The sequence below is a fragment of the Neltuma alba genome, unplaced genomic scaffold (assembly GCF_004799145.2).
Source record: "Neltuma alba isolate B1F8T4 unplaced genomic scaffold, ASM479914v2 tig00010189_pilon, whole genome shotgun sequence".
Lineage (NCBI taxonomy): Eukaryota > Viridiplantae > Streptophyta > Magnoliopsida > Fabales > Fabaceae > Neltuma > Neltuma alba.
Window position 1 is genome coordinate 176,596 of NW_021635128.1, and position 129,902 is coordinate 306,497.

Genomic DNA, 129,902 nt, shown 5'->3' on the forward strand with positions numbered 1-129,902 from the left:
TTCCAACTCATGTTCTTTATGTTTGTCATACACTATTTTCCATTTTAAACACAATAGAAGCCTCAAAACATTGAAAAACTCATCCTTGGGTATAATTTTCAAAGTGACCGAATGGTTCCTCTTGAGAACAACAATGAAATCTTTTTAAAAGTAACATACAACCACTTGATATCATCATGAAACAAGATGTTCTAACCATGTCTAGCAACCAAAACTTCCCTCCCTACACATTCATCATTTCGACAAGCATAATAAAAGGGAAGAACCAGAAATTTCAACCATGCAACTCAAGAGAATCAAGCAAGGGACAACATAGAATCATTTACTAACCTTAACTCTAAGCTTACTTGATCCAAGTTAGTTGCTTTTCCCTTGAATACACTTGAAACTCTTCCTTGCTGACTAACTTCCTCTCTTGGCTGAAACAATAGTATGAAATTAAACTCTTCTTTGATGCTCAAAATATCCTAACAACCAACAATTAATGCTATGCCAAGTGTCAACTCCTTAATTAGTCTTGAATCTCTCTCATAATTAATTTAAATCCAAAAGTAATTAATTTCTAAAGTCAAAATCCTCTCCACTTAAATCTTGACACTTGGAAACTTTAATTACTATCCATTAAGGGCTTGACAAATGACAAATTATGGGCCAAGTAAAGTGCAAAACTTTAGTCTCTACTTTATCGGTGCACTTTTACTCCGAGTTTAACTTCTTTTCTATAATTACAATACTCTGGCCTCTATAATTATTTTTTGTCAGATCCATAATTTATTCTCCTCATTTTTGTCTTCTCAAAATACCCCCTTTGTCTCAATCTTGAATTCCCTTTAATTAAATAAAAAGAAAAAACCAGTTTTCCCTTTTTATTGAGACTTCTCTACTTGTCATGGGAATTATGGAATATCTTGGATATTTGAGGAACTCTTTTTAATCCCAATATCTCCTATAATTCCTTGGGACATCATAGGAATTTTTCTTGAAATTTTATTCTCCTTCCAAATATTTATTTGTAATTTTCCAAATAAAAGGCCTCAAATTAGCCTAAATCACCCTTAAATTCCTTTGAAATTTTTTTCCAAGGGTAATTTGATCATAAAACCAATTATATAACCTCATATAATTCTCAAGGAATATTATCATTATTTTTTCTTAATTTTCTGAGGTTTGCAAATATTTTTTCATAATTATTCCTGACCAATTTTTCTTAATTAGTCAAAATTTTCATAATTGACTTGGAAAATCATATTAATTATTTTCTACCAAAATTCCTCTATTTCTCCTTATCATTTTTGGCCCTTGAATATTTAGGAATATCTTTATTCCTAATTACCATTTACTGGATGTGACAGACGGCGACAAGACACCACAATCTAAATAGAAGAGTTTAAATAGTGGGACAAGTTGGGGAATGGCCGGTAATGGAAGTTCGTTGGTGGTTGGACAAAGGGAGACCACAATGCACTGATATGAAACTGTGAAAATGAGTAAAACTGAACCCTATCGTGGCTTATTTTAAAACTTTCCACGACGGTTTTCTTAATAACTGCTGTGAAAACTTAATCGTCAGGCCACTTATTTACAAAAATGCCACCGTCTTTTTTTCATGGTGTTTTTTTTTCTTAACCACCATTATTTTGTGACGTTAAATGTCTTTTTCCTAGTAGGGTTGATCTTTATATTATGAAGTTCTTGAATGTATCATTTGAAAAGATCAAGTTTATGAGCCTTGAGTTAAATTAGTTTGAGTCAGCAACTATGTAGCTCGAGTTGAGTAGCACTTCATCAATTAGTTCATATACCTTGAGTCGGTAGTCATCAACTAGAAGTTGACCATGAGCTTCAATGTATTATTCATTGAATTTCATATTGCGTCATCTTCCTTACTTGAGATATGTCATTTAGAGTCTTCATTATATATTTATCTCAAGTTTTGTCCCTCTAATTCTGTGAATTTTAGATGTTCATTTAATATTTAACCTGTGTCAAGAACACTTGACTAGAATCAGCCGTGTTCAAGTCAATTTATCCTCATAAGATATAAGATATGTGAGCTTTTTAAATCCAATGTTTTGAGCTCAACTTGCAATATCATAACTCTTGCTATACTTGAATATCCCATTTGTATGTGTGCACTTGATTAATTTCATTATCCAACTCGAGTCAAATTGTAGTCAACTTAAATCCCAACATGCCTTGATATAGAACAACACTTCGTAAAATTTGATCTCATCTAAGGTTGCCTGAAACCTTCTTCTCTAATATGTGTCTAAGCTTCAGGCATATATTTAGACATTTTAAAACATACTTTGCTGGTATATAAGCAATATAGTCCTCCGTTCCTAAATATAAGATTCATTTTGTAATATAATTTTTCGTATAAAATGAGTCTTATATTTAGAACCTATAGAATTAAATTAGTTGGTAGCACACATCACCCATTACAATTGTAATTCTTTCTTTTTTCATTTTCTTTATCGGTTGTTTTTTTTTACTGAGTTCATTTTTATTCCTAGAAATAATTGATGTTGATTTTATTTTTGAAAATTTTATTCTAGTTTTTGTTTTCCTTTGTCTTTTGGCCTTGGCGCTAATTTCATTCTATTTCTGTATCAGATTTTATTTCAACTTTCTCTAATTTGTTTTTAATGCCAAATATGATAAACATGTGTCAGATATGATATTTGTAATCTGGGAAAAAAAATTTAAGGAACCCACGTTGAGTTGTATCTTATAATTAGATCGGATTTTAATGTTGGTTCCTTAGTTTTAAATTTATAGTTTTACAAGAAGTTGATCTGAGTTTAATAAATAAATGGGTCCTTTAGTGAATTTTAATTTTGATTCTTGTATTTTTTTTTGGTAGTAAAGATGTATTTTATTACTGAAGATAACCATATAACTTACAATAATTAGAATTCTTCATCAAAATTTATTTTAGGACAATTGGGTAGAGGGTGATCAATAATATAAAAATTATGAATCATATCCTTATATATATTTTTCCACTTAAACTCAAATCAAATCCTTATAAAACTATAAAGATTAAAACCAATAATCTGAAGTTGGCTAAAGAAAAAAAAACCTAATCGTTTGAAACTATAAAAAACAAAATTCGATTGAAGTATGACAAATAACAATGATATTAACTCATTTGCTTTTAATTTCGACGCATTTTACATTTTTTTAAAAAAAGAAAAATCGGGGGAGGGAGATACAAATTCAAATTTATACTTCGTTTCGACTTCCTGCTGCTCCATTCCCATGGACCAGCATAGTGCTCAAATTTCTGGTATTTTTAGGGCTGCGAAGCCGCTTCTTGCTCGCAAAAGGGCTCGCGATGACTCGTCCACCTCCAGCCACCCTCAAGATTCTCCTTATCAGTAAGTAATATGCAGTCTTGTTTTTCATATTGATGTACGAAAGATATCTTCCATTTTCTGGTCTGAATAATGAGACACGAAATTTCACATTCTCTTTAAGTTTTTCTTAATCATTTTTGGTATAAATTTTCCTGTTCGCCTGTAGCTGTCTTGTACATGAGATCATATGCATATGCCTGCTTGAGTTAATCGGCACATTTTGGTTTATTCCTTGTACATTTATTTATGTTTACAGAATCAAGAATGGAGGTAAAGTTGATGAGCCTGCTATGGTTTCCATTACCGAAAGGGTTCCTCTAGCGGAGTTGCCGGTGAATACCCAATCTGCCTTTTTAAACAAGACAAAGACTGCAATGGGCTATGGCCATAGTCTGTGTGATGCAATCGATGATAGCTTCAGTGCAAGACCAGAGGCTAGTCCCATAGTTTCTACCAAGAGCCTGCGGCTATCTGATTTTGAAACTCCAAGGAAAGAGACTGACAGTTTAAGTGCAGGAACAATGGCTGTTCCCGTTGTTTCAGCAGAAAGCATGAGTCTGTCAGATTTTGAAACTTCGAGGGCAGAATCTGAGCGTTCTAGACCATTGGAAAATTTTCCGATGACTGGTCTTCTTGATGATGATTTTGATGAATCTATCTTAGAGCAAATTGACAATATATGTCAGCAGAAATCAGCTGCAAAATCAATGGGGCAGGAGCCAGATGGTAGCTTTCAAGAGGAAGGTCGGAATGACAATGATATCAACGGTGATGTAAATGTGAGTTCAGGTACTATTTCTGGTATTGAGAGTGTAATGAGTGGTGACCTATTGAAAGATGTGGTTGATTTGGATCCTGAAGAACACACATATTCTCGGAATGGCACACAAAATGGCAACATGCCCGAGGAATATTCAAAATATTTGAAGTCTCTAAATGATCGTCAAAGAGAAGCAGCTTGCACTGATATTTCAATCCCCTTAATAATTGTTGCTGGTCCTGGAAGTGGGAAGGTCTTCACCTTTTCTGTTCTCTACACCTTGGATTTTTTTCTTTGGGCACTAGTTTTTATTATTGGAGGTGGAGTTAAATCTTTTTTTTTTTTTTGGGATGTATTTGATCAGACATCCACAATGGTTGGGCGCATTTTGGTGCTACTTAGTGAGGTGGCGCAGCTCTGACTTGTATCCCTCTTTTTCTAGTTTTCTTAACTGAAGTTCTCTTCCTTATCCATTTTTATGTTATTTATCAGCTTATCCTTACGTTTTTCATTTTCTGATAAAAAATTTGTTCAGGGAATCGGTCCATCAAATATTCTTGCAATGACATTCACGACTGCAGCAGCTTCTGAGATGAGACAACGAATTGGATCCATTGCTGGGAAGGCAATAGCAAAAGAACTTACAATCAGCACATTTCATTCATTTTCCTTGCGGCTTTGTCGTTCACATGCTGAAAAGTATGCGGCTCCTTATTTTGTTATCTCTTTAATGTTCTCTGTAGCTGCTGCTAATAAGTTATGGATTATTTGTTTCTCTCAGTTCTGTTTTATGTACTAGAGCCTTGGTTTATTTCACTAGCTACTCAAATATCCATCATGGTGCCCGTCACATGCCATAAGCTAATCTGAAGTTTAACAACAAGATTAGAGAATTGGACGTATTTCATTCAATTGGAGAGCTTAATAGGAGATTGAGCGTTGGAGAACCCTGTGGATTTTCATGTGATTGATTCTGTTGGCATTTCGCCATTTGTTCTACTGGCCTTTAATTTGTTTCCTCTTTTTTACTGGTTGACTCTCCATAAGTTCATATCCATAATCATGAGGGAGATATTTTGCTTTATTTATTAGTGTTTATGTTTTTGGGCGTTGATATGGGGAGGGGAATTGTCTCTTATTCTCCCCAAATATAATAGTAAGATCAGAGCTGCCTGAAATAATTCAGAGGCTCAGAGCACTATTCAGATCTGGGATGCTATTTCCTTCTCTACTAATTTTTGATAGTATTATTAGAACATGATGCCTGATGCACCTCTTAGATTAGGGAGCTACACCGTACTGGCCTTTGAGACCCCCGATAAGTTTACTTCTTACTGCAGGGCACCGCCCACCACTAGACAGATTTTAGGTTGGTTTACTCCAACTTCGGTTACTTAAAATTAAGCACCTATTTTATTTGAAATATGTTTTTATTTATTAATAATTTTTTAATAAAAAATCATATTTTAATCTTTTTTTTTTTTTTTTCCTTTAACGTTTTTGAATGAATTTATGAAGCTTTTTATTTTTGTTATTTATACTTGCTTAATTCATGAGATACTCATTGCTTGGGATCTTTATATGCGTAGCTTTTTCCATTTTGAGGAATTAAATATCAGAAGATCCTTTTTCTGATTTTCTTCGGTGAATAGGTTTTCAGCATTGAGACAGAAGGGACAGTTACTTTTTTTTTTTTTTTTGACCGGAAAGGGACAGTTACTTTGAACTTTAAGACCTATCACATGCTACACATTAAGAAGCAATATATTGTATTGAACAACATATAGTCCTAATATTTTGAGAAATCCACTATAATTAATGGGCGGGTTGAAGAGAGGTTTTTATGGACATATATGATACGCCTATGACTCTAGGCTAACCAACATTTCCAGCTGTAATAATTTAATTCATGTTTTGCTCATAAATTCAGAATAGTGCGGCCACTTACATTGCAGGTTAGGTCGCACATCGGATTTCTTAGTTTATGGACAAGGCCAACAGCGAAAAGCAATTATTGAAGCCATCCGGTTATTAGAAAATGGAAAAACTAAACAAAAAGATTGTTCTTTGTTGATTGGCGAAAAGTCCAGTAGTCTAACAAGTCAACAGTTCAAGGATAAGGCAAAGAAATGGCAGAAGTTTGTGACTCAGGTGTGGTGTTTTTGGCGGAGTAAATCATTTTTACCTTATATTCTTTTTGAATGATAAAGCGCTTCTTAGCCTTTGATATCCTTTAATCCTTTTGTGTTAATTATAAACACCATGACTACACTCTTCCTATGTACTAAACAAACTATATGCTGAAATCCTTGTTTGCGAAGAGTTTGACTTTTTTTTGATGAGGTTGTTTGTGGTTTGAATATGCTTAAACTGGAATAATAAGAGCTTATAAGCATAATTAGGTTCTGTAACACTCTTCCTTTTTGCATTGTTGAGTGATATTACAAATTTAGAAGTCTTTCCCACTAAGAGAAGAGTTACCATTTAATAGATATTATGGATTTCGGAAGACCATGTATGTCAAGAATATGGTTGCTCGTAAGTGCACAGGGTAGAGGGAAGATGTGCCCTCTAATGGTCAAAGTATTTTTATAGGGGGAGGTTAAGGGGTCAATTTTTAAAAGGGGTAAATCATAGTTTATTCCCTTCTTGTTTGATCTAAAATTAGTTTGCCCCTTGCAGTTTAAAGGGTCATTTGACTCTTGTTGGATTTATTCTGTGATCACTCAACCATCATGTGTCTTCATTCAAACTTAATTTAAACAGTCACTTAATGCTATTGTTTGGATCAAACTGTTCGTTTTACCATATCTGAGTAGAATATGATAAAGCTGTTCAAGGGATGATGGAATTTCATTGAAGCTTTTCTGGTACCCCAAAAAAAAAAAAAAATCTTTACTAGAAAGAAAGAGACGTGCAAAGGAAGATTAGACAACTTCCTGAAAGAGAGGACACAATGAAAGTCAAAAGATAAAATGACTGTGAAATAACAATATTGCCACTCCCTGATTCCCTATTCACTATCCATCTCAGTTAACGAAACTTCCTTAGGAGAGCCATGAATAGAACACTAAAGGGGATCAAGAAGAGATGATAACCTTACCTACAAGTCATTTATGGTTGTTGAAATTTAAAAATCCTAATATTCCTTTATACTGTGCAACATTTGGTTCTATTTTCTTATGTGATGAATTAGTATATTTGATCAAACTTATTTTGCGGGGAATTTACCAAAGACTCTTTGACTACTTTTGTAGCGATACCATATATTAGATGTGAAGTCCTTCCTTTATTGTGGATCCGTGACTCATTTGCGGGAAACTTATTTTAGTACTTATTTTAGTACTAGTCTTTGTATTAAGTTTTTAGCTCTGCATAAGAATTTATCCTTCATCTGCGTGAATGCTGGCTGGCATGCTTTCATTTTTATGTGGCTGGGGACCTGTGTCGACACAATTTTGCATTGATCAATGTCTGCATTTGTGAAATACATTTTATTTGTTGATATGGGTGTTTTATTACCGTCTTGCTACTAGTTATCAATCTAGAAACGTGGTATATACGATAATCATACAACATCGCAGGCCAAAGCTTCAGGAAGGACTTATGCAGAGTATCGTGAACTAGGCAATGAAATGGGAGTAAGCTGATAAAAGGCTGTTCCACTCACTCACCCACTCACGAATGCATATTTATCTATTTTTCATTCAAATTCTAAATCTTACTCTGGATTGAAATCAGGCTGAAATTCTCGAGAACTACAATAACATATTGAAATCTTGTAATGCCTTGGATTATCATGACTTAATTAGCTGTTCAGTGAAGCTGCTTTCTGATTTTCCTGAAGGTTAGTATTCTCTGAAATATGCCTGCAATTAAAGCTCTCTTCATTTGTTACAACTGTTGGTGCTGACCTTTTCTTTTAATTTGTAAATAAGTTTTCAAGGAGTGTCGGGATTTATGGAAAGCTATTGTCATTGATGAGTTCCAAGACACTAGTTCCATGCAATACACTCTTCTAAGAGTTCTTGCTTGCGACGGCAAAATAACTATTGTTGGCGATGATGATCAGGTGTGGATTATATTCTTTTAAAATTTCGCACATTAGAGAAGCATGCTGTTAGATATTTGTTTTACTTTTCTTACAAGCACCTGAAAAGGAGGTCCTTATTTCTGAATTCCAGTGCCTGTTTTATGTTTAAGTCTATTTTCAGTTTCAATGGAGCGGACACTTCTGGGTTTGTTTCCTTTCGTAGTGATTTTCCAAACTACAAAGAGGTTTGTCTTGTCCTTGGCCACGTTTCATGCTACACTCTTAGTTATTCATTCCGAATTTTGAGCCAACTGCATAGAAACCAAACCCTGTCATTAAATATCTTCATCCAAGTACTTGCATGACACGTCTTTATGATTCAGATTAGGCTTAACAAAAACTATCGCTCGACACGCTACATTGTTGAGGCTGCATCATTTCTGATACGAAATAATACCAAGCGATGTCAATTAAAGAATGTTCTTACTGACAACTCAAGCGGATCTAAGGTGCTCTATGTCTGTTATAATCTGTTATTGTGATTTTTCTATTTATCTAACTAAAATGATTTTGTGAATAAAATTTTTAGATTACTGTAATGGAATGTCATAACGAGGATGCCCAATGTGCATTAGCGGTCGACAAGATCTTAGAGCTTTCTTCTGCTAATTCCTCGTATGGCAATATTGCAATTCTTTATCGTAGGCAGGTGACGTTGCTTTGCTATTTTAAATATACACGCAATTACTTTTATATTTCACTAGATGTTTCCTTCTGATTTTTCTCCTGTAGATATCAGGCAAAGCCTTCCAAATTGCTTTTCGCGAAAGGAAAATACCTTTTAACACTCATGGTGTGGCTTTCTATCGTAAAAAGGTAAAATTTCTTTCAAGCTAGTTAAAAACGTATTTATATTTGCGATGTGGAACCGGTAACAAGAATATAGAAAATGGGGGTGGTATATGTAGAAAAGGGATAGACTACTAACAAGCTAATACAATCATATTACTAATCAGCTACACAGACCTGACTTTAAGAGTCCCCGAGATAATTTTTAAGATAATATGTTAACCTTGACAAAAGATTATAATCCTAAAAAAATAATTAAACCTATAAAATTTTGACAAAACAAAATAAAATAAAATATACTTTAAATAAAACATAGTACACTAAAATATTTCATTCTAATCCTAATTTATTCTTGATTGAAATACACTTAAATTTATTTAAAATATTATTTTTTTAATACTTATTTACGAATTATGAGTATCTTTATTTATTTATGCTCACTTTTTTAAAAGTAAGAATTGTTATTTGTGAAATAAGAAAATCTTTTTAAAAAATAATTTTAGTTGAAAATGTTCTTAATTTTATTTCCAACATATATAATTAGATAATTAAATGAAATTTCAAAGTATTCATTTAAATTTAATAATAAATTTAGATTGAACTTTTATTGTGATTGTTTCTAATTCTAAAAATGTTTTGAACTCATATTTTAATTCACTTATTAGAAATATATTAAGACAATGAAATAATTTAAATAATTGAATGATATCTTTGAGAATCAAGCTAGACATGTTTCTCTGTGCAATGCATGGTGTATGAGGTGAGTTGTATTGTGCATTCTTTACGAATAGTGCATTTTGCAATACAATTTATATTATATAGCTATTGTTGATACATTGATGACTGGTTAGTTTTTGAATTGAAAAAAAAAAATTCCTCTAAGAACAGCGTTAGAGTTGTTCAATACGGTATGGTTCGGATCAAATGGAAGTCAAACTTCTTTGTTCTGTTTTTATACTTTGGAGTATGAGCCACTAAAAGGATGAGTCACGCAAATCTTTTTCCAGCCACTCTCTCTGTAAAACTAATAATGCTCCACTCTTGAAACTTTATTATACCAACTTTAGCTGTCTAACTCTCTTCATTTTATATAATTGATCTATTTTTTTTAAAAAGATAATTCATAGAGGAAATGATGTGGCTTCAAATTATCGTTCAGATTTGGATATATCCCGTATCTATTTTGTGGTCCGTTAGAATGGATGCAAATACACATTGCTTATGTTTAAATTTGGCTTGGGTGTTTTGACCAAAAAACAAAAAATGTATAGGGGTGCATGCTTATGGGTAAATAGGAAGCTGAATCATGTATGTATTCCTTGGTTTTGAATTGCTTGTTTTGCCTGTTGTATTGTCTTTCATTTATTATAAGAATTATACTGTATGAGCCTTTCTATTCTGGCTTTCCATAGCTATCTATTTTCACATTCTCTCCCTAGCTTCTCCCCTCTTCTCAACACCATGCATGTTGAATGTTGTTTAGTCCATCTTGTAACAGGTTGTCAAAACTATCATTGCCATGCTTCGCACCGCATTACCTGGTTGTGATGATGATCCATATCTTCGTGTCTTCAAGGCTTTATTGCCTTTTGAGAAAGACCAAAAAAAGAGGGTACATGATTTATGAAGATAGTTATTTCAAATCTGCGCAAGGAAGTATTTGTTCGCAGATATTGTTTGTATAATTGTGCTCTATAAGTGTTTTGTTTTCTTGCAGGTAATTGAGCATGTCAAGAAAATTTCAACTATTCGGAAATGTAGTTTCTTATCTGCTGCTCGCGACATCTTTAATGCCAAGATTTCTGGTACCTTCAAGAGGTTTGGTTGAAATATATTTGCCGATGCATTATTTCTGGTAGTGCTCTCTTTGGTCCCTTATATGGCGTCTTCCAAAAATAAAAGGTGGTCCAAATAATAAGGGGTTTAGTCACAAAATTAAAAGATATTCCATATTTACCCTTGTAATCATGAGGTTGCACAGATTACAAAGATGAATGATATTTGTATCCCTTTAATTAATAAGGCTGTAATTGGAATATTGGGATGTTTTTTTAACAAATAAAGCAATCTAACAACTTTTCTTGATCCATGTGCAAGATGTCTATAGCACTTCATTTATCAAGGAATGGAGGGAGCATTTGATAAAACTCAATGCTCTGTTCTTTGGCTATGTAATAACATGTATCCCATACTTTGAAATGGTTAAAGGCATATTGAGATAAATTAGTGTGAAACCTTAGAGAGAGAAATTGGAGAATATGTTGGGTTGTGTGCCCATTCATAGATGTCTTATGACAGTACTAGAGGGTACAATAATATTACGATAAGTATAGACACTATTCAACACTATAGACATTGTAGTAGTACTATAATATTCTAATACTTGTGTTGTAAATACTACAGAATGGATTACACTATTCAACAACAGCATCACCAAGGCCATTAGGAGGTTGAGAATGAGGATGCTTGTGGTATGCGTAGATGATGGGAGGTTGTTTGGTGATCGGAGTGTCTAGATAAGGGGTAGGAAGAACATTAGAGTTTATAGTGACTTGCCTCTTCTTTTCTCACTTCTGCAAATGCCTCAGGAGTAGATGGTAGTGGTTTTCAATTCAATATTATTCCTTAGCACTTTGTTTGGTTCAACAAGGGGAAGGGAGGGGACTTTAGTGGAACGAAGAGGAGGGTGGGAAGGAGAGAGATTTTTAGGGCAACTTGGAAATTTAATATTATTATCGGGCAATAATATTTAAGAAGGCTTCATTTAAGAGTTTCCCCTCCAAAACCCCCCACTTTTTCAGGGAACGGGAAGAAGAGAGGGGAGAAAAGTTGATCCCCTCTCTTCTATTAGAAATTGTTTAACTAAACAAGAGGAGGGGAGTTGCAATCCTTCCCTACTCCCCTTTCCTCACCTCCCCACCCCTCCTCTCCTCTCCTCTACCCGATTGAAAACCCTGTATCAACAAGCTGTAAGGATTTCAAGAGGATAGAAACTTGAAACAAATTCACTCCCCCCCCCCCCCCGGGGGGGCTTTTTTCTCCCCAGGCTTTTGGTTCGAGTAAAACAGCATCGCCAGTGCATTCCATTCTTATTCGAAATTTAAATCAAGCTCCTGGCATAATGCCTACATTTCCATATAGTAGTGTGGCATGCTTCAACGTGCCAGCGTCAATTGTCACAAGTTGGTTTTAATATCAAAAGTTTATGACATGTCCTCTCTATTAGAGTATGCCATACAGAGCTTCCTATATTTCTCTAGCATTCTGAGGAAACATGGAGGACTTTCAGATTATGGGTACCATTATATTAACAAGCCATAATGATATTATAGAGTTCTTTGTATGCTAATGTAATATAGCCACTATATCAGATCCATCAGGTTCTTTTATCTCTCCAGTCAACTACTCTTTGAAGTTTTGGTGGTTCATCTTCTTAGTATCAAGCATGATATTGTTCGATGCTTCAAGGCCAGAGCTTTACAATTATGATCCATCAAGGACAATGGACATCGATTTGATGATTTCTAGAATTTGTTTGACAATTTCTGGCTCTCTTGCCCTACATTTACTCTCTTCCTCATGTTCAATGAGTCTGCTCTTAATTTGGAGCTTGGATCTGATACAAAGAGGGCCCACAAATTGATTTGTTTGATCAATTTATGCACAAGCCTAGAGTACACAAGCCTAGAGACAATCAAGCATTAAAAACAGGAAGGAAAATATTTGCTAGTTAACTCCTAGTCAAGTCATTTCTAGGAATTATTACAAGATTGAATATAACGCCTCTGCCTTTTATCATTTCTCATATGTCATAGCTGTTGTTGATCATAGGAGTCAGCTTGCGCATGGTAGGAAGGTACTCATGACACTAGAGATGATGTCAAAGCTCGTTCACCAGGTAAATGCCTTGTGTAAGCTTAGATAGCTGACTTCTATTTCTAAAATGCTTGTTACTCTAGTCTTCATTAATTTGAATATGCGTCCTGGTTAATAACTTTTATAGCATGCGTTATGCATGAACTCAAACACTGTTCACCATGCAAATGCTTGGTGATAGCTCTAGTTGATAACCTGTATTTCTAACATGCAAAGATTAGAAAACTTAGTTGCATTTTTCCTTCCCCCAACCACACCACACCCCCCCCCCCCAAAATTTTTTTTTTTTTTGACAAAGAAGATATCTCAGAATAGTTCTCACTTTTCTCTGGTATATCTTCATCTGTCAAGAAAATAAAATCTTGCAAATGTTAGGAGAACATATTTGTTATCAATGTATGGTATGCTTTTTCCCTGAGATGTTATAGCACGTCATTAAGTTTTTTTTTTTTAATGAAAATTAAGCTATTTTCATGTGTACCTTTTGCAACAGGCAAGTTCAATTTCAGCTGTTATATCATCAGTGGCAAGCATGATACCTGAGGTTTGTCTAAACTTGGAAATTTTCTCTTTTAGGTTTTGTATCCTGTAATGATTTGTTTGTCATATTTATAATGGGTGTAACCTACTTATGTAAGGTGGCTCTTACCCATGTTTTGACTTAGTTTTTTGACACTTAAAGTAATGTAACTATCTTTTTTAAATATTAAATTTTATATTTTAAAAAAAATTACTACTTTCTACTCAAATAGTGTTTTGTTTCAATAAAAATGTGTGGTATGTTAAGTTTGAAGATTGCTAGTGAATAAAAACTGGTTTTGGATAAATAAACATTTTTGAGACGGTATATATCATGAGTAGATTTACATCTTATACTAATGTGGATTTTTCTAAAATGATATGGAGCCACTAGGCGACTTGCCCTAGGAACCCAAAAAATACACTCAGAGGTCACACCCACGAATTCCAAATCAAGCAAAGTCTTTGATAAGAGAATTAGGGATGTAAGGAAATTTGGTCTTAGATCCCTAATTATAAGGATGAAACCACAAGAGGAAATCAATCTCTTGAAAAAACCCTAATTCTATTCAACCAAGAATACAATCACACAAGCACTCAACTTGCTCAGAAAATTCAACTTCATTAATCCCTCAAAATAACCTAACACTATGTGCCTTTAAATAGGCAAAGAAGAATTGTAACCGAAGCAAGACTCTTTAAAAACGCTAATTTACCTCCTTGAGCCCACAAGGTTCACTTAACTGATGGTCAACTTACAAAACGAAAGCTCATCTTAAAATAAAAAAAAAAAAACAAAGACTCAAATTGATATCTAAACAATAGCTTAATTTAAAAAAAGATAAATTAATTATAAAAGATCCTTGAAATCTTCCTAATAATCCACTAAATCCTAAAACACTCTTTTAAATTATTATAACATTAATTGAAAATAAAAGGAATTAATTAGGAGCCCTCTTGAATAGGATCTTTTGCATTTCTTCCTCCATGTGCACCATTGGGAAGTTGAATGTCACCTAGGATGCCACTCAACATGCCACTTGCTCTTTGTGATCCTCTTAGAAGTTGAATGCCACATAAGATGTCACTTGGCATGCCACCTACTCTTTTTGGGCTCATTCCTGGCGGGGCTTCTCGCAATTAGCCAGTGTCATGTAAAGTGATAGAATTGCCTCTAGGGTTTATCTCATAAAACAAAACATTTTTGGACAAAACTAATAAATACCCAGCAGTAGATTCTCCCATGAATGAATACTTTATGTGAACTCTAGATTGTCAATTATATTTTAGAAAAAGGCTTTGTTAATGAAGAATTTCGCATTCCATATTGGAAATTAGGGTTATAGAGTATTGAGTTGAATATATAAACCAGTAGAGAGACAGTATAGATCACGATATCAGTCTGATTAAATATCTTACAAAATCTCCCTGAATTAAATAAAGATAACATATCATAATAATCCCACATAATTGGGATTAACAAAGGGGAAAATCGGCCAAAAACCTTGTTTTTATTGGCTATGAAGACTTGAATTCTAGTACCAGTACTTTCTGTATATGAAATCCTCCAAAGTATTAAGTACTTTTTGCGTATAAAAACATATCAGGTCCTTTTGACCACTAAAATTTTCAAACAGGGACTTTTCACTTATTTTCCGTTAACAAAAAACAAAAACAGAAACAAAGGAAGGAAAGATAAAATATTCAACAGGCCCATTAAACAAGCCCTTCATGTCAATGATTTCCATCACTCCCACTCAAGATGGAGAATAGGTGTCAATCTTTCCTAGCTTGCTCCATAATGAATACATGCCCTTCTTTCTTCCTTTTGGTCTAATAGAAGCTTCTTTCTTAATATTCCAATTTGATTTTCTGATTCTTCAATAGCTATTCATCTACTTATTAATGTTGAAATCTTTGAATTTTAGAAATACCTTCTTGACCAACGGGCAGTGGTTGATGTTGATGGAGGGACATATTTGAATGAAGACTATGATGTCAGATCTGTAAGTATTTATTCATGGTGCTCATTCAATAGACTGGAAGAGTTCAAAGTCAAACCAAACTGAACTGAAAATACGCATTGAAAGTAGAACCATTATGAGCACGCATGAAGTGTAGAATGAACAATAATAGTAATTTATGGTATTTTAGAAAGCGAATTTTTCAATACCAGTAAATTATATGGTTCGATGAGCTTGTATTGTGAGTGACAGAAACCATTCTTTTCTTATTCAATAGTTAGAGGGAAATAGAGATTAGACAAATAATAGAGAATTCAGGGTTTAGTCAGCTAACCTGATAATCAAGCAAAATGAGGAAAAAATATCTCATCTGCTTCTAATCTTATCGAATAAGAAAGAAAGATAAAATTAGGTCAAAAGTATGATGAATAAGCTGGAGTTTAATCCTGCATTACACCTATATCTCACTTACATTCTGGAGGGAAGATGGTCTTTTGAAAATAAAAGTAAATTTATCAACCCTTTGAAATTTAATGTCGAATCCTTTTTTATGTTTTTCTTGTTTGTTCATGGCATTATTTACTTCTTTATTCAGGTTCTTCAATACCTGTTGGATGATGTCTCCGAGTTTTTGTCTACTAAACTTGTCGAGGTGAAAAGGGATGAGGAAGTAATGTTAGAAAAAGGCTGCACTAATGTGCTAAGAAAATTCATTGACTATTTATCTCAGCGAGAGAAGGAAAATTTCTGTGCTAGGAGGAAGGACAATAAAAATTCTGTGACATTGACTACCATTCATCAGGTACTTCAGTCTCACTTCGTACATATTGAAGGGAATTTTGCCAAATTCTTAATAGTGTTACGTGTTTTGCTATGTAGGCAAAAGGGTTGGAGTGGGATGTCGTCTTCATAATTAAGGTATGTTAAACTTTTTGTATGATATTGGTCTGTGACAAGCTAAAAAATGAAGTGGATAAAACTTTCTTTACGTCTTCAGATTTGCTTCGTGATTTCTTTTGTTTTCAAAGAATAATTCAAATTCCATATGCATTTATGTCATCTTAAAGTAATTATATGATTGACATATATGTCAGGCTGACAACGTAATTGCACATTGGAAGTCAGAACCGACTATTGGTTGAAAAACATATCAAATATCACTTCATCTGGCTTTTTATAAGTATCTAATTCAACATGTTGGTCATAGGCTAAAAATGAAGTGGATAAAAATTTCCTTACAATTTCAGACGTGTTTAATGATTTCTTATATTTTCAAAAGAAAATTCAATCTCTTATGCACTCATTTATGCGTGTGAAGTAGTATATTATTTTGTAGTTTATTGTAAACAGACTTTGATTTCCTTTGGTTTTTGCAGATTTTTTTATAGTTCTGGGGGCATTATTGTAAATTGCCTAAGAAGTCCCTGTCCCTAACTTCAATCATTCTTTTATCATTTAAATTCGTTTTTCACAATATGATCTTGAAGTAATTATATGATTGACTTTTATGTCTGTTTGCACATTGGAAGTCACTGAATTAGAACTGAGTACTGTTGAAACTTACCAAATATCATATGTTTAGTTTTTTCCAAGCATCCAATTGAACATGTCAGTCATAAAGTGCGTCTAGCTCTGCAATTCATTTTGATGTGATCTCCTAGTCCAGGGATCATAATTCTGTTCTGTTGTTGTGTGTTATGAAAATTATACATATGAATTGATATGCTTTCTTGCCTAAGCTAATTAGTGTTTTCTGCTGGTATAGGCAAATGAATCTGAGATTCCTCTATTACATGATTTCAACGGTAATGTAAAGGAAACAGGAACCTTAGTTGAGGTATACCATGATTCTTGGTAGAGTTGCTGAAGTTATTTATATGTCCTCAACTTTATTGTTTCAGATTGATTATCTAAATCGATTCTCATACGATTTTCAGGAGGAAAGACGTTTGTTTTACGTTGCTATGACTCGTGCTCGTCAGAAGCTTTTTATTCTATATGTAACATTGGATTCAAATTGGCAGGTTTGTATTGCTTAAGATAAAGTTCACTGTAAATTTCTCACATTGGATCTTACCAATTTTGTACATCTCCAGATTCTTCAACCTTCACGGTTTGTAAAAGAAATTCCTCATCATCTTCTAGAGGTCCAGGTATTTCGTCTGCCTTCCCCTTTTCTACTAAACATTTTGACTGAGGCCTATTAATTTTATTGCCGGTGTTCAAATGGTCTAATAGCGTGATGATTAAGTTAAAATAAGTGTACTCCTCGCTAGTATTTCAAACCTACACCGGTCGTACTTCCCTTCTGCTTTATCTTGGTTAGGTTTGAGAGAAGCTTGAGGTTTCAATTGTTTCTGTTTTCAAGGTGGTAGCTGGGACTACCCATCTGAGCGAGCTCTGAATCCGTATTTCTCCATTGAATTTTTTCCCCCCTTTTTCTTCCTTTTGATTTTTTGGGTGGGGGCCAATTCTTTGGCATAGCTGTGCGAACTTTTTTATTTGAACCGCTTTTCCTGTGATTAAGATATAATCCAGTGAAGGAATGTTAACTGGTGAGCCCTTCAAAAGACGTTTGTTTCTGGAGTTCCCGGTCAAAACTGTTTCAAATGAAACAATTTACATTACAACAGAACAGAAAAAAAATGGTAGGACTGGAATTTTCTGTTTGGGTGAAATGATAATTTAACCCGTTGAAAATCCACCAATTTCCAACTGCCTCTGATCTTCAATTTTCTTCACACCAATCATCTGCCCGAACAAGTAAACATTTATATGACAGGTTTTTGTCAATATATTTATCACTTGTTCTGCTGATGGAACAAGGTTCACTTCTAATAACAGATAAGAATAGAATCTGAACCATGACTGTTTTGAATGGAGGGCAAAGAAATAAAGGTAGAGCCATTAACGTGTAGGCCTAGAAAACAGGGATATGGGGAATGTATGAAAACAGATGAAATAAAATCAAATTCTATTTCCAATAATTATATGCATATAATTTCTCCATTAATACTCCGTCTGGCACTTCTTCATGAATAAAGTGTTAATCTAATTCAACATGCCTGGTTTTTGTGTTTAAAAGTGGGTTTGCTGCAAGTTCTAAAGTACACAAATTGTTACACACCTGATGCTCCATGTCCCTATCACAGAAGTTGCTTGGAATAAGTGTGATTGTATTTCTGATATTTTGTTACTTTCTGTGTGAATATCTGATTATACTTACACCCTGCCAAATTATTGCTAATTTGAATACAGTTTAGAGCTTGAGCTCCATCAGTATATCATCATAGGCAAATAATATACACAATGATTACTCTATATGAAACTCCACTGGGGTTCAAATGTGATTTTATTACAACTGATGATTGTAATAGTTCTGTTTTGAAAATGCTCTTCTTTTATTCCTCTCAATAGGAGTTTTATCTTTTCTCTAGTAATTATTTAATATCTGCTAATGTTATTTAGATATTCAATTATTTATGACTGTGCAATCAGTGAATAGTATGTGCTTACGTAGGGTGAAATCAGTGCACAAGAGTTACACCTTAAGCGAGAAGTTCTCCCAAAGGAAACTGTCCAGTCTAATGATCTGTTGGTCAATAAGCAACAATCGGAAGCAGACGTGATGCCTATCCCTGGTTGTTTGCTAAACAACGGTGATAGTGAGTGTTCCATGGAGCTTGCAGAGATTGCATGGGCAAATAATGGAAGTAATTTGTTAAGAAGGTCCCCCTCCAATCTGGGATAATTATAGTACATTGTTATTTATCATGCTCTTAGCAGTGTTTGGTTTTGAAAAGTTCCTTCCTAATATTAATCTCTTTCAGATTTCATGTGGAGGACAGATCTTTAATTTCTCAATTATTCCATCAGTGGGCCAGAAAGAAAGCATTTCATGATCCTAAGAGGTTGCTTGGCAAGGTACTATTGCCACAAAATGTAATGTGTATATGTTGTGGCATTAGCTTGGTCAATTTCAGCATATTCAAACTTAGAAGTACCACATTTGGAGTCTCCCAATCAGACCAACTTTGGTTCTATTCCAATGACTGCAGAAAATCCGCCTGCGGCCGAATGAGTGCTGTCTTATAGCAATTACCTTAATCACTGCGTGCTTTATTGTTTATTAGAGGCAGTGTGAAGAAATACTATTATTGTTTATAATAATAATATGTAATAATCAAGACAATTATAAATTTAAATCATAGATTAATATAAACTTTAAAACATTAAGGAATTCTACTCGTTGAAGATTATACAAGGTTAAGTTTATTAATAAAACAAGCAGGCATACAGGATGCCCTATCATCTATCTGGTAACTGAATCAAGTTCTCTATTTTTTGTTTTTCCATGCAGGTTGGCTTTATAATTGATGAACGCCTAAGAGATAAGAGGAACAAAAACAAGGTCCATCGATGTGTGCCTCTTTCCGGATCAATCTTTCTGAGGGATTTAGAGTCACTGTTGTTTTTATTATTTTTTTCGGTGAACGAACTTTGAAGTTACTTAGCACTGCATTCATGCGTTCTTTCACATTCACTTGAAATGTTACGTATTTTATATTCAGGTTACGGTTTTTATTTCCATTATTTGATCTCATTAATCTTAATTGGTGGCAGGAGTCATGAATTATGCTTATTAAACTTCCATGATCTGCTTTTGAAAATCCTCCATATAAACTAGTTTACTTTTTTGTCTGTCTGTAGTGATTGACACTGAGAGATGGCTACATGATCAAATCTAGATTACCCACATAATTTGAAGTGCCCAAAGTGTTTAACATATATGGCGGTCAAATATAAGCCTTATTTTTTGTGTTTGTGGTTCATATGTCCTTTGGCCACATAAGGGTTGAAGTGCTCATTCCTTTTACTGAGAACAGTCCTGAAACAAGACGAACGATTTTTCTTTTTCCTCCCTCTAACCAGTCTCATCAGTCTCATCCTTTTCGACTCTTTTATCTATTATTTATGATTGTTGTTTGTTCATTTTATGCATTGAGTGAAACATCCTGAGATGATTCATTTTGCAGAATGTCTTGAATTTTACACTTTCATCACCTTGATTTCTAGCTGCAATTTCAGGATTTGTTGCGTTCACTCAAGTCTTGCCTTAGCTGTGATGAAGCATTTCAGTATGCTCAATATGTAAGTTACCTTAGATGTTTGCTGCAAAAGTGCAATAAAATCTGTGAGTTTCCGCTTCAAAAGAATGGGATCTTCGGTCATATTTAATTTTGTGAGGCTGAAATTTAATTGTAGGTTTTGAGGTGGGAGCAGATTCCTGCTGATAAACGTGCTCTACTTACGAGAGAAAAACAGGTTTGGGTTACTTGACCGTTTAATTAGTTGGATTTTGATGAGATCTTTGATGAACTGTAAGAAAACCACATTTCATCGATGCTAAACAATAATTTACCAAAAGAAAAATCTGGTAATATGGGTCATTTGAATTGTTAAAACCCTTTCTTTAGATGTTGAATATGATAAACTTCTTATAGGCCCATTAGTGTTAATTTGTCAAAACCAAATGTGACTATTTCATTCAATTTCAGGAGCACTTCATGAAATCAAGGATTGACAGTGCAATGGGTTCAGCAACGCCAACTCATAAGCAGGTAAGCAAATGTAGGCTATAACGTCATTAATTTGATTTTCCTATTGGATTAGGTAAAAGATTAGTTCAAGTAAGCTATGGCTTAAGCAGAATCACAGAAGTCACGCAATTTTTTTGAACATATCAAATAATCCCTCCAATTCAAAATATAAGCATCGAATCTCTAAAAGGGCTTGGTTTTTTTCTTTTATTTTTTAAAGTATCACTTTGGATCTATCTTATCATTTAACATTTTTACCCCTAATTAATCGTATGTCTCTTTTATCTCTTTTTAACATTTATTCTCTCTCATTTCCTTTTGCACTTATTCGCTCTCCCATTTACCTTCTCCATAAGTAAAAGTGTTTTAGGAAAATAAGTTATATTGTTTTGCATATTTATTGTATTTAACCAATTTTAAGTAACATTTTGAATTCTGTGAATTAGTTATTTAATATTTATATTTGAATCAGAGGGTTGCATTACCTGCTAAGTGTTCATTCAAGTACAATGCTGATATGCTGTTAGAAAAAAGTCCAACTTTATGGTTAATAATATGGTTCCTTGTTTTAGGATTCAAAATGTTTTGTCCATTTTCTTGCAATAGTTGTTTAAATACATTAAGATGCCTCCATGAGTTCTGACTTAACGAGCATGGAGCTCAAAATTGAAGACTTCACGATCAAATCCTATTGATGTATTACCGTTGATTTCGTATATTTACATATATATATTTCCATCATATATTTATCTATATATATTTCCAATTGGATGGAGGGATGGGTTTGTAGTTCCATGCCTTTCTATTCATTTTGAACCTGTCTTTATGTTTCAAATGCCTTGCTGCAGATTTCTTATTTGAAGAAACTGGGATGCACTACGACTCCTACATCGCGCCTCCATGCATCGCATCTTATCGAGCAATACAAATCATTGTAAGAAAAAGCTTTTAGTTTAAATGCGGTTAGTTCTATTGTATAATATTCTTTCAACGGAGGATGTAATTATCTTGTTTAATGACACAATTTATATGAGCCTTTTGGGTTTTAATTATCTTCAATTTCTGATGTTTTTACTCTTTTTTTTTTTTTTCCTTTTTATCTCATGTCTTTGTATTCTTAGAAGTGTATTTTCAGTCTTAGACTTTGTTTGATATGAGGAGAATAGAAGTAAGGAGAGGGGAGGGAAAATTTTAATTACCTCCGTTTAAAAAATTAGAAAAATGGGATTAAAAATTTTAAATTAATTTTGCCTACTTTTTTATATTACATTTCTTTATTAAAATTTTATAATTCTACTTCAATTTTCAAAATTAAGTTCATTAAAAAAAATTTCCCCTTCAATCCCCTCTAATTCTCGTATACCAAATATGGGGTTAATGTTAACACATTAACAAAAAATACTAAATGAGTTTAAATGCTAAAAAAGCATGCTTAGGATTTTGTTGATGTTAAAAACCAAATGACATCTTCATTAGCTTTTATTTTAAATGGTTTTCTATTTACACAATTTAAATTACAGATAAATATTTCAATATCTAATCACAAAATTATCCTTTAAATTTGCTGAATCAACATTTTTTGTTAGTTAGACTAATGTTAACTAAAAATTCACTTTACAAACTCAAAAAAATTAAATTAAACTTGGTGAAAATTTAGTAGCATAAAATTATTAATATTATCATGGTGTAATAAATTTTAATAATTTTTTTTGCTAAAACAAAGAATTAATTAAATTTAGTGGTCATGGATATTTTCGTATTTTTGTGACGTTAGCGTGAAGCTCCCATCATAAAAAGTAAGTCATTAGACAAGTTTACTGATCGCATCATTTTTGCTTGAATTTTGTAAGTTTATAGATATTTTTTTTTAAAACTTCATAAAGCTTATAACGCTAGGCACACTTTAAGTAAAAGTTTACAAATATTTTTACACATTAACAATTTTATTCTTAAAATCTTGTAATACCCAGTTAAATAACCAATCACATTTGAAGCAATGAATTCATGATTTTAGATATGCATTAGAACGTGGAATGCAATGATAGAGCATCAAAGAATGTGAAACAGTGAAGTTATACGGCCAATGGTAACAGAATGTTAACTTGTATTGTCCCATGCACGCGGGATTTATTTTTGTTTAAGAAAATTCAATAAAAAGACACGCTATGGTCTTTTTAATTAATGTCTAAGCGAAGGTTTTCATTAATTCAATTGTTGCACAAGTTTGAGCTTCTTGAAATAATCCTTTAGAAAGTCGGATTGAATCAATATTGAAAAAATGGTCAATCAGTTTGAGACTTTGATTCTTCCATGCCAAAACTATTATTTATACATTACAAGATACTTTTTATTTTTTAAATGTAAAACCTATTTTATAGTACTACCTCTGTCCTTAATATAAGATGTTTGATTTTTATTTTGGTTCTAAATATAAGATTCCAATCCATTTTGTCTCTTATATTTATGTATTTTTTTCCAAAATAGTCTTTCTAACAATAATAGTTATAACCAATAAATTTGATTAGCAAAGGAAAGATAACACCTATTTATTACAAATAACTAACTTAACTTCTTTCTTTAATCTTTTTAAATTAGTCAACTAGCTCTTATAATTAGGACCGGAAGTAGTATAAATGAAAGATCCATTTAGAATGAGAGGGCCTATTATATATCTAAGATGCAGTACTTGAAACCTTTGCTACTTACATACTACATATTCAAGTTTTAATACCAGAAGGAAATTATTTATACAATCAAAATGCTTAGGCCTTCATAAGCATTAACTTTTCAAAATTGCTTAGCCATATTCCTGGCCTCAGTTAAGGTGTTCACATAGCATACCTCTTGGGCCCGAATATTCGGCATTTTATCCACAATCTCCGTTTCCACATGGTACTCTTCCTTTATTTGACCAACCTCCTCATCGCTCATCAGAGTAGCAGCCACATTCTGCCAAATCAAGTTCGAAGCTTTCTTGAGCCAAAATTATAAATGAGATGCAGCCAAAAAATAGATGGAAATTATTTCTACTAGACATGTGCAAGATCTCAAAATATATATATATATATTTTGCATGATGCTATTGTGCTCTATCAACAATTAAGTTTTTGAATAGATTGTTAACCGAAAGATATTGCTCAATAACTTTACAACATGGATATCTCACAAAAATAACTTGATGAAGGTGTAGCAGAAAGATGGAAGACAGTGCGTGCATGCGTGCGTGTCATAGAATGTATTAATGAATTAACTCACCCAAAGGCTACCAAAACATGAATTGAAGACTGAACTAGAGGAGAGCTGTGTGCGTTTCTGTGTCCATGTTACATTATTAGAATGCATTAACTCACCCAAGGTCTACCAAAGCAAGAATTGAAGACTATGAACTTGAGGAGGCCTTCATCAGATCCGCATAGCTCTTGACCGGAAGTAGCAGAAACAAAATGTTTTTGAGAAGCCAGCTTAAAACACGAACCATAGTTTTTCACAGTAATTCTCTTGTGAGTGTTCAAAATTCGTCCAAGACGATCAGTAGCAGTATTGGGAGTATTGCCACTGATCCCGGCCAGCTTTAGTAACCAGTCATTGCTTTTAGAGAGTTTTTCATGTAGTCTCAACAAGGTTGCTGCCATATTACCATAAGTCCAGCAACAACACGGAGATGACCCGTCATCTATATCCAGACATGAAAAGGGAGAAACAATAATCAAATCCCATGTATAGAATAAGGGATGTCACGTCTCAAGTGGAAACATGATCACCATTTATTCTAACCACACCAAGCGGTGAACAAATAGGAGACCCCTACATGTCAACAAAATTCAAGAGCAGCGCAAGCATGAGAAATTAAATGCCATAAATTCATCAGAGAATGAACAGAATATCTAAGGAACAAATGAAAATTTCATCATGCCAAGCACCAATGCCTAAAGAACAATAGATGACATGAAAATGTAACAAGTCAAACCACATTCAAGGCAGAAGTGCTTCTTGGGCATTCAAAATACAGTTGTTAGTCATGCCTGAACCTAAATGTTAAATCCAAATAACTTACCCAACACAAAACCAGCAAGTGGAATGTCCAAAAGAGATGCTAAAGCATTGCTTTTTGCTTGTAAATCACATACAGTGGCATTCCTCTCTAGAACCAAAACAAAGACTGCGACAACCTGTTCGCAACAAATAGCAATAAATCTAACCCCTCTAAAAGTAACAGAATTAATATATAAATTTAGAACTTACTCTGCAACGAAGCCAAATTTTCTTGTGACTCAAGCGTTGGTTCAATTCAGAAATCAAACCAGAAAATAAAGGGGCTACAGATGCATCACAGGTATATGAAGTAGATCTAAAATTGCAGGGCCCATCACTGTTTGATTGATCGTGTAATATTACAGAGTTTATAGCAATAAATGATACTGGCAGCAACAGGAATTCATTGTGACCCCTGCGAATTAATAATAAAAGTTGTTAAAATGATGATGACGATATCATTAATCAAAAACTTCCCAAGACGTCTCCTCCCTTCATTAAGGGCATTTAGTTTACACCATCAAACATTCCTGGGAAAATAAAATTCTCATATTTGGTTCGTCACATGTATTCATGGTATGCAGTCCATGAGAGAGTCATGCCAACATACTTGCTAGCCAAAGCAAACACTAATCAGATTATAATTATTTTTAAAAAAAAAAGGAAAAAAAAACGTAGGATAGAAGATAGGCGTTCACAAATACTAATCAGAGATTAAAAAAAAAAAAAAGTACTTGGGACTCTTTTTTTTTTTTTGGCCAGGGAATACTTGGGATAGATGACATAAGTTCGCAAATACTTTCCATTTCACATGGTTACTGAATAACAACAAATAGCAGCTAGCACTAACACAATAAGATTGCATTCAAGACTAATCAAACAATTACACAAACATCTTATCATAGATACATACCTCAAATCAAGAATTCGATGAAATGTTGCACATACACCAGGACCAAAACCAGGAGGAAAAGCACGTTTTCCTATCAAACCAATTATCTTCGCCTAATAATAAAATAAAATGTAACAGATAAGTTGTCAAAACAAACATATAAGAGAAATATATAAACCAGTTGAGTTCGCATTTACAATGTGTCCATCTACTGAGACATGAATGCATATACTGCTTCTAGCTCCAACAGAGCCTTTCAACTGAAGAGCACTTATGCCTGTACAAGTCAAACATGAATTTCTAATACTAGAACCAACGTCATGACTGTCAATGATATAACCCTGGAGATTAATCAAATTCCCCTCAGGAAACAAGCAGCTTGAAACAAGACACTCAGAGGACTGAGAAAGGCTAGCAGTTGCAGCTTCAGTTGTTGGAGAACGGATAAGACTTGCATCTGATATTGTAGATGTCTGGCCTTGACCTTCTGAGCCCATAAAATTGTACCGCAGGAGATCTTTTAGATTTGCAGGGATGCAAAGACAAACATCTGAAGTGATACCTGATGCATTGCCATCTTTGAGAAAAGCCCTGTTATTGCTAGGATCCTCCTCAGAAAGAAATGAAATGCTCCATATATATCTTAAAGAATCGAGAACTTTAACACTGTTACAACTTTGAGCATCTTTTAAACTGCAGAAACAACCTTTATGATGTTTTATGGCGTAAAAATGACCAATCTGCAACTGATGCAAAGGTTGAAGTGATTCAATGCTCAAGCCCACGTAGCAAACGACAAAATAAAAAACTAGATAATATCTACTGCACTAAGTAAATGCATAATGGAAAATGCACGACACACCTGATAGTTCAAAAAATTCTCAGATGAGATTTCCAAAAAAATGATTCTTCCAGTTTGATGAGAATCAACGTCTTTATCTACAGTAGAAAAGTTAGATTGCAAGATAGCTGAATTATTTATATTCTTATGAGGAATGTTTCTAAATGTAGCCTGACAAGGTATCTGGTGAGAACTCAAATTGATAGGGTTCTGTTCTCCTGAGCTACTGAAAGAATTAGAACAAGCACAGAGAGAATAGCCAATTTCATCTTTCAGCAATGGGTCTCTTGATGCCTCCACAAGTTTTTGCCTCTTAATGGGTACCTGCTTGTTACCAGTAGCATTACCCCAGAAATTACTTTCTTTATGTTCCTTTACCAGACACCTTGAACACAAATTACCATCTTGCCCAGTAAGTAATAAATCCAAGGCAAAAGCATGGCTTCAAAAAAAGAACTTGGTTTGCTTGACATCTGCAAGAATATATAGATGATTTGAATATTGAATGAATTGATGCAAAAATGCTGACATACATGTAAAGGAAAAAATTTGGAAAAAAGATAACATGCAGCGAAAGAATCTTTCAGAATAATGACTAAACCGTAAGTAAATAGCATTAAAGGAGTTTGGCTATAGGAGTAACTAATCCATTTAGATAAAAACTCATTCTGGTCCTAAACTAGAAAGGACAGCCTTTTGATTTACTGGAAGCATTAAAAACATTCATAGTAGAAATCATTTCATTAAGAGGAATACAAAAGACCCAATGATTGTCCTTTTAAGAATTCTAATTGTTTTTACAACTTTCAACAGATTTGATAACAGTTCAGGACTTCAAAAACATCATAACCAAGGCTATTTTATTAACCAAATAGAAAGAACCAAAAATAGGAAATAACTTTTGTACCGCCATAAAGAATTCTTGAACTATCAGCACTACGCAAACTAATAATCCTCAGGAAAAATCTATAAAGCAGTTGAACTTGCCCGTGATGACAAGAACCTTATGATTTTTAATGGAAACCATTTAAAATGACCACCGGCTTAAACATGGGCATAAACTTTACCAATCCTAGAAACTGATCACAAAACATTTTCATCCCTAGCTTCTCTATTATCATGTTTGATCATCAAACTTGTTCGATAAAAATCATCAGCAGCACGAATGTAATTACACTTTACTGTTGAAATATACCTTCTGTAGCTGAGGAAATTTGTGGGATACCCTAAGCAGATGGTAGTTTCCAGGTTCAAGTATCTTAGATTCATTCTTCATGCTTGGATAGAAATGAAGTGGGAAATTCCTGCATTGTACGTTCTTCCAGAGAAAGTGAACATGGATTAATAAGTTTAAGTCTTTTGTTGGCTGTGTGAACTTGCATTTAAAGATGGCTCCACATGATAATGACTCAGCGTCATACAATTCCAAGTGATCCACAAGTTCAGGTATGCCGTCCACTATAATGTTAAAGTCCATCACCTATATGTCCAAAACAATAATGTCAGACAGGGACTTGAAAAGGGTGAGAATGCAGAATGTCAAATCAATGATACAAGTTCAAGAGGATAATACTGAAGGAAAGAATTTGCAACAAAAAGATCATGGGGACCTCATATAATTCATCAGGATCCCATGTTAACGGAAGATCAGGTATTAGGACATCAATGCTGCCGGTAGCATCAACCAACTGCAGTCTTCCAGTTGATGGAGCAACCTGAACATTCAGAGCAAGATCATGTATCGCAACTTATGCTGATAGGAGAGATGCCAGCAAATCAAAGTTCCACAACACAAGAAGGTGCCACTTCAAATAATTAAGGACCCGAGGCAATTACATAGACAGCTTAGTAGCACATAGACAAACAATCAAATGATGATATATAACCTTTAGGTACCCGAGCAAAAGGCAGCCAACATCTTCACTGGAAATGATCCTTCTAACAGACTGACCACAAGATCTCACTTCACAAGATAAAAATCCCGAATGGTTGTCCACTGTCAGCGATTTACAGTCATTTCCTGTCTTCAGTATTCTCATTATGGTCGTTCTACAGTGACAGATAAAAATAGACATGGGTAATACCTGCAATAACATGGTTACAGTGATTTTACTTTTAATTGTCAATGACACATAATTTTGTCAACCAAAACAAACAAACATGTACAAACTTAATGAAGTACTAAAACCTAATCAAAGGTAACCACCAGTGAAATACCAGTTTCAGTGAACCACAATGCAGCTCTCTGCCACACCCAAATGAATCATGTCTACACAGCCCAAGGAAAGCACCAAACTACCAACAAAATTCAAATAACATAACCAACCAAATGAAAATGAAGCAAAATTTGTTTCATGAAAGAAAAAGTTTCAGTCAATTATTGATATACCTGTGTCTGAAATACAGGTGAAGGTAACTGTAATCGAGCAAACATCTGAGCCAGTCCCTCTTTCTGGTAATACATTGGAATGACCATTTTTCAGATTTGAAATAGAATGTAAAGCTTCAAGTACAATAGGAAACTACATACAACCAAAGGAAGTAAATTACATAATTTGATCCAAGAAGATCTGTGTCGGATAAGATCCCACCAAACTTTTTACGTAGGCTTGAGACAAGAAATAATACCCTGCCAGCCAGCAGAACAAAATACTAAACAAAGAATTAAAATTTTGAATTCCTACAGTTATTATCATGCCATTATTACCATAGTCTTTCAGCAAATGGTAGTGACTCGATGAATTTTCCCAGCATACTTGACGATTGTGGAATCATATGACACCTGCAAGGCTTAATTGAATTGTCATCACTTATGTAAAACACGAAGGAATAAAAAGGAAAAGACGCAAAATGCACAAAGCTCAACATCAAAAGCATTTAGACGCAAATGCATCTAGGGCAACAAAACCCAAAGTTAACTAGGATGCTATAGTATGAGTCCAATTACCCTAGGCACAAATGTTTTTTCAAATCTCTAACCAAGTCCTAGTTACCCCAATTACAAACCATAATTGCCAAACAATAATTATCATAAAATAAATAATGATTAACTAAATCTGCATAGGATATGTTTGGAGACAACTAGGAATACCAAATAAAACAGAAGAATTCAAGGAACAATCAGCATAAAAAACAAAAAAGATGCAAAACATCCTTATAATGCCTATAAAAAAAAGAAGGCGTGCACATTGAAAGTGAAACAATGCCTCAAATGGAAATAGGGAAAATGTTATGTGTACGAAACAATAGTAAATACACAAGACAGATGAGACCATCATATTACAAGAATTCATGTGACCGGAATCTGAATGGAAATAAGAATAATTGTAGTAGTACATACTCAGTTTCAAAAGGGGAGAAGGATTCCACCACAATGCTACTCTTGAAGCAAGCGCCAAGTATAAGAATTTTTGTCCATGCAAACTTGGGATCCACGAAATGGACATTTCTGACAGATATCTACATGATAAAGCATAGTTTTATACAGAAAGTCATCCTTTCACTATAAATGTCAGTTCAAAAGAATATGAATTTTACTTTACTTACAATGGCACCGACTCTAACACTATGTGGCAGAGTAAGTTTTTGGTCTGTTAAAAGAAGCCAAACATCATGGTCCACCTCAACAACCATCCCTTGCATGTAAATGCCTCTAACTATGCCAGTATATGTACCGAATTTTCTCTTTCCCTTTGTATTTATCTTCGAACATGGCTGCCACTGCTTGGAAAACGGAGCAACATGTAGAACAGACTCATTGGTAGTCACATACATTATATGTGACTCCTCCTTTCCCGTGAAAACCAATTTTCTCTTCAATCCCGAAACTATAATGCGGTCACCAATAAGCTTAATGATTACAGAATGCCAAGATGATGCATTGTCAATAAAATATACAAACACTGATTTGGTAAAAGAATGACTATTTCCATCTGCCATTAAACAACTCAAATCAGTTGACAACTTTTTAGAACTACATAATCTACAGTCGCAACATATTACTTCTGCCAAAAACCCCAGCAAGTTTCGTGATGAAGACGAATTCCAAGCCTCGGCGCTTTTGGAACCACCTGCAAGCATCGTACAAGGGACCTCAGTTAAAGGGCGAACAGAATCAAGCACCCCATAGACGCGATGCCCAGATGAAAAACAAACACTTTGAGCGCTAGAACAACTAGGCACCAAGGGATATGAATCCAAATCGTTTTCCCTCTCCAGCTGCCTTTTCCTCAAGACGTTACTGGAATCCGAAAACTCCCATTTGATAATCTCCAAGAAACCCTTGCCACGTTTACGAGGAATGAAATTCCAAGCATACACACGAATTTCTTTGCCGATAGCATATGCGTTGAATCCGAGAACGTCGCAACAAACAGTACATTTGGCATCGGAAAACTGCAAGCAAGAGCAGCCAGAAGATAAGCCATAATTGTTGCTTGGAATGGTTAGGGTTCCAACGACAACGGTGGGATGTTTCAGAGCAGTGAGAACTCGAGGCACAGTGTTGGGGCTTGAAATGGAAGAAGAACAGGTACTGTGAGCGAACGAACGGCTGGACGACCGTACGTTCAGAGACGCCGTGGAAGTGAGAGGTCGTGCACCTTGTACGAGCTCTGATATCTTAACAATCTTCACATGATCTTTCATTGCTTCGTCCATTTGCGAGGCAAACCGCATCAGCAGATTTTGAAAACTAGTTGGGAGGCAAGTGAAGGACCCTTGCACTTATTTTACAAATCACGGCGGGAAGCCGGGAACCCAACCAGTGAGAGAATGTGAACCGTTAGATTAGTCTGGTGTTTCTCAGAGCTACACGTCTGTAAAAGTTAAAACGCAGCATTTGTACTGTTTGGAATGGCTAGTGTATGAATAGTTTTTTAATTATAATTTATAAAATATAAAATAAATATATAAGAAAATTTTTTTCCCATACATAAAAGTACTTATTAATTAGGAATGCAACAGAACTTGGATTTCAAGCCCACATCACTTCTAAACACTTTTTTTCCCTTTTCCTTTTAACATTTTTTCTGTTTTCTAAATTTTTGTAAAGTACTGTTTGTGAGATATATGAATATCATTCATGTTCATAGGGAAGCAATATGCTGTGAGGACTACATGGCAATGATGGCCCAAGAAGCAAGCAGCACTTTGACAGTGTTACAGGATCCTCTTTAGTTTTGCATAAATCAAATGATCGTTGATATAACTAGATGTTCTTGAAGTTTAGGCTAGCATTGCTTCTTTCTGCTTTTTGTTAGCTAATCTGTCTTGCTTTTCAAGAGTTCGCTCTTGTCTTCCAATTCCAAAATAATAATAATAATAGTAATAGTAATAAACCACGGCATGAATGGGATACCTTTTTTGGAAAAAAATTAATTTTTATTAATTTTATTTTTTCACTTGAGTTCAGTTGTATTTGACACTCCAAATTATTTTTACTAACACTTAATATAAAAAATTAATAAATTTTTAGTGTATCGAGTTCTTTTTAATTAGTACCTCCTCAATAACATATAAGGATATTCAAAGTGTCCTATTTTGATCTCGACTATTTTGAGATGGGACATTCCTGTTCCAAAAACTTTTAGGACAGGACAAAAATTGTTCGGGGACGGGACATAGGATGGGGGCTCCCTTCCCGGTATTTTTTTTAAAGAAATATAAGTTTATTTTATTTTTAAACACTCATAATATTTTACTCCAAAACTCTTGTTTCTTAATTTATTTGTTTTAATTTTTTAATTTAATTTCTCGGATGTTGTATATGGAATGGACTTGGCAACACTCATGCGTATTGTTTTTTAGGCTTGCATTTGCATGCGTCTTATTCTAATGATAATTTGGGATACCATATTTTTTATTTCGTTTAATCACTTTTATTTTATCTGAACATTTAAGTGCTTAATCAGCTAATTATATTCATATAATAGAAAATGGTTTCCTTATATTTGTGTCCTAAACATTTCAACGTGTGTATCACTATATTGTTGTGTTTTTGTTTCAATTTCTATTCAAATACATGAAGTGTTGCTTATAACTTCAAAAATCCATATTTGAAGAATATGTCCCTCCCTCCTTAAGTTTCACACATCTATTATTATTTCTTAATAATTTCATCCTGAGCAAAAATTTTATGCTATGGCTTTCTTTCTTTCTATTGGTGACAATGCAAAATCTTTTTTATTTGGGAAAATTACACATAGATCCTGCAGAAGACAATTTATTCAGAAAAAATTCTTTGAAATCCTGAAATGCTTTCTAAATTCTCAGGGACCTGTGGATAAAAAAATTTTAATTGTGATATTACCTACTTACCCTATTAATTTGAGTCTAAATATCTTCCCCACCTCAAACCCTTGGTCGCTCTGTTTGCCTATCAAGACCATCTTCATCTTCGTGCTGTGTTTCCATTATCTCCCTTTAACTGCCATTTGTTGAAAAACTGCTTCCCTTTAACTATCACTTGCCTATCGGGACCATTTTCATCTTCGCAACTGCCCCAAATCACTCTCAATGTCAAATCTCAACCCAATTCTCATGGCCTTTATCTTATGCGTGGATATGGTCTCTTGGGTGAAGCAAGAAAGAACAATAGCATAAAAGAATAGTAGCGTTTCAAGAAAGACATTATCTTTTGCTTCCTTCAAAATCTCTCAAACTACGCCTTTTCGGTGATTGATGCTCTGTTTTTCATGATTGATACTATGTTCTGATGAAAATGACAGGTTTTTATTGTTATAACTCCTGTAATGTGATGATTAAATGTCTTCTTAATGGATACATTGAAAGTTGTTAATGTAACTATATGACCTATTATTAACAAGTGATTGTGAGGGGTTGATATGAAGGATGACAACTTCAAGTGGGAAGCATTTGTTCTGTTACCTCCATATAGGGTGACAATTTATTAATAGTGCAAAAAGTAAAATACAATATGTTAAAAGTGGTGTGAAAACAAAAATAATAAAAGAAGGCACATCATATGAAGAATTTAGAACAATGGTAGCATCAATTGTGAGAAAAAAAAATAATGAAATGGTTATGAAATTCACAGTAACCTTTGATGAGTATACATTTGGGGACCTTGTAGATAAAATGTAAATTTGGTGTAGTTACGTTGTACATATATATATATATAAAGTGGTAAATGACATTTGGTTGTAATCTGATATAATATCATATTTCTGTTTTGCCGTACTTGTTAATAGGTTGCTGTGGACTTGTTATCAGACGCCGTGAAAGTTGTCATTGGCAGTTTGAATGAAGTTACTGATATAAAGTGACAATGTCTCCTACTTGTAATGATCAATGATTTCTTAACACATCATTCCGTCCTTAATTTTATGAAGTAGGTAAGTGTTTGTTTTGTGAATGCCAATGCAAGTAAAATTTTTAGCTTAATTTGCCTTAATAGAACCCCCTTAATGCCAAAAAAGTTTGGGAGAATCACTAAAATCCCACAAAGGGGGTTAGATACACCAATAAGTCCCATGAAATGATATCTAATTAGAATGTGGACATAAGTTTGGGCATATAATTACCTAATTGCCTTGTTACATTTAGACGAAAAAGAGACGGAATGAGAGAGCATTTTGTGTGCGTCTTCATGTCACCATCTTTCCAGCTGAACTCTTCATCATTTTCGCAAGAATGAGCCGGGTAAAGTCGTTTTCTAATTAGAATGTGAAAATATTTGTACCTTTCTAGCTATGATTGCTGCATGCCCGGTCATCTATGTGAGTTCATCGTTTGTGTATGCGGTAATTCGTAGAAATAAAGATCAGAGCTTTGGCCTTCAGCTTATTCAAACACTTTCCATGGTGAATTCCACAATTTAAAACCTGCTGAGAGACACAATAAAATAAGCCTTCTTTCATCAAATACTCTTCCTGTCCTTAATATAAAATCTAATTAAAGAATTAATATTAATAATTATATGTAAAAACTATTTTATATGTTTATCATTTTTTTCTTTCAAATTAACCCTATTGATATTTTTTTCAATAATAATCGAGTAGGAGAATGAGAGAAGGAATTAAGAAAGATATTTGGAGTATTTGAAGGCAAAAAAAACATTATATTAACTAATTTAACTAATATCTTTAATCCACTCAGATTAGTTAATTAAGTCTTACCTTAAAGACAAGAGGAGCATATACCTTCTCCATTACCATTCCATACCAGATGCTGGAAGAAGGAAATAGGTGTGCTCAAGCCTCACAATGCAACAATTAATATCATATACAACGATAATTAACTTCTCATTCAGAAGATATGTCTAGCAGCAAGACAAATCCATCTGTGCGAGTTACAACACAACTTTTTAAGTTTAAAAACAGTTAGCTAGAATAAGGACACGTACACAAGGACTCGGGTAAGAAAATAAACTATCAATTCAATCAGGATATAAGAAATAGACTTGACGTGTTGGCTCACAAATGAGAGATCAGAAAATCTTAGTAAGATTTTCTGGGATCTTGCTTCTACAGATGCTTGGCCAATATAGATTCAACAACACCCTGAGCAATAGGATGATACAACTCACGAGCCTCTGAGAAGACTCGTTTGGCAAACACTCTATCTTCTTCCTTTCCACCGCCTTGCACAAGTGCAGTGTAAAGAGGACGCAGATAAAGTATCCTTCCAACTTCTTTTAAGGTCTTCTCCACTTTATTATAATAATCTCTGCACCCAGTTGAAAGAGCAAGTTGTAGAAATGCCACTTTCACCTCGTAATCCTTCGATTCTGATAGCCTGTAGCGTGAATCCAGGGCCGTAAGCTGCAAAACGTCAAGTTTTGCAACTGTTATAGTTTGACTTTGTCCCTTGTTTTTATCCACAAGATCATGTTCACTTTAGTTACATAACCTTGAAAGGCAAAGGTTTAGAAAAATATGAGTGCTGACAAGATGCTAACGTTATTGATGACTGGTATCAGTGCTGTATAAGCAAGAAGCTGAGGGTTCAACTCCCATGAAAATTTCCTCTCAATAAATAGGTCTGGTACATAGATACATGGATTCAACAAATCCACATACTACTTTCGATTCTTAACATGAAAACTAGTTGGGTGGATAGATTTGGTTTTAAATATAAGATATCAATCCACTTTAACTCTCATTTTCCCCCAAATATCTCTATTAATTGTAAGTTCTAACGGTTTTTACTAAGGGATAATTCAAATCACCTAAGGCACATGATTAAATAGGATAGTTTAGAAAAATCAACATATACTTACAGCAAATAATAAATTTAACTAATCTTCTTAATATCTCTAAATTAGTTATCTAGTTCTTGTATTAAAGATCAAAAGTAGTACATAATAAAATAGCTACACCATTCATAAGTCATCAACGTGGCTTATTCATTGCATTCTGTGCAAGACACGAAAAAGAAAAAAGTTCAGTTTAATGATCAAATCATCTCTCAAGAGAGCTTGATTTCAAAATTCAATTAATATCCCACCCTTTCTTGACTTATCACTCCCAGGTTCTAGAGCCCTTCTCTGTGCTTGAATTTTTCAGGGGCAAAAAGGACAGAGTAGAATAAGGAAAATTAAGGCCAACTCTTTTACTCCTATTTATAAAGTTCTTTCAACATATTTCACTGGAACTAAAAAATACCTTAAAGCTCATTGACTGTCTTAAAATTTAATAAATTTTTAACTTTACTCCTATATAATATATATACTTTCTAAGAAATCCACACAATAATAAATGAAGGTAAAAATGCACATGTATGTGGAAAACTTAATATGACTTAGAAATAGGACTAAAAAGAAAACACATGCTCTTTGCTTCATAAATAGAACCAGAGAAGTATCAATTTTCACTAAAAAAAGCCTATCTAGTTAATCCCTACTTAATAGTTCTCTCCCAACCGATCAATCACAAAGCACTAAGGTTGCGTTTGGTAGGAAGTACTGGAAATGAAGGATTGGGATTGAGATTACAATTGAAAAAATCTATTAGGAGAGTGTTTAGTATAAGAGATTGTTTGATATATGGGATTAATCAAAATCATATATGTGGGATTGGGGAATACCATGGGGGAAGTGGTATTCCCCAATCCCACCTTTATGGGTTTGCTTAATGCCATATAACAAACAATTACTCATACTAAGTACTATTTTAATGATTTTTTTCAGTTGCAATTACAATTTCAATCCCTCATTTTCAATGTTTCGTACCAAACGGGACCTAAAATCAACACTTGCGACTTAAGTACTAACAAGCCTCAAGCAGAATGAGCCCGCGACCAGGTTATGAAATCCTACAGGAATGTAGAGTCAAACAAAGAGAGATTCCGCATTCCATCAAGCAACGCCATCCCAGTTCTGCCCTTCACTCTGAACTAAAATTGTCAAAAAAACAAATTGTATTTAACTACCATAACAAACTTTGTCAATTGAAATAGCATTTTCTATGATATTCTACCAGAGACGACCATGAGGATACCACAAGCGACCAGTTCTTCTAGAAAAGATGGCCGTCATAGTAAACAGATTCCAATTAAGCTCTCAGGGAAAAAAATCTTTTTTTTTTTTTTTTTTTTGGGGTGTGCACAATTATAGAATAAGAAATGAGAAGAAACAAAACCTGAGGAGCTTCAATGGATTTTGGCAAATTTTTCAAGTATAGCTCCCATTCCTGACCCTGCCAATCAGCAACTTCATCCTCCCTTGGAATCCTCCCATCTACGAACTCACTTGCACGGGACACAATCCTATTATATACACGAGAATCAGGCTCGTAAGCATCTGGAGGAATACCTGTACCTTCAGTCCACAATTTTAGGTCAATCTGTTTCTCTATTTCAGGAATGTTAGCTTTGAGGAAGTCAATAAATGTTTTAGTATCAATTGATTTGAACTTGAACGTAGCAATATATTTCTTCAGAAACTCATCAAATGTAGGTCTCCCAACCTGTAGAGAAACAACTAATCACATCACAATGTAGAAAGACAATCTCACCGGCATTTCAGTTAGTTCTAGAGAGCCAAGCTTCTAAGAAGACCTAATGATAAAAACATGCATATATTCTTGAATTAAATCAAGGACAAAAGACATGCAGGCATAAAGAAAGTGCAGTGTAAAAATCAAGTTAAAAAAATATTAGCAGATGTAGAAAGATTCCAGAAACATAGAACTTCAGAGATATGATTCGATAGTAGGCATTAAAGATAAAACTAAGGGAGAGTACCTGGCGTTCAATGCGTAATAAGAACTGGAAACCCTTTTCATATGGAACCTGAGAATACACATCGTCTGGGTCGATTCCTTCCTGGTTATTTACAAGCTTAGTAAATTCCATATTATCTCTGAATCTCTCAGCAACTTCTTCATTTAAACCCCTCCAACCAATTCCGGTGTTCAGTGCAGCTCTTTCTTCCCCTTGCACAACCTCCACAATTCTCCTCTCCGCATACGTAGTGAAGCCCTAAAGTCAAATTAAAAATAATTTCATCATTAAAGATTTGTTTTTCCAAACCCAAAAAAAATCAATTCCGAAACAAAATCCTGATGCAATGCAAGACAAAATGACCTATTCACTTGCACAATAATAAAATCAAAACTAATACTTTGAAGCCATCTCCGGCTATGCTACAAACAGAATACAAGCTAAAGGAAGAATGCAAAATGGAAGGTATACATATTAATGAAAAAATTGCTTTCATTGTTTTTCCCTAATGCTGTCATGATTTTCAATTAATCATAGGAACCAAGCATTCCAACAAGAGATAAAAACTGCATAAAGACAAAACAAATTTGATTCATAAATAAGAAGAAAACGAAAATTATTTATATTAATATATTTGCTGGGGATTGTTAGTGCTTTAGTATGAACACACAAAAAAAAAAAAAAACTCAGGACAAAGCAAAGTTGGTCCCTTCCGCTGTTTGACATCAACACTCTCTGACATTTTGTGGAGTTCAAATTTGAAAATAGGAAACAGTATATAAAGAGAAATTGATTGACATACACGGCATATCAGTCCACTAGTTTATTAGAACATTTTGAGCTTAGTTGAACACATTAAGCTTGCTTAACTCCACGATGGCGACCGACAAGAGACCATATCATGTAATGTGCTCTAACTGGTACTAGATGCTAAAAAGAGTATAGTGATCAAACAGACGAAACTTCCATTACCTCATTCAACCAAAAATGTTCATTGGTCTTGTTAGTGATCAAATTCCCTGTCCAACTGTGAGCGAGCTCATGAGCCACCACCTGTGCTCCACTGGCATCCCCCTTAATGACAGTTGGTGTCAAGAACACCATCCTTGGATTCTCCATGCCCCCAACGGGAAAACTAGGCGGTAATACCAACAAATCAAATCTCTCCCACTCGTACTCTCCAAACAAACTCTCTCCTTGCCTTATCACAACTTCTGTCCCAGTAAACTCTATCGCCGCCGCGTCCAACAGTTCAGGTACCGCCTCGGCATATATTCTAGTCCTAGGGCCCACATCCCGGTTACCAATTTCCCCGACTGCAAATGCAAACAGGTATGGAGGCACTGGCTGCTCCATCACAAACTCCTCAACCACCCTCCCTTGTGCACACCACGATGAATTCCCACAACCCAGTTCTTCTGCTTCGTTGTTAACTGGACGACGTCGTTCCACGTGCCGTGCAGCCATCACTGCCGATAACTGATCCGGGATGTTCAGGCGCGCGGAGTAGCATATTCGCACCGCAGGAGTGTCCTGACATGGAAACACCGAACGTGCGTGAATGGCCTGGCATTGTGTATACACAAAAGGGTGGGCTTTGTTAAATGTTTGAAGGGGATTGAGCCATTGCAAGGCCGAAGAAGAAGGTGAGGTAGTGTATGTGACCAGAAATGAGGAATGGTTGGAAAGAGAAACGGATAGTTGACGACCCTTGATCGGGTCATTTTCAGAGAGTGAAAATGGAATTGGGGTTTTCGATTGCAGGTCGAGAATGGAGTTGATTGTGAGAGAACGAGTGTCGAGGAAGAAAGGGCCAGTGTGAGGGTTTGCGAGGGAAATCAGAGCAGAGGCATGGATTATGGAGGACGAAAAGTCGAAGTAGAGAGAAAGGGAAATGTGGGAAGTGGAGGGTTGAGTGGAGTCTGCGAAAGAGTGAGGGTCAACCGGTGCCATTGTTGAAAGAGTGATGGATTATACAAAAACTCCATTATTGACCAAGTTGAGTGTTTTATCATCGCACTTGGCAAGTTAAATTTCCCGTGGGGTCTTGTCTTGAGAGAGGCTAGGAATTTGTCTAAACCCTTATTCTAAATGATGATCAAAGTTCTTTTTTTTTTTTGGCCAATAAATGATGATCAAAGTTTGAACTTTGACCTTTGTTCTGATTCTACCAGGCTATCAGCAAACAGCATTAATCCTGGAGACCCTCTTTCATAAAGCTGAGTTTCATTGTTATTCCAATTAAAATCGGATAATTTTTATTTTATTTTTTTACAATTTATATTCATCTAATTTTAATATCATTAATGTAAACGACTTTTTTTAAAATTAAACTTAAACACATCAACATTCAATAATATTTTATCATTATTTAAAATTTTAATGTCAATTTTTTTGCAGGGTTAGATTAAGGACTAAATTTATAAAATTAAAGAATCAACACGATGTTAAAAAAACTAAATATATATTTTGGCTAATTTTATTATCCTAACATGTATAAGTTGCTTCTTATAGTGAATATTTTTGACCAAATGCAGAGTTACGCTGTGTAATTTGACTTTTTAATATCTTCTGCTTCTATTTTTTTTTTTTCCATAGAAGGCAAATCTTCAGTTTATGTTATGGGGAAAAAAAACGAAGAGATGCAGGTCAGTATAAAAATAAAAACAGAGAATTAAGATATATTAATCATGAATTTATAAGCTCAATGTACAATGGACGGGGGAGCCCACACCAAAGATGTTTGTATGTACATGTTCTATGTCCAATATGCTTAATTTGATTGAATGTGACATTTTTAACCTGCAGTCTCCATTCCAAAGGGTTGTGTTTCAAAATCATTTTTCAATTCCTTTGCTCGTGACTGTTTCTCGTAGCGTAGGAAGCGAGCTGGCTTTGCTGATTTCGCATAGGTAAGACTGTAAGAGTATAGAAAGAGGCAGGCGCCTTTGAAGCAAAGAAGACAATTCACAATTACTCGATCTTATCTTACACTGTGATAATCAAAGTCTACAACTTTACATCGCCAAAAAAAGAAAACAGTTAGTTCAACCACAAAACTAATGAATTGGCTAATAATCCGGTCTAATTTAAGAGGATGTTTGGCAAACTTGCCAAAATCACTTTTAAAACTCAAATCATGGTTTGATTTAAAAAGTTGCCAAACACTCCATATTTTTATAAAACTATGGTTTGGCTCCAAAACCATGATTTGACCCACCTAAATTATGGTTTCATAAAAAGGAAAAAAATGTTTCTTTTTGAAAATGTGGTCTTTTTTTTACATTGTAATACTACCTCTAGTTCTTAATATTAGAGCTAGTTAACTAATTTGAATAGATTAAAAAAATTAGTTAAGTTAGTTATTTGTAATAAATGGGTGTTATCTTTCCTAAAATACTCTTCTGGTCATGTGTATTATCTAAAATTACCATTTGATAAAATATTTAACATGTGCAATTACTAGAAAGACTACTTTAAAAAAATAAATAAATATAAGAAATGAAATAGATTGATGTTTTATATTTAGAACCAAATTGAATATCAAAATAGTTCTTATATTAAAGTTCAGAGGTAGTATGTTGTCAAAAAAATTAGTTGTGAAAAAATAGTGGGATTTCATATTTAAAATCTTTAAGGAAAAATAATATTTTTCTGTTAGGAAAAATAATATTTTCCTAAAAACATATTTGATCTTATATTTTATAAATACATATAGACATATGCATTAATTATTAATTTCATTTTCATAAATTTGGCAAGAAATATATTATTAACAAATTTATTACTTCAAATGAAAATACTACCTCCGGTCCTAATTATAAGAGCCAGTTGACTAATTTTAGGAGATTAAGGAAGTAAGTTAAGTTAGTTATTTGTCCTAAATAAGTGTTGTTTTTCCTGAAATATCCTTGCTAATCAAGTGTATTGATTAGAACTATTATTATTAGAAGGGCTATTTTGAAAAAAAAATGTATAAATATAAGAGACAAAGTGGATTGGAGTCATATATTTAGAACCAAAATAAGAGTCAAATGGGGTCTTATATTAAGGACCGGAAGTAGTATATTATAAAATTTATCCTTTTATGTAATTATCATATTAACTTATGTTCTTTTTAGTAATTTGTACATATAAAATGTACTTCTGATGACAACTATTCAAACACTCTTATTTTATCAAAATCACTTTTTTTACAAAATCTACTCTTCCAAAATTAATTATGAAAAATAACTTTTTTTCTAGAAACTATTTTCCAAACCATGACTTGATTTTATCTAAACACCCCGTAAGTGTTAAATCGATCGGAAATTGAATCGGTAAAAGTTAATGATAAATTGGTTTGATGATTACGTTGCTATTGATCCTATTTTTTCTAATTTAACTCTTAATATCTTGATTACTATAGGTTTCAATGAATTTTAATGATGATTTTGGTATCAATAATTATTAATTTTGGTTATTAAGGAATAATAAATATCAAAATATTGTTTATTAGTATTTTGTTATTTTCAATTATATTATATTATTTTAATATGACTGATTTGATTCTTGTCTGATTTATTGACCTTTAAATCACTATCTCAACTAATTTAGTGTCTGATCTAGGATTTTTTGTTCTTTAGTTACATAGAACCATCAAGAATGAGAAGCAAGAAAGTTTGATGACAGTTATACGTGATAACAACAGTGGGCCTTATAAGACAACAACTAACGTTTATAAGGAGATTTTTTAGAATCTAATTGCATCATGAGATTTAGATGGATCACATAGGGAAAAGCAAGCAAGCATACTCTATTGTGATACTGGGGTGATCTAATGAAATGTGTTATTTTGAAATATTTGTTTAGTATTCTGAAATATTTGTTTAGTGTGGAAAGTATGAATTCCTCTCTTGATCGGAATTGTAATGAAATGGCTCCAAATTTACAAGCTTTCCAGGCATCATAGGGAAGTAAATGCTGTGACTGCTAGTTTAACAGTTAACAATAATATACATTGCAGGTAACTTCACATTCAAAATGGCTAATCTGGCAATAGGAAAGCTTCCCAATAAGTGAGAGATTGTAGACTCGTAGTTTCAATCCTACTTCTAACCTCATCGTTAGCACCTACCTTTAATTCCGCCCCCCCGGGGGGGGGGGATGAAAGATGTTTCTGAAGCACTAAGACAATTTATTCCATGAAAGTAGAATCTTAGCACAAGTTGCAACAGGAAAAATTTAAGTGTCAAAACACTTACCTAGTAAGATAACACGGAACACATTACACATTCATCAGAACCTAGGTGAGAAACCATATCATTTCAACGACTAGATCAGAGATAGACTTCACGTATTGGCTCAGAGAACAGTTCTGAAAATCTGGGCAAGATTTTCTGGAACGTTGCTCCTACAGATGCTTGGCCAATATAGATTCAACCACACCCTGAGCAATGGGATGATACAACTCGCGAGCTTCTGAGAAGAGGCGTTTGGCAAAAACTTTATCTTCTTCCTTTCCACTGCCTTGCACCAGTGCAGTGTAAAGAGGACGCAGATACTTCATCCTTCCAATTGCTTTCAACGTTTTCTCCACTTCATTATAGTAATCTCTGCATCCAATTGCAATAGCACGTTGAAGAAATGCCACCTTCACCTCATAATCTTTCGATTCAGATAGCCTGTAGCGTGAATCCAGGGCTGCGAGCTGCAAAACATCAAGTTATACAATTGTTATTGTAGTGACATATGAAAGGAACAAGATATCTATACATATTGAGTAGAGGGATATATATATATATATATAAAATTATTAGCCTTTGCTTTAACGGCTCATAAATACAGAATATCCTAATCCTTACAATGGAGGGGTAATATCGACATAACGTGAGAGGGTTCTAACTCATTTAGAAAGATGAGCAAGTTCTGACAGGATATTCAACAAACGTACTTGATGACTGATATTAGTTCTGTACAATAAAGAAGATGAGGGTTCAATCTTAGTAAATAGGTTTGGTACATGAGATATATAAGGTTTAGTGTCAATGTATTAGCATATGCAATAAAATAGTCACACCATTGACAAGTCATGAACAACGCAACTTACCTATCAGACTGTGCACAATACACAAGAAAACATGTCCAGGTTAATGAAATAATCTCTTAAGAGAACTTGTTTTTGAAATTCAAAACATATCCTACCTTGACTTTTGACCTCCAATGTCTTGAGGCCTCATCCGTGATTTTAAGAAGGAGGGGGGGGGTTGTGAAAGGAAAACTAAAGCCTACCTATTTGATCGATGGCGCAATCATATTTTAATCCCCATCAATCAATCACAAAGCACTAAATTTGACACTCGTGGCGGATGTACCTCTGAGCCTCTAGCAGAATGAACCTATGACCTACCTATAAAATCCTATAGGAATGCAGTGTTAAACTAGCAGCAGCTTCACATTCAATAAAGCAACCCCCTCTCTGTTCTGTCCTTCACTTTAAATTTTCAAGAGCAAATTGTTTCCATTACCATATCCAACTTTGTCAACTAACATGCATGGCGGCTCAACATTGTATTAAAATACTAAAACTGATGGTGTTCCAAACCAAAGCTGCCTAACCACATCAAACCAAACCAAGCTAAGCTAAGGGAGGGATAGAGAGGTAGAAAGAAACAGATAAGTACTCTTGACCTGAAATAATTAGACTGACAATCAGCTCGTTAATCGCAGCGAGCAGATCATCCATATAAGCAGTAATTGTAAATAAAACACCATATTTTATGTAAGAATGGCCATTCATGGTCAAAAAAGAAATATAACCTGAGAAGCATCAATGGATTTTGGCAAATTTTCCAAGTATAGCTCCCATTCCTGACCTTGCCACTCAGCAACTTCATCCTCCTTCGGAATCCTTCCATTTACGAACTCATTTGCCAGGGTTACAATCATTTTATAGACACTGGAATCAGGTTCATGAGCATCTGGAGGGATGCCTGTACCTTCAGTCCACAACTTTAGGTCAATCTGTTTCTCTATTCCAGGGATGTTAGCTTTCAGGAATTCAATAAATGTTTCAGTATCGATTGATTTGAACTTAAATGTAGCAATATATTTCTTCAGGAACTCATCAAAGGCAGGCCTCCCAACCTGTACATTACATGAGGAAAACAACTGATCAGATAACAATGTAGAAAGACAACCTCACAGCCATTTAAATTAGTCCTAGCGAGCCAAGCTTCTTCTAAGGAGAATTTAGTAAATGATAACAACAAGCATATGGTCTTCAAATTTAAATCAAGAACATAAGACATGTAGGTATAATAGTAAGAACTATGTTTCAGAAAATATACATAAATTAGTAGATGTATAAATAGAATGGAAACATAAATTTCAGGAATACAATTCGAAGAGTAACATTAAAGATAAAATTAAAGAAAAATACCTGGCGTTCAATGCGCAATAAGAACTGGAAACCCTTTTCATATGGAACCTGAGAATACACATCGTCTGGGTCGATTCCTTCCTGGTTAGTTATAAGCTTAGTAAATTCCATATTATCTTTGAACCTCTCAACCTCATCATTTAAACCCCTCCAACCAATTCCAATGTTCAATGCAGCCCTTTTCTCCCCTTGCACAACCTCCACAATTCTCCTCTCTGCATAAGTAGTGAATCCCTAAAGCCAAATTAAAAATAATTCATCATTACAGATTTATTTTCGCAAACCAACAAAAATTGTAATTCCGAAACAAAACTATCTATGATGATCTGCAAGAGGAAATGACTTTTTATTAATTTGAACAATAATGAAATCAAAGACAAAGACCTAGAAGCTTGCTCTGGCCATACTACAAACAGAATACAAGCTAAAAGAATGCAAAATAAAAGAATATATGGTAAAGGAAAAATTGTTCTTATTGTGTTATCTCATGCTTATATGATTTTCAATTAATCATAGGAACCAAGAATTCCAACGTGTAATTAAAGCTGCAGATAAACATAAGAAATTTAATTTATAAAAAAAGGAAAAATCTACCTATATTAATATTTGCAGGGGACTATTTGGTGTTTTGGTATGATTTAAAATTAAAAAAAAAAAAAAAAGAATCTCAATATAAAAAGCATAGCAAGTCCGTAAAAATCCTTTTCCTCCGTTTAACACATCCACTCTCTCAGTTCCAGGTGATATTCTGAATGAAAAAACAGAGCACACCAGGCCACTTAATTGAGGTTAGGTTAAAAAATTAAGGTACCATAATAGGCATAACTAGTAAAGAAGGGAATCATTTCGTTTTCCACTAAGGCAGAATCTCATTAAATTGCAAGGAAAAAAAAAAAACAAGATGATAGGCATAACTTCAATAAATGAAGGGAATCTACAAAAGACCATATCAAGTAAAGCATTTTAACTAGTATTAGATGCTAATAGAAGTAAACAAGAAGATGAATGTGTCTATACCTCATTCAACCAAAAATGTTCATTGGTCTTGTTAGTGATCAAATTCCCTGTCCAACTGTGAGCAAGCTCATGAGCCACCACCTGTGCTCCACTAGCATCCCCCTTGATCACTGTTGGCGTCAAGAACACCATCCTTGGATTCTCCATACCTCCATATGGAAAACTAGGCGGTAATACCAACAAATCAAAACTCTCCCATTCATAATCCCCAAACAGCTTCTCCCCTTGCCTTATCATATCCTCAGTACCTGCAAACTCTCTAGCAGCACCATCCAACAGTTCCGGCACTGCCTCGGCATAAACCCTAGTCCTTGGTCCCACCTCCCGGTTCCCAATTTCCCCAACTGCAAATGCAAATAGGTATGGAGGCACTGGCTGCTCCATCACAAACTCCTCAACCACCCTCCCTTGTGCACACCACGATGAATTCCCGCAACTCAGTTCTTCTGCTTCGTTGTTAACTGGACGACGTCGTTCCACGTGCCGAGCAGCCATCACTGCCGATAACTGATCCGGGATGTTCAGGCGCGCGGAGTAGCATATTCGCACAGCAGGAGTGTCCTGACATGGAAACACCGAACGTGCGTGAATGGCCTGGCATTGTGTATACACAAAAGGGTGGGCTTTGTTAAATGTTTGAAGAGGGTTGAGCCATTGCAAGGCTGAAGAAGAAGGTGAGGTAGTGTATGTGACCAGAAATGAGGAATGGTTGGAAAGAGAAACGGATAGTTGACGACCCTTGATCGGGTCATTTTCAGAGAGTGAAAATGGAATTGGGGTTTTAGATTGCGGGTCGATGATGGAGTCGATTGAGAGAGAACGAGTGTCGAGGAAGAAAGGACCAGAGTAAGGGTTTGTGAGGGAAATCAAAGCAGAGGCATGGATTATGGAGGACGAAAAGTCGAAGTAGAAAGAAAGTGAAATGTGGGAAGTGAAGGGTTGAGTCGAGTCAGTGAAGGAGTGAGGATCAACTGGCGCCATTGTTGATGATTTGCTCAATTGCTGCCACCTGAAACCTCCGAAGTCGCATTATATAAAGCGAATGGTACGAGGAAAGTCCGAATACAGAATCGAATTTGATGCTTAAGGAGATTTTTTTTTTTATTACTTTATCTTGATTTGTTTTTACAACTTTAGTTACATTTGCTTAATTGCTTAATGGGGGCAAGATGCTTTTCTTTCTTTCCTTTTTTTTTTTTTTGTTTGGCCTGAGCTTTTCTTTCCTTCATGCATATAATAACAAAAGCAGCTTCCCCCTGGCCTTTGTTATGAATAATGGAAAGGAAGTTGGCCCCCCCCCCCCCAAAAAAAAAAAAGGGAATAATGCCATGGAAACTAGAAGGAAAGAATAGAATTCGGTGTTCCTAGAAATTTTTTTTTGGCCAATTTGTTTGTCGTTAATTAAAGATATCGAAATCGCACAATTACTGATAAAGCCCAAAGTGTTTGCTCCTACCATCCAGTTCAAATGGTAAAATGACAAGGTAAAAAAGAAAAAAAAAAGTAAAATGACAAAAATAAATTGGTCTTGCTTAGACTTGTTAATAAAGGCCATTGTGTCGGGGAAAAAAAGCCAGCGGGACTAAGGGTTTGTTTGGTTTGAAGGAAGGGAGGAGAGGATTGAGAAGGTTTTAATACAACTTTGTTTAGTTTGATTAAAAGAGAGGAAAAGGGAGAAATATTTAATGATCTTTTGTTTAGTTAAAAGAAAAAAAGAAAAAATAGTAATAATCAATTTAACATTTTAGTATTTTATCCTACATGTTAATTTATATTTTTACTTATATATTATATAAATTAATCTACATCTTAATTAAAATAATATAGTTTAATAAAAATTCAGTCATGTCATGTTAATGTGTGTATTAAAAAATTGATACAATAATTTTTTATTCTAATTAATGTAATAGTATATTTTAAATAATCAAATTAACAAATGTTATATATGCTCTAAAAAATGAAATTTTTGTTCTCTTTTGACTATTCACATAAAAATTAATTAATTTTTATAATAATATAATCTTTCATTATAATAATATTTTTTATTTTAAATTAAGTTTCATTATAATATATTTTTTAATTATAATAATATATACTTTTTTATTTTATATTATTATAAAATTTTATTTAAAATAAATTTTATAATAATATATTTTATAGGCATCAATGAAATATCACAAGAACAAATAAAATCAAAATGGTTCAAAACGAAGGGAAATCAGGGCAGAGGCATGGATTATGGAGGACGAAAAGTCGAAATAGACAGAAACTGAAATGTGGGAAGTGGAGGGTTGAATGGAGTCAGTGAAGGAGGGACGGTCAACTGGCGCCATTGTTGATGGTTTGTCCAATTGCTGCCGCCTGAAACCTCCGAAGTTGCATTATATAAAGCGAATGGTACTAGGAAAAACCGAAGACAGAATAGAATTTGATGCTTAGAGATTTTTTTTATTATTTTATTTGATTTATCTTACAACTTTAGTTATATTTGCTTAATTGGAGCAAGGTGCTTTTCTTTCTTTCATGTATATAATGACAAAAGCAGCTCCCCCCATGGCCTTTGGTGTGAATAATGGTACGGAAGTTGGCACCAAAAAAAAAAAAAAAAGAATAACGGCGTGGAAGCTAGAAGGAAAGAATAGAATTCGATGCTTCTAGAAATTCTTTTTTTTTTGGGCGAATACATTTGTCATTAAGTAAAGATATCAAAATCGCATAATTGCTAATAAAACCCAAAGTTTTTGCTACCACCATCCAATTCAAATTGTAAAATCACTATTAGGAAAAACTTTTTTTACATCGCCTAATTTACACCATTTATTATGACAACAGTGTAAAACATGACCGATAGTGGCACTTTTGTAATTACTGATAGATTTTTAAAGCGGTTTCGCATACAACCAGTGTAAAATATACTTTTTATACTAGCTGTTTGTGTAATTAGTGTAAACAGTATTAAAAATATATTTTTTAAAAATAATATTTACAAGTTTTAAGACTAGTTTCTCATACATTTGGTATAAAATATATTTTCTACACCAGATATTTATTACAATCGGTGTAAAAAGTTTTAAAAATATTTTTTGAAAAAAAATATTATTTACAAGCTTTCAAAAGGTAATTTAAAACCTAAAGGTTTAACCTATTTCATTTTGTAGCCACCTTTTCTGAACCAAACTTTATTCTCTCATAATCTTTCTAAGTTCTCTTACAATCTCCTTTATATGCTTCATTCACCAGTAACCTCAGTGCTAGTCCTCTTCTTCATGCTCTTCTCCTTTGTGTTGTGACATCTTCTTTGTGTTCATCTCATTTATAGCACGTTATCTTCTTCATAATCATCATCTTCTTCAGGTTCATTGATTTCTCCATAATCGTCAGATAGAGATCTATACTCACACCATCTAGATTTGTGTAACACCTTCACTTTATACCAAATAACTAATCACTTAGAAGAAAATAGAATCATATTTGATGGCCAAAAGTTTGAAAAATTTAATCTTGAAAAATTTTGTTTTTTGGGTTACTATTCATAGCAACCTATAATTTGGTCAAATTTTGAAAAATAATAAATAATTTTAGAAAAATCAAAATTGAGTGATTCCAAGTTCTATTGGAAGCTATTTAGATTGTCTTTTGACAAAAAATAATTTCTAGATGAATTGTCTTTAAATTCAAGCCCAGATTAATATTCGAAAGGTACTGTTTATTTGATCTTTTTCAATTTTTCAGTATTTTTGTCTAACTTTGGATAGACATAACTTCTTGTACAAATGTTCATTTGAGACGTGTTACCACTCATTTTAAAGAGAAAAATGAGATCTATTTTCAAGTAAAATTTCATGACCTAGCTCACTTGATTGGTCAAAAACACGTTGGTCAAAGTTTGACCCTAAAATGTTGACTTTTATCACTTAATTGCTTTGCCTCTTCATACTTTAGCTCTAGCTTGTCATGCCATTCATTTGACCATATAATTGGGCATAATAGCATACTTTGGCATATATTTACATCAAAATATAGCATAGGGTCATTCAAAAGAGATTATTTTACAAATATCCATATAAATTCAAGAAAGGATCAAAGTCATATAAAGTTTCATAACATTTATCATTCCTTCATATATTGGTCACCTCCTTGCCTTTTCCCTTTGATGTTGTAGGCCCTAAGGTTTGTTGGAACATGGGAGGGCTAAAATTCATAGGAATCTTAGTAGCATAGCATCACATTTACAATGTCACAAAAGCACGGTATTACATGCCACATGAACTAACTATCACATGCTTTAAACTTCATTTACATGCCATGGAAAGGAAATAACATGTTTCTCATTCATAGCACTCAATATTGCATAAGCCAAGTTATTACATGTATGGAGTTATACACCACATAACATCATAATCTCATCCATATCATGGCATAGCAATATAGCATAAAACATAGTAATAAATACAATGCAAGGTAACATTAAAATGATAATTGCTAGCTACCTCTTTAAGGCTTATCCTTTGTCTTCAGTCTCTTTCCCTCAGCAAATTCTCCCTCTCTTTTGAAGCAAAACCTATTGGTAATACAATAGGGCACACACATTATTACTTCATTTATCATAATAACTCTTAATCCCTTTTACTTGATTTTTAGGTTATTATTCCTAGGTTTAATTCCTTAATTCCCTTGAGCTATTTCCACATAATTTTTCATGTAGGATTCAAATATCAATTTAAATTTATGAAAATCCAATTCCTCACTATTGATCTTCATTTGGCCAAAACATAGGGAAATTGATTTCAAAATTTTCACTTTCAATTTTAATGCTTCTAATTCTAAGCTTTCTTTCTTGGTGTTTCCTACACCATGTCATTATTTAAACACATTGAAAGCATCAAATTGAATTGAATCCAACTCTAACCTCTACTTCTCTTCTTAGCTGAAACATTGTTTAATGTTTAAGGGTTGGATTTTCTTTCCAAAACTCAGGCATAACCAATCAATTTCTACCATTTTTAAGTGTCTAATCAATGTTTCAATCTCTTAGCTAGTTTCTCTCTATTTTTTTCAAAAATTTAGCAGCATTTTTCCTTCAAAAAATGGCTACCAAATCAGCAACAAAACATCATAAAAACAGTCCCACATAACATCACAAGAAGCATAGAAGCTTACTTTGATGATTGCTTTAGCTTGTGTGTACTTTCTCTTTGTAGAGTTTGCTCTTCTCTCTCTTAAATTCCAAGAACAAAAAGGTCTCCCTTAAAGTCCCTTCTTGGTTGAAAAATGTGAGTGTGGGAGGGGGCATTTATAGCAATTTGATTAACTCTTTACCCTTGAATTTTAACAAAATTACAAGGGTTAGGTAGACATATCTTAGCCCTCCAAATTTTTTTCAACAATAATGGAAAAAATGGACAATCTTCAAGAACATGATCTTGTCACATGTCCATATGATGTCATGGTGATGATGTAACATGCTTATGTCATGCCAAGATTTACAAGCTTAATCTTTGTTAACTTCCTTAATCATCATGATTAACCCCTCTTAATCATATTCTAGAAACTTCATTTTATTTAAATATTTTTCTTCTAAATGGGTCATTTTAGGTGTGATATATGGGCCTTTTGGGATGGAAATTTTTTTTTTAAATTTACATTGCATTGAGTACCGATACAGTGTTGGATGAATTTTTCCTGTATCCTATCTAATTTACTATCTCAGAAAATTCATCTCAATGCACCATTAATCTCCTCTCAATGTAGGAAAGTTTCATGATTTTTTTCAAAATTTAATTCACTCTGGAATCCTCTAAATTCCATTTCCAGTGAAATCGGCATTTACCGACAATAATTCTGCTTTGAATATTATTAAAGCTAATCTCCTTGTCATTTGAAGTCAGGAATAATTTTATAAATTATGATAATCCTCTAAGAAAGTTTTTCATCTTTTTCTCAAAATTATTAAGACCTCTAAATATTTTAAATAATTAACTTTTGTTACTATCTTAGTGTAACAATTTTTTTTTGAAAATATAAAAAATTCTATATTTATTTGTTTTCCTTTCAATAATTCCTCTGGAGTCTCAAACACTCTTTCTTGACTCTTAATTCTATTTTACATGATTTTTTAGAATTTTTGGGAATTTCTAACCTGACTTCCCAATCAGATATTTCTTTAACCGATATTTTAAAAATATTAGTCTGGCCACTATTTGGTTTCAGTTCAAAACTTGTAAGAACTACATCCCTTCTACACTAACTGACCCTTGGTCTATTTTATTTTTCTTATCTATTGGGTTGAAATCTTTAAGATGTTACAATCTGTGCTCATGACATCAAGATTTGTGCTACTCATCGCATCCAGATCTGTGCTATCTGAAGCTCTCATTGTGTTATCATCTAGATGCTTATATTTTTCTAGATCTATACTCGTCTTCATCACCCCTATATTTGTTTTAAGTTTATACTCTTTCTCTATTTGTCTGTTTAATGAATAATTTTGAATTTTGTTTAACAAATACGTATATTTATTGTATGAACCAATATGAATCAATATCATTTCTAGAAAACTTGGCTAGTTTTTTTATGGTCTCATTAAATCTGATTTTTTTACTCTTACGTTATTTCTTATTTGTTGGATTGTTTGTTGCCATGTTATGAGCTTTGCATTTTATGATCACAGTTTCTTCTGGGATTTTATCATATCTCATAAAATTACAAATCTTTTTTATTTTTTATTTTTTTGTTTTATTTTTTACACCGGTTGGGATAATAACCAGTGTTAAAAGTAACATTTTCTACACCATTTTTGCAATCAGTGTAAAAAGATTAGACTTTTAATATTACTTATTTCTACACTGGTTATCTTTTGGATGTCAAATGTCCACTCTAACTGATGTAAAAGACCCTTTTTCTAGTAATGAATGACAAAAATCCTTTACAATTGGTCTTGCTTAGACTTGTTAGTAAAAGCCAACCGAGCCATTAAGGGTTTGTTTAGTTCTAGGGGAAGGAGAGGACGGTGGGAGAGATTTTAATTTAACTTTGTTTGGTTGGATTGAAAAAGGAGAGGGAGAAATATTTAATAATCATTTAGTTGGTTCAAAAGTGGAATTATCCTACATGTTAGTTTATATTTTTATTTATATATTATATAAATTAATTTACATCTTAATTACAATTATATAATTTAATAAAAATTCACTCATGTCATGTTAATATGTATATTAAAAAAATAGGTGCAGTAATTTTTTTATTCTAATTAATATAATAATATATTTTAAATAATCGCATTAACAAATATGTTCTAAAAAAATGAAAGTTTTGTCCTCTTTTGACTAATCACGTAAAAATTAATTAATTTTATAATAATATAATTTTTCATTATAATAATATTTTTTATTTTAAATTAAGTTTCTTTATAATATATTTTTTAATTATAATAATTTTTATTTTTTATTTTTTTACTTATAACAATATATTTTTCATTTGAAATAAATTTTATAATAATATATTTTATGGGTGTGAACGAAATATCATAAAAACAAATAAAATCAAAATGGTTAAAAAATTTGGCTCCTTTCCAAAAAATACTCTAATTTTCAGAGAATTAAGACAGGGATAGTGGAGGGAGTCCTGGGAAGATTTTGGCTCCCTTTTCTCCCAAAATTTCTATCCAAATGATGGGAGGGGCTGATTTTTCTTTTTATTCCCCACTCTTTTCTCCAACCAAATAGGCCATGGAAACTAATCTTTGACGGGCTATGAACTAAAATGGTTGATCCTTTGGAACTCAAGTATAATACAATCATCCTATTATTAAAACTTGGCCCACAAATATGTGGGTTCACAGCCAGCTTACGAACTTTCATTTCATGTTATCAAACTTCAATTTTTTATGTTATTTTAAAATATAAAAAAAAGATAAATTAGTGAAAATAAAGTGTCAAATTATAGTGTTCAAAGTTTCAAAACTGATATAAATCAAACTTCTAGCAGTATGAACTATTGTCCAAGCTCAAAAAGAACCAAAATTAAATAAAGCAAACAAAACAAAGATGTAAAAGCCAAATAGCTAAAGATTAACAATATTAACATGATTATTATCTTTATCTTCACCTTCATCTTCGTCTGCATTGTTATCAAGTAGGCTTTTTTTTCAATTATCATTATCTAAAATAAAACCATGCAACAATATTTAGGTCTTTTTTCTAATCAAGAGGTTTGAATAGTCACACTCACAACGAAGAGCAATGAATGAATTAATAGTGATAAATTATTTTAATAATTAGTTAAGTTTTAATACTAAAAAATAGGTGAGTTTAAATGAACTGGCCCTTAATCTTAACAAGCTAGCCTTTTTATTTATGAATCTTAAAAGACTATTTTTTTTAAACCCAATTTTTTTAAACTCTCTAAACCACTAAGCCGACCCCTATTTAAGTAGGTTTAAACGAGGCAGACTAACGGACTCAGTCTGATCTAATAGATCTAGTCCTGCTTGATTAATAATTAGCAAAATTATATATAACTCTTCTAAACTTTATATTAAGTATAGGGAACTGTTTATAATAAATCACACTAAATCCTTACGTTTATGAAGATAACTCGTCTATTAGTAATTTCGTTTATTACTTATCTGCTTATATATTAAATTTAGGGATATGTATATGCATATAACTCAGCTCGAGAGATTAATATACACACAAACATATAGTTTAAGGAAGTGTAAATTTTTTTTTTTAATACTCCTATCCTAACTCTTCTCATAGGAAGAACTACTCATGCCCACTCACCTACCCAAGTACAACACACACACACACTCTTTTCCCACGCCGTATGGGGATTGATTTCCCAACCTTCTCAAACAAAAGGGGTGGGACTATGCCATTCGAGCCAAGGCTCATTGGCTAAGGAAGTGTAAAATTGATGGTCGGGGTTTATAATATAGAGATGAAATGGATATTTATTATTAAGTTCTAAAGATTAAGTGGGTTATTTGTATATAATTCAAAGTTTATGAGTTTTATGTAACTTAGACTTTATTAAAATGCCTTGCCCAATTTATAAATTTCGTCTTTCATGACTTATTGAAAAAATTTGCAGAAAATTGATACATTTAATCCCTAAAATATTTACTTTAGCGGAAAATCATCAAATATTTACAAAAAGTCTTATATAATTTACAAGAGGTCCTACTTAATTTACAAAAACAGTCTTATTTTTTCTACAACTAGTCTTTCATGATTTACAAAAAGATCATGCACAATGTTTAAAAATTTGGATTTCAAAAAAATTTTTAGTGCCTGTTTGGATCACGTTCTCATATCCCAAAAGCACTTATCCATATAATTTGAGATAAAATTCATCTCACATACTTACCTCACATTTCGTAAATCACTATCGAAACATCTTGGATAATTTATAAAGTCTTATTTCACAACAAGGAAAAAAAATTTGAAAATTCACTTACATAAGCAGTGCAATATTTCTTTTGGGCTCTGTAACATTTTAGTGGGCCTACTCTCAACCTTTTCATCCCTTCCAATTTATTTGCACGTTTCAATTGACTTAAAATGTTAAAAAAAAATAATTATAATATTCTAAAAACTTTTGAATTATAGCCCTTTCTATAATAAATTGCATGAAGGAAAAAAGTCTTATTACTTTCTTTAAAAAGTAGTGAATATGTGTTTTAACCTTTTAGTCCTCAAATCAAAACTCAAGTTGAAGATGTGCAAACAAAAAGGATACTTGAAAAGTTAAAACACATCTAGACATGTAAGATAAAAAATTTTGGGCTTTTCTGTGAAAAATAAAAAAGACATCATGATCGACTTGTCTGATATTCTTTACGGGGAAAACTTATTTATCGTGAATTAAAGAGCATCTTATTCAACCACTAAGAAACATGAAATAATTAAAGCCAACTCCGATACGATGCTACCAAATGAAAGAAAAAAAATAGAACAAAGATAAAGATAAATCAAAGCTTATTAAAAAGAGTTTTCATATCATCATAACATCAACAAACATTTCAAGTCTTCAACTTAGTTCATGCATAGGCACACTTAAAATCCATGATGTTATTAAAGACAAGTCTACAATAATTAAGCATACCATCATCTGTCTGATAACAACAATTAATATAGGTCACATGGAGTTTCACACATACTAGATAGTAAGTCTTTTTATATAGTTCCCCCATGAAAAGGTCTTAAAATCATGATAGTTATGAAGCACAAGTATCAAACCAACACCGTAACAGGAAATTAAAAGATGATTCTCCCAATGAGGACAACTAATAATAAAGATGATTGTTGGAAGAATTAAGGAGCGAGGTTGTTCTCCAAATGCCTTCACCAAAAGAGTTGAACTTTGTCATTATTTTTCTTTATTTTCATCAATTGCATGTCGCACAAATTGTCCGCGGACTCGAGGCCTTTGTTCTGCTAGTTTCTTCCTGCTTTGGTAGCGAACCTAAATATTTCACAAAAGGAAGAATAAGCTTTACAAGTCAAACTCAATTATTGTATAATATGAGACATAAAAGAAAAATGATAAAAGTGGTGTTTGAAAATGCTATACTAGCTATATAATAATATCATTATCTTGCACTACCACTAGCTATATAATAATATCATTATCCTGCACTACCTATATATATTTTAATATTGGTATTTGTTGCATGAAACCTCTAATTATTAGATGCCTATAAAGAGCAATGCAATTGAAAAAAGTGGTTAACAAAATAAATATGTAGAATTTTTAAAAATTTCTCTTGAAGATACCCTTGCATCTCAATAATGAAAGCATATAGCCAAAGGGTTTGTTTTTATCCTAAATGTCTTTGTTTTCTAACTTTTTTCTATTAATCGCACATATTAAGAGAGGTTCCATGAACAGAATAATATCTGATGCAAATGAATAAAATAGGTACTACAGGAAACCAACATGCATTTGTTAAAATAAGTAAATTATTTTTTTTAATCTTTATAAATTAGTTATTTAACTTCTACATTTAGGCTCGAAGAGATTAATATAATAGTAATGATAAGATAGATTTATCATTTACCCTTTTCTCAAAGCATCTCTCTTTCCTCTTTTGACGAAACTTGTTCAAAGCCACCTCTCTTTGTGCAAATCGATTCTGGATAGTTATATTTGGAGCCTCAAGTCTTATTAAACTAGTTGTGTCCTCTTTCTCAGCTATTCTATTATTATCATCATGCTCCTGGAAGTTTCCTAGTTTTCCTGCAACATTATTCCCTGGATCAACATTGCTCCCATGGTGACTCTTAGAGGCACTCCCATTCCTAGTTGAAGATTCATTAAGAGATGGCATAGCAGCTGTCTTAATTTGTAGAGACTGTTGACTATTTTGGTTGAGTAATTTAGGAGTAACCATGTTATGCATGTGATGATGGTGATGATAATGGTGGTGATGGTGATGATGCTGCACTTGCATATGCTGCTTATCACTATTTTCTGCTAAAAAAAAAAAGAAAAAGGAAAAAGAGAGAACCATGTCAAATAATTATATTTATTAATCATTATGACCAATAATTGCAAGTAACTTTTTCAACTTGGATAGTAACCAACTCCTATATCACAATATAAACACACAAGGAGAAATCACTATCAGGTGCGAAGGAAATACTATTATAATTAATAAAAGGTCTTAATAACAAAAAAGTAGCATTGATTTTATTGTCATTACAAAGTATTTATAATTTTTCCTAGACAAGATATATAAGTAAACAACATTATTGTACAATTTATTATTTAGAGGATACTTATGTTTATTGAGCATAACTATATAATTATAAGTACTATTGTTTTGTGGTCTAATTTCAGATTTTAAAGCAATAAAGTAATATCAATCTCCCCATATATAAACCTTTATGATTTGAAACAATATTTTTTATACTATATTCACATAATTTCTCCTAAAATTCATGCATTTTAACCCATTTTAACAACAACATATATGACAAAATATATCCACATTTCTTGAAAAATATTTCTGATTTAGTTTTGTTTATTCCAACATAATACATATGCTTACCTTGAGCTGCATGTTGAAGAGACATGTTTTGAAGAGGATGGAGGGATGTTGAAGATGGCTGGATACATGTGATGGCTACTTTTTGTGTTGGCTTATTAATGGTTGTAGATGGTTTGGTGAAATTATTATTTGAACTGGAATCTTGTTCATAGTTGTTATTACTTCCATTGGAAGGTAGATTATTGGGAGGCATGCTATTAAAATAAGTTCTCGTGGCTTGCACTGATTCTGTTTTTGCTGCCTCTGAGCTATTATTAATGGGTGAACAGCTTCCAACATTACCTGTTGGACCTTGATGAGATGCTGAGTTGTACCTGCACACACACACATATATATAACAACAATATTTTCAACTTTTATTATCTTAGGGAAGATTATGATTTGATGATTGTGAATTTGGAAGAAAAAATAAACTTTTTGAGAGAATAAGCTTTTACTATCAAACATATCTCATGATTCCCACTTTATTAACATATTGATTACTCATCAAGTCTTAAATGTAAAAATTAATTAGTTTAGAAGTTTGTTTTGATCCTGAATATAATACTTCAATTCAATTTTGTCTTTCCAAATTTATAATTTTTCACAAATTGTATATCACTATTTTTTTGGAATGAAATCAAAATGTGATATTAATAATAACATGAGATTACATAGTATCTACAGAAAAAGTTTTTTCTTTTGTTAGTAATGGTTTACAAGATCATGAAAAAGGGAAGGGTGATTTGAGAAAATGTCTTCAAGTTGTATATCTAGCCAAGTGACAAATTGTTGATCAACAATATATCCCTATTGATTTCACACATATAGCAAGTTTCTATCAATAGGGATATATAGTTTCCTATGAAAGTCATTAGATGATGTATTTTAGAAAACCAACATATTTTTTTCACATATAACTAGCTTAAAAATATCCTTAATATCTATAAATTAGTTATCTAGTTCTTACATTAAAGATTAGCAAAAAAGAGTAGATTATAAGTCCATAAAAGAGTTAAGATACAAATTTGCCTCTTAAGTTTTTATTCGGGAGCACTAGGCACTCTAAAGATATTTTGAGTGCAAATTTGTTTTAAAAGTTTAAAATCATAGCATTGTTGCTTCTACAATTAAAATGTTAACAGTCAATATTTTTATTTAATAAAGGGCAATATTGTTACAATTTTAAACTTTTAAAGTAATTTTGCACCCGAAAAAACTTTCGGATACCTAGTACTCTTGAGCAAAAACTTCTGAAACAAATTTGCTTATTAGCCTGTCAATAAATTTAAGTGAGGATCTTGAGGTACATCTATAGAACAAATGAAAAAAATACCTTTTAAGAGATAATTCAATTCATAAAATCACCCAAAATGATTTTTTTATGAAATTTTTATATTAATACGCATACCTTGAGAAAGCAGAATGATGTGATTGCTTTAAGACATTGTGATCTTGTACACTACTTCCAAGATCTGCTGCTGTCCCATTCAAACTCTTTGAATTGAACTCAAATGAAAGCAATTCCTCCTTGTTTCCATATGTATTCTTATGATCTTCTACATTATTAGAGACCATTCCATTTGGGTTCTCCAAACATTGTATTTCTAAGATAGGATCAGAGTTAGAATTGATGTTAATTTCAATACTTGCTGGACCACCAATCGCTTGATTTTTGTATTCTCCAACTAATTCTTTGGCAGAGCTATATTGCTCTACTTGTTCCTTTTCTCCCTTCTCATAAACATTTTCCTTTTCATTAGAGCTTTTATTATTGTTAAAAGCATCAAAATTTGATGGAATTTCTTCTCGTTGTCTATAAGGTTGCAATGTTGGGGTTGATCTAGCTGTTGTCATCTCCAAATCTATGCTTGTCACCATGTTCAATGCTAGAAAATACCACATAATTTTTAATTATCACATTTAAATCCACAATATGAACACCAAATGAAAAAAATTAACTAATTAACAATATTTATTATAGTTTAACTTGTACCACTATTAAAAGTATATTTCCATTACCATTACTAGTTGAAACATGAAACTATTAGTTTAACCACAATGATATTTGTAACACAATAAAATTGTTCAAAGTCATTAAATAATTGTAATTAATTCAATACTTAGACAATTATTTATAATAAATTTAGATAAAAATATACTGGCCAGGTTAAAGCATTAGTTTATGCACCACATAGGCCATAAATCATGAATCACAAATATGAAAAACTAATATTTAGTCAATTCAAAATGGTTTGAAACATGGTTTATTTAAAACAGAAACTCAAGTTATCTAATATCAATTTTGTGGTTAAATAGTACATAAGGTTCATATAGTTCTGCTTGAATCATAACATAGTCTAAATGTAACTTATTTTTAAGTGAAAAAAAGTCATTCCTAAAACGGAATACTACATATCTTATTTAATTATGAATTGTACAAGTTATACAAGTAGTATGGTGAATTGTTTTACTATACTACTATAGTTAAAAATAGAAACCATTGGCAAAAAAAAAGTTAAAAATAGAAACACAATATATAAGCACATTATAAGCTTACCATTATCTTGTGTCTCACCATCTTTCATTGTAACCACTTTATTGTTGGCAATTATTTTAGGCATTGAATGTATAACTTGGGCACAAGTGCCACCTACAGGTGGATCACCTAATTGTTCCCAAAGGGACATTGGTCGTGGGCTATCAACTTCAACTGCCATCTTGGTCCAAGAACTCTGTAGAATAATGACCTAAAAATGAGTATTTGAATAAAAATATGGGGATATTAGATAATATATGTTAGATAGGGAAAGTAATTACTTTTCTTTTAGTAAAATCAATAGATCATATAGGTTTGTTGTAAGAGTGCAGAGTCAATGCTTTAAATTCTACATTGCCATATCTCATGATTTGGTCTAAATTCATATCAAATAGTTGATGAAATTATGTACTTTCAATAATTAAAAACTCATATGATGTATATCTATCGTAGCACAACATTTGCTGTTAGTATTTAAGGTACCCAACCAATATTCTATTTGATTTATATGATATTGGAAAAACATATAGTATTTGGTTTCTAGAGTTGTGATGAACTTAGTGAAATATAAAGAAATCAATTCTCATAAAGGTTCACTATCACTTTTGGCAGAAAATCAATCAAACTCAGTGAAAAATCTCTTCGATCTCTAATATTGAGCATGTATGCATTGAAGAAGCATTGACTAATGATTATTAGATTAATGTTTTGTACCAATTCTTGAGGGCAAGGATCTTTCCTAGGGGGAGTATATTGATATGAGGTGGTAGTAGTAGAAGAGTAATTAAGTAAAAAAGAAGGAGATAGCAATCTATAAATAAGGTTTTGAAGGTTGTATTAGGTGTCTATTGTAATCAAATATTACTATTCACTCTTCTTCTCCTTTTCTAATGCTAACACATATGCTAAAAAAGACCAAGATTTATCAAAATAACATATAGTGTACCTGGGTGCCACTTCCGTTGTCACTCTTATCTCTTGCATTCAATCCAATGCTACCAATGTCATCTTCATCACAATTATCATGCTTGTTGTCTAAATGTTCTCCACTTTTAGATTTCAATGACTCTTGAGTACGCACACCACTTTCACTTCCACTACCACTAGACTGATGAAAGGGCGAGTTATAAGTACAAACTTGAACAATAAAATAATTACGTTCATGTATATATTCCCATTAAAAATATGACTTTCATTAGAGAATCAAGTGGAATTGGAAGTAAACATGAATAATTGAAAGATAAACTAGTTAATTGTAGTAACTATTGTAGATCTAAATTAATTTAAATGATACGAAAAATAATAATAAAAATAATAATGATGATGATGATGATGATGATGATGATGATGATAAAAAAATTAGAGATTTAAACAATTATCTTATGCTTCTTTTAAGTGCTATAATAAAGGGAAAAAATAGAAAAAACTGACCTGAACTTATTCCATAAATCAATGAAAAGTTCATAGATAAAGTAGATCATTTATAGCAAACTCACGCTATGGCATTTCCTCCAAACATGCTGCCAAAGGTTTTTAAGCTCATTCTTTCGTAAAGGCTTGATTAAAAAGTCAATTGCACCCCTGGATAAACACTTAAATACTATATTCATAGAATCATGAGATGACATCACTGCACATAAAACTCAATAGATGAGGATTAAAAACAATCAAAGTTATGTACTTACAATTTGTCACATATGAGAATCAAATATAGATAAAGATATAGATATACTTACTAATCACAGGAATATTTTTATGCGTCTTATGACTCATAATTTTGGATAAGAGACCAATTCCTGTTAAATATGGCAAGGCTACTTCAGTCAAAACAAGATCAATATTAGTAGCAAGACCTTCAAGAATTCTCCAAGCTTGTTGACCATCTACAACTGCTTCAACTGTTAAGATACGTAAAGATGTTAGTGTTGTTGTAATATGTAAAATAATTTTGAAAAAACATTGTATGAAATTAATGAAAAATAAAAATGATTGAATAATGGAATAATATGAATGATAAACTAATTAATAAAATAATTGATGAAAAATTATATAGATATTTATAATTAGAATGACAATATTTAAATTTATCGTGAGCCTTGTTATTGCAATTCTATTAGAAAAAAGATATGATCAATAAATTAAACAAAAAAGTGTCCTAAGAATAGTAACATGCATGATCTTAGACCAATTTCATCTGAAATAAGAATAATATACAAAAAACTTCTTTATAAAAAGTTTACTTCTTAAACAAGGTTTGAAAATTAAAACCCAACCACTTGCTTACAGGATGAGAGGCCCTTTCTATAAATTATTATGACTTTGATAATAATAAAACTTTGAAGCTTGTGATGGATAAATAAGATTCTTTAGAAGCTTCAAGACTTGAAAGCTTACATAGAACAAGGTTCATATTATTGCGGAAACATTATACTACTCATAATTACATCATTGGAAAGACTAAAGAAAGCAAGTGAAGATTGGATTTCATTGATTAGATTTTTAGGAATCTTTACTTATTATACAGTTGTATGGCTTTACTCTGAAATGAACATTTCTTACATGCCTAACTGGTTTCACTTAAATATTTGAGAAATCTTAGTTTCAATCATGAAACACTTTTAGATTTAAGGTACATTTAAAATCTAATGTTTAGGACCATAGTAGTTACCCACGCTAATATATTATTTGACTACTACTATGTTAAGATTAACTAAGAAAGATTTTTGAACTGATATTATAGTTGCCTGTATATGATTAGTCATTTACTGAGTGGTTTAATTCATAGAAAAATATATTGTGAGAACTAATTCCAGGTATCTACCTTTATATAGTCAACTATATGTTATGTTGAGCTTATTGGTGAAATTATTCAACATTAGTCATATATAAGCGTATCTGTTAAAATTTGTTTGCTCTATAGAATGTTTCATTATTCATCTATTTATCATTATTCAATTCTTAAATTGACTTTAGATTTGACAAAAGACTATGATATAGACATTACAGTTGAAGTCAAATCTACAGACGCCTATTAAAAAAATTCAACTATTAATATGTTGACCATCCAGTAATGCTCCTAGAAAGATATGATTATTTGTCTAGTTGAACGCACAATCTATATAAAAGTTGCATTTAAGTTTGTAAGAACAATCCTAAGTATATTATCTGTAGAAACTCTATTGGTTGTCCAAATCATTTGTTATCTAAGCTAGCCACTCACTATAAGGCTCAACAGGAAAATGACATGAAGGATTAACTTTTTGTTAAAAGCATTAAATGCATTCAACCTTTGCCAACCTACCACACTTTATACTACTATACTCTAATAGAAACAAGCTCATGTGTCTAATGAATATATTTGAAGATCATCTATAAATAGAGTACACATTCAATGAAGTAAACAACAACTTAAGTTACCATGCTACAAAATTAATTATTTACACCCATTGTTCTATTTTTCTAAGATCCATTTTATATTTTAGTGTTTATTCATTATACTCCGTGAAAGAAATTTATAGTTATCTATTACTCATTCTCTCAATTACTCAAAATTGAAGAAATCTTGAGTGGGTTGTAATCTTGCAGAAAGTAAGGTGGAGCAGTTGAGAGAGTGTAATTGATATACCGAGGCACTAAGAACCTGTTTAATAGTAGAGATTATGATAAAATTCTTAGAAGTTCTCTAAGGATTAGACGCAAGTTAGGTGGTAGACCAAACCAGTATAAATCTTTATGTTATTCTCTTCTTTCGGTGATATTACTCTAACTCTACTCTCATTTCAATTCTTTTTATTTGAGCAAGTTTTAAATTTTTAATTATCATCCAATTCACCCTCTTTTGGATGATCTTCCTGTCTAATAGTATAACACTTATAGAAAAACTTTAACAAAATGCTTAACATATAAACAGGACACTATACTTGATAGAGTTTATTGTTTGCTCTTTAAAATTAGATTATAGCATCAATGTGATTTATGTGTAGAAGCTACATCTACTATATATTGCTCCTTTAATATTAATATCTAAGCTTCAAAATTCAAGTAGCTTAGTTAAGTAACCCTATTGATTATTCTTTTATTTTTTTATATGACCTTGTTGATTATTCTAATTTAGGAGTTTTTGGATGTCTTACATATGCACATGTTAACAATGATAAATTAACACAAAAATCTGAAAAGTATGTATTTCTTGAGTATAAAGGATGTTGATTGTGTTGTTCAAACTCTGATATGATCAAATTTATTTTAGTAGAAATGTTACATTTAATGTGGATGCATTATTGTCTAGAAGAGTTATTATACATGTTCCTTTTTCTATTGGTATAATAGATATATAGTGGGAGGAAATAAGGTAATTGTATTTTTCTAATATTCACATGGGTTTTTTATATTGTCAAAGTATCAAATGAGCTCATACACAAATCTAATACATAATATAATATTCATGCCCAACATTGTATTTTATTCTATAGCATTCTTAGTTTTCTACATGTCCTCTTTGTATTTGTCATACACCATTATATATTATGTCACTATAATACCTACTGGGGCAATGAAATGAGAGTTGATCTATTTCTTACTTAAAGTATATGTTTGTTGCTCTATGTTGATGGTATGAATATGGCTTCTCAAGACAAATCATTGATCAACAAGATAAACTATACAACTTGATAATAAGTTTAACATCGAGGACCTTAGTCATTATTGGCATAAAAATAAGCATTGATTGTAAATGTATGTTTACCAATTCAAAAAAAAAAAATTAGAGCGGAAGATTAAAAATATGTCAAGTGTTCCTCATTCTAATGCTAATAGTAGCCTTATTCATGCTATGGTATGTACTTGACAGGCTTGTATATGATTTAAATTTGGTGATAATGTATATGCATAATTATGGAAAGGATAATTATTGATATGTTGTTAAGTGTTTTTTTTTTTGTTGAGGCCAAGGTAATTATTGTTGGTAGAAGTAACTAATCCCCTCACATCATACACTTCCTGAAAGGATTTGAGTGCTAGCCATGAAACCCTTTCCATACACATTGCTACCAATTGAATCCCTAACTAGATGCTTAAGAAACCCTGTTAAGTACTATTGTTAAGTGTATCTTGTATTACTTGAAATGTAATTCTATTTTTGTTTTGGTATTTGATAAAAAAAGAAGAAGAAGAAGCTATGTTTAATAACATTGGTAATTTTATGATTCTTATTATGATAGTAATCTTTACAAATGAGTCATTTTTTACTATATTTTCACTCTATTCAATTATTATATTAGTTAGAAAAGCATCTCTATGTCCATCACTATATTGTCTCTATAACTGAAGTAAAGTATTATGTTATAAGAGGCTATTTAGCTATGAGATATCACTAGATGTTTAATTAATAATGATACGTGTCACTCGATGACTAATTAAGCACATTAATATTAAATAACTACTGTTATACCATATATATTACTTATGATTTTGTTATGAGAAAGGTACGTATACATAATAAAATCATGTATATGCTTATTATACCTTGTCTTATGTAGCTAACTTCAAACCAAGGCTAGAATTTTTATAGATGGTGCCTCAAATTCCTATGACCTGTCATGTACTCTATGGACATACTTATTGACCATGCAAAGATTTTGGGATGGACATACTTATTTTGAGATTTGTGGGATTCATATAATAATCTTTAGGTTTTCTTGAAATATTTGTATATCTAAATTTTCCATCCATATCATAAAAAAGGCATTTTATTCATTATAGCTATTATTAATTTTTCATGGTGAAATTTCGTACTTGTCCTTGTTTGTGGTTCCTCTACTCACATAGGGCTTTCTCCACATTGAATATTCTTGTGTGCTTTATGTTATTGGTCTAATTTTATTTTTCTCTAATTTCTTATTGTTTAATTTTGTGAGAATGACAACAGAGCAATTTATAAGTACAAATTCCAACTTAAGGAATAACAACTTCTCACCTGTCATTTGAGATTTTTGATAGTTATTTTTTTCTTAGAATCTCATAGTAATTCTCCCATTAATTTTTCTTAAATTTACTTAATTTCTTAAGTCCTCACAAAATATTGGTTTAGAGGAGACAGGAAACAAAGCAAACCTTTATTCCTCTTTCCATTGTCACATTTGGTAAATATATGATGGACCAAATGTATAATATCTACAAAAAGAATAGTAACATAATTTACAAACTCTATCATAAAAAAGACGTTAATTGATTAATGACAGAAATTCCATTATTAAATTCCAAGGTTAATTCACTGTTTACAATATACTATTAAGACATATATCCACTAATAAAAATAAAAAAGAAATTTGAAGAACATACAATATAAATATGAATTATAAATAATATACTGACCTTCATATCCACAATTGCGAAGTAAAGCACAGACAACATGGCGTGTTGAATCATCATTCTCAACCAATAAAACCTTCAATGATCTCACAGGCAAAAACCTCTCCCAACGAACCAAAGGCCCCTGGATTTGTTGTTTATTGCTCTTTTTTACAGCACGTACTTGATTATTGATGTTGTGATTTTGAATCTCAATAACCTCCATTTGTCTATTGTTATTTTCATCTCCATTAATATTATTTTCATTGACCCGTGACTCGTCCTCCATAGATAAATCTTGACCCTCCCCAGTAATACCACCTCTAACTTTTTGTTCATCTTGCATATGCTGATTAAGTTCTACTAGTCGTTTTGGAATCATAGAACCCTCAACATCATTTATTTGAACTAACCCCATTCGTCAAACTCAAAATGATTGATAATAATGGATTGAGTCTGTGAAAAAACCTCCTCCAATCCTAAAAGGTATTAGCTCATCCCATTGTTTCCAAAATATTATCTGCCAAGTCAAAAAATACTAATAAACAAACGCATATATATGAAACATTACTTTCTAAGAGAATAATAATAATATAGAGATAAAGAAAACATGAGTTTATGATACTAAAAATGAAATGTGAAATTAAATATGCAAATTAAACAAGTCATTGTTGCCTATCAAGGTTAACGTACATAGAGGAAACTTCAAAGTAAGGTTAATCTACAAAAACATATGTAAAATTGAACTATTTAAAGAAACACATTATCATAAATTTATCTGTGCATCTTACTTTGGCAAAGGTTATGCGAAAGAACAAGCAAAGTTAAAAGGAATGAAGGTTATGTGATTTTCATAATAATGATATAGACTCAATTCTTTTGGAGATTAGTTGACCAATTTTAAAATTGATGGTTTTGAAAATGATTGAGGATTTTTGGTTTTAAGAACTATAAACTGGATAAATATATAAATAAGATCTATACTTGAATCTAAAAATGTAAAAATTTTAGTGAATTATTCTTGATGTACTATGATGAAATTTTGCATAAATAAATGTCTTAAAGCTGTCATGTTCTTCTTAAGAGCTTCATTAGAGTCAACTTGGAAATAATAAACACGCAATGAGAGTCTTAATGTTGTAATGTTAAGTATCCCATGAGCGCTCCTAATCTCTGGCTTTTGTTTGTATATTTGTACATGCCTATGATATTTTTTTTTTGTATTCTGGAGTTTTGTTTTTTTTTATTGCTATATGTTCCCCCTTCTTCCATGATTTGTATTTAAGAACATTATAATATGAAACTAAGGTAATGCATGTTAAATCTTTGAAATTAAACTGGGTTACTAGGAAATTTATGTTTTAGGTTGAAATTTTAATAGAGATGCATAAAAGGGACAAAAAAATAACATATCATTTCTCTCATGACCCTAAATGAATTGTCATTTTGATGAAAATAATATGGCATCTCTCCTATAAGTGAAATCGTACATTTCACATAAGAAAAAAAAAGGTGGGTTAAGTTTGGGTTAAAATCGAACTTGATTAGATTAGTCAAATTGGATATAAGCATGGTCAAACCTAATAAGAATAAAATAAAAAATATTAACAAAAGTAAAATAAAATAATTATACACTTGGTGCACATCATTAAATAGTAGACAATATGTGGGGGAAAACTAGTTAGTGCGTGTACAATGGGAAATGGTGTACATGTATAATTGATAAACCCAATATTTTTCCATATCTTATGTTTAACCTTAGGCTTTTGTCACTAATAATTGATTAATTTGTCTTAATTAGGGTTAAATATTCACAAGTGATAATAAATATATTTTAGCAGTTTAATGTGTTAACTTGTGGATTTTACTGGTTTATTCTACTTTGGTACATTTATATGTGCATGTGAATTTGGATATTTGAAAATGAGAAACTAGTTAAATGTCATTCAAAGACCAAAGCTATTGTGACTTGAGGACCCAAAAACTAATTGGAGATTAGAACCAAGAACTTAAGCTATCTATTTTGAGTAGCTAAATCATCTCTTTTGCACCCTTTTAATTCCTCTCAATCTAGATTTTGTCTTGCTCTTTCCATAATTTTTTCTCATCCTCCCTATTCTTTTATTAGATGCACACATCTATTGCATTGTCCATTATCTCCATCCATCCCTATCGACATCGCAATGCAAAGGCTATAAGAAGCTTTAATCTACTTGTTCCTATCTTCTTCATGCATGGATGTACCTATAATTCCTTAGTGATGAAAACCCAGCCCAAGTTCAAAGCTATGGATTCTATACCTTTTAGTTATAATTTTACCTTCATTTGTATCTAATTTTGTTGCTGGTTGGTGGCTTGAATTCTATACTAATGGTTGTAGTGTATTCTAATTAGATACATTTATATAACTATGACTTGTATTGACTGAGTACTGGATTACATCTTTGGTTTCTCCTTAAATATATATATGTTTTGATATGCTTGGTGTAATGGATTTAAGTGCTCGTGTTGGCTTGCTAGATTAGTGGGTAGCTGAAATAGAGAATAATTTGGTATTCAATCAGTGCATGTTAGGCATCTTTAAATGTTTTTAATGAGCTAATTAATAGAGCCTATTAGATGGTGATTTATTATTATTAGGTGGTCATTTAAGTGATTTATAATCTTGAAAGAATTGCACCTCGAGAAAAATGTGAGAGCCCACCTCAAGGGAATAGTAGAACCACAAGCCTATTTCATTTTGACAATGTAAACCTTATACAATCTACTTGAGGATCCTAATTTAAAAAAAACAAACAAACAAATAGAGAAAGAATCATAATACTGACTATGTCACTACATATTGGCTTCTCCTAACCACTAACATTAAAATTACAAAAAACCCAAGGGTAAAAATAAATAAAAAAGTCTATAAAAAAAACAAAGGAAAAGGGTTTAAAACATTTTGATATTTCTTGAAGAAAATAGAAGAAGGATATTATGAAAACCTTAAGGAACAATTTTCCAAAAGTCATTTTGGTAGATGCAATTCTTGAAGCTTTTCTAGACAATAGTTTATAAGAACCTATTTATGTTTGAGAAGAAAGTAAGGCTTAACAATTAAAAAATGTTTCTCTTAGATTAAACTTCAAGAAATAAGACAGAGAGAAGAAGATTTAAAAAAAAAAAATTATAATGTCCCAATTCCTGGATAAAAAGTTAGCAAGATATTATAAACATGATACAAATACACAACCACGTATGCTTTGCTATATTACTAATATGTTAATTTGGTTCAATTTAATAATAGAAAAAATTGTTTATGTGAAATGGCTTTATACATACTTGAGAATAACTACCAAGAACATGATCACTAAACTATAAAAAAAGGATACACTCAACAAGGACAACTAGGATATTTCCTCTAGTCCTCTTTATGAGTTTCAAATTTGGAGAGGAGTGTAATCCACTTTATTCGCTTTAATTTGGGTATATCTCAGCAGTTAATACATTTTTTCTAATTATATCATTAATTATTATTTACTTTCTCTTTTGCAACAAACACACTCATTACATTTTCTTATGCATTCTTTGTCATCATTTTTCTCATTTATTATGAATGTATGTGCATTTCTTACTTATTTATCACTTTTAACTGATTTTTTGTTATATGCAAATCTTTCATCTAAAGTTTATAATAAAGACTAGAGGAAGTATCTATCATTGAAATGTCTCATATGTGCTAGAGGAGAAAGATGCCATCGAATCATTAACCATGGTCATTATGGAACCCAAAGTTGGAAACTTGCTTAACATAAGAGAGAGCATGAGGTCTACATGATTTGGAAAAAGAAAAACCACATAGCAAGCATTACTCTACTGAGCATCATGGCTAATGACTAAATATGCAAGTATGAAAAATACCCAACATCTTAGGCCATGTAGAACATGCCGAATGATAAGGTTGGAGGTACATTTACCATCAAATTGAGGAGGCTAACAATTGAGTTTGACACCTATAAGCTTAGGCTTTATACTCCTATGAAACAACATCCATATCATATAGCTAACATAATTAGGGAATTGAAAGAAACTATGCATGTATTGTCTAATGAACAAAAAGTTCAGATTGTAATAAGTATAAAGCTCTTAACTACTTTAGACAATATATGAATGAAGTGGAAAATCAAATGGATAGGAAAATTGAAGTACTATGAACTAATTAAGTTTGTGAATATTTATTTGATCAATTTAAGAAGTTCTGTAAAAAAATAAGATAATTAGAAAATTAACTATCCTTGACACTTAATAACAAAATACTGCCACTCAGACAAGAAATAGAACACTATAGGATTCTTTATCAACATGAACTTTCATACCTAATTGTGTGTCTTCTAAGTTGGTCACACCCACACCTTATGAATTATGGATAAAATGCAAGCTTTTGAGCATCTTAAGGCCATAGGGTCAGTTGCGTATGGTCATGATGATTCCCATAATCATGAAAAATTAGCTCCAAGAGAGAAGTGTATGTTTATTAAATAGTCTAAGCAATTTAAGGATTACATTTTCATAGGTGAAAATAAATATGGAATTGTGATTGAAATAAAGTCAAGAGATACCATGTTTATAGAGAATGAGTTTCCAAGTAGGGGAGAAATTGATCTATATTGTATCTCTTTATAAGACATAGGAGTAAGACAATACATAATAAAGTAACAAATCTCAATCATCTCAAGATGTTGATTTGAGTAGGAGCTCAACAAAAATAGGAGTAGAAGTAGATAGGTAAGCAAAAGAATCCAATACAAAAAGGTAACAGAAAAAGTGTACCTAAGAAACACTTCTAAGTAGAAGTGTTTTTCATGACTCTAGAAGATGATGATGATAAGTCACATTCTTTTTAAGAGGCTTTATTAAGCTTTCATAAGGAAGAACGGAAGAAAGCAATAATGGAGGAAATGCACTCCATAAAAATATAAGGTTTAGTTAATTGGTCTGCCATAGTTATAAAATTGAAAGGACACACAAAATAATTTTTGTAAAATATCTATAAAATAAATCATTTTTTATAAGATCTCTATTGCATCAATAAAAATCACTTTATGTATTAAGAAATCGCTTTAATAATTTTATAAAAGAAATGGGTTCATGGTGTATTACTTTTTAATGAATGCTACACATGTATGTGCTTAAATTTTGGAATTATTTTAAAATTTTTGAAATCATTGTGTAATAAATTATTTTAAACATAAAATGTTAAAAATAAATCAGATAAATATGAACTAAAATTAAAATTGAAATTAAGTTCTAATTTCTTCCAGTAGTATATTATAAAAATTATATAAATGATATGGTACAAAATGATAAGTTTTATTATATAAAAATATCTTTTTTCTAAAAAGTAATAAGATTTTTTCCCTTCTTCCTGTTTTCTCCTCATCAACCAAACATCAGTAGAGACAATCACTTCTCACTTTTCTCTTCTATCTATTCCTCTCCCATCGTCCCAATGTTCTCTTCTCATGTCATGCATATTATAAACTATAATGGTCTAAAATCTTTTTATTTTATTTTATAGGAATATGTCGTTGTATTAATATACATGTGTGTAATTTGAGAACTAGCATCTTTTTTATATATAAAGGCAATTTATTCAACCAAACAAAACGAGTACAAGATTAATATATACGTGTATAATTTGAGAAAGAGCTTCTTTAAACTGATAGCTCTTTCCTCTTTATGGGATGTGATTGTTTACTATCTCAATCAACAGCTTATTAGTATTTGGTTCATAAATTAAGAGCAATATTAGATCAATTTTAACTTTCATTTTAGTTATTATATGATTACATAAATTCATAAATTATGCTGTATAATGAATCTCATTATCATATATAATTTGTGGAGATATATAGATATAATGGTCATAGTGATTTAAAAATCTCTAAATCTATTTTCATTTTCTATATACTTCTTAGATTCAAAATAATGCAAAGTAATTCTCAGATGATTGCTAATAAAAATTTTCAGTGGCGGAGCCACGAACGAAGTCAGAGGTGCAAAACAATTTAACATAAAAATAAGTAGTAATTAAAAAATAATTACACTAGGCCTAAAAGGCGATAACATAAGCAAAATGAGAAAATTTAAATATGTCGATATGAACTTTTTATTTAAATATAATACATATACACACACGTGTGCGTGCGTGTCTTTGTAACTTATCTCCATCGATCATTAAAATATAATGATGAAATTTTATTTTTTCCCCTTACATTTGATGGCAAATCTCTTAAATTAATTTCAGTTTGTTGTTGAATTGATATATTCTGATGAAATTAGAGATTTTTTGTTGCTGCTATTTTTATGACAACTGCCTCTTGAAAAATCTTTTCATTTTTATATCTAATATCTAGAGAACTTAGAATAATTACTTCTCTATAATTATTTAAGGATATCACCTAAAAAACTATATAATTACTTATAAATGAAAATGATGAAAAGTATACGAATAAATTATATATCTCAATTTCCAAGAATGTAAGAAAATCTCTATTATTTTATTATAGAGAAATTATCAATTAAAATTCTCTTTAAACAAAAAAAGAAAGCATGTTGTTCAATGGCACAACGAAATCACCAATATAAATAATTAACGGAACTACAATGAAAAATGATGATTTTTTTAAGATTGGGTTTTATTATAAACTGAACTAATTTTCAAACAAAATATTTTTATTAATGTTTCGCGTTTAATCAGTTTAAAATTTTGGGTTTCAATTGATATGATGACTTGCGTTAAACTATGGGAAAGTTCCTTAAAAAGCTAACTGAATAACTTCATTTACATTGGTCAAGCTTTTTTTTTTTGTTTGGGTCAAGATTTATTGGAAATGTGTTGTGATGAAAGAAAAATTGTTAATTTGGAATTGTAACTTGTGAACTATGTAATGGAATTTGTTACTTTAAGGATGTATTGTACTTCAATTTTAGTCAAGGTTTATCGTAAATGTATTATGATCAAAGGGAAGTTGTTAGTTTGAAATTGTAACCAGTAAAATGTGTAATAAAACAAAGCCATTCTTGTCATTTCAGTAGATTTTAAAATCCCTAATTGAGTTACTTAACCTAATTAGGGATTGCATATGTTCAGTAACCCAGATTCTAATTTGAATTATTTAGTTGACTTGTAAAGGTATTTTCCCTTAAACTATTGCTCATCTAACAAATTTTGAACTTACATTTTTATTTATTCGAAGGGTGCAAAATTGTTAAATTTACACACCTTGTATTCTCAAGGCAAGGGGATGTGCGCATAACTAAGTAGTGCCACTAATAATTTTATACTATCCCTGGTTCTTAATATAAGATTTGGTTTGTAATATGAACTACAAACCAGATTTTATAGTAAGGATCATATGTATAATATTTATTCTCAATAAAAAATTCAATGTAAGTGTCAAAAACAGAAAACAAAAAGCACTGAGCTTATAACCTAATGACATGTCATAAGTATGAGGTATGCAGATTTAATCCCACATGTAACCTCACGCCATCAGCAACAATTTGACACGACTCCAGTTTTGTTTACAACCACTCCAATCTCTTCTCTTTGTTTTGCTCTTTTAAGCCATTTAACTTGTTCTTCGGTATAACTATTAATAGAGACAGTGATATGATTTAGGTATATAAAAGATAGTGGGAAAAACTAAATGGGAAAGTGTGGTGATAATAAACCGCGTTTTTTATACGTAGATTAGTAATAATGACAAAATATACAAGAGAAGAAGTGTTAGACTGTATGGAGCTATTAGAATTATTCAGGGGACTTATGTTTTGCTCGTTTCTATAGATTTTTCACCTATGTATGTTTCTTATTTAAAAAAAAAAAGAAAGAAATTTATGAATTCAAGCTTTTAGCTTGAATCGGATAAGCTTTCAAATTCGAAACACCACTTTCTTGTCGTAGAGTGGGATGCTATTCAAGTTTCAAACACTCAGGTTTTTAGAAGGAGAGTGTGACTAGCACAAGTTTTTGGAAGAACCGCATTCCAAAAGCTATAAAGTTGGACGTAGTCCAGGGCTATAAGCCCTTCTTTCAAGAAAACCCAGCCACTATGGGACTTATAACAATACACTCTCTTGAGAACCGATATCTCGACAGCTTCATGCTATAGCGCTTCACTCGACCTCCTATCAGTCAGCCGCTTCGCAAGTAGCTCCCTCTTTGGTTAGTCATTATTGGAGTAGGAGAACCCAAGAACTCATAAGGCTCCTCTTTCAAATAATCCCATTTTGTTGATGCATATCATCCAATTCTTTATTATGCAATCTGCGATACAAAAGACAGAATGCAAAAGAGGAAACCTCCTTCTTTCCTTATGCGTGTGTATTTTGTCAGTCAGGTTCTCTCTTCTTTTCTTCCCTTCATCATTCCTCCTCTTTTTTTTGGTTGTTGATATATTTCAATAGTTCAAATTTTAATTTTTTAAAAACTTATTTATAAAATATTTTTAGTGCATTCATAAATTGTTTTGCGCTACTGTGAGTGGAGGTCGGCCTGAGAACGGGCAGGTTGTTGCATGGAAGTTTCGAGCAGCAGGGTGGACCAAAATCAACTTGGACGGCACCTTCTCATGCTCACATTAATCCACAACCGCATGTGGTGGGCTTATGCGAGACGAACATGGCATGGGCATTACCTCAGGGGCTTCGTGCATCATATAGATGATGGAGATGAAGTGTCTGCTGAACTGTGGGGTCATTTCATTTACGCGAGTTACGGGTGTTTGGGTAGTATGAAAAGTGTTTTTTAAAAGCATCTTTTTGTAAGTTGAAATAAACTCCTTCATATATTGTAAAAGTACTTTTAAAACTATGATTTTGATTTCATCTAAACACCCTCTTAAGCTAGCATGGGATGTCGAGCATTGAAACGTGTTGCTCGGTAAGGGTGTTCAAGACCGGCCCGTCCTGTTCAGCCCATTCCGGTCTCGGCCTTATTGGAACGGGATGGGCTCGTCCTGAAATTTTTCAGAATGGAACAAACCAGGATAGGACAAAAAAAAGGATCGGAATGGGACAGGAAGGGACATGGGATGGGGTTGTCCCATCCCGGTCCCTTTTATTTTGTTTTTTTTTTTCATATTTATATAATATCATTATTTTCATATTTTTTTCTTTTTAAGATTTGAGACTATTATATGGAACTATAGATCCATTTATTTAGAGCTTTTATATTTGTTGATGATTTGAGACTATTAATAATTAGAATTTTCAGCAAACTTTTATTGTGTTAAAAGCTTTTATTTAGGGTTTTTAATGACTATTATATGTAATATGTTGGACTTTTGTTTAAGGGTGCCCAAAAAAATTAAAAAGAAAACAAAAAGATGTTTTACAAGGTCTAAGCTTGAAAAACTATAATTAGGAAAAAAAATCAGATTTTATTACAATAGGCCGAACAACTCAAAAAAAAAATTTTAAACAAAAATTATATTAGGACGTTCCATTCCCGTCCGGTCCCATCTCGACCGGGACTGGGACAATACCAGGATAGGACGGGACACGGGACATTTTTCTGTCCTGTTACTGTTCAACACAACAGAATTGGAACGAGCCTGTCCCGATCCCGATCCGTCTGTGAACAACCCTATTGCTCAGAACGGATTCGACGTCTGCTATGTACAGAGCTTATTGAGAATACACCTAACTAAGGACATGCGGATTATACGATACCTGCAATTCTTGGATGATTTTCAACTCATGAGAAGTCCCATGGCCTCAAGTTTTTCTTTCCATTTTGTTAATTCATCAAGGCAATATTTTAATTACTGAATGTCAAATAAAAAAGGTGAACGGTTTATGATTCTCATGGTCCAACTTGTAAATAGACTAGCAATCAAACCATTGATGTAGTGATTAAATAAAAATTTGTTTAAAAATAATTATATGCACATGACATATTTATACACACATATATAATAAATTCATAATAAGTCTTATTATCAACATACATAGCAATACCATAATATATGAAGTTTTTAATGAAACAACACCATATAGTTGTAAATGGTCTGAAAATATATTAGACTTTTAGAGAAGGTCGATTTTTAATTTTTATAGGTTTTTAAAAAAAATTTCCAACATTTTTTAACATACTAAATAAGGTCTTGTAGCCCGTAAGTAAAAAGTCAAGGGTTCCATGTGGCCCGTAACCTCAACCTATTAATACCCGCTCCTTTAATTTTTTTTTTTTTAAAAATCAACATTTTCCCATCAAGCCCATAAAACGGTCCAGTTTTCTAAAAACCACATTCTACTTCTAATTCTAGGTTCCAGTTCAATAGTGGTTTGACTCTAATCCAACTGGTCAGACCATCTAGTTCTAATTTCTTGTCTAATTTTGAAGGAACAAAAAACTGAATTAGACACTAAACCAGTTGAAGTAGTAATTTAACGGTTAATAAATTAGATCATAGTCAAACGGGTCATACTAAAACCATAAAATTTAATTGACAATTACAAAATATCACAACATCATCACTAATATCAAAATACAAGAAAATACAACAATATTTTAATAATCAATTGGATTATAATTTTCCTTCTTTTTCTTTAATATACTCATTTGGTGATAAATAAAATTTTATTAAATATAAATTCATGTTAAAATAAATCGCTCATAGTTAATATAATATAATTTGGCTAAAAATATTTCTTCTTAATTATGAAAAATCTTTAAATAAAAAAATACTTCTAGTTAAAAAAAAAAGAAAACTCTAGATTTTAAATTAAGTTACTTTATAGAGATTTTGTCTTCCCAATGTGACCCCCCAACCTAGCAGGTCGGCTAAAACTCTCCAGGCTAGCTTTTTTCCCCTTTAGGGAAAGGACTGGACTGAACAAATGGCCAGTTCACCGATTTTCAGTTTGAATCGACTAATCCGGTCCGGTCTTATTTTTTATATCATGTTGATCTTAGGTTAATGATTTGAGTCTAATCCAACGCAACTCAACCACAAAAATAGTGCTTTGATTTAAATTAGGTCATTATTAGCGAGTCTAGGCGATGATCCAACTAGTCTGACTATCTGATTTTGGTTCCATGTCCAATTCCAGGTTCTAGTTTAATGGTGGTTCGACTCTAATCTATCCCAACTCAACCATCCAAAAATATAATCCAACTGGTCATACCATCTGGTCTGATATGATCCCATTTTTAAATCATTTTTTCAAAGGTGGAGACGTTAGAGGGAAGAGCAGTTGTAACGTACGTAGGATCTGGGGAGAGAATGTGACCTTTAAGGCAGTGAGTTTGGTTTTATTCTCTTGGGTGTTCGTGTTTTTCTTCTTCTCTTTATTTTTGTTTCTTTTTACTGCTTTACGTGCTCTTACATACCTGTCGCATGTTTTTTTAAGTGTTGGAATACACAACACGCACCCTCAAGTACGTGACATTCCTGGACCAATAACATTTTTCATCTGTTCTTTTTTTGGTGAAACCTTTTTTTTAAAAGAAAAAATAATTATGTGAATGTCTTTATATTGTTTTTAAGGCATTTTGGAACCTCTGCTAGCTACTTGTTTTTTCCAATCTCACCTGTCGTCTTCTTCAGGGTTGAGACCAAATACTAGAGAAAATTTGGAGCAAAAAAAAATGGAAATTAATTTTTCAAGTGGTTTAATTTATATACTACCTCCGGTCTTAATTATAAGAGCCAGTTAACTAATCTGAGGAGATTAAGAAAGTAAGTTGAGTTAGTTATTTGTCATAAATAGGTGTTGTTTTTCCTAAAATGTCCTTATTAATCAAGTGTATTGATTATAACTATAATTATTAGAAGGGTTATCTTGGAAAAAATTGAGTAAATATGAGAGACAAAGTGGATTAGGATCTTATATTTAGGACCAAAATAAAAGTCAAATAGGATCTTATATTAAGAACCGGAGGTAGTATAATGTAATAGAGGGCGTCTTATTTTTTTTAAATCACCTTATTAAAAAAGGTCATGTAAATTAAACAATTTTTTAAGTTGCAAAACGACTCTCTGTTTTTATGTGGTGGTGAAGTATCTTCTAGAGATAAAAATATATAATTAAATTAAATTAATATAATTATGTTTAAGTGGAACACTTGGAATCATCACTTGCTAAGGATTTTTTAGCAACCCAACAGAAGAACAATTGATCAGCGATTAATAGGATACCATATATAGTACTTGAAAATGAATTCTAGAAATGGAAAATTTGTTTATTAAAAAAGAAAATGACTTTGAAGAAGTAGTGAGTTAATTATACATATACTTACTAGGGTGGATCTTTAATTGATAGGTACCAGATATTGCACTATCGTTAATTGTGCTTACCAAAGTAAAAAAAAAAAAAAAGGAATATTTTTAAGAGGGTCGACTTTGAATAACTAAGGGTTGCTTTGAAATAAGGTCTTATCTTATTGTGTGATAACAATGCATATGTTAGCATATTGTTAATAACTGATCAATACATCATGATATGTAAGACCAAACATGTTATGTCGAACTTGATCAAAATTTGAAGAGTTATTGTGAAGCAGGTTGGGAATTCTCAACATCCATTTTAATTTTCTTTTTATTTTTATTCTCAAGTTGGGAATAATAACACAAATTAAACTCCATGCATCACTTAAAGAAATATTCTTTGACGTACATAAAACAAGTAACAGTTAACATTCAACTTGTCCAAAGAATCAAAGTAAATAGAAGAAACAGAATAATAGAACTCATACTTGTGAAGTCCAGATCTAATAATTCATATGGGAAACAAACATACCTGATATAGATTAACTTGGATTGAGATTTGTTATGTCCAAATTCAAACAACTAAAGCTGGTTGGCTCAAACCATTCAGGAGATTTCCTCTCTCTCTCTCTCTATATATATAAACAATACGAAAGAATACTGTTAGAAGAATAATATATATAAGAGCTTCATTAATGGTTAGAAAGCTTTGGCTGAAATGGGAAGGAGCTAGAAAAGGAGAAAACATGCATGAGAATTGTAATTTTCAAGGCAAGAAACTTAATTAAAAAAGAAAAAAAGCATGTAGAATTGGTAATTATATCAACATATGAAAAATTAAAACATATCATACATAAATTAAAAACTTCAGAAATGCAAGAGTTTTACTTTGCAAGAAATTAAACTCACACATACCAGGTATATAGAGAATATATATATCGATCTCTGTGAAAGTAAGGAACAAAGAAAAGCTTTAATGGAGAGAAAGCTTTAGACGAAGCAGAAGGCGAAAGAAGGAAGAAGATGAAGAAGATGATGATAAAGAGAGTGTTGTGAGTTTTGGAGGCGAAGAAGGGGGAAAAAATATAAAGAATGGAAACACAGAGAGAATTGGTAAAGAGCAAGAGAGAGGAATATTAAGGGAGGCCCCAAAGTGCTGACGTGGATGAATAGAAACCTTGAAGGTGGACACGTGGGATGCCACGTGGGAGGGTGACGTGGCGGATATCTAAACCTAGGCTGTGAATAGTGAAGCCATGGGATCCCCATGTGATCATGTAGATCTGAATTCTACACGTAGCACAACCAGACGCAGGGTTAAAGATTATGCTTTAGTTCCTTCTTTGCTTTCAGTGGGCCCCAACATGATGTTGAGCCTTATTTTGTATATTCACTTCCAACTCAAAAAGCATCCTCCAACCAACAGGCGTTAGGTTTAGCAGAAGGAATTAGTCCCTCACAACGTGACGAACCAAGGTTTGAATCCCACTGGGAGAGGTGTCTACATTTAGTGCCCGACATTACCTTGAATAGGATTGCTTCCAATAGGAGGATACCTATGCTTTAGCAAAAAAAAAAAAAGCATCCTCCAATAAATGGTTAAGATTAATCCAACATCATAAAATATGTACTCCTCGGCTACTTATCATATAATCTAATTAGAAAGTTGATATTATTCTTATATCTAAGAATTATTTCACAATTTTATCAATTTTTTTTTCAAATTAATTGTATTGATATTCCTTTAACAATAATTAAGTAAGAAAAAGAGAAAGAGAATTGAGAAATATACTTAAAGTATTTTTAAAAGAAAACATATCATATTAACTAATTTGACTAATATCTTTGATCTGATCAAATTAGTTAATTAGTTCTTACATTGAGGATCAGAGGAATTTTTTTTTATATATATATATATATATATATATGTATAGTGTCTTAGACTATTTTGTAGTTCAGCTAACATCTTGAAATATTTCTTTAGATCCGTACATCTAACATTCTAACATATTTTATGGTGCAATTACCCCCTTAAAATATTGAGATGTTGGACTTACTTGAAAAAATACTTCAAGGTACTAAATGAATCACAAAATATTCTAAGGTGTTAGTCTGTTAAATACACATGGCAAAACACTTCAGGATATTGGATAAACCACAAAATATTTATAAGATAATGGATGTATCTGAAAAAATATTTTAGGATATTGGATGAATCTTAACCCATAAATTAGTATAATTATGAACTTTGTACTCCTTTTAATCCTATATATAAGAGCTAAATAGTCAATTTATGTAAATTATAGAAATTAATTAAATTAATTATTTGTAATAAATGTATATTAGTTTTTTTTCAAAATACTAATTTTCATCATTTGCATTAAACGACCCCTCTGACGAAATATCTCATTCATGCATACCATAAATATGATTATTTGAGAAAAATTATGAATTTGTTAAACAAAATAAATTGAAATATTATATTTACAATGAAAATAAACCCCTCTTTCTTCTCATTTAGGACCAGAAGAAGTATTTTGTGTATAAACATATTCATTTATGTTTACTTTTTGTGATGCAACTACATGATGATACTCATATTATTATGTTAGATTTAAGCATCAATGAACCTAACTGGAGACAATGTTTTTTTTTAATGCGATTTTCTCCTATGCCTAAGACCTTACATTGTTCAAAAAGAGTTGAGGCATTATTCCCATTATATATTACTTTCATATCAAATGCATAAATATATTAAACTAAAGAGTTTAATTTAAGTCACAAAAACATCTAAGAACCACCAAAATATAGGAATTCCACAACAATATCTTAGAGAATGGCTAATTTTTTATGAAATCTTCTGAAATTGAATTGTTTTATGAAATGATTGAATTGCTCTCAATGAAATTGATTGACATTGACCTTTTTTTTGGTGATCATTTGATAAGTCAAAATTGTGTACTAGTTAAATTGTGTCATAATATTTGGTAAGAAATTATTGTGAAAGTAGTTATCATTGCCGTTGGTATTGTTGCCATCTGATAAATTAATGTTGTTATTTGTTAAATTGTTATTGCCGCTTCACCTTTTTTTTTTCTTTTCATTTTTTGTAAATTAAGAGTATTGAGTTAATTTCACCACAAAATTCAATCCTAAATTAAAATTAGTCCCTAAAACCTTTATACTCCTCCGGTCTTAAATATAAAACCTTATACTAGTCCTAAATATAAAACTCTTATATTAGAATGTATAAGAGTATTGTATTTAGTACCCGAGGAGTAGTAATTAAGGTCATTTTAAAATCCTGATTTGGGACTTGCATATTTGAAAGTTTTTTTTTTGGTCTTTCTTCCTCAATTACAGCTTCACATGTCTGCCAACCAACCAATATGCTGATGGATCATCCAAATCATCCAAACGAAAACAAAATAAAAATAAAAATGAAACCAAATGTTATGTATAGCCTTTTAATCTATATACTACTCATAAAACTCCATAACTATGTTCTTTATAAGAACTTTTTACATTTCTAGTAATTATTTCATTGTTAATAGTTCTTGTTCTCGTTATAAAATATTTGCCTACAGTTTTACTTGCGGCTTCAAAGTAACATAACAAAATAGAGATTATAATTTTTTTTTAATTTTCTTGAAAAAATATAGCATAATAAAATTATAGGCATGCAAAAAGAATTTTTTTTCCAAAAAAAAAGTATATTGATAATAGGCTAAACCATATGTTTGATTGTTTAATTTAAATTTATCTCAAATTTAATTTACTTTTTTAAGTTTAAAAAGTATATGTTTAGTTTGTTAACCTTAACATATTTAATCCCATTTAATAGCAAATGCCGACTCAATAAATTTAAATAGTAATTATGTAGTTAAATGCTAACAAAGGATGCTCCAAAATTTTAGCTCTTTAATATAGTTTTTGTCATATTTTAAAATTCAAGCATTTGTAAAAATGATTAGATTAAAAGATTAATTTAGAACATGTTTTATTAGCATTTAATTATAGGATCCTTATTTAAATTTTCTAAGCCAACATTTTCCGTTAAATGAGGCTTACAGTGTTAAGATTACGAGACTAAAAATACATTTTTTAAACTTAAAAAATCAAACAGAAAATTGATGTATTAGCCATGATCAATATAATATCTTTATTAATTAATATAGAATAACAATAAACAATTAATAATGAAATTTATTCTAAAAATTTAGATCAAACACACGACATTCCTTTTATCAAAAGTTTTCGGTCCTTTTTTTCTTTTATCAAGGAATATAATACAGTTCATTTATATATTGAGTTTAATTAAATTTGCATAAAGTGTTTCCTAGGACCACAAAAGAATGTAATAATAGATTGGAGAATATACAAATTGACTACTCTATAAGGTAGGGGAGATATAGAGTTTTGAAAAAAAAAAAAAACAGAGAGAGAATCCCATGAAAAAATTTGAGATTACTAAATTTCAAATAAATTTGTTTACAAAAATATGTTATCAAACCTGATTTAAGATTTTGTAACGTTGAAGCTATATGTTGTGTATTATCAACGATTTTCACAGAAAGTGGTAAAATTATGTCCTGAGTAATTACATTTCTCGGACCCTTAACCCAAATAGACGTGTCCCAAGTTCCATTGTTTAAATATTACAAACCACTAGACATGCAATCTTTTTTCTGGAAAAAAGACACTTTTTTTTTTGGGAGGTGGCACGAAAATTTAAAATGAGTTTCATTTATATATCACGCGGCTAATTATATTTCATACGTTGTAATAGACATATAATTTTATAATAATAGTATGATGCATATAACAATTCAATATACATTTATGAACTTATTTATAAAAATTTTATAGTTTTATGTAATACAGAAAAATCATATGCCCTTATAAAATTTTGACTACAAATGAAATAAAAATATTTTTTTATTATAGGGAACAAAACACCAGGAAAAAGAAAAGGAAGGCAAATAACATAAATAAAAAATGGCCTGGTGATGTCACACAAGTCAAAATTATTTTTTAATTATGTCAAAAGGCCTTATGATTGGTGGGAGAAAAATGAAAAGCAGATGAATGGTTGAAAGATTTTAACGAGTTTAATTTAAAAAATTAAAGAATTATAAAATTTTAATAAAAAGATGAAGGTGAGATAAAACAGCAAGAAAAATCAATTAAAATTTTTAACCTTATTTTCTTAATTTTTTAAATTGAACTTATTTATTTTTTCCCCCTTTCCCTTCATTTCTCTCATATCAAGCCGGTTCAGAATAATGCAAATTGATTCTACGATGTTGTTAAATCACATCATTTGTTTCTTAAAAAAAGTGTCCGGAGGCACTATAATTTTATATTAAATATTTAAGCTCAATAGATTTTACTTTCTCTAGATTAGAACGATAAATCTTTTAATCAATAATAAATTTTAGGAGAAAAATAATTCATGCTGATTTTGTAGAGAGATACTGGAATTCATTTGAAAATATTTTATAAAACTATTTTTTTATTTTCATGCAATCTATGGTTGTGACCTACACAGATTAAATTTATTTATTTATTTTTCATTTACTATTACAGTCATAATTTTATAAATTATTAAATTTCAACCATTCATTTGGTAATTCGATGACAACAATGAGCTGAGAAAAAGGGAAACGAAAAGAAGATGAGAAGACGATAAATAAATAAATAAATATTATTTTAATATAATCCAATCAATCAGGATCAATGTAAAAATTGGTATGGAGAGAAAACATTCCTGTGGAGGACTGACCAGATTGATTTTGGATTTGTTTGTTTTTTTTTTTTGCCAGGATATATTTATTTATTCTATGACGGTATAATCATTACAATTCATTTTTTGTGTGTGTGCGTATTAGAATTCATTTTTAAATTTATGCGGCCCTGGTTGCTTCAAGCTTTAGCCTGCCCCACTTTATGCCATATACCAAAAACCTATTGAATACTTAACGGGGAATCTCATGAAAAAAATTCAGAATTATTAAATCTCAAATCAGATTTAATAACAATATTTTAATAGGTTTGATAGCACTGGACATACAAAAAAAAAAATTTTTTTTAATAAAAATTTCTTATTTGAAATTTAGTAATTTTAATTTTTTTTGGGTTGGAATTCTCCCTATTTAATATTCCCTTTAGCCCTCATTATAAGGACTTTCTAAATTGTCTCTATTTTACTTTTTATAAAAAACCATTCTCTCCAATCCTAAATATACAAATTATTTGAAGGGTTTTGATATTAAATATAAGATTACAATTCATTTTGTCTCCAAAATTTATAATTTTTTTAAAACTATTAATTTTATATATGAAATTAGATTTCTATTAAATAGGCAGCTTCCAAAACAAATAAACCAAAAGAGTATTTTAGAGAAATCAATGTTTTTTTAACAAATTATCAGCTTAACTAATTTTCTTAATCTCTATAAATTAGTAATCTACTACTTATATATTTAGGACGAAAAAGAGTATTAATTTATTTATTAAACATCTTTTGCTTTGATATTATTGCTCAACCAAGCTAAACAGTCCTAATTAAGTAAAGGTACCTCATCTAATTAATGAACTTATTGATGATGATTTCAAAATTTCAAAAATAGCAATTAATTTAAATACGATTTCTTAATTTATGTAAAAGTTATTAATATGTCTTCATTATAAGGACTAGAAAGTGAAATTCTTTTTTGAAAAAAAAAACCTTTATCTACACTGGTTAAATCAGTGTAGATATTGTTTTCTAGGCCGGATCAAGAATCGGTGTAGGACCTAGGAAGTGAAAAACGTTGGATTAAGTTCTCCAATCATATTTTGCCGTGTGAGATTTTTATTATTAATAATTATCCAACAAAATTTTGAAATTTTAACAAAAATCCACATGGTAAAATTTGATTAGAGAACTTAATATAATAGATCTAAATAATAAATAAAATGACTTAAATTTTTTCCAAAAATTTTTTACACCAGTTATGAAATTGGTATCCAGATATCCTTTTTGAACCATTATAAGAAGGCGTTTTGGCACTAATGCAATGTTATTTGTTTTTCTTTGCTTCTTGTTTTCAAAAGAAAACTTCTGGAGACTTCCAATTCATGGATAATTTTTAACTCATGAGAAGTCGTCAACGCCTTAATTTTTTTCTTTCTTTCTTTCTTTTATTCTTTCTTTTTTCCCCTTTATTTTGAACCATGATCGTTAAATTCATGAAAGAAACAACTGGGAATCTGGGGGAAAAAGTTATGAGGTACTGTTAGTGGGGAGAGATTGTGACCCTTGAGGCTGTGAATTTGACTTGATCTCCTTTAGTGTTTTATTTTTTTCAAAAAACTTTATTTTGCTCTATAGTTTTTGTTTTTTTTAACCTTTGAATCTTATGCCTTCTTTGTGGTATTGGCTTCACTTACTTCTCATATTGCTGTAACCGTTGGAATACACCAACACCCTCAAAGGGGGATTCCTGGACCAAGTTTAGTCCTCTTTGCATATTTTATTTGTTCTTTACGTGTGAAAGCAAGTTGTTTTTTTCTCTTTATTTTCTATTTTATTTTGAACATAATTCTTATATATTTTTTAGGACAATTACAATGAAGTCCCATGAAAGAGAATAACAAATGAGTAGTTATTATTTACTACTTTAAAACTTGTCATCACATTATATCACTAGAACTTTTTAGTAGTTATGTTTCCTACTTGGTACTTTATTCCAACTCTCTCAATTTTATAAAAAGAAGTTATGCTTACTTGATACTTATGCTTTAGGAAAAAAAAAAAAAGTTATGCTTCTTCTAAGGCATTTTGGTCAAACAAGGAAGGTGTTTTTTTTTGAAAAAAAATATTTTTGTGCATTAGAGAAGTGAAAAACAAGAATATCCTATTTGGATCCTTTCCATTTTTTTAATGGGTTAATGTACTTTATAGTTGGTTCTAAGAATTTGATCAAATTTTAATTTTAGTCTTTATAGTTTTAACTCGTGATTTTTAATTTTTTGTAGTTTCATAAGGATTTTATCTGAGTTTAACAGCATTAAATTTTATTAGTTAACGTTGTTGAGTATAAAAACCAAAATTAAAATTCGTTAAAGGTACATAGACTAAAGTTCATATATTTTTAATTTAATGAGTTTTGATTTTGGTCTCTATACTTAATGATATTAACTCAAATCAAGTTATAGGGACCAAAAATCACAATTTCAAATCACAAGAACAAAATCTAAAATCCGATCAAACCGTAAGAAGGAACAAATAGTATTAACCTTTTTTAATTGTCTCAATTTTAATTTTTAGATGTTAATTAAAAAATTTTTATTAAAAAACTTGTATTAATGAAGCTGTGATTAATCCAAACAGTTCAATGGTAATTAATCGAACCTCTTAAAACTGTAGTAAAGACAAATTTAGTTAAGTGCGAATGGAGAGAATCAAATTCATAGATCACATCCATTTTAAAGATTGATAGAAAATAGGGAAAATGACCAAAAAAATCTGAAAATTATTAAATGGTAAATCAGGATTATTTTCTATACTTTAACAATTTGATCATAAAAAAAGGAAAAGCAGGTGGAGGGAAGATCAAGAAGAATGCACACAAACAATTTATCCCAGTTTTTTTACATCCAGTCCCTGAGTAGCTCACTTAAATATTACTCCTCCGGTTCTAATTATAAGACCCAATTGACTTATTTGAGGAGATTAAGGAAGTAAGTTAAGTTGGTTATTTATAATAAATAAGTGTTGTTATTCCTAAAATATCCTTGCTAATTAAGTATATTAGCTAAAACTATCATTATTAGAAGGATTATCTTGGAAAAAAATGCATAAATATAAAAGAGAAAATGGATTGGGTCTTATAATTAGGACCAAATAAAAAGTCAAATTGGGTCTTATAATAAGGACCGGAGGAGTATTTGCTATTCCTTACAAGTTTTGACAATCTCGACAATTCACTATTACAAAAAACCCTGTTTACACCGTCTTATCTGCACTGGTCATTTTAAGATCGGTTGTTTCTACACCGAGTGTGACAGTGTAAAATACCCATTTTAACTTGCACATTTTTTATAGCAGTGCTTGCAGCCACATTATGTAAAATCCCTCCATTCTACTCAAGTATTCCACACCTTGAGTTTCTCTCTAAAGATTGAAATAAGTTTAAGATCATAAAACTTTCAAATGAAATGAATACAAAAAATAAAGGCCCGAACAGAGCAAGAGGGCGTTAATGCAGAAAATTAATAAAGCAATGAGTGCCAACTAATCTGATGCTTAATTACCAACTTAAATTGAGAAGTTTTTATACTTTTTCTAGCAAACTACTACTTCCAGTCTTTAATATAAGAGTTAGTTGACTAATTTGAATAGATTAAAAAAGTTTCTTAAGTTAGTTATTTGTAATAAATAGATATTGTCTTCCCTAGAATATCTTTGTTAATAATATGTATTAGCTATAGAATTACCATTTGATGAAATATTTAACATGTGCAACTACTATAAGGGCTATTTTAGAAAAAAAGATTAAATATGAGAGACAGAGTGGATTAAAATCTTATATTAATAACCAAATTAAAAGTCAAACTAGCTATTATATTAGCAACCTCTGAATATTAATGCATTCCAAAACGTTTTCATGCTAGTTAACGTCACATGCTTATGTTAAATGTTGAAAACTAAAAGGCAGTTCATTGGTTTGAAAAACACATTAATCATAAGAATTTATGCATTAAAAATGTTCTAGAAGTGAATGACTTGTTTTTAATTGGGAAAATTGGTGATAAATCCCTTATTACAAATTTAATTGGTAAATAGTCTGTAAGATAATTAATTGCACGAAAGAAGATGATTTGCACATAAAAGAATTTTATTTGCATAAGAGGAAATTGAGTTGCACATCGTACAAAAGAAAATTATTGTATACAAGGGAAGATAAATTACACATAAAGAAAATTAAGTTGCACACAATAGAAGTTAAATTGCACAGAATCCTTGTCCTATTTGCCAATTAAATTTTCAATGAGGGATTTATCCCTAATTTTTTTTCTTTTTAATTTGTTCATAATTAACGTGTTAATTTGAAGTGTTAAAGAATAAAACAAGTACCATTCTGATCATTATTCTTACTCATTCATATTGTAGGATTTTCCCACATACCAAGATTTTTGGCCTTATTAAAGAGATATGGATATTGGGAAATAAATATAAATTAGATAATTTTTTTTGGTAATCAATAGAGGCAAAATTTAAAAAAAAAAAAGCATTAAATAGGGTACAAATGATTAACATTTAGGACCAAAGTGACTAACAATAAGGATCCGAGTGGTGTTTATCACATGACTATAACATGCTAGAAGCTAGGATTAATTAACACATTTAAGAATTTGACATTATAAGAAGGTTAAAGTAAACTTTTAATCATTTAACTTTATATAAGGTTTTTACTCAGTCTCTTAACTTTAAATTTAATAAGCATATTTTTGGTCATTTAACCCTAAAATTATTAACAAAAATGATGATATTTAAATCTTAAATGTTGCTAAAATATTTTCAAATACTAGCATATCGAGTTTAATTTTTAAAATAACCAATTTTTTTTTTAAAATATTAGTTAAGACTAGCAATTTTAAGATTAAAGGACTAAAAATGTACTTTTTAAAATTAAAAAATTGAAATGCAATCTTGTACAAAGTTAAATGATTAAAAATATATTTTAGTATAACATGAAAACACATTTGAGATAGAGATAACACGTCAAGTATAAGACTAGTGGTTAATGAATTAACCAATCATACACAAAGAAAGAAAAACAATTTTGATTGCTTTCCAAATTTTTGACAAACCAAAAGTGTGCTCATCATTACAAGAGGTTTTAATAGATTTAACTAATAAAATGAACACAGTAACAACACTAACTCTTCTTGCAATCAACTGAATTGATATTTTACTATAACCTTGCATTGTAGCCCTGGAAAACAATTATTTTCACCAGTTTTGTTTTCATAAAAAAAAAGGTGATTATTATAGATGATTATGGCTTTTATTATTATAGATTATAAATACTCCAAGTGTTTAACTAATACGTAATTTAATTATAAGAACTCAGGTTGAGGCGAATGATCAAAAGCAAATAGTCAGCGATTCTATTCTCAACCTCATGTATATACTTAACAAAAAAAAAAACAAAAGAAAACAACAACAAGCCTTATTCCACTAGGTGGGGTCGGCTACATGAATCACACGACGCCATCGTGCTCTGTCAACAACCCAGTCCTTAGATATGTTGTTGACTAGGAGGTCTCATTCAATGACCTCATTAAGTGTTCTTCTTGGTCTTCCTCTGTTCCTTTTTATGGGACTCCATCTTGTCTGATCCATCCTCCTCACCGGGGTCTCCAATGGCCTTCTCTGCATATGTCCGAACCATCTTAAGCGATTTTCAACCATTTTCTCTTGGATAGGTGCCACACTGACTCTTGCTATGATATTTTCATTTCGAATCCTATCTTTTCTTGTATGACCACATATCCATCTCAACATCCTCATTTTTGCTACCCCAACTTTGTGCTCTTGTTTTCTCTTTATTGCCCAACATTCACTACCATACAACATAGCCGGTCTTATAGCAGTCCGATAAAATTTTCCTTTAAGTTTCTCAGGTACCTTCTTATCGCAAATAACTCTGGTAGCTTTCCTCCACTTTAATCAGCCAGTTTGTATTATATGAGAAACGTCTCCATCAATTTCCCCATCCTCCTGTATAATGCATCTTAGGTATTTAAACTTTGATACTTGAGGAATGATTTGTTCCTCCATCTTCACCTCCAAATCCTCATTGCCTTGCCTCCCTCCAAAATCACAATACATATATTCTGTTTTTGTTTCTGGTCAAGCGAAAACCTTTTGACTCCAATGTCCTTCTCCATAACTCTAATCTAGTGTTAATCTCTTCTTTTGATTCTGCCATGAGAACTATATCATCCGCGAAAAGCATGGACTTAGGGATTCTTTTTTGAATAGGTTCAGTTAGAACATCTAGAACAATGTTGAACAAGTACGGACTCAAAGAGGATCCCTGATGTAGGCCAATCTGAATAGGGAAGTCCTTTATCTCACCTCCAGGCGTCTTTACACTGGTAGTTACCCCCTCATACATATCTTGAATGGCTTTGATATAAGCAACCCGTACACCTTTTTTTTCTAAAGCCTTCCATATTATTTCTCTTGGCATACGATCATAAGCCTTTTCCATATCAATAAAGACCATATGTAAATCCCTTCTTTTACTTCTATATCTTTCCATTAACCCTCTTAGTAAAGAGATTGCTTCCGAAGTGGATCTCCCTGGCATAAATCCAAATTGGTTTTCTGAAATAGAAGTCTCCAGCCTCAACCTATATTCCATCACTTTTTCCCACAACTTCATTGTATGACTCATAAGTTTTATCCCTCTGTAGCTTGCACAGTTTTTAATGTCTCCTTTATTCTTGTAAACATGAACTAAAATGCTTCTCCTCCACTCATCCAGCATATTTTTAGAGCATAAAATTTCATTAAAAAGCTTGGTTAGCCACACCTCACCCTTATCTCCCAGACATTTCCAAATTTCAATAGGGATACCATCAGGCCCAACGGCTTTTCCATTATCCATTTTCTTGAGAGCTGCCTTAACCTCTCCGATACGGATCCTGCGGTAGAAAGCCAAATTCTGATCATCTTCGTTAATTAGCAAGTCCTGTAAGTCCTGAGTCGCATAATTACTTCCCTCATTAAACAACTTGTAAAAATAGGCCTCCCATCTATCCTTAATATCATCATCAGTAACTAACACTTTACCATCTTCATCCTTTATACACTTTACTTGGTCCAAATCTCTCTTTTTCCTCTCCCTTTGCTTTGCAATCTTGTAAATATTTCTTTCTCCCGTCTTTGTTCCTAACTCTTGATAAAACCCTTCATAAGCTTTAATACGTGCTTCGCTCACTGCTTTCTTTGTCTCTTTTTTAGCCAACTGATACTTTTCTCGGTTTTCTACACTATTGCACGAGTGTATGGCCTTAAAACAATCTCTTTTCTGTTTGACTTTCTCTTGCACACTCTTATCCCACCACCAAGTCTCCTTATCTCTCTGACCAGGACCTTTGGATTCTTCCAAAATTTCTTTACCTACCAAATGAACCCTTGTAGCTATCTCTTCCCACATCATGTTTGCGTTTCCCTGCGACTCCCAAATCCCTTCCTTCACAAGGGTCCTTTTGAATAACTTTCGTTTCTCACCCTTTAACTGCCACCACCTAACCTTGGGTTTTACCACTTGATGGTACTTTTGCTTGGTACTCTTAAAACGTACATCAAGAACAAGTACTCTATGTTGGGCAGTCACCCCATCTCCTGGAATGACTTTGCAATTAGTACATAATCTTCTGTCTGGATTCTTAACCAAAAAGAAATCAATCTGTGATTTTGAGACACCACTTTTGTACGTGATTAAATACTCCTCTCGCTTCTTAAAACAAGTGTGACAATCTTAAGATTATATGCAAGAGAAAAGTCAAGAATAGATTGTCCTCCACTATTAAGTTCCCCAAAACCAAAACCACCATGGGCCCTGCTGAATTGTCCTGCTTCTTTACCGACATGTCCATTAAGGTCCCTACCGATAAAATTTTTTTTTTCGAGTAGTATGCTTTGAACCAACCCTTCCATATCTTCCAAGAACTTATTTTTAAGGTGTGTCTCTACCTAACCTGAGGTACATAGGCACTAATGATATTGATAGTATCTTTTCCAACAATTACTCTTAACGATATTATTCTGTCCTCAAACCTTTTAACCTCTACCATGTTTCTTTTCCATGTTCCATCAATGATGATACCAACCCCATTCCTTGCACTCACCTTTCCTGTATACCAAAGTTTATACTCTCCAAGTTCCTTAGCAGCTTCTCCAGTCCATTTGGTTTCTTGGAGGTACAAGATATTAATCCTTCTATCCCTCATAACTCCTACTACTTCCATAGATTTCTCATTCAACGTCCCAATGTTCCAAGTGCCAAATCTAATCTCAGTCTCATGAACTAACTTCTTTAGCCGCCTCCGTCCAAGAGAGTGCGATAGCCCTTGCTCATTTAACACTACATCCGAGTGACGATGCAGCGGCTCTAGCTCATTTCTCACTGTACTCGAGCCATACAGCGTGTCACTTCTGGGCAACGACCTAGCATTAGTGTAATTACTTCGTTGATCCATGTTCATGAGATTCGACGAGTTTTTACGTTGGCTGTCGAGGGCCTAACACAACCCTCCTCCTTTATCCGGGCTTGGGACCGGCTATACAATATAGGCGGAGTTAAAAAAAAAAAAAGGTGATTATATACTTAAGGTCAAGAACATTACTTGCTTGTTTTTTTTTTTTTCCTTTTTGGTGCATACACGTATCCTTGTTCGAGGTTTAAGGGTTGAATTGTGATATGAATTTTTCTAATATTAATATAAAAGTAAAAGAGCACTTATGTTCTGTTAACTTTACTTAAAATTTCATTTAGTCCTTTAATACTATAAAATATTATTTTAATCCTCTAACATTGTAAGTTTTATTAACAAAAGAAAATGCATGACATTAAAATTTTAAATATTGATTGAATATTCATCAATACTGACTTATTGACTTTAATTTTTTTAAATAACAAATATTATAACAAAAAGTTATCATTTAATACTAACACTGTTTATGTGAGATGACTGAAAAAATACTTTATATATTAAGAGATCTAATTAAAACATTGTATGAAGTTAGAACACGAAATGTGCATTTTTACCTAATATGAGATACTAGAAAATTAGACAATACTCTTAATTTTTAATATAAGAATGAGTTAATAGTTAAAAAGTTATATTTTATACAACAAACAGAAGTAAATTTCCTACTTCTGTGTAATTTTTCTTCTCTTTCCTAACTTTTTCAGTACAGATGAGACACCTTTATTTGATGAATGGACATTGGATAAAATCTTATCCAATCTGCCTAACAGGACCAGGCTCCCTCCCTTATAACCTTGGGTTGAGAATAAGGTAAATTCTTGTCCTCTAGTGAGTGAGTACATTTTATATAATAACTCTCAACTTATGAAATTTGCAGCCAATTATACTTCACCAAATATCACTGAACCTATTTTATATTATTAACATCAATATTTAGAAGTGTTCAAAATTGATACATAGTGTGAATTAATTCAATTTCTATGATTCAAAACTGCTTAAATCAGTTCGATTTACAATTTGATTTGACTTAATTGGGCTTAAACCAAACTACATTCAACCATATCATCCTAAGAAATAATTCTATTTCATATATAGTTTTTAAATCCCAATTTATGTACTATGCTTTAGGTCATGCCGATATTTATTTTAAAAGGAGAACAAATTTAAATCTAATTTATCAATTTTTTTTCACAAAATCTATATGCTAGTTATGAACCAAAGTCAAAGTCCAAATATATTCACAATTTTCTCAAAACCAGTTATTTGGGACGATTTGATTTGTCCAAAACAAAATTGAAATGAAGCTTCGGACCCTAACGTAATTGTATGCATCCATATACAGCATGCATAAGTTGATTTTTTTAATACCTTTATTTGTTATCAAGTTAAAATTAAATACTACCTCTAGTCCCTAATATAAGAGCTACATAACCAATTTGGGAATATTAAGAAAATCAGTTAACTTGATTAATTATTTGTCATAAATGTGTTTGGATCTTCTTGAGCTATTATCTTCAATCATGTGCATTGGATCATTGGAATTATTTCTTGATAGGAATCTCTTGCAATTAATAGGGATATTTTAGGAAAAGATGAGAGACAAAGTGAATTGTCTTATATTTAAAACCAAATTCAACCCACAACTAACTCTTTTATTAAAGATTCAAGATAATATTATATAGAGTGAGATGTGAATTTCTTTTCATTTACACAGTTCAAATCCTCAACCTCGCATAAAAATAATATAAATGTCTCCCATATCAATAATCTACTTGAAAAATTAAATATGAGCCATAGCTTTCATATTACGTGGCCTTATACACACCTCTTTCCTATCGTGCTTTTGAGAATAAATGTTATGTATATTCTCACATAAGTCACCTTGTCATTCAATACCTTTTTCTTTTTTTTTTCTTTTAAACATATTCCTATGATCACAACTCATATAAAAGAGGCATATGGCCAACAAAGAAAGTATTTTCATAGGATGCTTGTTTAGGGAATGGATCTTGAAAAATGTACAGAATGAATGCAAATTAGTCAAGATTAGCAATCAGATGGCAGAAGGCAGTCAACTATTTTTGTTGCAAGCTGTGGGAAAGAAAGTTTGTTTGGGACCCATGTTTTGATAATAACAAAACTAGAGAATATTTTTTTTAGGCTGTATAATTTATTCGTGATTAATATATGACATAAAATTATTATGAAATAAGTTTTGGCAAGGAAATCACGTCAATAACTTGAGTCTTACATTGTTGAAGTGAAAAGTCATTCATGTGCTTATTGAGCCAAGTAACCTGAGTCATGCCTGATATTAGTTATTTTTGAAAGACAAAACTTGCAGTGATTGTTAATGCAGGACTCACCCCAAGAGAAGGATGAACTGGGTGAGTATAAAAATTTGATATAGACTTTAAAATCAACAGATTTGATTAAGAACAAATAGAGTTAGGGGAAAATATCATTGAAATGGAATTCAAGACAGAGTAGAGAAATAGTGCACAATCGCTTTATACGTTAAGTCCTAAGCTCCTCACTTGAGGTTTTCAAATTACTATCTCTATCAAGTTTAACATTATATTTGAGAACCTTTACATTCCCCCAAGCTTATACCAGCACTTGTGAAAGCCCCACAATCCCTGAAGATCGATTCGGGCCTTGAAAAGCCACCTACAATCCTACTAGTTCAATTTAGGCACTTGATAAGCCACTTACAATAAACAAGACACCTTAAGTCCGTGAATCTCCCCTTTATTAGTAAAAAGGAAATACCATTAATAAATGTTTATAATGAATAAATTCTCTTTCAAGAATAAATAATGATCAACACTGAAGTACAAAAGTAACTTGCTGTGGTTGAGATAGCTGTTGAGATCATACCATTGTGTTTTCTAATTGTGAAATGTAGTTTCGTGTGTTTTCCTGTGTTATTAAACATTTAGGCACACTTAGGGAAGGTTTAGAACAAATTCAATTAAGATTAGGTGTTATATGAAAACTCCAAAAATGTTCTTCTTGACATAAAGTACTCTTAGCTTGTATTGAGCATGGGCTAATCCGAATTAACCTATGCATAGAGAAATGAATCTTTGATGATTTCAAGCAAGGTTGTCAAACTCACGAGTTTGAGTAAACTCGTGAGGAGAATGTAAACTCGGAATCGTAAACTCACAAGAGTTTAACTTTTATTAAAAATGACTATTAAAAATATATAGCTAAATATTTCAAACGCAAAAAATATATAGCAATTTAGTTTAACTATATTTTAAATCTAAATCATCAAACTTAAATCCATTAGCATTCATAGTTTATCATACCCAACATAGAAATATACATGAAATTATATAAATACAAAGTCACTAAATAAAATCAAATTCAGAAATAATAATTATAAATTCAACAAAGATCATCAAATGTTGGATTGCCATCATTTTCATTGTCTTCAAATTCTTCGCCTTCACCATTGTAATCTTCATTTGCCTCACCCATAGCATCATCATCATTATAATTTCCCTTAATATTATCAATGTTCAAATTAGCATTTAGGTCAACATCAAATATTGGATTAACAATGTTCTCATTAATCTCATGATGTTGAGGAGTCTCATCATCTTCTTCCTCCACACCCTTTTCATCTATTTTTCCTTCAATATCCATTCATCATCGGAATAAATATCATCAAAGTCATAATAAGAAGCTCTATTACTTTGCTTCCTTGTTAGCTTCAAATTGCACATGACAAATGCTAAGTCATTCATCCTCTTTTGATGCAATCGTTTCTCCTTTTGGTATGAATCTAACAAAATAGAAAAACACTCCTTATTATGCAAACCTTTAAGCAAAATTATGTTGAAAATTTTACAAAAAACTATGTGTCTTACCATATCAAAAGCACTCCAATTACATTCACAGCTAGAAGAGCTGCAACATAAGCTAAGAATGCGAATTGCAATTCTTTTAAGTTCTGGGCATTCATCTCCATAAGAATCCCAGCATTGTGCCAGAGTCAGTTTTTTTCTTAATGCTTGCGCAGTTTCATGCCCAAACATACCTTTTTAATGATTAAAGTTGGGCAATTGATACTCAATTTTGTTAAGCTTATCTTTATCCTCTACCATGCTTGAGAAGCAATCATATAATCCTTGTTTGATCATATAATTTGGTTTAAAATCATTGTCATAATGAAAATGAGGATTAAGATAGTATGCCGCTGCATGCAAAGGCCTATGTCGCTGTGCTTCCCACCTCTCATCAATTATATTCCATATAAGCTCATAATTGTGACAATCAATAAATTAAAAGAGTCATTCAACAAAAATACAAAATTAATCAAGATATAAAAAGCATAAAAATTACATTAATAAAATTAAACACAGTTTAATTTAATACTTACTTCTTTTTAATGTTATTAAAATTTTGTTTGATCTTTTCCTTTGCACTTTCCATTGCCCCATATATGAATCCCACAGCAGGTTTCTCTTCTGAGTCCACTAAGCGAAGAACTTTAACAAGAGGAGCAGCAGCTTTCAGACATGTTACAATATTTTTCCACAAATTATTGTCAATAGCACTTCCTGCCACTTCCTTTCCATCTCGAGTAGATGAATATTTGCTATTCTTCCACTCTTGAGAATTAAACAAATTTATCAGTGGTACTTTATGCTCATTAAGACATGACAAAGTCAGATATGCAGTAGCAAATTGAGTTGCAGTAGGCCTAACTAAGTCCTTTCCATTTGTGTATTTTCTCAAAAGGTGAATGAGCAATGATCTTGTATAAATATATGTAGTGATTCTTCTGCCCTTGCTAATGGTTTCTTTGTGCAACACAATTTTTTTTTCAAAGTCTTCCAACATTAAGTCAATACAATGGGCTGCACACGGGATCCAATACAAATGTTTTCTTTTTTCCATCAACTTTTGCCCAGCTGCTTTATAATTTGCAGCATTGTCAGTTACTGTTTGAACCACATTTTGCTCTCCCACTTTATCCACAACTTCATCAAGCATCTCAAATACTTTATCAGCAGTTTTTGAAATTTCAGAAGTATCTAGTGAATACAGAAATAGTGTCCCTTTGGGACTATTCAATAAAAAATTTCAAATTGAGCATCTTTTTCTATCAATCCACCCATTAGACATTATGGAACAACTTGTTGTAGTCCATTCACTGTTAAAGTCATCAAGCATGGTCTGTGTGTTTTTTACTTCTAAGTTCAAGTATTTCTCCCTAATCTCATGATAAGAAGGAGGCTTAAATCCTTGACCAAATCTTCCTATGACTTTACACATCTTTATAAACTTAGGATTTTTAATACAATTAAAAGGAATGTCACTTGTATAAAAAAATCGAGCTACTTGTTGACAAGCTTCTTCCCTCAAGTCTTTCTTAAACATATGATTAATAGTTGATTGGGAGGTGCCTGCCTCTTTGCTATTATTTTTTGAATTTCTTAAAAAATTCATGAGCACTTTCTATGACTACTGAGATTCAACTTGTGCATGAGTGTTTTGATCTTCTTCTTCACCAACATCAACCCATTGTTTTTTCCTCTTAGATGAAACACACTTAGCTTCACAAATATGTTGTAGTATTGTAGTTTTCACTTCTTCAGGAACATTAACACAAGCTTTGACATCTATTTTAGTGCATGCTAGATGATGTTTGAATCTGTAAATACCTCCATTGACAATTTTTCCACAATAGTTACACTTTACTTTTTTGCTATTTCCATCAACATCCATCCCATGTTTCCATCCTATATCAGATCTATTACCTGGATAGTTTTTTCTTGTAGCAGTAACTTTTTTCCCAGTATTTTCTCTTGCACTTGAAGACATATTCAATTTAATATATTACCTACTTAATAATTAGTCAAAATAAATTATAAGATTAAAAAATAAACTAGAGATCAGATAATCATCAAACGAACAATTAAGCAAAAATTTGTATGTAAAGTAAATGGCTTGTAAAGTGAATTTATTTGATATGAGCCCATTTTTGTTAAATATCAAATTAAGTAATTAGAAAGAATTATAAAAATATGATAGTTTTAGAAATCCTATGCCTAGAATGTATAATAGCATTCGGTCAAAAACAAAAACATCTAATAGGCTAATAGCATATGAATAGTACTATGAAAATATATAATATATTTAAAGTTGTTGGAAAGCAATAAAAGATTGAATGAAGACAAAATTCTTATACCTTATGTTACTTCCTTTCATGTTGCAGTAGACTTCAGAGGGAAAGAAAGAAACTTGATTCAACTTCAGCTTTCACAGCCCCACTAGACCAAAAAATAAACAGATTGCTTGTCAGACATTCAAAGTTTCAAACACTCAACGCCTTTTGTTTTTTCTTTAGCTTTTAACTGACATAAAATATAATATTTTATTAAAAAGGTACATTACTTACCTGAGTAAACTTTTCTTTCTCCTCAATCTCTGTTTTCTCTTTGAAGTTTGAACTCTTTTTTCTCTCCTGTGTCTCCGTCTTCTCCTCTTCTTCTTCTTTCTTCTTTGGTCTTAGGTTTGGAGAAAAACAAGCAGGAGAGACGCAACTCACGCAAGGAAGCAGAGATGAAAAGGGAAGAACCGAAGAACTGTTACAACTCACAAATGCTATTTTTCTTCTTCCCCTCTTCTCTTTTCTTTCTCTTCTTTGAGAATGATGCTGGCGGCACAGAGTCGATGGGCTCAAAATAGGGCAATCGAAAGTAATATATATTTTTTAACTTTATATTAGTTTTTGCTTTCAATCTTTCTTTTCGTGGATGACTCGCTTAACTCGGTTTTGAATGGTGATTTTACCGAGTTTGACCGAGTTAGAACCGTGTTTATGTTTAGGATGATTCTATAAGCGAGTTGACTCAATTTCTATGGCTAAAAACATGAACTCGGTAAACTCGGCGAGTTGACTCGTGAGTTTGACAACACTGATTTCAAGATTACAACTTAAGACAAAATTATGAGATAACATTAGATAGCATAGCTCAAGCATTGAAAAGTATTCGTAAGTCCAAATCATCAAAATATGAAAGATAGGATTGAGTTTAGAGTGTAATAGACTATAGATCATAACAAATATGGGTTAACTCAAGTTGAATGGCTTAGAACTTGAGTTAGAGAGAAATACAGATAACTTGAGCTAGTGGAGAATCTAACTTGAGTTATGTATTTTAGGAACAAAACATAGTATGAAATTCTCAAGCTATGACACCAAATAAAATAATGGACAACTTTGAGTGGATATAACTCTCAACTCAACTTCAAATTTAGCAAATGACTAATCATTGGAAAGTTTTTTGAGTCTAGTTTTGAACATGTTAGGATTAGATATTTTAGATGTTTTGGGCTTCATCTCATTGAGTCCATTTGATTACATGTATAAATATTCAGCTTTCATCTTATTAATGCAAGTTTTTTAGTCCATAGAACCATGTTCACATGGTAACAAAGCTCAGGCTCTTTCTTAAGGACCAAAAGTTCTTATCAAACACTGAGGCCTAGTTTTTTTTTTTTGGCTATCAATTATACTAGTTTTATGAAGAATGATATCATTGGCAGGTGTCACTATCTTCCCCAATACTTGTGAAATGCGATTGCTCAAAACCTTCTAGAGGACTCACAATGCTTTCTGTGCGTTGATCCTTTTTTTCTACTACACCACTTTCTTTATTTGTTTTTTCTTTTTTATTTTCTTCAAGTTTTCTAGTCATGCTAGCTTGCACCAAAATCATTGCTTGCATTCTTTGTGTGCTCATCAACTAGATTTAACCAGTGCTTTGATCATCATTTATGTACAGTGAATTTTTCTTGGCTGCTCTTTGCAATTTTCTCTTCCTAGTTTGTATTCTTACTTTTGCCAATTCAAAAGCTTCTTCTTGTGAAGACCATATGTAAGTCTCTAGGTCTTCCTCAACTTCGTCTATTGACATTCACTATCCTCTCTATCTCCATCCTTTGGAGGCACGCACTACTATCCTTGTCTCTCAAATTCTTACTAGTTTTGACAATTCTATCATTTGGAACTGTGCTAGGAGATTGGCTTTGTAGGTCAAAATAAATTAGGTTTTATAGATGAAACTAACAACTACACTAATACAAAGGAGTTTAGGTATCAATGGAATCATCGTAATGCTATGCTTTTATCATGGTTCATTAATTTAGTAGCTAGGGAGATAGCTAATTGAATAATTTTTGTTGATCATGCTCATTGAGCCTAGAAGGACCTATAAGAACAATTTGCCAAAATGGATGACACAAAGATTTATTCCCTTCACAAAGCCATATTAACCTTCACGTAAGGAAAACTAAGTATCGCTAGCTACCACACTAAGCTTAAAGAAATGTGGGATGAGTGTATCCTTTCGACTCCACTTTCTTCATGTCAGTGTTAAACTGCATTGGAGTATAATTAAATCATTCAACAATAGTATTTGTTTTAGTTTTTTTTATGGGATTAAATGATGTCCATCACCAAGCGAACTCCCAATTTCTCCTCATATTGCCACTGCCTAGTGCAAATCAAGCTTCCTTGATGATCTCTCAAGACAAACATCAAATGATCTCCTCTCTACCTCTTTCTAACCCCATAGATTTCGTTATTACCACAATGAGAGAAGGTGGCAAACAAGGAAAAGGAAGAGGAAGGAGTAAATCGCAAGAAAAGTATACACATTGCCACTGAAAGGGTCATAAGTGTAAATAGTGTTATGAGATAGTTGGTTACCTTGTAAATTTCAAAGGTCGAAAGGTGTAAGACAACCAAGTCAATCAAGCCTCAATAGAACAACCTCCACCTTCTCAGCCATCCAATAGCATTAATTTTTGGGACTCTTAGAGAAGGATCCCAACAAGATTGCAATTGGAGTAGCCAACAATATTGAGGAACATGTGTAATGTATAAATAATGCACTACCTATTGAATTTTGCAAAACTCATTGGATATTGGATTCTAGTCACACTTGTCATGCAATGAGTAGCTTGAATTCAAGGTCCTTTAGAAAAATTGTATTACCTAATGGTTATAAAACATTACCCACATTGGTATAATAAAGTTGTATGAAAATATAATTTTGGATGACGTTTATTATGCCCCTGAATGCTACCATAATCTACTATTAATTTCTAGACTCAGTAAACAAATCCAATGTATCATCTCCTTTTATGTTGAATTTTGCATCTTGTAGGAGATTTCAATTGGGAAATCCCAAGTGTCAAGGCCCCTTAGAAAAATTGCATTACTTAATGGTCATAAAATCACTATTACACATGTTGGCGTAATAAAGCAGTATGAAAATATAATTTTGGATGACGTTTATTATGCCCTTGAATACTACTATAATCTAATATCAATTTCTAGACTGACTAAACAAATCCAATGTATTTCTTATTTTATCTTGAATTTTACACCTTGTAAGAGATTTCAATTGGGAGATCCCAAGTGATTAGTAGAACTTGTAGTGGATTATACCTAATTGGGAGGATCTTAAAGTTTGACACTATCATGAATCTTCAACAGAAACACTAAAAGGATGAAATTTCTTACTTGTGGCATTATACATTAGGTCATGCTTCTTTAGAAGTTCTTAAGCATTTAGATACAATAAACAAGAACATTGTAGAATCTTCTAAGAATAACTTTTATGTATATTCCCAGGCTAAACAAGCCTTACTACCGTTTTCTTCTTTCTCATTTAGTACAACTTGTTCTTTTGAGTTCATACATGTTAATGTGGGGGACCTTATAAGGATCCCACATATAAAGGACATAGATACTTTCTTATTATTATTGATGATTTTTCTTGATGTACTTGTGTTTTCTTGATAATAAATAAAAGTGACAACATACAATGTTTAACAAATTTAATTTCCCATGTCAATACACAATTCTCTGTGACTGTTAAAAGGATTAGAACTGATAATTGATTGGAATTTCTTAATAATGAACTTATAAGTGTTTAAGAAAGTAAAGGTATTATATATGAAACCACTTGTCCCTAAACTCCTTAACAAAACAGAGTAATCAAAAGGAAACATAGATATTTATTAAATGTAGCTAGAATCCTTCTTATTCATTATGGTGTTCCAATTAAGTTTTAGGTGGAAATCCTTCCAAAAATCTAAATTATAAAACTCTTTATATGATTCTTTATCATAAACAACAACATTTAAGCTCTCTTAAGATTTTTTAGTGCTGTTCAAAATAATCATGATAAGTTTCAACCTAGGTTTGAACCAAGTATTTTCATGGGATATCTTCATAATCAAAAAGGTTTCTTACTATATAATTTAATTTCTAGAACTATGGTTGTTAGCAAGCATGTTCATTTTGTTGAAACCAAATTTCCCTTTAAGAACCTCATGATTAAAACTTAGGAAACAACTACTAGACCTAAGATAGACTACTTTACCTATGACTATTGAAACACAAACAAACCTACTTAGTGAGAGTCTAGGAAATGAGACAAATATTGATATTCAATAATGTTTGGAGAGACTAAATAGACTTGATTGTGACATAAAATCTCTTGCTTTGCTCTTGTTTGATTGGTATAAAGGCCAAAACAAGCATTAATCTAAAGTGCAGGTATCCTATACATAAATATATTTTATATGCTAATATTTCCAATGATCATAAGAATTATTTACTTTTCACTAATAGTATTGTTGAGCCTTATAGCTTCCACAAAGTGGTTAAAGAGCCCAAATGGTTGGAAGCTTTACAACAAGAAATGCAGGCTTTAGAATAGAACAAAACTTAGGAGATTGTGGATCTTCCAAAGGGTAAGGTTCCTATAAGATGCAAATAGGTTTTCATGGTAAAGTATATCTCCAATGGTAAGGTTGATAGATACAAGAATAGACTGGTTGCTAACACTTATAGCCAAAAGGAAGGCATTTGATATTTTGAAACATTTTCCCCCATTGTAGAAATGGTCACTTTGAGATGCATGTTGTCCTTGGCTACAATGCATGGTTAGCATCTCTCAAATAGATGCCTGCAATGCTTTTCTTCGAGGGAATTTATATGAAGAGGTATATGATAATTCCACAAGGATTTGATCAATTTGGTGGCAATAAAGTCTTCAAATTCAACAAGTCCTTATATGGACTTAAACAAGCTTCCATAAAATGGAATTCTAAACTCACAAAAGCATTACTACAAGGGGGGTCCAAGCATAGTAAATATGATTGTCCTCTCTTTATTAGGCAAGAAAAGAATAATATAACTATTGTCTTGGCATACATGGATGATTTGGTCAGAGCTAGAAATGATTTGTATAGTCTTGATAGAATAAAAGCTTATTTGCATCACATATTTAAAATAAGGACCTGCAACACCTAATATACTTTTTAGGCTTAGTTGAGTGGTGCAAAGCCTATTAAAGTACCTATTGAACAAAATACCAAGTGTTAATTGGTGGACAAGGTTGAAGAGAGAAGGTAAACAACAAAAAAGACAGGAAACTTAGCATAATGACTATGTTCTACAAGATCTCTCAATATATCAAAGATTAATTCGTGGACTTACTTATATTGCTACTGCTAGGCTTGATATTTCATTTTGTGTGCAGATGTTAAGCTAGTTTTTGAGGACCATGCATTAGGAGCTATGGTTTCTAGACTTAGATGACTAACTTGTTTGTTTAAAGATCTCAACGTCAAGGGTGTTGAACCAATTTCACTTTATTATGATAGTAAAGATACAATTCATATTGCTAGCAATCTTGTTTTTCATGAAAGGACAAAACATATCAAAATAGATTGTTGCTTTATCCATGAAAAGTTTTTTTTTTGAAGGAGCTACCAATCTACAACATGTCGATTCAAAAAACCAGTTGGTAAACTTGTTTACAAAGGCCTTCAAAGAGAAGATCATGAAAGATTATTGAGCAAGTTGGAAATCATTAACTTGTATGATCTCCAACTTGAAGGGGACATTAGGATTAGATATTTTACATGTATTGGGCCTATATTAGAGGTATTGAGTTTCGTCCTATTGAGCCCATTTATGTTTGATTACATGTATAAATATTAAGCTTTCCTCTTATTAATGCAAGTTTTTCTGTCCATAGAACCATGTCGCAGAATGAAATAAGACATGTTCTAAAATTTATTGCCTTTTGAAAGGCATGATCAAATGAGAAACAAAGGTCAAAGAACATGTTTTATAGATCTTGAAATCAAATAACCATATATTTTGAGAAGCATATCTCCTTCATATGAAAGCATATGAGCTTGAGATAGGTGTTATAGAAGCACTCTGAGTCTACTTTCATACAAAAAATGTTTTACTTGAAAAGAATTTGTAGATTAGGAGATATTGCACAAAAACTAAGAAAAGATCTAAAATGAAATGAAATAGTGTGTGAGAAAAGATTTCATCAAAGGTGATAACTTGAGATTGAGAATGTTATTGAGAGATTATGTCGAAGAGGAAAGGGGAGAACTAGGTGTACGTAAAATTTAAACAACTAAATCAAATAATTGCAAACTAAGATAGAAGAGTAAGAGATATTACTGACAAACTTAGAATAAGTAAAGAAAAAATTATCATCGATAAAGTAGAATCGGAAGGATAATCTTATCTTGGTTTGGTCTCTTCATTGACCAACAACTAGTCCTTAGAAACCTCTTGATATTTCTAAATCCACTAATCTCCCCAAAATTCAAATGGGATCTTGGTGTCATAGTACAATAATCCACAAACAGTGTCTATCAATTTCTTCCCTTTACTTCCCATAAGTAACAAACTCCCCCTAGAACTAGTAAGGTAATAAACTCCTTTTTACAACCTATAAGGTAATTTCCTCAAGGTCGTACAGCCTTATGCACTCCTTTTTTAGTATTAAATACAACAAGATGAAACTCTTCATAGAATTCGATGTTATTTCACACTGAAGTACATAGGAGTAAGTAGCTCAAAGTATTGACTACAATAATAAATGTCATAGAGTATCAGCTCATGTGTATGTTGTGTTCTAATTTTCTCTTTTTCTCCAAAAGTTTGCTTCTATCTTAAATGTACTTGTATTTATAGCTAGTTAGAGCTTGATGTTTTATTATACACACTAATCCATCCGTTAGATTCATTGATGTAACATCCAAAAATTTTTTTGAGACTTTTAGTGGTAGTTTTACCTTTAAGATGAGTATAGGACCAAGCTTTAGGCCTAGAAAATGTATGGATGTGTGTATACTCACGATATAAGATAGAAAAAATTAAATGGGTATAAGAATATATATTCAATAATAAATAAGTAAAGTAAAGATAATATATATGTACGAGTACATATAATATTTAAGAAAATTTGACTAATTTTAAGATATCTCCTATTTTTACATATAATATTTAAGAAAATCTGAATTTTGAGATATTCCCTATTCTTCTTAAATCTGGAATGTTATTTTATATTAAAGAGGATATATTTTTTTAATATAAGCATAATAAGATGAAATAATATAATTTAGTTTAATTTTCATTAGTTTTGAAAAGGGTATATAAACACTCAAACCTAGCACCCAAGTTAGTAACTCCTCTAGTATTTTTCTTTCTCTATAGCCACCAGGTATCTCCCTCTATTCGCTCTTTCTTGTTTTGCAGTAGCCTTTATTTATTCTCATCACTGTTCTTCTTTTTTCCTTCGTCCGTTTCTTTTAATTGTACACTCAAAATTTCCTTCCATATAATGCAAGATTTATCGCACCATGCTTGTTCTTTGGTACTTGTTCTTTGGTCCTTTGAATATAATATAAATAATATGCTTCTATATATATATATATATATAACTCCCCTGTGTTTCGTCCAGTTTCGCTGACCTCTCTCGGATACATATAACCCTACACACACACACAAAGTATGCTTCGTTTCCTCCTGCCAGTGACGTCTAGTCAAGTGTTGCGTGTGTGAAGGGAGATATCACTATCAGCGCCTCTTTTCATTGTTTTTTATTATTATTTTATTTTATTATTTTGATTTCAAATATAACTATATAGATAATTATATTTCTATATTTAATATTTGGGGATTTTGATTGAACAACTGTCAAACTTTTTTGTCTTATTATGGGTGTATAGTATCACAATTCAATATTAGTTTAATAATTTGGTAAAGTAATTTGTTGAGTTTCTAAGAATTTCCTCTAACCTTAAAGAGAGAGAGAGAGAGAGAGAACCATATGTTCTCAGATAAAGACGAATAGCTAAACAGGAGATTTTAGGACTCAAAATCTAGGATTATTTTTTTTAAGACTACGATAGAGTATAATGAATTTTTTTATTCGTAGATTCGCTTACCGATGGGACTTATCAGGTTGTGAAGCCTAACTTTGCTTTTGCGAGAGTACTTAAGGGAATACCAGGTAACTCTCTTCTTAAGCCTAACTATTTGTTCTACGATTTGTGTGAGATCCATCATGTTGAGAAGTAGTTGTTTAGGCTAATTAGATGGTAATTAAGATGGATTGATTAATTGTTATTAAAAGAGGAGGTTGTGATGGAGACATAATATTTGTGACCACGTGGCACGACCACTACATGGCACTCAGTGGTTGGCCACTTTCTTTGCTGGGGCAGTATCCCCTAGGCTTGCAACACTCTAATAGTTCATACCCGGACAACATCCCCTACTAGAGGAACCTATGGCTCCTATGTGCTCTGTTGACTTTGGCCAGTCCGCATCACACTGCTGGGTAGCAATTAGTCCATGGGTTCACGTTGGCGGGAATAAGGAGGAGATAAGGCTAGAACTAGTAATAAAATAGAATGTGAACTTTTATGTGTTGTATAATCTGTTGTGTTGCAATACTTTGAATTGTTATCACTATAGCTTTACTGCTGTTATAAACATTTTATGATGTGCTTGAACTGTCAATTTAATCACCTAGTTATCCACTTAAATTACGAGTTCCACCTGGCATCTCACAGGTAGTGTCAGTGGGTAAGGTAGATAGGAACTAAGTTACTGAGATGTTTTGTCTCACCTCATTACTTTTATCACTTTTCAGGTGAGAGCAGCAAAGGAGATGCAGTAAGGAAAGTTCTAGAGGCATGAGGCTACTTTCATGAGTAGTCAGCCTTCCATAATTATTACGCTTGATTTACTATTAATTGCCACATAGGACAGTTAGGTTAGTTTCTATTCATTCAGTTAATTTGGGAAATTGTATTTATTATGATCTTATCATTGCTGAATTGAATTGTACTCAATTAGTGGGTTTGGAATTGTTGGCTTTGCTTCTTTTTTTTATTTTGTTTATTTGTGAATCCACAAGAATGTGAACAGGTTCATTTAAATAAGTGGAAATATTTATCAAATGATTATGATTCTTTTTACAATCATTTTGGATAGGCAGCATCCCTTCCTAAAATGATTAAGGTAGTGGTAAATTATTACCAAAGGGCGGTATCCTCTTCCTTGGAACTTATTTAATTTCTTATTGGTAATCGGTGACAGGTACTCTTTTGATAACCATGATAGAATGGTGTATGAGTCATCCTTTTTCTATCATGGTTATTGGTTTAGAAAGGAAATTTTTGGTTTGTTGCTTTTATTATTACCACATCAGATACTATAATAATATGTGAGACTAAGTTTAGTGTCTTAAAGGTAGGGTGTTTCAATTGATCTCGTTGTTGAAGTCTTTACTTGATCATTCTGAGTGTGTTTGATGCTTCTAATAAAAAGTGGCTTTGGTAGATAAATTAGCTGTTAAGCATCAAATATTAGCTATCTATAAAATAAAGTTGTCTTCCTTGGAAGAAAATATAATTATTTTGATCAAATTCTAAATTTTTGATGTAGACATCATTATTATGAGGAAACACAACTTGATGTTAGACTCGAATTGACAATTCAAAATTTCTAGTATTTAATTCATCTTTGGTTGGACACAAGAATATATCTAACAACTTTTAATTGTGACTTGAATAGGGGGAAAAATGATAATATAAATACTTAAGTGCAAACATGAGGTTTCCTAGAATAACAGAGGTAGGCACATGATTCCAAGTTATGACTTGAACTGTCTTAGGATTTGTGAATACAAAGACATTATGTCTAGCATAAACTTAGGCTACTTGAAGTTTGAATAGAGTAGTAAAATTAAACACAAAACTTCAAGTTACAACTCAAGCAAACGATATGGACACTAAAGCACATATTGAATGCTTCATTTTTAGTTAGTGATACTTAAGATAAAAAGTTTAAAGTATAATACCAACTCCCAATTAAAACTCAATTTTTGTTAGGAATATGAGATTAACTACACAATGATATTGAACATTATGACTTCATAAACTTGAGTAATGATCCGAAACAATTATTCTTTGAGACCTGGTCAATAATATAACTTTTAGTTTGGACTCAACAAAAAGGTATATAAATTGATCTTAATAGATTAACTTGAAGTTTGAGTTAATGACCGAAGTTACTTAATCATGAATAGAATCAACTTATAAATATTAAAAGCTATTGGCAGTAGACTTTAACCTTGAGTTTATGACTCAAGGGATAAAGTTGGTGAGCATATAATTGTTGAGATTTGTGGCATATAAGGTATATGAATGAAGTTGAGACTCGAGTTATATGTTTAGAATTCAAGGTTTATTATATACATTCAATTATTCAAATTTAGAGAACATTCCACTTTTAAGTTTTGTAATCATCAAAAAATGGATACTAACATTCTATCCTCTTTCAGATGATGTCAAGACCTTACATATTGCCATGAATGAGCAGAGAATATAAACTATTCAAAAAACAAATGATTGATAGTGAAGGTGTAGCAAGAACAATAAATGTGTAGATGATTATATATTCAAGAAACTTTTTACAAAATGCAAGAGCTTTACTCACTACAAAATAGAAACATAAATTCCTTTTCTAGCATGCTTGTGTCACAATTATTTATTTGGAATTTTAGATTAGTTTGTTTCTTTCAAGCATGCATGTAATTGAACCTATTGATTCAATGAAGTATTTTAGTTTTTTCCATGCACTGTATGCATTGTGTTTTGTTACATGAATGATAGGCATTGCCCCATGCGTAAACAGTTAAAGAGATGATTATGATGATATTATACAATATAGTGACCGTGTAATTTGCCTTCAATTTGCACAAAATTGTTGGCCTTTAACAGGGCACCATCTCCTAATACCTGACTGATTGAATTTGTAGAAGGAGAACATGGCATAGTGATTCTGAGGCCTTTCTCCTTATCTTGATGTAGTCTTTTAAAGAGAGAAGCCACGAGATGAGCTTGAATTCTATACTTTTGGTCAAGTAAATCTTGATCACTAGAGAAGGTTTGATCAATCTAGTATGGGTCAAAATCATGGATAAGTTATAGTTCCAATTAACCATATAAGGCTTAACGAAACAATTATGTAAGTTGCATAAATTGCATATTTTGTATATAACTATGATGAATTACTATATGATATTTTATGATAATAATAGGAAGGGATGATATGATTGTGTTTTGTTGGTTTGTATAAAATTTTGGGTTACCAAGAGGTTAGTGTTCACCCCATTATTTAATATTTTTCAAGTAAAGGATCATATAGGAAGAAAAGGTACTGGAGTAATGAATCAATAGCTCTTGTGCTCGGCAAACATATATTGAATTATCATTTATTATTTGCCATGACCAAGGACATTGATTGTTTTGCTTTCATTTATGGACTTAAGCTACGATATCTAGGATTTCTTTTTGTTCATGCCTATTTATGACCAATGGAATTAAAAAATCCAGAGCCCTCACATGTTGCATTAACTGTTGATTTAGGATCCCTTTGACTAAAGGTTTGAAATGTAGGCTAAGTGTATAGGTGTTACGACAAATAATACAAAAGTCATTATTTTAGTAGAAGAATTTATTTGAAGATATCAAAGACTTTTCATTTCATATAGCTATCCAATTGGGTCAAGTTTGAGCATTGTTAGACTTATTAAGGATAATTTTCCTAATGGCATTCTTTACATTTACGCAGACTTGAACTTGAGGTCTCATGCCCAAGTGGTCAAAACCCTTTCCACTACAACCAATGCCTATTGGTATCAAAGACTTTTAGTATTGTGATACACATGAAAGGTGTAAATATACCATGTCTTATCCATGCTTACTACAACCTCTTCTTATCCCCAGTAGGGGGTGGGAGAATATCACTGTGTGTTTTATTAAAAGACTGACCAAGTGAAATTGAAAGGATACGGTTTGGGTGGTTATAAACATATTGAGTAAATATGCTCAATTTATACCTCTCATCCCTTTTCAACCTCTACATTAGCTCAACAAATTTTAGACAACATAAACCACATAGTACGGTAGCAGAGATTATCAGTGATTGAGATTCAATCTTTGTCAACAAGCTTTGAAAGGAAATTTTGAAGGTGTTGGGAATAGATCAAAAGTTGACATCTTGACATCATCCTCAAAGGGATGGTCAATTTGGAGTGTTGAATTGATGTTTAGAAACTTATTTGCGTCGCTTGCCATAAGGAAAAGCCTGAAAATCGGCGCAAGTGGCTTCCATTGGCAAAACGGTGGTATAATACCCACTTATCACCCATCTCCAAGTGACTCCGCACAGATTATTACACGGACAGAAGCCATCTCTCCATGTCCCTTATTTACAAAGGGATACCACGGTTGAAGGTAGCCTATCGGTCTGTTATATCAAGAGAAAATGGAGCTGTTAACCGAATGAAGCAAAGGGCAGACTCTCAAAAATTGGCTCCAAGGTATTTTGAACCCTGTATAATTCTACAAAGAGTATTGATATGTGATTTGTAAATAAACACTAATTAAATTATTAGGATTTGGAGGTTATTTTGAATTAGATATCCAAGTAGGATTAATAAGATTTCCCATGACTTGTGAATAAAGATAGTCTCAGTCTTGTTAATTTCAGGTTCTTTCTCTTTTATCTCCATGCTTCCCCCTCTTTTACCCTTCTTCAACAATTCCCCTATCAGATACTTTTTTGAAATTTTAAAATATCAACATCCTTAATTATCATCAATAATCTTGGACCACTGAACTTCCGGACAAATAAGAAACTCAATGGTCAATACAGACAATGCATTAGTCTAATAATTTTACAAGTAAACACTAAACAGCTGTGCCCACGTGCATTTCATAATTCACTAGGCTTTGGTGCCAGGATAAAAGTACTCTATGCCATTTTCCTTGATCCTGAAGTGAAAATTGCGTATCTTAATCGGTGAGCTTATTTGAGGATTTTGCGTTTCCTTGTTCATCACCGTCAACTGCATAAAATGGTTCCAATAAGAAAGATTGTCAAGCAAAAATAATGGAGCAAATTCCATTGTCAAACTAAGTAAATGCCACCAGTAGTCAAGTATCTCTGTAGAGCTTCTGGATGTACATGATAAAGAGGAACAAAATTAAGCCGGGAGATTGTTGCCTATTGAATCATATGGACCATCTCCACTAAATCAACATGCACATGAATATTATACGGATCCCAGAGCTATATTAGTTTCTCAAGAACAATACAGTTACCAAATATCTTGAGTCAAATTTTAACACCAGAAAGAGAGTCAAATAAACAACCGATAAGAATATTTTACATTGAAAAAGTATACCTGCCCATGCACATCTTTTGCCAAACCCGTAACCAATGGTTCAGCCTTGATCAAAATGTCTGCAAGGTGCTCCATTTCTAAAATAAGTATAGGTCTCTCCCCATCCAAATAGATATCCTTATGATCAAGCGCAACAAATGTAGCATCCTATAATATAAAGAAACAGTAAATCAATTATTTAGTTCCCAAAAAGATCACTATCTTCTCAACTGGGTCCTCAAGAAATAAATCTTCCCAATTTGGTAACTGAAACATTTTTCCCAATCAAAATGATCCTTTTGTCTGGCAAAATCATGGTCACTCAAAAGACTTGCTGATGTGGCAAAATGGGAACCATTTGGTAGTTAATGCATAACCTGGACTTCCCTAGGTTTGGCTTTCTGCCAACACGCCGTCTCAATTTAGACCCAATTAGCAGTAACAAAGTCCCTGATGTTTTATGTACGATCTCAATATACTTTGTGAAAATTAAACAATGTTGTTTTATGGAAATCTACTCCAACTCAATAGTTAATAGTCACATGGCCTTTCATTTGTGTAACATCAGCTTATTTGTCAGGTGACTATGACTAAACCTAGGTAGAATCATTTTGATAGGGAGAAATTCTTTGGGCACTAAATAAAGAGATTTTATCTTTGGAAGTCAAGCAATAAATCACGAGCTCTGAAATAAAGCATGGAACGACAAGCAAAAAGTTGTCAAGTAGATATTCATCTTACAAATTCTGATGTTAAAGTCAGGCAGTAATGCAGAAAGTCCAAAACATCATTTGAAGAGCCGTTAGCAGCCACTTGAAAAAGGGATACATCATCTATCATGATGGTAACAAGTTTCTTGCTGTCTGGGTGTAATGAACTGATCACTCCTTCAATTTTCTCAAACAGAACGATAAGCCAATTTTGAGCAAGCTTTCCTTCATCTAATCATCAATATCATTGAAATTTGCAATTAGTAATTACTATTATTTTTTCAGTCCAAAAGAGTTTATGTGAAATTTCTCAGTTTGCTAGTAGTCCCAAAGGTAAGATAACATCATATGCTATTGGTTCTGCTTTAAGCACGACACATTTCAGGATGAACACACAATTACCTATCACAAACTTACTAGTTACTACGCCTAGAGACTCCAACCAGGACTTGGCACATACTATGACTTCCATTGAGCTTGGAGGCTACTTTGCCTCGATACCCTTGTTGCTTGAAACGCATCTCTGCCCCTTCTTACTATTTATGAAGCCTAGAAAGTCCCATATAATTAAATAAACAACAAAAGGGTAAGTGTATACACAGTAGACCCAACTCCACCGGGCAGCTTATTACATCCTCAATTTCTCATCAGAAGGTAATTTGTCTAAATTATTTTTGTTTATGAGAAGTTTATGATGATCAGCCAGAAAGTCAGGGGAAACTGTCAAGAGCTGGCAGGTTTGCAAGGATCATCACAGTTAAAAACCTGCTGGTTACCTTCTGCATAGAGCCACTCCTATTTAAATTTATTAAATAGAATCACAAGCATTAAGGGTACAAAACAGAACTGGATATTATTACCTTATTTTTCTCACCTGGACACTGTGACATAAGCATGTCAATAAAAAAGAATCTACTATTATCTCTTTGAGCAGCTAAGTTGCAACCCTGAAACAAGAAGCATTAATAAGTAACACAATTAATCTATCTGCGGTTTATCTATAATTTAACACCAACACAGTTTCCCCAGAAATGTAGAAAGTAAGTACAGAGTAGAAGTTGTGAACAATACGAACACCTATTGACTGAACTGCACCATACTTTTGTGAGCTTCAAAATTTTACAATAACTTCAAACAATGATCAAATAAAAAGAATTAAAACAAAAAAATCTGCCAAATGCGATCAATAACTTCACATGAATTATGGAGACTAGAATTTCATTGAATCTGTTAGCATAAATCCACACTTATCCTCCAAACACTAAGTTGTCAACTCCTAAACCAGTTAATCATAAAGTATATTTCCAAACGTTAAAACTGCTAAGGCAAGTTGCTGTTAATGTCTGGGCTATCATATGTGGAAAAGTTAAAAAATAACAATCTTTACTCAGGTTAGCATCATATCTGCTTCGTAGCTAATAACTCCGAAACAGGCTTCCCTTTCCTTCCATCACCTTCCATCCAGACTTCTCATCAGCAAAACAAAATTGAACAACAACGATAATCCTCAACAGATTCATACCACACTTTAGCTTATAACAGCCAGACAAAACATTACCACCAGTATTTGATAGATAAATTGAATACAGAGCAACCTACAATTAGGAAAGAGATAAAAGGAGTAGGAAACAGACGAGTTTTCTCAGGACGCGGTCGTAGTGAACAAATGGGTGATTGAAGGCAACGAAGATGACAACAGAGGAAGGATGAGAAAAGAGAGAGCGCTTGACGAGGTGGTGAAGAACGAAAGCCCCACTGGTCTCTACGCAATCTTCAACAAGCACGAACCGAGGGCCCAGACGGCGAGGTTTGTCGTGGCCATGAAACCCTAGGGCCTCGTCCAGAAGGTTCGAAGCATGAGGCTCCATCTATTCGCTGTGTGCCTCGAAGCTCACGGTTCAACAAGTAGAGGAACAGAGTGGCGGCCGAACAGGGCCAAAGAGGTGGTGGCTCGGCTGCTGGAGGCTGGAGCCGCTGAAACCCTGTTTCTTTATTATTTTTTTCAAAAACATAGACTGAGAGTGAAAGCGTGACACACTGAAACCGTGCAATGTTTCAAACTGTGAACAGTATGAACAGTATTGTTAATTCTTTTTCCCCCGCCAAGGACAGTATTGTTAATTTAATTCAAATACACAAGATTCGTATATTATTCCCCAGTAATTCATGGATGTTAAATATAAACAGTGAGTCTGTTTGGATTAGCAGTAGAAAAAATAGCTTATTTTTAATTCAAAATTAAATTGGTAAAAGTTAGATTGGATAATATAATTTATATTTGGATTGAATCTTATAAAAGTTAGTTTGTAAAAATAGAAAAGTTGTTTGGACTATAATTGAATAAGTAAGTTTAGTTTATAAAATCATAAAAATAGGTATGATTTTTATTAAATAATAAAAAATGATAAGATGAATTTACATAACATAATGAATTTAAATTATTTTAATGAAAAGAAGTGTCATTTAATGACTGAAATATATTTTAAAAAATAAAAAATTTTATAAAAAAATTTGTAAATAAAAATATATAATTGAAAAAAATTACAAATATTAAAAATACATAATTAAATATTATAAATTATAAATAATATGTTGGCAAAAAAATTAAATATAAACTATAAATTATAACAAAATCTAACTTGGGGTTCTGCCACATTAAGCTGATCAACTAACTCTAAGGCTGGGTTTGGGATCATGTTTGGGCCCCTAAACGTGCATCCCCACCGGAGAAGGTTGTGTTTGGGATCATGCTTGGGCAGCCAAACGTGCATCCCCATAAGAGAAGTTAACAGGCTATTCAAAAATGATGTTTAGGCCCACGTTTGGTTTATCTGACTTTTGGGGCCGAAATGGACTTTTGCAAGAAGCTGAAAGAAAGCGCTTTTTTTTTTTTTGTGAGGAGTATGTTAGATAATACCCTTAGAACATTAATTGGGTGTTAAAATCTTTTACCTACTTGACCCTTGCATGAATTTTCTCTCACTTCAGTTAAAAAAAACGACAAACACACTCCTTCCATTTGAAACACGCCCTGGAAAAAAAAAAAAAAAGGGAGCCATATCGCCAACGTCTTCTACCATATCCCTATTGTGCCCTTGCTGTCTTTTGGGGTGTTTCCACCGTGTTCCACCGTATCATTGTTCTGGTTCTTGTGTGGGAGTGGCTGGACTGTGGTCTTCTTCTTCTTCATATGTTCGTTTGGTTCTTCTTCTTCATCCGTTTGTTTGCAAGCATTGGTCACCGTCTGTTCTGTCGCCACCGCCGGATCTCGTCTGCTCCTGATCTACACTGGTGATAGTCTCGTTTGTTCACCTAGTAAGAGATCAATTTTTTTAGTCCCAGATTTGCTCGTTCTGTTGCTTGTTCTTAGCTGCAACTTCTTTAAATTTTCAGACCCATAGCTTTATTGGTTTAGGAGCTTGACCGTGAACTATTCTTGTTTCTTGCTCTTGATCTAATCTTATTTCAATTAATCTGGTCTGGTTGTCGAACCAAGTAGGAAGAAACTAAACTGACTACCCCTTTCCTGTTTCTTCCATTCTGGTTACTCTCCTTTCTCCTTCAACGGCGACTGATATGGTGGCCGGAGGCTGCCTATAAGTTATATTTTCATCTGATTGCTAAATATTGATGCAGGTTTCTTTTACTTTTCATAGGTTCCCCTGTCAATTGGAATGGCTATTAAAGTGGTTTTGTGGGATTTTGGCTTTTGGGGCACCAACAGCAGTTTTTACATGCTTTTACATGCTTTGTTGATGTCGATGTTTTAGTTGCAAAGTTCTGGTTTTGGCATTATCATTCTAGCAGAGAAGTCCATTCTTTTGAAATTTACTCGTGCAAAGTTCTGCACGGTTCTTTGTTTTTTTTCCCCCTTAAATTGATGACAATCATGTGAAATGCTTATTGCTACCACTGGTGTTGTTTATGGAATGCTTCTTACTTAAGATTTTTGAATTTGTATAATATTTCTACATTGTTGGAAGAAAAGTGCTCTCGTTCACCGTAACTCCCTTCTGCATTGTTGATTGACATTTTCCAATAGAATTTTGAGCAAAGAAAAAGGTAAGGTAACGTGGGATACAAGCACCATAGACCTGTTACTTAAAGAATACATGGAGCAAATCTACCGGAAAAATCATCAAGGAACATCATTTTCAAAGAATGGGTGAAACAACATTCACTTTGCATTCAATACATAAACAGGAAAATCATATGAGAGGAAGCAATTGAAAAATAGGCTAGATAGCTTGAGGAAGGATTAGAGGACATGGGTTGATTTAACCAAAGAGATTGGTGTAGGTTGGGACCCTACAAACAATACAGTGCTAGCAACAAATGAGTGGTGCAAGAAGAAAAAACTGGCATATAATTGTTAATCTTGAGTTATGGGCTATGTTATTTTGGTTATAGGCTTTTATTTTTGTTGATTATATTCTTGCAGGAGAATCCCTAGTATGAAAAACTTAGGTATCATAGGTTGAAGTTTGCTCATGAATTAAACATGATATTCAAGGGTGTGATAGCATCTGGAGAGAATATGTTGGCACGATCTTTAACCCAACCTCAAACACAAGATGATGACGAAGACAATGTGTATAGAGTCAATAAAGATCTACTTCAAGGATTGGGGGATAGCGAAGAAGATCTTGGAAATGCTACTGTAGGAGTTACGAATGAGATGGCAAGCGTGAACTTAAGAGCAAATGCTGCACCCAGTGGTTCAGGAAGCCATAGGAAGAGGAAGAGAGATGAAGGGTCTAGTAGGAAAAAAAAAAGGAAAAAAAATTCCAACCTCAAGACAAATCACAAATTCAGTTAGTGCAATAATTACTGCATCTAAGAATAGAATGACAGTTCTAAACAAAATAAAGGAGGTATCAAGTTCTGATATTACGATTGAAGTGCTCTACCTTGAGGAAATTACAAGTAACTCTGATTTTCGAAACTGGTGCTTAAGATCTCTATTGCACAAGAGTGTTCAGGAAATGGTTGTTTCACTAAAAGGACAACCGGAATACTTGGTTGCATGGCTACAGGAAATGGCATACAACCCACTATCATGGCTGAAACCCCCTGCTTGAACTATATTTTAGGATGCATATTATAATTTTATTTTGTCTAACTCGAACCAGAGTTATTATTGTATGTTTCTAAGTTAATCTTCGTGGAATTATGAAATTATGTAACTTGTTGATTGATTATGAATGTTTTTCAATGTTTCTAAGTTATATGTGTTGTTTATAATGGTAGTTGCAGCTTATGAATGTTTTTAGACTGATTTTTATGTGTTTGCATGTTTAATAGCAAAAAAAATATTTATTTCTCACTCAAAAGAATTTATTTGTCACTTAAAAAAATGCTTACAGTTGAATTTAACCATACTCATAGGTTACATTATTTATGGCAAATTGAAACAATCAATTTATGTTTGAGTAGATGGAGGAAGATGAACAGTCTCAAGAGGGGTCGGAGGAAGACGAATAGTCTCAATTAATTTCCCTTTTAGATGAAGAGATAACACAGTATGAAGAGGTAGCTATATTAGTGAGTCAATATGTGATGCCTTATGTGTGCAAAAAGCCACATAGAACTAGTCAGTAAACATGTAATTTATGGGTGCAAGAAATTTTGCAAGAGCATGAAGTCCGGTGTTATGACATGTTTCGAGTGGAAAAAGAAATGTTCGTGCGATTATACTCTAAACTAGTTGAACATGGTTTACAAAATTCTAAGTAGCTGGGAGTGGGAGAAATTGTTGCTATGTTTTTTAACACAGTTGGTCATGGACAATGTAATAGGATGATTCAAGAAAGGTTTCATTATTCAGGAGAAACTGTAAGTAGGTATTTTCATAGAGTATTACAGGCTTACCTTAGTCTATCCAGGGAATATATCAAACCACTCAATCCTATGTTTTTCGTAACTCAGCCAAAAATAAAAAACGATAAATGATATTTGCCATATTTCAATGATGCAATAGGAGCAATTAATGGCACTCACATATGATGTATGGTGAGTCTTTCGAAGAAAGACAAATATATCAAGAGAAAGGGATATCCGACATAGAATGTCATGGCTATATGTGATTGGGATATGTGCTTTACTTTTGTGTTGGTGGGATAGGAAGGTACTGCACATGATGCTTGTGTGCTTAACACTGGTGTCTCAACTCCAGCCTTGGATTTCCCTCATCCACCTCAAAGTATATTTTCATTAGCTTCAATTTTAATTACATCGAATTCGTTTCATATTTGCATTAATTTCATAATGTCAACATAATTTCATGATTTATTAGGGAAGTATTATTTGGTTGACGCTAGCTATCCAACTCCACCAAGATATCTTGGTTCACACAAATGTGAGTGCTATCACCTTCCAGACTTTAGGCGACAATCGAGATTCAAAAATTATGACGAAGTCTTCAATTATTATCATTCAAGTTTGAGGTGCATTATAGAAAGGATTTTTGGGGTGTGGAAGAATAAGTTTCGCATCTTAGACAAGATATCCAAAACTCAAGTCCAAATAGTTTGTGCTACAATGGCTATACATAATTTTCTCCGAAGAAATTCTAAAACTGATAGAGATTTCATACAAGCTCAATTTGAAAGTATAATTGACGAAGACAATGATGATCAAGTTGGTGAGACATTCTCCTTAAATTTACCTAGATCAAGACAAATGAATCATGTGCGTGACACAATCAAAGACCAAATTGTATTGAGCATGGCATCCAATTAGTTATGTGATGTATTTAGTTTAAAAATACTACGTTTATATGATTTCTAATTTATATATATTTATCCATTACATATATTTAATTAATTATTTTAGCATTTTTCAATTTCCTTCCAATAATAAATTAAATTTTTATTTTTCATAATTTTATTTTCAATACTTCTTTTAAAATGGTCACATTACATGTATAATTTCTTTCTAACAATAAATTAAATTTCCTTATTTTTAATAATTTTATTTTCATTACTTCTTTTAAAATGGTCACACTATATATATAATTTCTTTCTAATAATAAATTAAATTTCTTTACTTTTAATAATTTTATTTTCCTTACTTCTTAAAAAATAGTCACATTGTATATATCTAATATTATATATGTACTATTGAATAAAATTCATGTCATTTTTAAGTTATTTTACATCCAAACTTACTTTTATATTTATCATCCAAATAAGTTTCAACTTCTCAAACTGGCTTTTTTCCAAAATTTAATCCAAACATAAATCACATTATATTATCCGACTTTTACTCAATTTGGCTTTTGTAAAAGTCAGATTGAAAAAAAGTTACTTCTGCTACCGCTGTCCCAAACACACCCTAATACAATATCTCTCTTTTCGTTTCCCTACACACCTATAGAGGCAAGATCAAACTGCATAAGCCACAAGCATCAAAAAATAGCTTCTCCTTTATCATGCGATTTGCGACAAAAGCTCTTTTTTTTTTAAATTGTTCCAAATGTAATGAAAATACAAATAACAGGCTAAAAGCATCTTTTTAACATTCAAACGTAGCTTCTCAAATGTTAAGAGAGGCAACAAGGCTTCTTGGGAGTGGAACAGTCTTTTAGAAGGAAGGGACTTGTTGAAAGATGATCTTTGTTGGAAAGTTGGAAATGGGGAACTGATCAGAGTCTTCAATGATAAATGGCTACAAAATTCAGAAAATGGAAAGCTGAGTAGCAAGGATCTGAATACAGATATGGAAAGCCTCTATGTGAGAGACTTGATCAAAAATGGTGCCTGGTGTTTTAATGGCTATGAAGACTGGTTGAATAAGGAAGATAGGGTGGAGATTAGTAGGATTCGGATTCCTACATTTAATCAGAAAGATCGCTATGTTTGGAAGTGTAGTAGAGATGGAGAGTATTGTGTCAAACTCGGATACAAAGTGGCCTTAGATAAAGATGCAAGGAAAGAAGCACCAGGTCCTACTTGTTCTTACGACCCCTCCAAGTCTTTTTGGTCTGGGATTTGGCAGATCAAGATGCCCCCAAAGGTTCTACATTTCCTATGGCGCTCGATTACTAGAGCATTAGCTACAAAGGAAGCTCTCTACAAGAAAAAATGCTCTTCGAGTCCAAGATGTGAAATTTGCGAAGTGCAGGTTGAATCTGTGCAACATGCACTCTTTTTTTGCCCTTGGGCTAGTTACTGCTGGTACAGTTTCCGTTTATCCTTGAGAATCGAAAGTAATGGCTGCTTCAGATTGGATAGATGGTTAGAAGATTGGATGAAAGTTGGAGGAAAAAGTAATGACTATGAAAGAGATGTGTTTGCTGCGCTGTGCTGGGGAATATGGAAAGGTAGGTGCAACTTCATCTTTGAGCAGGTTGATGTTGATCTTGTAAGCTGCATTGCAGGTTCCTTAAGGTTGGTTAGAGACTTTTGGGAAGCAGATGAAAAAAAGAAAAGACTGGTAGGCACACCTGTGAAGACCACTCGTCTCTTGACTTGGCAGAAACCTGAATTTGGGGCAGTGAAAATCAATGTTGATGCTTCTTTTTGCTATAAAGACAAAAAGGCTGCAATTGGAATTGTGGGAAGGGACTGGCAAGGAAGGTTTATTAGAGGGATAGGGAAGAAGGTGGAAGCCAGTTTAGCTTTAATGGCAAAAAGTTTAGCTTTACTGGAAGTTTTGGAAGATAGGGAACTTTGGTGGGGAGGGGTGATGATTGTGGAAACTGATTGCCAAGACCTTTTTCAATAAAATTGATAAGGGAGACACAAGAGGTTATGAATGGCAATGTGTTGATATAGTGCATAAGTGTATTCAGCTGTTGAAGTTTGATGCAGGAGGAAAGTGAAGATTTCTCTAGTTGCCAGAGGTGGTAATAGTGCTGCGGATTGCTTAGCAGCTAATGTGATGAGAGGACTGGTACTGGAAGGATGGTTCTGAGAACCACCAACCTCTTTGGACTTAGTAACGAAGAGAGACTTAGAGAACTTGTGTTTTGTGCTTGTTGAGGATACTGGTATAGGTTAATTTTCTTATGATTTAGTTCTTTATTTCTTTTTCTTTCTTTGGTTTTGTTTTGTTTTGTTTAGGTTGTATTCTAGTTTTGAGTCTTTTTCCTTGTCAGCTTTTGGGCTATTGGTGTTTGTAATCTTTTTTGTGTGATTAATAAAATTGACTTTTTTGGCACAAAAAAAAACATTCAAACGTAGTTTTTTTCTATCTAAACGCATTTCCAAACACATCTAGTATTGTTAATTTAAATCTTCAAATTAACTATAGACATTAGGTGTTTGAATTAATTTATTTAAATGATTTTGTGCTATATAAAATAAGTTTTATTTTGAGTAAAAGAATTTTTTTTTTTTAGTAATTATTGGAGGTTATCATGCATGGAAAATTTTCCTTGGGCACAGAAAGAGTCCGCAACATCAAAATCAAATCAAATCTTTAATCGAATAACGTTTGGAAACGGACCCATAGCAGCCCAAAATCAAAATATCATGTGCAGTTAATTCATCATTATACTATGCAAACTAAACAGATTAAAATTCCTCAATTACAAGTACTTCTAAATCTCAATGATTGGGAATAAATAATTCTTGAAAATTGTCTTTATACACTTATCCACCGATAAATGGATCACTGACTAACGTTTGTTGGGCTTTTTCTTTCAATGGTGAATGTGTAAAATATCTTTTATCTTTTTTTAAAAAAGCATCCAGATATCATAAACAAATTTTGTCTACAAAATTGCGCATGAATTTTTCAAAATGATGTGAAAATAGTCAAAATACCTAGTCCATTAACTCTCGTAAACCGCCATTACTTTCTCTCCCTGTGGGGGGTTATTTTTCCACATGTCACTTGCTGGTCTCTTTCCCTATCACTCCTCTCATCTGCCCTCTCTTTCTCTTTCTTCCCATCTTACCCTTCGTTTTTGCGTTCCTTTTTTCTAAACCTTTTTTTTTCACTTTTTGTAAGAAATATTTCCTCAAAAAAATATTCGAATAAAATAATAAAATTTATGACTAAATTTTTTTAAATTTTAATGTAAAAAATAATAAAAATAATTTTTAAAAAAACTAGTGAGAGAGGTTCTTTATTCACAATGAATGATTTCATAGATGCTTAACAAAGTCCAACTTAGTGCGAATCACACAGCATGGATCGACTTTCCCTTGGACAAATAATAGATATGGCTCCATAATGTGATGGAGAAACTTGACATGGCTTTTTGCAACTTAGAATGGCTCCAATCTTTTCCTTCTTCTTATGTGTCCGCTTTTAGTTTGATTGTTTATGATTATTCACCTATCCTCCTCTCTACTGAATGTCTTACTATAAGGAAGAAGAAGATTTAATTATTGGCTCCATTACAAGGAATGCTCTGATATTGTTCAGGATTGCTGGAAACATCATGTTCTTGGCTCACTTGCCTTCTTAGCCCATGGTAAGATTGAAGGAACCCTCTCGATTCTAATTAGACTGAGCAATTCAAACATTGGAAATCTTGCTCATATGGTCTCCCAAGCAAAGCAAAAACTACAAGAAATTTCTCTTAGTGGGGTTTAAATTAGCAATTAAATGAATCGGAGATCTCTGAATTCCTAAATTTGATGTATGAATTAGAATTTTTGTATAATTATAAAGCAAGTCATTGGGCTCAGTGTGCCAAGCTTAAATGGTGTGTAGAAGGTGAGAAGAATACAACATATTTTCGTGCTCTTATTAATAGGAAGAAGGCTGCATCCAACTACACTCATAGTCTTCAAAATCCAATGGGAAATGGACATCAAACTCAATCGAACTCTCAGAATTGGCACTCTTATGCTTCTCCTACTTATATCAAGAGCAACACCAAACTTCATTTGAGGATATTCTTACTGGTTTAAGTCATGTACCTCTCCCATCTATTGATGAAGCTGATCAATCTATCCTTATGAAAACGCTATCTTTGATTGAAGACAAAGATGTAGTTTTTGAATTACCTAAAGATAGTGCACGAGGGCAAGATTGTTTCAATGCTTGTTTCTATTACCAATACTGGGAAATAATTAAACATCATGTTTACAACATGGTCCTGCACTTTTGACATTTAGAACACCTCCTTCAGAGTCTCAACGAGACCTTGATTATCCTTATTCCAAAATCTGATCGGCCACAATCCTTCGAAGGCTTTTGACCCATAAGTCTTTACAATGGAGTTTACCAGATAATATCAAAAGTCTTTGATAACAGGCTTAAGCAAATTTTGGACAAGCTAATAGTCACAAATAAGTGTGCCTACCTAAAAGGAAGGTTGATTTTAGATAATATACTTTTAAATGCTAATTCATGTCACAAATTGGCTGAACTAAAAGTAAATTTCTTGAAAGCCTTTGATAAATTATCTTGGCAATTTATTACAACCATTTTAACCCAAATGAACTTCCCAAGAAAGTGGGTTAACATGATCATGCAGTGCATTTCATGAGTATCATGTTAAATTCTCTTCAATGGCCAACTCACTTCTGTTGTTGCTCCAAATTAGGGTATTAGACAAGATGATCATCTCTCTTCATATTGATATATTCTTTCTGCAAACATCTTGTCATGAATGATTTCCAAATTACAGAGTTCAAATCACTGGAGGGGGATTAAAATATGTCAAAGAGCCTAACAAATTACTCATATGCTTTATGCTAATGATTCTCTTTTCTTCTCTGGAAGCACGATTAAAAATTTTTGCCCTGTTAAGCTTATCCTTGTTATGTACAATCTATGATCTGGTTAGAATAGAAATAAATCCAAATCTTTTGTTGTATTTAGCCCCAATGTTCCTCATGGTGATTAGGTCAAATTATCAAAATTATTGGGTTTCCACTTTGCTTCAAGACTTGAGAAATATTTAGGAACCTAGATTGACCCAGGTAGAAGTGAGAGTCTAATATATTAGCACGTAATTGACTTTGTGGAATCAAGGATAAGCTCATGGCAATCAAAGCTCTATTCTTAAGCATCCAAACTAACTCTCATCAAATCTATTCTGGCATTAGTTAATATACACATTTTATCTTCTATACAATTACCTCAATATGTGCATCATCAAATTGATGCTAGTTATGCCAGTTTTTTCTGGGGGACTACTAGCGTTAAGAAGAGAATACACCTCCTTCAAAGAGACATTCTTTTTTGACATGCTGAAAAAGGGGGATTGGGTTTAAGACCTACCACGGAATCAAGCACTGTTAGCAAAGCATATTTGGAGAATTATCTCATCAGAAAAACCCTCCTTGTTGGCTTCCACACTAAAGATCAAGTATATTGATCTTTCTACCGAAGCAATTATCAAGAATCCTTACAATTCCTCACGGATATCGAAGGGGCTTTCTGAAAATATGAGAATCATAGTAAGGAGATTAAAATTGTGTGCTAAGAATGGTACTGTAATTCCGGCTGATCACTACCTTTGATGGCCCACGCAACGGGATTAAGCTACTTTGTTGAATATTCAATGAATAGCTTATCCATTATTGCATGTTTCATTATCTTAGAATCCTATTATCTGGAATTCACAGTTTTCATGCTTCATGGTATGATCGATTCATTTCTATGTTAGAATTAAAGTTTTGATGATAACAAAGTTTAATACTGACAAAGTTTTAAAGTTTCTTAAATCAAAGCTCTAGTTTGCAGATATGCTCGAGTTCTTGATATTTTCTATATTTAAAGGATTTACTTAATCACCTATTTGAGTATAATACTTCTATGTTTTGATAAAATAACTTTTCTTGAGATATTTGTTTTGAGAAGTACTTGCCCAAGTAATTTCGAGTATTAAAAGATTTATCCCAACATATACGAGAGCAACTTTTCTTTTCTTTCCTGCCCAGAGAAAAATCTATTTTACCCGAGTAATAGTCGAGTTTGACTAACTTGGTTATCTATTCAAGTATTGCGTTTTGCCTCTGAAGAAACTTAGCCCTTCTCAAAATGGTTTCAGAAATCAAGTCTTCTCTGAGTAATCTTCCGATTAAAGCCTTTCCTATGTTTCAAAGTCTGTTTACCGGAATACATACTTGAGGATGAGTATATTTCCCTCTTGAATGAAAATTTGCTTTGAAAAATGAGTTTCGTACGTGAGTTCGTGCTCGAGTTCTGATCTAAAAGGTCTTTCAATCCTTATTTACACAAGTAATTTCCTGAGTATCTAAACATCTTTAGTTGCCTAAGTCTTTTGGGAGTAAACCACATCTTATGTTTTCTTGAGTAACTTCCGAGGTAATAGATTACTCGAACATTTACCTGAGTTAGTGTCCTCTATTTTGTTTACTTCTCCTCCCTTACATGAGTTTCTTCTCGGGAAATCAAAGCTCATTTGTTCTAAACTTTTCTTACCCGAGTATTAAGCCTTCAATCACCTTGATTTAAACTTAGCTTATCTTTGCCATCTAAGCTATTTACTTAAGTACCTATCCAAGCATGTTCTTCCTCGTTCAAGTTTTCATCTTTTACTCAAATACTCACTCGAGTTATGTCAGAAAACTAGTTCTATCAGATTTTTATCCTCACTCAATCACTTATGTTTGGACTTAATAGTTTGAGAAATAATTACTAATCACTTGCTTGTATGTTTTTAATGATCTACTTTGAAGCATGATTATCGCAGGATTAAGCCTCAACGGAAAAGTGACATTGGTTAGCAACTTCTATCAAAAGCATTAAATGTAACTTAACAAATATATACTACCAACCTACACACATCGATCTCCGACGGATGCAAGCCATGGAGTGTAACGAATATATTTGGAGATCGACTATAAATAGAGCAAGTATTCAATAAAGCGGCATCAAATTTGAGCTACCATGCTGCTACATTTATAACTTGGTTTCATTGCCCTGTTATTTTTAGAAATACACCCGAGCGTCAATGTTCATTAATTATACTCTATAAGAGAGATACATTCTTTACCCTTTGATACTCAAGAATGTAAGATTCTTGAGTGGGTTGTAAATTACAAGAAGTAAGAGGGAGCAATTGAGAGATTTTAATTGTTGTAGTGAGACACCAAAAGCCTATTGAATCTTAGAGCTCATAGTGGAAATCTCATAAGAGTTCTAAGGACTAGATGTAAGTTCAATGGTCAAATGAACCAATACAAACTTGCTTTGTTTTTCTCTCTTTACTTTCCTTCAATAATATCTTTCTAACTCTCTACTCATTTAATCAATATCAATTTTGTTGAAGTTTAAAATTTTTAATTATCATTCAATTCACCTCCCTCTTAGATGAAGTTGCCTGCTAACATTCTAGAGGTTTCTGTGGAAGTTTCATTTGCCATACAAGTAGATTCTTTTCATTTGGAAGTCATTTCACAATGCCTTGCCATCAATTGATATTCTCGCCAAACATCACATCCCTTCATCCATTTTATGTGTCTTTGGTTGTGATGCACTAGAGATACCATATTGTCTCTTTGTCAATTGTCCTTTAACAAGAAATATATGGTATGGATGTTTTAATATTACAAGGCGACTAAGTGAAAGTGAACAGTCCCAAGCAAATTTTCTAGAGAGCGTACTTGTAGCCAAACAACAACCAAAAAAAAAAAAAAAGGAAGAAAGAATATGAAAATTGTGGACGGTAAAAAGTTCTCCAAAGCTGCAAAAGAACCTGGAAAACATGAGTGTTGGTCCGAAAGGTCACTTGCCCATAGAAGAATGGAAAAGGGAAAAAGCCATGATGATCAGGAAAAGGTAGTGTTGGTCACCACTATGGCCGTGTTTGCCAACATTTCATATAGTTGGTAGCTCTTACTTGTTTCAAGGAATGGCTTAAGGGCACTTTATTCAATCTCCAAAAGCATCGTCTTTTGCATTTAATCTCTCAAGTGAAATATCTTTTGCATACTATTTGGAAGAAAAGGAATAAGGCTTTACATCATGGAAAAAGAGACAACCATTTGTTAATAATTGGGGAAGTAAAGTAAATTGTTAACTACTAAGATCTTGCATGCTTCACTCGAAAAAAAAAAGATCTTGCATGCTTAACTTCTACTTCTACAGTAAAGGTGGAGAAGCAAAATCTATTATAGATTCTAGCCTAGCTTTGCACAACTATGGACGGAATGCTCTCTTTCATAAGTACAAGAAACTGGGGAAAACACTTGCTATGGAATTATTTGCCATAATGGATCCCCCATGAAGGAGCTCTTGTGTAAAAATAAAACAATCCCGAGGACAACCTTCCCCCCCCCCCTAAATGCTTCCATGTTGCTCTTTTTCTAGATTCACGCTACAGGACTCTTACAACTAGATGTTAAGGCATCATTAATGACTTACTATATTGAGATAGCTTTGTTTCTAAACTCCTCCAAAAGTTTCTTCAACTCTCAATGTCACTTGATAGGAATCTTAGCTTTGCTTTTTAATTTTTCTGTTTTTAACTTTAGGGTTATTATAATATAAATTTTATACAATTTCTTAGGAACTCATTTTACTTCACCCACTATTTGTATCTTGTAAACTTCTATTACTTAATAAAGTTAATACAACTTTTAGTCCCCAAATTTAATGTCATTTTGGTTTTAATCTCTAAAATATGAAACTAATGGTTTTGCCCCTTGAAATTTAATCTCATTGTAGTTTTAGTCCTTCAAATTTTAAAATAAATAATTTTAGTCTCTAAAATTTTATTTTATTTTATTTTAGTCCATCTCAAGATTGTTGGTCCTTGTTTCGAAGGACAAGGACCAAAACCAAAGTCAAATTACATTTTAGAAATCAGAACTATTGGTTTCAAATTTCAGAAACCAAAACCAAAATAAAATTA

General features: G+C 32.3%; 6 protein-coding genes and 1 long non-coding RNA gene across 18 annotated transcripts; 2 read left to right on the forward strand and 5 right to left on the reverse strand.

Annotated features, from left to right (window-relative positions):
• Positions 1 to 3,325: 3,325 nt before the first annotated feature.
• On the forward strand, positions 3,326 to 22,082 carry LOC114754797 (ATP-dependent DNA helicase SRS2-like protein At4g25120). The gene is made up of 29 exons (XM_028943625.1): positions 3,326 to 3,383; positions 3,619 to 4,375; positions 4,487 to 4,528; positions 4,658 to 4,821; positions 6,078 to 6,273; positions 7,707 to 7,763; positions 7,864 to 7,969; positions 8,061 to 8,194; positions 8,326 to 8,400; positions 8,539 to 8,664; positions 8,745 to 8,864; positions 8,948 to 9,031; positions 10,503 to 10,616; positions 10,722 to 10,822; positions 12,836 to 12,902; positions 13,374 to 13,424; positions 15,328 to 15,405; positions 15,959 to 16,165; positions 16,243 to 16,281; positions 17,129 to 17,200; positions 17,301 to 17,387; positions 17,460 to 17,516; positions 18,884 to 19,092; positions 19,194 to 19,287; positions 19,724 to 19,774; positions 20,452 to 20,514; positions 20,629 to 20,688; positions 20,922 to 20,984; positions 21,812 to 22,082. The coding sequence occupies exons 2-29, from the start codon at positions 3,653 to 3,655 to the stop codon at positions 21,899 to 21,901; spliced, it is 3,330 nt and encodes a 1,109-aa protein (XP_028799458.1). The 5' UTR covers positions 3,326 to 3,383; positions 3,619 to 3,652; the 3' UTR covers positions 21,902 to 22,082.
• Positions 22,083 to 23,591: 1,509 nt separating this feature from the next.
• On the reverse strand, positions 23,592 to 31,387 carry LOC114754778 (CST complex subunit CTC1). The gene is made up of 17 exons (XM_028943605.1): positions 30,275 to 31,387; positions 30,069 to 30,187; positions 29,436 to 29,510; positions 29,279 to 29,357; positions 29,118 to 29,180; positions 28,946 to 29,023; positions 28,615 to 28,812; positions 28,339 to 28,443; positions 27,924 to 28,208; positions 26,750 to 27,100; positions 26,085 to 26,633; positions 25,909 to 26,000; positions 25,206 to 25,410; positions 25,018 to 25,132; positions 24,314 to 24,636; positions 23,677 to 23,912; positions 23,592 to 23,624 (listed from the first exon to the last, which is right to left on the reverse strand). The coding sequence occupies exons 1-16, from the start codon at positions 31,385 to 31,387 to the stop codon at positions 23,751 to 23,753; spliced, it is 3,912 nt and encodes a 1,303-aa protein (XP_028799438.1). The 3' UTR covers positions 23,592 to 23,624; positions 23,677 to 23,750.
• A 3,579-nt stretch (positions 31,388 to 34,966) lies between these two features.
• LOC114754799 (leucine aminopeptidase) lies at positions 34,967 to 47,380 on the reverse strand. Of its 2 annotated transcripts, XM_028943632.1 has the most exons (5): positions 46,350 to 47,380; positions 45,333 to 45,566; positions 44,711 to 45,037; positions 43,298 to 43,601; positions 34,967 to 35,207 (listed from the first exon to the last, which is right to left on the reverse strand). In XM_028943632.1, the coding sequence occupies exons 1-4, from the start codon at positions 47,328 to 47,330 to the stop codon at positions 43,305 to 43,307; spliced, it is 1,839 nt and encodes a 612-aa protein (XP_028799465.1). In that variant the 5' UTR covers positions 47,331 to 47,380; the 3' UTR covers positions 34,967 to 35,207; positions 43,298 to 43,304. The 2 variants fall into 2 exon arrangements, with proteins under 2 accessions (XP_028799465.1, XP_028799464.1); XM_028943631.1 differs by lacking the exon at positions 34,967 to 35,207 and having other exon boundaries at positions 42,861 to 43,601.
• Positions 34,971 to 39,934, reverse strand: LOC114754798 (leucine aminopeptidase). 7 transcript variants are annotated; one of them, XM_028943630.1, is made up of 5 exons: positions 38,885 to 39,934; positions 37,934 to 38,170; positions 37,330 to 37,656; positions 35,649 to 35,731; positions 35,451 to 35,511 (listed from the first exon to the last, which is right to left on the reverse strand). In XM_028943630.1, the coding sequence occupies exons 1-4, from the start codon at positions 39,863 to 39,865 to the stop codon at positions 35,696 to 35,698; spliced, it is 1,581 nt and encodes a 526-aa protein (XP_028799463.1). In that variant the 5' UTR covers positions 39,866 to 39,934; the 3' UTR covers positions 35,451 to 35,511; positions 35,649 to 35,695. The 7 variants fall into 7 exon arrangements, 5 of the variants coding, with proteins under 5 accessions (XP_028799459.1, XP_028799462.1, XP_028799463.1 ...); XM_028943628.1 differs by lacking the exon at positions 35,649 to 35,731 and adding an exon at positions 36,963 to 37,084 and having other exon boundaries at positions 35,462 to 35,511; XM_028943627.1 differs by lacking the exon at positions 35,451 to 35,511 and adding an exon at positions 36,963 to 37,084 and having other exon boundaries at positions 35,715 to 35,731.
• Positions 47,381 to 56,329: 8,949 nt separating the features above from the next.
• On the reverse strand, positions 56,330 to 80,560 carry LOC114754774 (two-component response regulator-like APRR7). 5 transcript variants are annotated; one of them, XM_028943598.1, is made up of 12 exons: positions 80,446 to 80,560; positions 80,063 to 80,150; positions 71,230 to 71,288; positions 67,295 to 67,790; positions 62,659 to 62,820; positions 62,419 to 62,552; positions 61,869 to 62,030; positions 60,944 to 61,133; positions 59,795 to 60,272; positions 58,405 to 58,718; positions 57,412 to 57,827; positions 56,330 to 56,816 (listed from the first exon to the last, which is right to left on the reverse strand). In XM_028943598.1, the coding sequence occupies exons 4-12, from the start codon at positions 67,686 to 67,688 to the stop codon at positions 56,721 to 56,723; spliced, it is 2,346 nt and encodes a 781-aa protein (XP_028799431.1). In that variant the 5' UTR covers positions 67,689 to 67,790; positions 71,230 to 71,288; positions 80,063 to 80,150; positions 80,446 to 80,560; the 3' UTR covers positions 56,330 to 56,720. The 5 variants fall into 5 exon arrangements, with proteins under 5 accessions (XP_028799431.1, XP_028799432.1, XP_028799435.1 ...); XM_028943599.1 differs by lacking the exon at positions 71,230 to 71,288 and having other exon boundaries at positions 80,063 to 80,148; XM_028943602.1 differs by lacking the exon at positions 71,230 to 71,288 and having other exon boundaries at positions 59,795 to 60,254.
• On the forward strand, positions 58,447 to 82,670 carry LOC114754775 (uncharacterized). Its single transcript, XR_003741250.1, has 3 exons — positions 58,447 to 58,515; positions 77,587 to 77,600; positions 82,659 to 82,670. It is a non-coding gene; the product is annotated as an uncharacterized LOC114754775 (long non-coding RNA).
• A 30,124-nt stretch (positions 82,671 to 112,794) lies between these two features.
• LOC114754760 (elongator complex protein 6-like) lies at positions 112,795 to 116,066 on the reverse strand. Its single transcript, XM_028943581.1, has 5 exons — positions 115,750 to 116,066; positions 114,990 to 115,062; positions 114,147 to 114,346; positions 113,427 to 113,573; positions 112,795 to 113,087 (listed from the first exon to the last, which is right to left on the reverse strand). Exons 1-5 carry the CDS (start codon positions 115,981 to 115,983, stop codon positions 112,965 to 112,967), a joined length of 777 nt encoding a protein of 258 aa, XP_028799414.1. The 5' UTR covers positions 115,984 to 116,066; the 3' UTR covers positions 112,795 to 112,964.
• Positions 116,067 to 129,902: the final 13,836 nt, after the last annotated feature.

What these genes read in the sequence shown, in the direction of transcription:
- LOC114754797 (XM_028943625.1), top strand. Translation starts at nt 3,653, where the DNA reads ATGGTTTCCATTACCGAAAGGGTTCCTCTAGCGGAGTTGCCGGTGAAT. An exon ending in GCTTTCTGATTTTCCTGAAG is followed by an intron (nt 7,970 to 8,060) that starts GTTAGTATTCTC and finishes TTTGTAAATAAG; the next exon opens with TTTTCAAGGAGTGTCGGGAT. An exon ending in TGGCAAGCATGATACCTGAG is followed by an intron (nt 13,425 to 15,327) that starts GTTTGTCTAAAC and finishes TTTGAATTTTAG; the next exon opens with AAATACCTTCTTGACCAACG.
- LOC114754778 (XM_028943605.1), bottom strand. Translation starts at nt 31,387, where the DNA reads ATGGACGAAGCAATGAAAGATCATGTGAAGATTGTTAAGATATCAGAG. An exon ending in AGAATTTTTTGAACTATCAG is followed by an intron (nt 26,634 to 26,749) that starts GTGTGTCGTGCA and finishes CCTTTGCATCAG; the next exon opens with TTGCAGATTGGTCATTTTTA. An exon ending in ACTTGCTGGTTTTGTGTTGG is followed by an intron (nt 24,637 to 25,017) that starts GTAAGTTATTTG and finishes GTCTGGATATAG; the next exon opens with ATGACGGGTCATCTCCGTGT.
- LOC114754798 (XM_028943626.1), bottom strand. Translation starts at nt 39,865, where the DNA reads ATGGCACCGGTTGACCCTCACTCTTTCGCAGACTCCACTCAACCCTCC. An exon ending in AACATTTTTGGTTGAATGAG is followed by an intron (nt 38,171 to 38,884) that starts GTAATGGAAGTT and finishes ATTTGACTTTAG; the next exon opens with GGCTTCACTACGTATGCGGA. An exon ending in TATTACGCATTGAACGCCAG is followed by an intron (nt 37,657 to 37,933) that starts GTACTCTCCCTT and finishes GTTTCTCTACAG; the next exon opens with GTTGGGAGACCTACATTTGA.
- LOC114754799 (XM_028943632.1), bottom strand. Translation starts at nt 47,330, where the DNA reads ATGGCGCCAGTTGATCCTCACTCCTTCACTGACTCGACTCAACCCTTC. An exon ending in AACATTTTTGGTTGAATGAG is followed by an intron (nt 45,567 to 46,349) that starts GTATAGACACAT and finishes ATTTGGCTTTAG; the next exon opens with GGATTCACTACTTATGCAGA. An exon ending in TATTGCGCATTGAACGCCAG is followed by an intron (nt 45,038 to 45,332) that starts GTATTTTTCTTT and finishes TGTAATGTACAG; the next exon opens with GTTGGGAGGCCTGCCTTTGA.
- LOC114754774 (XM_028943599.1), bottom strand. Translation starts at nt 67,688, where the DNA reads ATGGGGTTAGTTCAAATAAATGATGTTGAGGGTTCTATGATTCCAAAA. An exon ending in CATCATTCTGCTTTCTCAAG is followed by an intron (nt 58,719 to 59,794) that starts GTATGCGTATTA and finishes GTGTGTGTGCAG; the next exon opens with GTACAACTCAGCATCTCATC. An exon ending in TCTTCAACATGCAGCTCAAG is followed by an intron (nt 57,828 to 58,404) that starts GTAAGCATATGT and finishes TTTTTTTTTTAG; the next exon opens with CAGAAAATAGTGATAAGCAG.
- LOC114754760 (XM_028943581.1), bottom strand. Translation starts at nt 115,983, where the DNA reads ATGGAGCCTCATGCTTCGAACCTTCTGGACGAGGCCCTAGGGTTTCAT. An exon ending in TGACTTTAACATCAGAATTT is followed by an intron (nt 113,574 to 114,146) that starts GTAAGATGAATA and finishes TTTATATTATAG; the next exon opens with GATGCTACATTTGTTGCGCT. An exon ending in CAAAAGATGTGCATGGGCAG is followed by an intron (nt 113,088 to 113,426) that starts GTATACTTTTTC and finishes CATTTTATGCAG; the next exon opens with TTGACGGTGATGAACAAGGA.